The sequence below is a fragment of the Mesocricetus auratus genome, unplaced genomic scaffold, assembly GCF_017639785.1.
Source record: "Mesocricetus auratus isolate SY011 unplaced genomic scaffold, BCM_Maur_2.0 Super-Scaffold_4256, whole genome shotgun sequence".
Classification (NCBI taxonomy): Eukaryota; Metazoa; Chordata; class Mammalia; order Rodentia; family Cricetidae; genus Mesocricetus; species Mesocricetus auratus.
The window spans coordinates 13,622,580-13,754,844 of NW_024429182.1; the positions used below are offsets into that span (position 1 = coordinate 13,622,580).

The window sequence follows — 132,265 nt, forward strand, 5'->3', positions numbered from 1 at the left end:
AAACAGCTCAAGACTTAAAAACTAAAATAGAAAAAACAAAGAAAACACAAACAGAGGGAATTCTGGAAATTGAAAATCTGGGTAAATGATCAGGAACTGCAGATGCAAGCATAACAAACAATACAAGAGGTGGAATAGTAAAATCTCAGGCATTGAAGATAAGATAGAGGAAATAGATTAATCAGTCAAAGAAAATGTTAAATGCAACAAATTCTTACCACAAAATGTCCAGGAAATCTACGACACTATGAAAAGACTGAATATAAGAATAATGAAGATAGAAGTAGGAGAACTCTAGCTCAAAGCACAGAAAATATACTCACAATTATAGAAGAAAACTTTCTCAACCTAAAGAACGACATGACTATGAAAGTATGAGAAGCTTACAGAACACGAAATAGACTGGACAAAAAAGTCCCCTTGCCACATGGTAATCAAAACACTAAACATACCGAAGAAATAAAGAATACGAAGAGCTTCAAAGGAAAAAGGCCAAGTAACATATAAAGACAGAAGTATCAAAATTACACCTGATGTCTCATTGGAAACAATGAAAGACAGAAGGTCCTGATCAGGCCTTATGCAGACACTAAGAGCCCATGGATGCCAGCCCAGAAAGCAATACCCAGCACTGCTTTCAATCACCATAAATGGAGAAATCAAGATATTCCTTGGCAAAACCAGATTTAAACAATACCTTTCCACAAATCCAGCCCTACAGAAAGTACTAGAAGGAAAACTCCAACCCAAGGAAGTTTGCTACACCCACAAAAAACACAGGAGATAATCCCACATGAGAAAATCCAAAGAAGGGAAAGGCACACATAATATTACCACTAACAACAAAGCCAAAAATAAACAGGAATTAGCAATCACTGATCATTAATATCAATGGAGTCAATTCAACTATAAAAAGACACAGGCTAGCAGAATGGGTACAAAGACAGAATCCATCCTTCTGCTGCATACAATAAACACACCTCAACTTCAGACAGACATTACCCCAGAGTAAAGGGTTGGGAGAAGATTTTCCAATCAAATGGACCTAAGAAACAATTTGGTGTAGCCATCCTAATATCTAACAAAATAGATTTCAAACTAAAATTATTCAAAAGAGATGAAAAGGACATGTCATATTCATCACAGGAAAAAGCCATCATGATGAAGACTCAATTCTGAACACGTATGCCCCAAATACAAGGGCACCCAGATTTGTAAGAGAAACATTACTAAAGCTAAAATCACACATCAAGCTCCACACACTATTAGTGGGAGACTTCACCACACCACTCTCACCATTGGACAGGTCTGCCAGACAGAAGCATAACAGAAAAATAAAAGAACTAACAGATGTCATGACTAAAATGGTCTAAAAGACATCTATAGAACATTCTACTCGAACACAAAAGGATACACCTTTTGCTCAGCACTCCATGGAACCTTCTCTAACATTGACTCAGTATCAAAGCAAATTACAAAAAAGTTGGAATAAAACCCTGTATCTTATTGGATCACCATGACTTAATGTTAGAATTCAACAACAACACTAATTGCAGAAAGCCCATAAATTCATGGAAATTGAACAATGCTCAGCTGAATCACCACTGGATCAAGGAAGAAATAAAGAAAGAAATTAAAGACTTCCTAAAGTTCAATGAAAGTGGCTGCACAAAATACCCAAACATATGGGACACAATGAAAGTAGTGCTAAGTGGGAAGTTCATAGCAATAAATGCCTACATAAAGAAGCTGGAGAAATCCCACATTAGTGAATTAACAGAAAAACTGAAAGCTCTAGAACAAAAAGAAGCAAACTCACCCAGGAGGAGTACATGGCTGGAAATCATCAATTTGAGGGATGAAATAAACAAAATGGAAACAAAGAAAAGAATACAAACAATCAATGAAAATAAAGAATTGGTCCTTCAAGAAAATCAACAAAATAGACAAACCTTTATCCAAACTAACCAAACAGCAGAGAGAGGAATATCCAAATTAACAAAATCAAAAACGAAAATGGAGGCATGACAACAGACACTGAGGAAATCAACAGAATCATCAGGTCATACTTCAAAAACCTGTACTCCACAAAATTGGAAAACTTCAAGGAAATGGACAATTTTCTGGATAAGTACCACATATCAAAATTTAATCAAGATCAGATAAATTAAAAATTGACCTGTAACCTCTAAGGAAATATAAACACTCATCAAAAGTCTCCCAACAACAAAAAAAAAGCCCAGGGCCAGATGGTTTCAGCACAGAATTCTACCAAAATATCAAAGAAGAGTTAATACCAATATTCCTCAAATTGCACCACACAATAGAAACAGAAGAAACATTGCTAAACTCTTTTTATGAGGCTACAGTGATGCTGGCATGCAAATCACACAAAGACACAACTAAGAAAGAGAATTACAGACCAAGCTCTCTCATGAACATTGATGCAGAAATAGTCAATAAAATACTAGCAAACTAAATCCAAGAACACACAAAAAAAATCATCCACCATGATCAAGTAGGCTTTATCCCAGAGATGCAGAAATGGTTCAACATATGAAAATCAGTCAATGTGATCCACCATATAAACAAACTGAAAGAAAAAACACAAGATCATCTCATTAGACACTGAAAAAGCCTTCAACAAAATCTAACACCCTTTCGTGATAAAGGTCTTAGAGAGATTATGGATAAAAGGAATATACCTAAACATAATAAAGGCAATATACAGCAATCCAACAGCCAGCATCAAACTAAATGGAAAGAATTTCAAAGTGATTCCACTAAAATCAGGAACAAGACAAGGCTGTCCACTCTCTCCATATCTATTCAATATTGTACTCTAAGTTCTAGCTAGAGAAATAAGAAAACAAAAGTAGATTAAGGGGATAAAAATTGGAAAGGAATAAGTTTAAATTTTGCTATTTGCTTATAATATGATAGTATGCATAAGTAACCCCAAAAATTCTACCAGGGAACCCCTACAGCCGATAAATACTTTCAGTAATGAGGCAGGATACAAGATTAACACAAAAATTCAGCACGCCTTCTATATACAGATGATAAACAGGCGAGAAAGAAATCAGAGAAACATCACACTTCACAAAAGCCACAAACAACATAAGATATCTTGGGGATAACTCCAACCAAACCAGTGAAAGACCAGTATGACAAGACCTTTAAGCCTTTGAAGAAAGAAATTGAAGACATCAGAAAGTGGAACGATCTCCCATGTTCTTGTATAGATAGGATCAGCATAGTAAAAATGGCAATCTTACCAAAAGCAATCTACAGATTCAATGCAATACCCATCAAAATCCCAGAAAAATTCTCCACAGACCTCAAGAGGACAATACTCAACTTCATATGGAAAAAACAAAAACCCAGGATAGCCAAAACAACCCTGTATAATAAACTAACTTCTGTAGGCATCACCATCCCTGATTTCAAGCTCTATTATGGAGCTACAGTAATGGAAACATCTTGGTATTGGCATAAAAACAGACAGGTAGGACAATGACATTGAATCAAAGGCCATGATATTCACTCACACACCTATGGACACCTGATTTTTGACAAAGAAGTTAAAATTACTCGATGGAAAAAAGATAGCATCTCCAGCAAATGGTGTTGACATAACTGGCTGTCAACATGTAGAAGAATCTATCACCATGCACAAAACGCCAGTCCAAATAGATCAATGACTTCAAATATAAATCCAACCACAGTAAATGTCTTAAAAGTGAAAGTTGGAAGTATCCTTGAAAGCATTGGCACAGGAGACCACTTCCTAAATATTAGAGCAGTAGCACAGACACTGAGAGCAACAATTAGTAAAAGGGTCCTCCTGAAACTGAGAAGCTTCTGTAAGGCAAGTGACTCAGTCAATAAGTCAAAATGACAGCCTGTAGAATGGGAAAAGACCTTCACCAACCCCACATCTGACAGTGAGCTAGTCTCCAAACTATACAAAGAACTCAAGAAACTAGACAGCAAATACCAAATAATCCAATTTAAAAATGGGGTACATATCTAAACAGAGAATTTGCCACTGAAGAAATTTCAAGTGGCTGAAAGACATTTAAGAAAGTGCTCAAAATCCTTAGCCATCAGGGAAATGCAAACCAAAACAACTCTGAGATACCGTCTATACCGGTCAGAATGGCTAAGATAAAAAACACTGATGGCACCTTATGCTGCAGAGGATGTGGAGTAACACTCCTCCATTGCTACTGAGAGTGCAAACATGTGCAGCTGTTTTGTAAATAGTGGTTTCTCAGAAAATCGGGTATCAATCTACCCCAAAACCCAGAAATATCACTTTTGTGCATATACTCAAAAGTGCACACTCACACCACAAGGACATTTGCTCAGCTAGGTTCATAGCAACATTAGTCATACCAGCAAGAACCTAGAAACAGCCTAGATGCCACTAAGCTCAAGAATGGATAAAGAAAATGTGATACATTTACGCAATGGAGTATTACTCAGCAGTAAAAAGCAATGCCATCTTGAAATCTGCAGGCAAACTGGTGGAATTAGAAAAACCCATCCTGAGTGATGTAACCCAGACCCAGAAAGACAAATATGCTATAAACTTACTCATAGGCGGATATTAGGTATAAAGCAAAGGTTAACCAGCATACAAGACCACAACCCCAGAGAAGCTATAGTGATAACAATAAGGACTCTAAGAGAAACATACATGGATCTGCCTAGGAGGGTAAAATAAAGATTCCTACGTAAATCGGGTATGTGAGAGGGTATGTGAGGGAGATGGAGTGGGTAGAAGGGGGATGGGGAGGTGAGCATGAGGGAAAGGGATGGTGGAGTTGGGGGAAGGACTGAGAGGGAGAACAGGGAAAGAATTATCTTGATAGAGGGAGCCATTATGGGATTATCGAGAAGCCTGGCACTAGGGAAATTCCCGGGAATACACAAGGATGACCCCAGATAAAACTCTAAGCAATACTGGAGAGGGTGCCTGAACTGGCCTTCCCCTGTAATGAGATTGAGGACCACTATAATTGTCATCATAGAATCTTCATCCAGTAACTGATGGAAGCAGATGCAGAGATCCACAACTAACCACTGGGCTGAGCTCCCGGAGTTCAGTCAAAGAGAGGGGGAGTGAGAATGTGATCGAAGGAGTCAAGACCAGGATTGGGAAACCCACAGAAACAGCTGACCTGAACTAGTGGGAGCTCACTGACTCTGGACTGACAGGTGGGGAAACTACATAGGACCAAACTAGGCCCCCTGAGGGCAGGTGACATGGTTGGCTTGACCAGATTATGTGGCCACTGGCAGTGGGACCAAGATCTATCCCTAAGGCATGAACTGACTTTGTGGAGCCCATTTCCTATGGAGAGATACCCTGCTCAGCCTAGACACAGTGAGGAGGGCCTTGGTCCTGCCTCAATGTGGTGATGGGACAGACTTCGTTGACTCACCATGGGAGGCCTTACCCTCTCTGAGGAGCAAATGGGAGGTGGGGTGAGTGGAAGGTAGGTAGGAGGAGTGGGAAGAGGGGAGAGAGGGGGTACTGGAATTAGTATGTAAAAAAAGAAAGAAAAGCTTTACTACCACAATAAGTAAATAAATAAATAAATAAATAAATAAATAAATAAATAAATACCAGGAAGTGTCACATAGCTAGAACATAATGAGTTTCTATTGAGAAGCATATATACTGTGGCTTACGTTAATGGTTAGGAAAAAAGCTGACTCCCAGGAGCCCAGTCAACTTAAATTCTTTTAATCTTAATGCTGGGAGATGTGATCAGAGGTTTCAGAGTGCATGATATCTGAAACAAAGCTTTGATTAAGATATTTTTGTTAAATAGCTTTCAGGTTAAAAAAAAGACTATCTAAAATTTTAGAAAGCGACATATTTGAGTGAGGGACTTGTTGTGGTCAGGCACCAAGAACAAAGCAGCCCAGTTATTATTAGCTGATGTGCCTTTCTTGCTTATGATTGGTTGGTGATTGCACCCATTTCTGCCCTTAGCTTCCTGATATATAAAAAAAAACTGTTGATGAGTGGGTATGCACCCTATGCACTCTAAAGATTAAAGTAGAGCTGATTGTTTTTCACATATAAAAATTTATGTTTGTGATCTTAAGATTCCTTATAAGATTACCTTTCAATATAAGTAATAAAGTGATTGACTCTAAGGAGCATTCTTCCCTCCAGCCTGGTTCCTGAGCCACATCAGTCCCAAATGAACATGCAGGATGCTATATTAATTATAAAGCTGTTGGCTGTTTTCTTTGGTTTCTTAATGGCTAGCTCTGACTTCATTATTAACCCATAATTACTAATATATATTTTTATAAGGACTTATCTTACTGAAAATGCCAGACTTGCACCCTTTCCTCCAGGGATCACATGGTAACTCTTTTCTCTTGACTACATATCCCAGAATCCTCCTTAACTCCTAGTCCCACCTATCTTGCTTCCTTAATGGCCAACAGTGCTTTATTTATCAGCCAGTAAGACAACATATACACAGAGCGACTTCCCCCATCAATTGACTCTTTCTTTGTAACCACAACACGCCATCTGCCAGCAAAAGAATTGGCTGAGAAAAGTACCCTGCTTGTGCACACCCTGTTAATCTATAACAGGTTACTTAGGTATGAGTGCATGTGGGTTCCTGGGATGACATTGTTTAATCATGCAAGGGAAAAGGGAAACATGGTTTTGTTTTAGCTATATTCATTATAATCATTCACTTGAAAAACAGAATGTAACCATATTGTAGTTTTTATATTGGTTGAAAGATTTTGTTGGGATATATAAGCAATAAAGGGAAAATACAGACAGAACTGAAGCAGAGAAAAAAAGAATGAAAGAACTCAAGGAATGAACAGAGCATGCAAAGAGTATGGGTGTGGGCTTCTCAAAGAAGAGTTAATTAAAACACATTTAGCATAGAATTTTAAGTACAGGGCTTAAGAGAAAGAAAGATTCCCCCAGGGAGAGAATAAAACAGCCTAGTGTGGATGTGGGATTCCCAATAGAGTTACAGTTGAGTGTCTTAGTAGTAACCTTATATAGAATTTTGGCAGCTCTCAAACTACATCTCAAAAGGCTGCTAAAAGCCACACCTTTTTTCTTTCTTTTTTTTTTTGGCATGAGATTATAGGAGATGCCTTAAAGTGGATTAAAATGATGGGGTATGAGCCAGGCTGTGGTGGCACAAGCCTTTAATCCCAGCACTCAGCAGGTAGAGGCAGGCAGAACTCTGTGGGTTCGAGGCCAGCCTGGTCCACAGAGCTACACAGAGAAACCCTGTCTCAAAAAACAAAACACAACAACAACAAGTGATGAGGCATGACCAGAGGCAGTCGGATTGCACACGGGGGCTTAGACATGTCCTTGTACTGTGAAGGCAAATTCTGATGTGAGTCCTAGAAAACTCTACAGTTGGAAGGGAATAAGGACCCAGGCAAATGATAATGGGTTGGAACGTTGATTCTCTCCTGTCAGACTCAAGCTAGTGAGTCCTTTCCTTTCCTGTGTCTCCATCTTTCTGTCCTACCTCATCATTCTGGTTATTAAACATTGTTGCGTGGATTATTGTTTCAAACATTTGATATACTCTTCCTTGTTTTTCTCTTTAAAACGTCCTCATACTTCAACCCACTTGAACACACTCATAGTTTATTATGTAAGGTAAAGCGGCCAGAGAGAGACCATGCTGACTTGACACTCCCACCCCTGAGACCAAGGCCAAGGAAAGAACACTCTGAGCCTGACTTGACCCCAAGCCCAAGACAAGAAAAAGAATCGCACAAATCCCTGAGCTTGCCCTGAGATAAGGCCACAAAATTCCCATCAATCCCAGGCCACCCTGGAAAGATCCAAACCCTAAGAACCCCTGTATAAACCCTGTCTTCTACTCAGTTCCCTCCTGCTTTTCACCTGAGCAGAGGCAGCCACCCTCCTCATGATACATCTCTTGGATGAGGTTTGTGGTGTGGCATGCCTTTCCTTGGTTCCTGATCGCCAGGGTACCTTTCCCAGCAGAGCTGGGGCACAGTTATGCTGTGAATGTTCCCGGAACCATGCTCTGCCATTCCCAAATATATATCGTTTTCTCCAGAGAACCTCTCTGTTTGGGTTTGGTTTTGTTTGCTGATTTACGTTGACAGTGGCCGGGACAGAAAGAGCTGGAGAGAGAAGGGAGAAGCCTCTGGAAGGAAACGGATTAGAAAGAAGAAAGAAGAGGGTGAGGCGAGAAGAGCATGACCTATCATCCACCATGTTGCTTCCGTCTGCCTTGCTGTGCTACAACTGAAGGGTTACACAACCGTTGCGTCCTTGGCACTTCGGATTCTGACTGGGCCTTCAGCCCACTGGGTTCTGTAATCTTAGGCAAATTCCTGCTTCTCACTTCCCTTAGTGGGGGGAAGCAGGCTCAGCCAGTCAGAGAAATAAGGGAAACATTTTCTGGCATGTCGCTAGGAGCAGAGTGGCCGGGGCAGCATGCAAGATTAAGAGTCGTTTTGACATTAACACAGAAACTGTTTGCCAGGGCAGAGCCAGCTCCACAAGCAGGGTCCCACCCCTCGCTTTCCCCTTCGCCTATAGGCGCGGCCGCCAGCCAATGGGCGCGGGGCTCCGGTCTCCGGGATACGGATGTAAACAGTGGCATCTCGGCGGGTGCCTAAGCCCGACCCGGCAGGACCCCCGAGTAACGGCCGCGGCCCCGAGTGTCCTGAGAGTGGCCATGGCGCAAGGCCGGGAGCGCGAAGATGCTTCCATGCCCTTCATCGGAGCCTCCCTGTCCGTGAGGTGCGGCATCGCGGGCGCGCGGGGCGGGGGCGGCTCCAGGAAACCCCGCCGGGACCCCCACCCCTCGGCTCCCCCTGCAGACCCGCCTGGCAGCCTCCTCCGTCCGACCCCTCGGTCCCCTCCCCGGATGACTGGCCCTCAGTTTCCCACCCCATCACACCGCCACCCTGCTGCAGGGACCCTCACTTGCTGGCCCAGTGTCGCTTCCCCCCACCGTTTGTTTCGGCACCCTCTTTCCCTGCATGCTCAGACTCAGGGCTCCTGCACACTCAACCCCTCTTCAAGCAATTCCCATCCCCGTGACCACTTCCTGCTCCTCCCTCTCTCTCCGGATGTATGGGCCTTGATGCTGGGCCTTGGAAATCTACCAGAACTATACAACAAGAGCTATACAAGCAGAAAGAGAGTTTAAAACGGAACAGATGCATTTCGTGGGTTTGGAGGTTTTCTAGTCGCCGTGTTAAAAAGGAAAAGCAGATGTATTGTACTGATGGTGATCTCTCTTTTCTCAAAGATGGGTGCAAGGATTCCCCAGCCAGAATGTTCATTTTGTCAACGACCACACCATCTGCTACCCTTCTGGGAACTACGTAATATTCTTCAACCTTGAAACCAAGAAGAAGACTGTACTGCAGTGCATTAATGGAATTGTGGGTGTCGTGGCTACTAACATCCCCGGTGAAGTTGTGGCTTTCTCTGACCGCAGACTCAAACCCATCATTTACATCTACAGCTTTCCTGCACTGGTTAGAAAAAACAAATTAAAAGGTATCTGGGAGACCCTCCCCACACCACACTCCAGCCCTGGAACCGGAGGATTTGTTTGTTTGTTTGTTTGTTTGTCTGGTTGGTTGGTTTGGTTTTTCCAGACAGGGTTTCTCTGTATAACCCTACTTGTCCTGGAGTTCTGTAGTCCAGGTTGGCCTCAAACACAGAGATCCGACTGCCTCCACTGCCTGAGAGCTGGGATTAGAGGGGTGCAGCACCACCACACCTGACAACTGAAGAACGCTTTCATGTGAGCAAATCGGGGTCCTTCCAAATGAAGGTGGCTTGTATGACAAAGGGGTTGTTTTGGATAGAAGCGGGCAAGCCAATCACCACAGGTTTCCATGGCCTTCCACTCAGTGTGCTGCACTCCCTGCCAGCACTGCTGCTGCCTCAGAATCTCCTCAGAAGGGCAGCATCAGCCTGTAGTGGTCTTGCTCGCCCACCTCCCAGACTCTTAGAGGCTGGACAGAGAAGCTTACTTGAACCCATGAGCTGGAGACCAGCCTAGGCAAGTTAGAAAGAAACAACCACTCCCTCAAACATGCCCAAATCGGCTCCCACCCCAGACCTACCAAACCAACACCTTAGTTTTAACAACAGTTCTCAGATGATTCATGAGCGTTTTAAACTGTGGGAAACACGGGTTAGTTAGAGAACTGACCTTCCCGGGACAATGTTTCTTCTTTCCAGGTGATTTGCTGGAATTCTGATGCTTGTATAACTAACTAATAAAGACAAGTCTAAACCCACTGTTCTTAACCACAAAATGGGGATAAACATGTTGTCTAATGTTAAGTTTGTGGTAATGCCAGAGGAACACACACACACACACACACACACACACACACACCCACACCAAGCACTAGTCCATGGCTACCTATTATTTTTGTATTACTGTTAAGTCATTCACAGATACAGCTGACCTCCATGGATTTGCTGTACATCTCCAGGAGTCTCTATCTAATGATTCTAATGATGCCTGCCCCCATTTAACACAACCTGAATCTGAGTGTTGTGATTACACACACCTGTAACCCAAACTTTAGGATGTCGAAGAAGAAGGATCCAGAGTCTAAGACCACCCTGAGCTAAAAGCAAGACCCTGCCTCCAACTAAACTAACAAGAGAAAGTCTGCAGGCAGCAAGGTCAGGAAGCTGAGCCCGAGTGGGGAGCCTTAGTTTCAGAACCACGTGGGTCAAACAGGTGTTTGGATCAAGTCAGACATCATCACTGTGGTTTACATGTTACATGGAGTAATCTGTGTTCTTCACACATTAAGACACCTTAATGAAAGCATAACCCAGTCAACGTAATCTAGCTATAAACTGGGGACTGTTTGTGTGAACTGCAGCCACACTTCATGTTTAAGATACCCCCAGCTTGCCAGATACGGTGGCACACGCCTTTAATCCCAGCACTCAGGAGGCAGAGACAGGCGGACCTCTGTGAGTTTGAAGCCAGCCTGGTCTACAAATTGAGTTCCAGGACATCCAAAGCTGCATAGAGAAACTCTGTCTCAAAAACAAAACGACAAAAAAAAATAAAGATGCTCCAGTTTAACTTTATGGCTCCAGCCCTGGGCAAGCAATTGTTCATTAATTAAAACCAGGAGACAACACCCATATTGCATAAGGAATCCCTAGAAGAATTCACAATAAAAGCAGATCATCAAGGATACTTGTTATCATCGGTGTCATTTAGTGTATAGATCTAACCAATACAATAAAACATTTAACGTAAATGTGTAGCTGTGGGATAGAAATAGTCTGCTGGGACTTAAGAAGGAATGTTTAGCAAGGGTACTGATTTCAGAATAATGCCCATATAAGTAGATTAAATAGTTAGGAATAATTCAAACATATCAGTGACTCAGACTTAAATATATATTAAGCAAAAAGTTATACACTATATATTTAAATATATAATTCCATAGAAACATATTCCAGGGTAGAAATTATTATTATTGATATAAATAAATGCATTTTTAATATTTATCACAGAAAAATCACTCATGAGCTCATTATTTTAGAGAGTAGAGAGTACTTAAATAACTCCAATGCGTTTCTGAAACAAAAGGCAGAGGGTCTTTGTAACATCGAAAGGTTCAGGGAATTAAGAGAGTGGTGTTCCTGCGGGGACCCCCAGATCAGTGGAGGTGTGAAGAAGTCTAGAGCCGGAAAAGTGAGTTCTCTGAAGAAGGAACTCACACTCCAAGGAATATGGATTTTTCAACGGTGACGTTAAGAAAAATTGAATATTTGAATTAACATGTCAAGATAGACATCCTACACATAATGCATACCCCATGAAAATAGGATTCAGCAGAAGAAAACCCATTTTAGAAGTAACCAAAAATATTTCAGGTTGGGGAAGAACCTAGAACCTAGTACGCTATTTAAAAGGATGGGCATATTTACTAACAAATGTAAAACATCAGTTCGATCATAAAATTAGCATGCAAATAACAGAACAAGGACAACAGATGGGAAGAAATATAACCAAAGGTCCTCACAGCATTTATGAAGCAGTAAGAGAAAGGCTGACATCTCATAGGAATGAATGACAAGGAACTTCCCCAGACAGAGCATAAATCATAAATGATGAATTATACTAATATGATCTGACTTTATATTTGTTTTTTTAAGTATAGCTTAGGGCCAGCAAGATGGTTTGGCAGGTAAAAGCCCTTGCTTCACAAGCCTACTAAACAGCGTTCAAACCCAGCACCCACATAGAAGTGGGAGGAGAGAAAGCAAGGCCCTCAGGTGCCTCCCGACAGGTGCACGCTCACCCACATACACAGACGCAAGCACGTAGCACATAGGTGACAACAGCATAGGTGACAGTCATGTAGTGTAGGGTAGATCCAGGGGTTTTGTTTCTGTCAGTTGGGTTCAATTTTTTGGAGCCAGCGAGAGTGTGGAGAAATTGGTAGCCTCTTGCTTACTGGCAGTGGGAGCATAAACTGATAAGAGCCCTTCTGGGGCCACCACGAGGATTAGAACTCAATTTTATGGAAATGTAGTAGTCTGAAAGGTGGTTATAGGTCTATGTACAGAGGAGTTAAAAGTACTGCCATAATTATAAAGGCAATAGCCCACAGTTCTGGTATATGAACAGTGGTGAATATGTTAAAAATCCCATGAAGGGTTATTTTTGCAAGCATTGCCAATCAAAACTTTAAGGAAATACTAAGAACATGATAAAGTGCTTAATGTAATATTAACAAGGAAACCAATAAGATAGAACACTTTGTGTGATCTAAATTATATTTTTTTAAATGGAGCATTTTGTCACAACATTCAATCAACAAGTATTACAACTATAAGCAGGAAATTATATGCACAGAGAGTATAGTTGCATGTATTTACATGTAAATAAACACATAGTAGAAGGACACTGAGCATGGTAATACACGCCTGTACTCCCAGCACTGGGGAGGAAGAGGCAGAAGATTTGGAGTCAAGGTTGTCCTCAGTTACATAGTAAATCCAAGGCCAGCCTGGGTTACATAAGACACTGTCTGAAAGAAAAAAAAGAGCAGAAAGAAATTTACTAAACTTGATGTTAGGGTCATAAAAAATACTTATTTTTTTCTTCCTAAGTGTTTAAAAATTATCTTCCAAATCTCATATATTTAAATTTTTTGAATGTATAATATTTGTAATATTATACAACAAATAGAACTTATTTGATATTGATGTTGATGATAGGAAAAGTAAAAGCTATAAAATATTTGTATTAAGGTCTCATCCCACAGAATATTTATTTTTTCATTACATGCTCAATAAATACACATTTTTTGTTGACTATGCCTTGTTAAATAAATTTAATGACAAAGTCAACTTTACGGATTATATATATATATATTCATTCATATATAACAGAAGTACAGGGCTGGAGAGATCGTTCAGCAATTAAGAGCACGTGATGTCCCTGCGGAGGTCCTGAGTTGATCCCAGCACCCACAACTTCACAGCCACTGTAACTCCAGCTGAGGGAGATCTGACAGCCTTGTCTGGCCTCTGCAAGCACCTGTACACATGTCACAACACACACGCACAAGCACATGATGAGAAGTGTTAAAAACAGAAACAGTCATTAAAATACTCACAACAAGCAAACAGGCACAAACATCAAGGCTGACCTTGGGCCTGTGCAACTGCATTGGAGATGAGCCAGTGAGGAGAAAGTCAGCCCTGTCCCTTCTAGACAGAGATGAGAGTGTTCCTCATTTGCCTCCCCAACAGCTACCTTGTAACCATCTCAGTTACTAAGACTTTAAAAGCAATGTGGCATTTCCTCAGCTAGATACATAAGTAAAGTTGTTCTAAGAACTGGAAGAAACTATTTAATATGTTATCCAGAATTATTACAACCTCCTCCTAAGACACTTGCAGCTTGAATAACTCCTCTAATTCCAATGTCTCATATTTATGAGACGTTGAGGGCCATTCTATTCAAATCGGGCTGGAACTCTATGGTGTAGTTAGTTCAGTTGAGCAGCAAAGTCTAAAGATGGTGACATAATGGTCGTAATAAAAATGGATTTTCCTGGGTATGAGTGGAGTAAGCCTATAATCCTGGCACTTGGGAGAAGGAGGCAGGGGCATCACAACTTTGAAGCTAACCTCAATTACATAGGAAGACCTTGTTTGAAAGAAAACAAGACAAAACTCCCATCAACAAAAACATCGAAATGGTTCTTAACTTTTCCCTGAGCTTTCTGTTCACAATCTTAGCGGCTGGCCAGAAGGCCACTCACTTCCTAGCAAAGTAATTTAAAGGTATATGCGAATCACTAGGAGGCTGTGAGTTCATGGATGTGACAGTCATGTCCTCGTCATGGATTTTGTATTCCAGGCAACGTCCTCCTGGACTACACTCTGCTTTGCTTCAGCTACTGCGGCACCTACCTGGCCAGCTACTCATCTCTCCCAGAGTTTGAGCTGACCCTCTGGTAAGTCAGCAGCCTGCGGTGCTCTCTTCTCCAGATTTCCCTGGAGCCCCCCCCCCCTTCCAGATTCCACAAAGGGGACTAACACCAAAATCCCAAACAAGGGAAGCTGGGGAGGATGAACATCCTAGTCACATGATTTAATGTCATCTTTATGCTGGGTATGAAATTTGTCAGGACAAAAACTGTAATAATGGAATTACTGTGTTTCTCTTTTTAGAGACATGTGCAGTGTCTTGGTTAGGGTTTTTGTTTGTTTTTGTTTTTGTTTTGTTGCTGTGAAGAGACACCATGACCACAGCAACTCTTGCAAAGTAAACATTTAATTGTGGGGGTGGCTCACTTACAGTTTCAGAGGTTCAGTCCATTATCATCAATGACAAGGAGCATGGTGGCATGCAGGCAGGCATGGTGCTGTCTATGTCTTGACCAGACGGCAACAGGAAGTTGACTGACTGTCACACTGAATGCCGCTTAAGAAAAGACACCTCAAAGTGTGCCCCTACAGTGATACACTTTCTTCAACAAGACCACGCCTACTCCAACAAGGCCACACCTCCTAATAGTGCCACTCCCTTTGGGGGGCATTTTCTTTCAAACCATCTCAAGCAGTATTCCCTTAAATCAGTTGAGGAAACAACTCTAAGTACATAAAGTTTAATCTTTCCCTAAAGCAAATGGTTCTTTCGTGTTTTTAGCATGTTTTCTGCTGTGTTGACATTAGGATGGTCTGTGTGTTTAAAGTTATCAGTTAATGCTGACACTGGAGCAGTATGTTCAGAGTGGAACATTCTACTACATTGGCCAGCTGGGTAGAGAAACCTGTGGGTTAGACACAGGTGTGTCTGTGGTGGACTGTTTCATGTGGCCAACTCTGTAGATACATCCTCTTCCATCTATGTTATAAGCCTCTCCAGGGAGTTAGGATTTGTGTTTTGTTGTTATTGTTGTTTTTTAATGGGAAGTGCAAAGTACCTGTGATGACTGAGGCCAGACTTTATACACCAGCATTTCTACACAAAAATATGAGATTCCCAGCTTAGAGAGCCAAGTTCAACTAATATACTAGTTTATTTTAGTGGGTATTTTGTCTGCATATGGGTTCTGAGAATCGAACTTAGATCCCCCGAAAGTTCCTCCATGCTCTGAAGCTGAGCCTAGTGTGGTGGCCTGCATCTATCTGAGATGCTGAGAGAGGAGTTGTGGTGACTTCAAGACTAGCCCTGGATACACAGTTTGGGCTCCTGCTCTAAAGTATGAAACCTTGGGGAGGGAGGAGGAAGGAAGAGAGAGGGGTGAGGAGGAAGAAGAAGGAAGGGAGCACTCCATCGAAGGTTGGTGATGTTGTTCCCTGGTAGAATGTTTTCAATCATGCTTGATGCCCTGAGTTTGATTCTTAGCAACACACACACACACACACACACACACACACACACACACACACACACACCTTTACTGACATATAACTGGTGTATACTGAACTGTTCACTTATAAAATATACAGTTTAAATTTGGGCTGGTACAAGCACCCTTGGAACTATCACCATAATCAGGATAAATATACCCTTATCCACAGTTTCCTTGTACCTCCCAAAGCCTTGTCCCTTACCACACATACCCTTAGCCACCCTTGTCCTCTTCTCAGTCAGCCTCTGGTGTGTTCATGTCACTCGAGACTCTTTTGCTTTTTCTACACATTTCACACACAGAAGCCATATAACCCCTTCTGTTCTGTCTGCTTTCATGCACCTTAGTGGTTTGGAAATCTGCTAGCACTGTGTAGCTCAAGAGTTCCCTTTGCTATTCCATGTAATGGATACACCATCTAATGTTGTGGAGGATTAATTAGTTAGTCGTGCTGCATAATTTTATGTTGTGGAATATTTGTTTAATGATGCAAAGATGTGTTGAATTTTTTATGTTGCATTTGTTTAAATCTGTAAAACTGTGTTACTTTGTCCGTATAAAACACCGGATTGACCTAATAAAGAACTGAATGGCCAGTAGCTAGGCAGGAGAGAGAAACAAGTGGGGCTATTCCTAGAGAGAATAAAAAGAAGAGAGGGGAGAAGGGGAGTGAGAAAAGGAGGAGAGAGGATGCGCCAGGGGCCAACCACCCGGCTACACAGCCAGCAATGGAATGAGAAGGAATGAGAGACATATAGAAAAGAGAACAGCAAATGGGACAATTTAAGCTAAGAAAAGCTGACTAGAAGTAAGCCAAGCTAAGGACAGGCATTCGTAAGTAAGATTGAGTCTCTGGGTATTTATTTGGGAGCTGGGTGGTGGCCTCCCTCCAAGAGCAAAGAGGGAAAAAACAGCTACAATCCAGTTACATGTTAGCTATCTAGCATCTCTCTTTGTAAGGGTTATGATCTTTTTATGACAGCTGTCTTTACAATTCAAAGCACCTGGACATGTGAATGGGAAGAGGGTCCAAAACACCCACAGACAGCAACTCATGAGCCTGAGCTAAGGAGGAGAGGGTGGTTAAATTCTTCTGGGTGGGTTTCTGTGAGTCTCTATGCCACAGCACCTGACTGAGTTCTGCTCTGAGGCTGCCCAATGACAGCCTCAGTTGTTTCGTATAGATAAACACTCCACCCTATAAAGCCATGCTTGTCCTTATCACGTGGGGCCTGCTAATCAGTACAAAGAGACAGCAAAGTTTCATTTCTTTGGCCTGTCAGACAGGGGTTAAAACAAGGGATGGTCCACTCTTATCAGGGGAAGCAGGTTGGAATTACTTCTTGACATCATATTAGAAACAAGCAGAACACTGTTCTTCCTCCATGTTTGAGCTGGGTTTATTTTCCCCGTTTTTCAAGACAGGGTTTCTCTGTGTAGCTTTGGAGCCTATCCCGGCACTCACTCTGTAGACCAGGCTGGCCTCATACTCACAGAGATTCACCTGCCTCTGCCTCCCGAGTGCTTGGATTTGATGGGTGAAGTCCTGTACATTTGTTAATAAAGCACTGTTGGCCAATAGGAATCTAGATAGGTGGGACTAGGAGTCCAGGAGGATTCTGGGAAGGAGAAACACAAGAGAGTTCGAGATGTAACGCCATGGGGTAGGAGCCCGGAACTATTCTCCGGTAAGAAACATACTTAGATTAACAATTATGGGGTAATTACTTAAGTCAGAGCTAGCCAGTAAGAAACAAGCAAGGCCAACAGCTTCATAATTAATACAGCGTCTTGTGTGTTTATTTGGGAACTACAATGCGGCAGAGCCCAGGCGGCTGGCGGGGGGATAAACCAAAGCAGCTAGCAAAGAAAAAGCTTCTCTTTACAGGATTAAAGGTGTGCGCCACCAACACCAGGCGAGTTGTTTTATTCTTAAGCCACCTGGGAAGTGGCGGGGTAGTTTAAGCCTAGAGGGGCTGAGATATTTACATCTAACCCACGAATGGAGGAGGAGTCAGGGAAGGACTCCTGGGAAGGGAAAGTGTGTTCAAATAGGACCCTCAACTCAGTTTTCTGAGATCACTGTAACAAATGCCACAAAGCAGGTGATTTAAGCAACATAAATTCATTGTCCCAAGTGCTGGAGATCAGAATCCAAGCTCTGGGTGCAGGCAGGCTTGGTTCCTTCTGAGGGCTGTGAGTGAGTGTTCTATGCCTGGTCGGCTCCCACTGATGCTTTGGTGGCCATTTCTGATGGCCTTGTCCTGTAGACTCACCACCCTGTTCTCTGTCTTCATTCTCACTCAGCACACACGACATTCTCCCCATGTGTCTGTCTCGTAATGTCCCCACTTTTAGGAAGACCAGTAATTTTAAATTGAGGCCCAACCCTAATGACTGCGTTTGACTTGATTACCTTCATAAATTCCTATTTCCAAATAAAGTCATATTCTGAAGAAGGTTCGTATATCAATATATGAATGGCTGCCTCTCCCATTTAACCCATAGCAATACCTAAAGTATAAGATTTAAGTTGGGATCAGCCTTAAAAAGGCCAGAATGGCAAGCAAGTGTCACATGCAAAGTCAAAGAACATACATCAAGGGTATGTGTGCACGTGCGTGCATGTGTGTGCCTGCGTGTGTGTGTGTGTGTGTGTGTGTGTGTGTGTGTGTGTGTGTGTGTGTGTGTTGAGCCCCTAGATGGCAGCTTGTCTCTGCCTCCCCAGCATCGAGATTGAAAGTGTATGATATCATACACAGCTTCTCTTTTTAAAGCTGGGTTCTGAGGGCTCTAAGATCCTTCTGCTTCCAAGGAAAGCACTTTACAGAGCCAGCTATCACTGCTGCCCCAATGCATCAAGTTTTTAGTTAAGAGATCACAATTAAAGGAACAGAAAAATTAGCCATGAGGGAGACACAGCGTGAGGTTGGCTCATGAGCAGCCTAATAAACAGGTATCCACCATCTAAATCAGGACATTTCTGAGAGTAAAAGAGGGTGTCCTTAATTATTAATAAAGAGTAAGGGGCTTAAAGTTGGGTTCTCCTGGACATATCTACCTGTGTATAATCCCTGCTAAGGACACATCATGGTTTATCCTACAAGTAAAGGGAAGCTGTGAGAAAAGAAGGGATAATGGAAGGTGTCAAGGACAAGGGAGGAAGGAAGTTGGAGGAGGCAGTGGAGGAAGATGGCTTGGGGTATGGGCAAACTGACCTGAGGCTGATTAAGAAAAGTAAGCGGAGATGTCTAACTGGGCAATTAATGCGTCAGTTGGGGTTTGGGTACCAGAAAGCCAGTCACTAAGTGAAGTGCCTTCTCTCACGAGCAGGTGTCTGGGTGTGGGCTGCCATTGGACAGTATGGTGGCTCCTCAGTATCCATGGCCATTTCTCACTGTCTTGTTGCTGCATTATTGCTTGGGTGCTGCCCTCATCGCTTTTCTGAAATGTGCCACCCATGCATTTTGGGGAGCCAGAGGGAAGGAAAAGACTTCCTGATGAAAAGCATGGCTTAGAGGTTGCACATACCACTGCCGTCATAGTCACAGGCCATGTCTAACTGCAATTCAGGGCAGTCATGTGCCTCACTGAACCCCAGGGATTCTGTTCCTCAGACAGAGGAGAAACCGGGAACACAGTATGTCTCTGCCACAGGTATCCAGGACTGGGGTGATGGAAGGAGACTGGAGAAGAAAAGCTGGGACTAGTTAAAACACAGCATCCTGAAAGTAGATGAGAATTCCTAAAGAAAGACCCAGAGGGACACCCATGAAAGCTGCTGAAGAGAGGAACCCCAAAAGGGGCTCAAAAGGAGCAGCTGTAGGAAGGGAGGGAGGGGAGGGAGCCCTTGGTGAAGTGGGTTCCTGAATATGCCTCACCCCAGAATCCACAGAACCCAGAGTCTGAAGTAAAACCTCGGGAACTAGTTCTTCAGTGGGAGCACAACGCTAAGACCCCAGGGAAGGGAGGAGCCAATAGGAGTGCACGTTTCTTGGCGGGCCACTGTGTGGCTACTGACACAGTTGTCTTGGGGGTGGACTCTGGGGAAGCAGGGATGGTCACTGTGTAGGGTGTTGACGCCTCTGCACTTTCAGGTTTATTGCCACCTCCTAGGTTATATGCCAGGGACCGGCCTACAGGAAGTCCTTGGACACATGGAAGCAGGGGTGAAGTAAGAGACAGGTGGGATGTGCCGTGTGGAGTCAGTCAGAAGAGAATCAGACAGCCACTACATCAGCAGAAGAGGCAGTCATGGCACCAGACATGGCTGGGGCTGAGGGGTTAGCGAGGTGTCCCAGAGACACTATATGATAGAGGCCCAAGAGTTCTTCCCAAGGGTAGCAAGCATGTGGAAGTGGCAGGGTGACTAGATAAAGACCAAGAGCTGCGGCTCTGTTTGGGATGAAGGCAGATGTCTGGGGATACTGGACACAGGTGATGATGGCCAAGGGAATGATGGTGATGGGCACAGATGTCTTGGGATGAGAGGAGGGGTGGAGATGAGGGAGCCCAACGGGAAGTTTAGAACAAGTTCTCAAGACATTTGATTGGAAGTAGACAGAAGAGAGGTGTGGACAGGTGAGACTAAAGGAAGGATTTTTCCCCCAAGATGGTTTAGTTGAGTACGTAAGTGTTGACAGTAAGGCAGGAGGAGCCTGAAGGTGCATAAGAGCAGCACTGTGGACAAAGATGCTCTGGAAGGCAGGACCAGATCCAGCACCTACGTAGCCAGAGGATTCATGGGGATTCATTGCGTAGTAACAGGGAGAAGAGAGGTGGTGCTGGTTAAACCTGGCCAGTCTGGGAACTGAGCTGGATGAACAGCAGGACTTGGGACTCCATCGGAGACTTTTCACAAATATGAGGGAAGGGATGGATGGACTAAAGGCCTGGGGAGACTGAAGAGTCTCTAAATTGGATGCTGTAGAACATGGGAGAGATGCAGAGCAGCCGTCACTACTGAATCCTCAGATCAAGGGCGATCCTGTCCCTAGGAAACCTCAGACTAAATGCTGTCTCCATGAAATCTCACATCGAATGCATGAGCTCCCGTCTCCTCCTGCCTTATATTTCTCTCTCTGCTCAGCCATATCCCTTCCTGTATCCACCTCCCTAGTGCTGTGATTAGAAGCGTGCGACTCCCAAGTACTGGGATTAAAGGTGTGAGCCACCACTGCTTGGCTTTGTTTCTCCTATAGACTAGATCAATCTCGTGTAGCCTAGGGTGGCATTGAACTAACAGAGATCCATCTGCCTCTGTCTCCTGAGTACTGGGATTAAAGGTGTGCGCTACCACCGCCTGGCCCCTATGGCTGACTAGTGGCTAACTCCCAGCCCTGATCTTAAAGCAAGCCTTATTTCTTTTTTTTCCCTCAATATATGTTTTTATTTAAATTAGAAACATGAATGCTTCACATGTCAATTCCAGCTCCCTCTCCCACCCTTCTTCCCTTGTCCCTCCATCAGCTCCCCTCTAGCCCCCCACCCAATCCTCACATCATTCCCCAGGGAGGGTGAGGCCCTCCTTGGTTTGATCTCCAGAGTCTGCCATTTCATCCAGGGCAGGATGTAGGCCCTTTCCCATGTGTCCAGGCTGAGAGAGCATCCCTCTATGTGAAATGGGCTCCCCAAACACTGATCTACAACTACCCAAGGCCCCAGTGATTTCTGAGGCCTCCTCACTGACACTACATTCATGGAGTCTGGATCAGTCCCCTGTTGGTCTCTCAGCCATCAGTCTGGGGTTCAAGAGCTCCCCCTTGTCCAGACAGCTGTCTTTGTAGGTTTCACCAGCACAGTCTTGACCCCTTTGCTCATCATTCCTCCATGTCTGTCACTGGGTTCCAGGAGTTCAGTTCAGTGTTTAGCTGTGGGTATCTGTCTCTGCTTCCATCAGTCCCTGGATGAAGGTTCTAGGATGGCATATAAGGTAGTTATCAACCCTATCATCAAGGAGGGGCATTTAATGTAGTCTCTCCACTATTGCTTAGTTTGCCAGTTGGTGTTATACTTGTAGATCTCAGGAAATCTCACTAGTGTCAGTTCTCTCCTCAAACCTACAATGACTCCATCTATTATTGTTTCTCTCATCCTGCTCTCCTCTATTCTTAACTCAAGTCAACCTTCCTGCTTCCCCATGCCTTCTTCTCCCCTCCTCTTATCCCCCTCTCTTTTTCCTGGTTCTCTCTCCCCTCCCCCGATGTTTCCAATCTGCTCAGGAAATCTTGGCTTATTCCACTTCTCTGGGGTACCATGAATATCTCTTGGGAACCTCCCTGTTTCCCAGACACACTGGCACTGGGATTGTAGGCTGGCACTCCCCTGATACATATCTAAAATCCATATATGAGTGAGTGCATACCATGTTTGTCTTTTCGTAACTGGGTTACCTCACTCAGGATTGTTTCTTCTAGTGACATCCATTTGCCTGCAAATTTCAAGATTCCATTGTTTTTTTTTTCAGCTGAGTAGTACTCCATTGTGTAAACGTACCACATTTTCTCTATCCACTCTTCATTTGTAGGGCATCTAGGTTGCTTCCAGGATCTAGCTATTACATATAATGCTGCTATGGACATAGTGTAACAGGCATCCTTGTTGTGTGAATGGGCATCTTTTGGGTATATGCCTAAGAGTGGAATTGCTGGGTCTTGTGGTAGACTGAGTCCCCTTTTCCTGAGGAATTTCCATACTGATTTCCAAAGTGGCTGTACAAGTTTGCACTCCCACCAGCAATGAACAAGTGTTCCCTTTTCTCCACATCCTCTCCAGAATAAACTGTCATTGGTGTTTTTGATTTTAGCCATTCTGACAGGAGTAAGATGATATCTCAGATTTGTTTTGATTTCATTTCCCTAATGGATAAGGATGTTGAACACTTTCTTTCCATTTTATACTCCTCTATTGAGAATTCTCTAGTTAAGTCCCCCACTTTCTAATTGGATCCTTTGGTGTTTTGGAGACTTGCTTCTTGAGTTTTTTGTAAATTTTGGAGATCAGCCCTCTGTCAGATGTGGGTTTGGTGAATATCTTTTCCCAATCTGTGGGGTGCCTTTTTGTTTTGCTGACTGTGTCCTTTGCCTTACAGAAGCTTCTGAGTTTCAGGAGGTCCCATTTATTAATTGTCGATCTCAGTGTTTGTACTACTGGTGTTATGTTCAGGAAGCGGTCTCCTGTACCAATTCGTTCAAGGGTACCTCCCACTTTTTCTTCTAACAGGTTCAATTTGGCTGGATTTATGTTGAGGTCTTTGATCCATTTAGACTTAATATTTGTGCATGGCGATAGACATGGATCTACAGTCTTCTACATGCCAATATCCAGTTATGCCAGCACCATTTGTTGAAAATGCTATCTTTTTAACATTGTATGGTTGTAGCTTCTTTGGTGAAAATCAGTTGTTCTTACGTTTGTGGATTAATCTCAGGGTTTTCAATTCTATTCCATTGGTCTACCTGTCTATTTTTGTGCCAATACCAAGCTGTTTTCAGGAATATAGCTCTATAATAGAGCTTGAAGTCAGGGATGGTGATGCCTCCAGATGTTGCTTTGTTGAGCAGGGTTGTCTTGGCTATCCTGGGGTTTTGTTTTTCCATATAAAGTTGAGAATTGCTACCCCCACTTGTTTCTTGGGTCCATTTGATTGGAAAATCTTTTCCCAACCCTTAACTCTGAAATAACGTCTGTCTTTGAAGCTGAGGTGTGTTTCTTGTATGCAGCAGAAGGATGGATTCTGTCTTCACATCCATTCTGTTAACCTGTGTCTCTTTATGGGTGAGTTAAGACCATTAATATTGAGAGAAGTTAATGACCATTGATAGCTCATATTCTGATGCTGTAACGATAAACTGCACACTTACTGAGAGTAAAACTAAGTATTTATTGTAGAAATTACTCACAAGATACCAAACAAGTAACCCAGATGAGCCCAGTAGTTTTCCGCTGCCAAACTGGAAGCCGAAATCCGGAAAAGAGACCAAGATTTCGGTTATTTGGTCTTTTATGCCTTCCCCCGTAACGCCCCCTAGCCATGCCCAAAAGTGGGCCTGGCTAGTGACGTAGTTCACTGCCTACATACGTATACGTCTTTACGTCCGTCCGTATACGTCTTTAGTCATGCCTAAAGTGGGTGTGGTTAGCGGTGTGGTAAACCCCTCTTTTATTACCTCATCTGTATGCTCCTCTAGTAAGTCACATGGTTAATGGCGGCATACAGGCTTCCTCCTACAATATTCGTTTGTTTCAGAATGGTTGTTGGTGGTGGAATTGTATGTGGATTTCCACCACTTTTTCTTTTGCCTATTGGTAAAGTGGGATTATCTATTGCCTATGTTTTTCTGGTTGTAGTTAACTTCCTTGGGTTGGAGTTTTCCTTCCAGAATTTTCTGTAGGGCTGGGTTAGTGGATATGTATTGTTTAAATCTGGTTTTGTCATGGAATATCTCGTTTTCTCCATCTATATTGATTGAAAGCTTTGCTGGGTATAGTAGTCTTGGCTGGCATCCATGGTCTCTTAGTGTTGGTAGAATATCCATCTAGGACCTTCTAGCTTTCATAGTTTCCATGGAGAAGTCAGGTGTAATTCTGATAGGTTTGCCTTTATATGTTACTTGGCCTTTTCCCGTAGCTGCTCTTAATATTCTTTATTTATTCTGTATGTTTGGGGTCTTGATTTTTATGTGTCGAGGGGATTTTTTTTTTGGTCCACTCTATTTGGTGTTCTATAAGCTTCTTGCACTTTCATTGACATGTCTTTCTTTAGGTTAGGAAAGTTTTCTTCTATGATTTTGTTGAATAAGTTTTCTGGCCCTTTGAGCTGGGTTTCTTCACCTTCTTCTATGCCTATTATTCTTAAGTTTGGTCTTTTCACAGTGTCCTATATTTCCTGGATATTTTGTGTTAGGGGTTTGTTGGACTTAAAATTTTCTTTGGTTAATGAATCTAATTCTCCTAGTGTATCTTAAACACCTGAGATTCTCTCTTCCATAGCTTGTATTCTGTTAGTAGTACCTGTCTGTAGTACCTGACCATTTTCCCAGCTTTTCTATTTCCAGCATTCCTTCAGACTGTGTTTTTTTATTGTTTCTATTTCAGATTTCAGCTCTTGCAATTTTTCTTGCAATTTTTGCTTTGTCTTTTCTTCCATTTCTTGCATTTTTGGATTGTTTTTTCTTCCATCTCTTTAAGGGATTTTTTTCATATCCTCTTTGAGGGCCTATGTCATTTTCATGAAGTTGTTTTTAATGTCATTCTCTTCTGGTTCATTTGTGTTGGGGTCTTCCAGTCTTGGTGGTGTAGGGTCTCTGGACTCTGGTGGTGTCATAATGGTTTTTCTGTTGCTCCTTGTGTTTTTATATTATCTCCTTCCCATCCATTCTTGCAGTGGGTTCCAGAAGGTGCCTCTTTCTCTCCTGGTGGGTGTGGGACCAGGGTTCCCTTCTGGTGGATGTAGGCAAGTCCAGTGCTCTGGTTGCTCTCCACTTCCTGGTCTCGTGTGTGGAGAAATGGAGTAGGATGCTGGCGTGCTTTGGATCCCACTGGCATTGATGGGAGCCCCAGTGGTAGACCTGAAGCACATGAGTGTGACCTGGAGACAGGCTCTAATAGTCTTAGTCACGTGGGTGGAGCAGGAGACTAGAATGCTGGGGTGTGTTGGCTCCTGCCACCAGGATGGAAGCCACAGTGGCAGTCCCCAAGCACCGGCAGGCATCCCTGAAATGGGCTCTGGTTTACCTGGTCCCGTGGGTGGGGCAGGAGACTATGGTGGGTTGATTCCCATTGCTGGGATGGAAGACACAGCGATAGACCCCAAGCACAGGCAGCCAGTCTAGTCCTAGTCCCTTGGGTGGAACAGGAAAACTCGCAAGTCTTATTTCTTAAAGCACAAAGTAGCACCACAGGAACCAACCAGAGAAACGGGTAGATCGATGTTGCATTAGTGTGAATTCACTGAGCAGTGACTAGCACTCTCTAGCATCACTGACTTATAGCCCTGTGACCTTGTTCCTGTGACCACAGAGACCCAGGCTTCCAGTTGTATCCATCCAGGATCGATAGGTTTACCAGATGCCTGATGAAAGAAGCCAAAGGATTGAGGGAGCCAGAGATTCCAGCAAGATTCTAGCTGTGATGGGCAATGGGCTGGGAAGGGATGGCAGTCTCTGAAGACAGGGAGAGCAGGGAGAAGGCAAGTTCAGAAAACACCAGGTCTGCTTTCTAATCATGACTCCTCTGGCCCCGAGAGTGAAGGAATCTCGTAGACTGTGTGTTTGTTTTCCATTCCTCTAGTAAAGGGCCTAGCTAGCAGAATTGGAGGCTATTTTCTCAAATGGGCAAATCAAGTGGTCAATTTTAAAATGATTTTTAAAAACTCCAGTAAATGATGTGCAGGACACCCGGATCCACATGCAGGACTTGCCACTTTTCAGCAAACGTGATGGTATTTCCAATTCCCAGGCTTGAGTGAGTTAAACTCAGGTCAAACAAGAACAAAACAGCCCTGGTACAACCGTGCAATATTAAACATATATAGCATTTCATTTCTTAGAGGATTCATTTAAATATAATCACTTAAGAATTTGGTGTTTATGTCATAGGTTATATAAATTACATCACAAAGTATGTCCCGGTTGACATAAATTGTCATAAAATAAGATACTTTTCACATATAAAATTAAAACAAGCTATCAGGACAGTGCTGGCACACGCCTGTAATCCCAGCACTCGGGAGGCAGAGACATGCGGATCTCTGTGAGTTTGAGGCCAGCCTGGTTCCAGGACTGCTAGGGTTGCTACACAGAAAAATCCAGTCTAGGAAAACAAAACAACAAAAAAAAAGTAAAAAAACGTGAAAAGAAATGAAAACAAACTAATTTTTCCTCAAATGCTGTTTCCCTTTAAGGAACTGGGAATCCAATGTCATCTTGTGCAAGAAATCACAACCTGGAATAGAAATGAGCCAGATGTCCTTCAACCCCATGAACTGGCACCAAATGTGTCTATCGAGCTCAAGTACAGTGAGCGTGTGGACCATTGAGAGGTGTAACCAGGACCATCATTTCAGGACCAGGTGGGCCCTTTGCTGTTCTACAGCCATGTGATGGTCTTCATTTGCCTTCACAACTGCCATTTGGCCTCTGTGATGAATTAAGTGGCTTCATACAATACCCAAAGCATGGCCACACACACACACACACACACACACACACACACACACACACACACACGCACGCACGCACACACACAGAGCTTACTATAAATTATACCAGTACTGTGCATCTGTAGTAAGTTTGGAGTGACGGCTTGCACATCAGATTCTCTTTGACATCCCAAGTCCTCTGAGAGCTTGTTCCAACACATTTAATTTTGCAAAATTTCATTTACCCAAATTCTTTTTAAAAATTCTTCTCTCATGTATTACATCCCCACCACAGTTTCCCCTCCCCCTCCTCCCTTCCCCAGTCTTATCTCCACCTCCCTTTCCCCCAGATCCAACCTCCCTCTGTCGTCTCCCCTCAGAAAAGAGCAGACTTCCTGCAAACACAGCATAACATGCTACTGTAATGCCAGGCACATACTATCAAATCAAGGCTGCATGAGACAACACAGTAGGAGGAAAAGGGTTCCATGAGTAGGTCACAGAGTCAGTGACTACCCCCCACTCTACCTGCTGGGAATCCCACAAGAACACCAAGCCACTCAGCCATAGCACATATGCAGGGGACCTATGCCAGACCCCTAAAGGTTCCCTGATCTCTGCGAGCCCCCATGAGTCCGGTCAGTTGATTCTGTGGGCCATGTTCTTGTGGTGTCCCTGACCTCTCTTGTTCCTCCCATCCTCCCTTCGCCCCCTCCCCATGACTCCCCGAACTCTGCCTAATGTTTTGCTGTGGGACACTCCATCTGCTCCCACTGGCTGCCAGAAGAAGCCACTCTGGTCTCTTTGATGAGGATTCCGCTGGGCTCAAGTCCCAGAACAGTCCCGCAGGCAGGACAAGCTGTAGGTGGAAGGCTCTGTGGCTGTGTTGGTGTCCCCTCCCTCCACTTGAGGCCTTGTCTTGTTACAGAAGATGGCTGGTTCAAGATTCGTGTCCACCCGTTACCAGGGGTTTCTGCTAGGGTGACCTTTACAGATTCCATGGAGTTTCCCTTCTGCTAGGTTTCCACATCACCCCCCCCCCAGTGGCCCGCAATTCCAGTTGTTTCTTTAGGGTTTACTTCTCCACCACTTGATCCCTCCCATTCCCAATCCCACCCACCCCCAACCCACTGATGAAGTCTGTTCTGTTTCCCCTTCCCAGGGCATCCTTGTGTCCTTCCTTAACCCATCCTTGTTATTTAGCCTCTCTGGGTCTGTGAGCCGTAGCATGATTGTCTTTTACTTTACAACTAATACCAACTTATACACTTTTGTCTTTCTGGATCTGGGTTACCTCACTTGGGATGGCTTTTTGCAAGTTCCATCCATTTGCCTGCAAATTTCATGGTGTCGTTATTTTTAACAGCTGAGTAATACTCCACTGTGTAAATAAATATACCACCTTTTCTTTATCCATTCTTCAGTTGAGGGATATCTAGGCTGTTTCCAGTTTCTAGCTATTACAAATAAAGCTGCTGTGAACACAGTTGAACAGATGTCCTTGTGATGGGATAGAGTGTCCTGTCGCTAGCACAAATAGTAAACACCCAGAGACAGACAGATATTGGGGTTCAAGTCGAAGATCAGAGAAGCAAAGCAACCAGTCAGTAGCTCTTAACCTCTCTACCAATGCTCAGACCGAAAGGACAGACTTCTCCCCAAATTTGATGTTGGCTATCAGCTTGCTGTAAATTGCATTTATTATGTTGAGGTATGTCGCTTGTATCCCTGATCTCTCCAAAACTTTTTGTAGATGGAGTTTCTGTTCTGCCTGGTCCCATAGCAGATTATCCCCAAATAAACACACAGAGACTTATATTAATCATAAACTGTTTGGCCAATGGCTCAAGATTCTTACTGGCTAGCTCTCTCTTAATTATTAACCCATAACTATTAATCTATGTGTTCCTACATGGCCTTATCTTACTTGAGAATTCCCAGAGCATCCTATCTTCCTGGTAGCTACATGGCATCTCCCCAGTGGATTTTTTCTCTGCCTTCCTCTCCCCAGAATTCTCCCTGTCTGATAGCCCTGCCTATACTTCCTGCCTGGCTACTGGCCAAACAGTGTTTTATTCATCAACCAATAAGAGAAGCATATATACAGAATGACATCCTCCATCAATTTTTATCATAAAGGACTGTTAGATTTTTGTCAAAGGCTTTTACAGCATCTAATGAGATAATCACATTTTTTTCTTCTAGTTTGTTTTTATGGTGGATTACATTCACAGATTTTCATATGTTGAACCATCCCTGAGTCTCTGAGATTAAGCCTACTTGTTTATGGTGAATGGTCTTTTTGATGTGTTCTTGAATTGGTTTGCAAGAATTTGGTTTGCAAGTATTTTATTGAGTATTTTTGAATCAATGCTCCTGAGGGAAATTGGTCTGTAATTCTTTCTTTCCTGAATTTTTGTGTGATTTGGGTATCAGAGTGACTGTGGCCTCGAATTTAGCAATGTTCCTTCTGTTTTGTATTTTTGTGGAATAATTTGAGGAGTATTGGTATTACATCTTCTTTGAAGTTCTGGTAAAATTCTGTGCTGAAACCATCTGGCCTGGGTTTTTTTTTTCTGAGAGATTTTTAATGACAGCTTCTATTTCCTTAGGGTTTATAGGTCTATTTAATTTGTTTATCTGATCTTGATTTAACTTTGGTAAGTGGTATCTACCAAGACAATTGTCCATTTCTTTTAGAATATCCAAATTTGTGGAGTGCAGGTTTTAGAAGTATGTCCTAATGATTCTCTGGATTTCCTTGGTGTCTGCTGTTATGTCCCCCTTTTTGTTTCTGATTTTGTTAATTTGGATATTCTTTCTCTGCCCTCTAGTTAGTTGATAAGGGTTTGTCATCGTTGTTGACTTTTTCAAAGAACCAACTCTTTGTTTCATTGATTCTTTGTATTGTTTCTTTGTTTCTATTTCATTGATTTCAGCCCTCAGTTTGATTATTTCCTGCTTTTTACTACTCTTGGGTGTGTTTGCTTTTTTCTGTTCTAGAGCTTTCAGGTATGCTGTTAAGTATGAGATCTCTGCAATTCATGAAGGCATTTAGTGGTACCAATTTGTTCTCAGTACTGCTTTCATTGTATCCCATAAGTTTGAGTGTTTTGTGCAGTCATTTTAATTGATTCTAGAAAGTCTTTAATTTTCTTTATTTCTGTCTTGACCTAGTAGTCATTCAGTAGGGAATTCTTCAGTTTCCATGAGTTTGTAGGCTTTCTGTTGTATCTGTTGTTGATATCCAGCTTTAATCCATGGTGGTCTGATAGGATATAGGGGGTTATTTCAATTTTTCTGTATCTCTTGAGACTTGCTTTGTGACCAAATATGTGTTCACTTTTGAAGAATGTTCCATGAAGTGTTGAGAAGATGGTATATTCTTTTGTGTCTCAATGAAATGTTCTGTAGATCGCTGTTAGGTCCATTGATTCATAATGTCTGTTAGTTCCAATTTCTGTTTAGTTTTTATCTGGATGATCTGTTCATTGGTGAGAGTGGGATATTAAAGGCTCCCACTATCACAGTGTGAGGTTCCATGTGTGACTTGAACTTTATTAATGTTTCTTTTAAAATGTGGGTGCCCTTGCACTTGGGGCATACATGCTGAAAATTGAAACATCGTCTTAGTGGGTTTTCCCTTTGATTAGTATGAAATATCATTCTCCATCTCTTTTTATTAATTGTGATTGGAAGTGTATTTTGTTAGATATTAAGATAGCTACACTGGCTTGCTTCTTAGGTTCATTTGCTTGGAAAATCTTCCAATCCTTTACTTTGAGGTAATATCTATCTTTGATGTTGAAGTGTGTTTCTTGCATGCAGCAGAAGGATGGATCCTGTTTTTATATCCATTCTGTTAGCCTGTGTGTGTGTGTTTTTTAATTGGGGGAATTAAGTCCATTGATATTGAGAGATATTAATGATCAATGATTGTTAATTCCTGTTATTTTGTTATTGATGGTGGTGGTGGTGGTGGTGGTGGTGGTGGTGTGTGTGTGTGTGTGTGTGTGTGTATTTCCCTCTTTTGGGTTTTGCTGATGTGAGGTTATCTACTGTCTATGTTTTCATGGGTGTGGTTAACTTCCTTGGGTTGGAGTTTTCCTTTTTGTACATTCTGTAGGGCTAGGTTTGTGGGTAGATGTCATTTAAACTTAACTGTGTCGTATAATATCTTGTTTTTTCTTCTTCTATGATGATTGAAAGTTTTGCTGGGCTGGCATCTGTGATTCTTTTAGAGTCTGCAAGACATCTGTCCAGGCCCTTCTAGCTTTTAGATTCTCTATTGAGAAGTTGAGTGTAATTCTACTAGGTCTGCCTTTATATGTTACTTTGCCTTTTCCCTTGCAACTTTTAATATTCTTCCTTTGTTCTGTATGTTTAGTGTTTTTATTAGTATGTGGCTTGGGGATGTTTTTTCCTGATCCAATCTATTCAGTGTTCTGTAAGATTCTTGTACCTCTATAGGCATGTCCTTCTTTAGATTAGGAAAATTTTCTTCTATGATTTTTGTTAAATATATTTTCTAGGTTTTTGAGCTGGAATTCTTCTATTCCTATTATTCTTATGTTTGGTCTTTTATTTTCTAGATATTTTGTGTTAGTATTTATTTTTAGATTTAGCATTTTCTTTGACTGGTGAACCTATTTCTTCTATCATATCTTCGACACCAAGCTTCTTTCCTCTGTCTTTTGTATTTGTTGGTGATGCTTGTGTCTGTAGTTTCTGCTCACTTACCCAGATAATCCATTTCCAGAATCCCTGTTTGTTTTTTCTTTATTGCTTCTATTTCAGTTCTCAGGTTTTGAATAGTTTCATAAAGTTGTTTTTAAGGTCTTTGACTTGTGCTTCAGCTGCATTGGGATATTTAGGCCTTGCTGTAGTAGGATAGCTGGGGTCTGTTGGTGTCATATTAGCCTGGCTACTGCTGATTGTATTCTTACACTGACATCTAGGTTTCTGTGTTTGGGATGATTATAGGTCTTGGTCCTGATCTCTGAGTTTTTCTTTGTTGGATATTAGTACTGTTCCTTGGTTTCTCTTTCCTCTTTGGTCTTCTTTGTGGCCTGAATTTCTGACAGCTGGCATGACCTCTGATCAAGTTTGGAACTAGCTTCTGTAGGTTAGCAGGAGTCTCTCTTCTTCTGACTGCCAAGAAGTCTGCTGGGGTTGGATGCAGGGCTTGGCCTTGGGGCTAGTGATGAGGTAGGAGGGGAGGTCTTTGGGAACAGAATCTAGGGAGTGGGGCAGTTCAGCTGGCAGAAGAGTCACTCACCTGTTCTAACAACTATGACCTTCAAATTAATGTTTCTAAATGTTACTATCATACAAAAATGATCCCAGGGACCTTTTGTTCCCATTTCTTTGATACTCTACTAAAAGTCTCTAAAACAAAGATCTGTTAGCTATAGGAAGCATGCAGAGTGCAGCCTACAGTCAGCATGTTATCTGAGTCAGTGTTCACACAGAATGGAATCACAGGAGTTACCCATTACAAAACAAATGTGTCATAGGGAAGTCCTAGAACAAATAGTGGTAGTTGACAGTGACTACTGCAGCGTTCAGAGCCCCACAGTGCCACCGGACTGACCGCTTTCAGTGAAGATCAGTGATGCTGGGAGGCATACTCTCAAAATGGCAATTTTTGAAAACCCACCTTAGATATCATGTAGAGCCAGAAAGAAACTGAAAAAGAAAAAAAAGCCAACTGTTCAAACTGGAGGCGCCTACGAGTTCTGATTAGCACATTTTCTCCCTCAACGTAGTTATCACAAGTGGCTGGTGAATAGATAGTCTGTCTCCAGTCATTGGTCACACACAGTCTCTCAACAGAGCAGGAGATGTCCACCAGAGCTAACAATCTGTCTCAGTCATTGACCACACACTGTCTCTCAACAGAGCAGGAGATGTCTACCAGAGCTAACAATCTGTCTCCAGTCATTGGTCACACACTGTCCCTCAACAGAGCAGGTGATGTCTACCAGAGCTACTTCAGAACAGGCTCCTGATTTATCACACCCACACTTTCTTCTAGTGAGTCCCTGGAATGTTCCACTGCATTTCTAAATGTTGACTGGTGTGACTTTTCCATAGACCAATGAAGTGAGGGACACCTAGGAGGACTGTCAAGACCCAGATGCCCTCAGCCACACATCCAAACACAATCAAGGAAGTCTCTTATCTAATGCCATAAATCTCCACATCCACTCTGGTAACCACAGCACAGGCTGAAAGTAGACGTATGACAAACTTCAAGTTGAACTTTTGTCACCAGACATCACAGAGGTAGCTGGATTCCGACTATTTGTGTGTTTATTTCAGCTCCTGGGTTTTTTCTTTATTTAGTTGCTGACATTCAAAATTTGAGATATTTCTTACAAATATCCAGATGATGGTATTTTAGAACCAAAATTCTTGCATGTCAGCAACTCTCTTAACTGGAACTGAGTGGAATCTGTAACCTTTACAAGAGATGGACACTCTGCATGCATGCACGCATGCACTCACGCATGTATGCACGCATGCGTGCGCACGCACACACACACACACACACACACACACACACACATTTGCTCAGCCCGCAAAGCATTCAGGTTTACAGCTTCTGCTCCACACTTTCACTTTGGGTCTTCTCAACAATCCCCGCGCTCTTCATTCTAGCTACACATAACTTGTCACTTTATGGCATGCGTGTTAAAGCCTGTTTCTTGGCCCCTTCCTTCCCGTGTGTTTTTGTGGCACAGCCCCTCCCCATCTCACACTGATTCACAGAACCTCCACCCATACCTGGCTCCATTACTCCGTTTGTTCTGCTGTCTCCCTGATCTCCAGGTCGGTCAAGCTTCCTCTAGAGGACGGGTCCTTTGTCAACGAGACAGATGTGCTTTTCCCCACCTCCCTGCAAAAGGACCTCATTTATGGCCCGGTGCTGCCGCTGTCCGCCATTGCGGGCCTGGTGGGCGAAGAGGCTGAGACGTTCAGGGTAATTGTCTTGCTTGCTCCAAGGTGGCAGTCTTGAAAGTGAGGTCTCATTTGATTATGAGACAGCTGGGGACAGAGGATCACCCAACTGTCACTGCCTTACCTAAGAAGCAATAAGTCTGGGAGGCCAGGAAGATGGTGGCACGCACCTGGCACCCAGATGTGATCCACAGTTTGGCAGAAGGACTGGAAATCGTCCACCTAGACATGCAGGGTGGGAGCTGGCGAGTGGACGCCCTGTCTGGCAGGGGTGGAGACGCAAATGGTAGTTTAGCTCACAATAGTAGCGCCTCGGAGCAAATGGGAGGGCTGGGGGCTAAGCTGAGAAAGTCTGGGGGACAAGAACAGGGATGGAAAAGAAACGCACTGCCAGCATCCAGAGGAGAGAGGGGAGTCTGCAAGAAGACGCAGCTCTGAGTACAAATGTGGGATGAGGAACACAGTGGGGATTTTAAAATGAGAAAATCTGTCACCAGCTTCGCACCCATCCCCTCGCCCTCCCTTGCTTTCCACACACCACGTTCCTTCCAGACAGTGGGGCCACCAGTGGGGAAAAGACTAGCAACAGAAGCAAAGAGAGATGTTAACACATTACACAGGGTGGCAATTGTGACAGCAGGGTGAGGTGGCAAGGAGCCTCTTCCTCAAGACCTGCAGCACAAGGAGCCGTCGTGTTACAAGTGGAAGAATGGCTGTTTCCAGTGCAACGGACAGCATGTGCAGAGGCCCCGGGGAGAGACAGCGGGGCGTGTTTGAGATCCACGTGGTTAGAGTGTCATCAACAAGGGCACAGTGCTAAACGCAGCACTGAATGATGGCGGGGTACAGCGAGAAAGTCATGGTGCGGGACATTTGGGATGAAGATGAGGAGCACCGGGCCCCTGGGCCTCAGGGACCTGTCCCCTGGTGTCCCGTGAAACTAAGAGAGGATGAAGACGTGGCTGTGTGCCCGAGTGAAACAGCACTGCCAAAAATGAAGCTGTGGGTGTTGGAAGTAACTCACTCACAGTGAAAGCCGAGATTTTCAGAAGGTGTCTGTGGCAGGCAGACAAGAGAAGAGATCCATGTTCATAGTATTTCCTCTAACCAATGGCAGTAATCCACTTTGAAAATAAGGAACCATGGCTAATTCTTGTCCAGTTCACGTTCTAGCCTTGGAAAATGCTCCACCCTCATCAGCCACACGGGAGCAGCAAACTAAAGAGCAGATATTTGGTGCCTGAATCAGTCCCTCCTCCCTCCCTCCTCCCTCCCTCCCTCCTCTCTCTCCCTCTTCCCTCCTTCTCTCTCTCCCTCTCTCCCCTTCTTCTGTCTCTCTCTCCCTCCCACCCTCCTTCTCTCTCTCCCTCCTTTTCTCTCCGTCCCTCCCCCTCTCTCTTCCCTCCCTCTCTTCTTCCTTCCTTCTCTCCCTCTCTCCCTCCTTCCCTCCTTCTCTCCTTCTCTCCCTCCCTCCCCCCTTCCCTCCTTCTCTCGCTCCCTCTCGACCCCTCTCTTCCTCTCCCTCTTCAGTAAATGTGTAGAGTCTTAATATCTCACACTTCACACTAAATAATGGGTCCAACATAAAACATTTAAAATCCAGGCAACTGTCCTTTGCCTTTGGAAGAAGCGATGAAACAGCTCATTTAAACGCCTCTGTGGAGTGGCTGTGGGCGTGGTACAGAGGTAAAGCTCAAGTTCCGGGGGCACCCCACGTACCTGTCAGCCCAGCGCAGGGGTGCACCCCACGTACCTGTCAGCCCAGCGCAGGGGTGCACTCCACGTACCTGTCAGCCCAGCGCAGGGGTGCAGCCGTGTACACCTGTCAGCCCAGCGCAGGGGTGCAGCCGTGTACACCTGTCAGCCCAGTGTAGAGGCCTAATCAGGAGCTCTAGCTACTAGTGTCAGTGAGTCCCGGAGAAGTAAGGTGAAGGGGATAAGACACCACTGCTGACCTCTAGTGTCCCGGAGAAGTAAGGTGAAGGGGATAAGACACCACTGCTGACCTCTAGTGTCCGGGAGAAGTAAGGTGAAGGGGATAAGACACCGCTGCTGACCTCTAGTGTCCCGGAGAAGTAAGGTGAAGGGGATAAGACACCACTGCTGACCTCTAGTGTCCGGGAGAAGTAAGGTGAAGGGGATAAGACACCGCTGCTGACCTCTAGTGTCCGGGAGAAGTAAGGTGAAGGGGATAAGACACCACTGCTGACCTCTAGTGTCCCGGAGAAGTAAGGTGAAGGGGATAAGACACCGCTGCTGACCTCTAGCCTCTGACAGTGCCCATCGGCACAGCCACATACATGCACACTGCACAGCACACATGGAACAAAAAAGTGAATGCCTAGACATGGAGCTGCTGTGTTAAACAAGGTTCATAAACAAACTCAATAGCTTCATTTCCTGGGGCCTTCCTCTCAGCGTGTTCTCACCATTTTCTGAAAGTAGAAGTTTGATGCTGTGCTGTTAAAACTTTATGTCATGCAGATGGCACATTACAGAGTTTAACTTAGAATCTAATTTCCCAGGAGTTTGCCCTTTCGTTTTACATACATACATACACACAGTGAGGAAAATAGACGAAGCGTTGATTAGTGATTGTCCAATACACACTACACACACACATACACACACACACACACACACACACATATACAGTGAGGAAAATAGACAGAGCGTTGATTAGTGATTGCCCAATGCACACTACACACACACACACACACGCACACACACACACACATACACACACACATACACACACATACACACACATACACACACATACACACACATACACACACACATACACACACATACACACACATACACACACACATACACACACATACACACATACACACACACATACACACACACATACACACACACATACACACACACATACACACACACACATACACACACACATACACACACATACACACACACATACACACACACATACACACACATACACACACACATACACACACACATACACACACACATACACACATACACACACACATACACATACATACACATACACACACATACACACACATACACACACACATACACACATACACACACACACACATACACACACACATACACACACACACACACATACACACACACACACACACACACACAGTGAGGAAAATAGACAAAGCATTGATTAGTGATTGGCCAGTGAGTGGAAATACAGGGAAAGATTCCGGTCTTGATTTCCTTCCTTCCTTTGAAGGTCATTTCTTTGTTTTCTTAAATATTTTGAATTTTATTCATTTTATGTCATGTGTGTGAGTGTTTTGTCTGCATGTACATCTGCTCCATGTGCATGCTTAGTGGCCAAAAGAGGGCCTGGAACTGACTTACAGACGATTGTGAGCCGCTGTGTGGGTGCTGGGAATTGAACCAGGTCCTCTGGAAGAGCAGCCAGTGCTTGTCACTGCAGAGCCTCTCTCCAGCCTGGAAAATGTCATTTCTTGGGGTACTAATGGCAAAGAAATCAATGTCAATGATGACCTGATCAATGCAAGAGTCTCAGATACTGGCAGGCTGGGAATTCTTACGAGATTACAGGCATTAAATAATCCCACTTTTTTGTTCGTTTGTTTGTTTTTGTTTTGTTTTTTTAGCTTCTGCTAGCATGGTGCATCATAGGCTTTTAAATAGGCCTGATACACATAATGCAAGTTGTTCCAGGCATCAGAAACTTAAACCAGTTGTGTGTGGGGAAAATCAAAAGCAGAAATTATCTGGGTAGAAACCTGATCCAACATAATGAATTTAAACTCAAGTCCAGTTTCCTTGTTCCGTCTAACCACCCCCTTTTTAACAGAATTCAGTAAATAACAATCTCTTTGATAAGCTCAAATATTCAACGTATTTGTGTTTTTCCAACTTTCAATGCAGTACAAGTTGGAGTCCAGTTTTCCATTTTGACCTTGAAGTGACCAGAATGTTGGAAGTGTGACCATGGAGGACTAGACAAGGAGGCTGAGTTGACCGAAGTTTCTAGACATAATTACAACACAGTCGCCTCTTCTATTTATTTTTATTTTTTTACAGCCACTTCTTTTAAAAGGCAGAACCAAAAATCATACAGTCAACATGCCCCTATTTATCCTTAAACAACCAGGTACATTATTTAAAAAAAATACAAAGTCAAACCTACAAAAAATGAAAAAGAAAAAGATTGCGCGTCTAATTGTAATCTAACCTTCTACAGCCTGAAAATTTCCACTTCTTAATCCTCACACCCGTCTCACACACAGATCCACTGGTATTGGGGGAGCTAAACTGCTGGTGCTTTTTTTGGAGACTTAGGAGAGAGCTGTCTTTTTCTTCTTAATTCTGCAAGCTGGCCATAGGAGCATCTTACCAGCACTGGGGAGACAGAAGTAGGTGGATCAAAAGTTCCAGGCTAGCCTGGGCTACACAGTGAGATCCCATCTCAAATTAATTAATTACTTAGTTAGTCATTTAATTAAAATGTTAAGTACACCTAGCTGTGCTTTAGACTGTCAGATGCCCTTAGAACCCCTCGAGGGTTTAAATATCATGCTTCAGTGAGTGTCTCTTAGTGAGGTCCCACAGAAATGCCATCAATTGGCAACAGTCTAACCCCATTGTTCGGCGAGTGGGTGGTGCCTTTTTGGTGAGTGGTGATTATTCAGGCTTTTGTTTCCTAACTCTCCAAGTCTATGAAGACACGAAATAGATCAGTCATACAGTTAAAGCCACCTCCCCCTTTAGAAATATCATCCGGATGTATCTTCTGTCTGACCACTGCCTTGGTCATAGTTCAAGGTCCACCTGAACAATGTCCTACTCTCCTCACTCTGCCGGGAGGAGCTTTATCGTCACTGCTCCTGTAACCCATACGCCTGTCTCAGCATCAACTGTCTGCTCTCTTGTAGTGTTCAGGGCATCTGTCTGGACCTGACAGCTAATCTGGGTTTGTGTCTGAGGGGGAAGGGGTGCGAATTGAGGAAGGAAGCAAACAGCAAGAGATGGAGTTGGGTGGGCACCTGGTGAACACTGGGACCAGCCCCGAGTTTATTACTCCAAGCTCTCATATACCTCAATCAAAAGGGGGGAAGGCAAAAGACTTCCTTACCAAGATACAAAGAACAAGCAAGCGTGATTACTTTCTCAATAGCCAAAACATCAAGCAACCGCATCCTAAACCAAATATCCTGTTGCCAAGGTAAGACATCCGTTAGCTACACTTTAGACCAGATAGCTTGTCATCAAGGCAAGACTCACACTAGCCACACCTTAGGCCAAACATTCTGTTGTTTGACCCTGAAAGAGCAATAACAGACTGGAACTCTCTGACCTCACGTCAAGATGCAACTGACCCACTTTTGTGGGCCCCGATGCCATTTCTTCTCTACATGGCTGTCCCATTGAGAAGAAACTAGACTGGACGCACTGGATACCACATAACCAACGGCCAGTGCACATATGTTGGAATATGTAACATTAGCAACCTATGTCAGTTGAGAATCTGGTAGGACTACTGCTGCCACTACCTTTAATCTACAAATATTTCATAAATTCAAAGAGCAACGTGTTATCTATTATCAGACAGTTGAGTATTTATCAGGAAGGTGGCTAGCCAGCAAGGCGTTCCCCACTGTAGCACCCGCCCTCATTTCCCTATCTTTATCAGGTTTCTCTACGCATCTCCATAGTCAACTTCGAAACTTCTCTTTCATTCTGTTTCCCCTAGTTGGTAGGTAAACTCCACTAAGGGAAGGGAATTTTCTCTGTCGTTCACTGCCCCATATGGATGCTGGGAGCAGTATCTAGAAAAGGCCAAATACTCAATGAAAGTTGGTTAGATGAATGGGCACCTGACTAAGTAGGGCATAAACACAGAGCTCCTTTTTGTTGGTTTGGTTTGGTTTGGTTTGGTTTGGTTTGGTTTGGTTTGGTTTTTTGAGACAGCCTTTCTCTGTGTAGCCCTGGCTTCCTGGAACTTACTCTGTAGATCAGGCTGGACTCACTCAAACTCAGTGATCCGCCTGCCTTTGCCTTTGCTGGAATTAGAGGTGTGCACTACCACTGTGTAAACGCAGGTACACATACATACATATGCACTCACACACTCATGCTTATGCGCGCGCGCGTGCACACACACACACACACGCACACAGCCACATGCTGTAATGCACATATTGGCACACACATGTACACAGTGCACTTGCAGATATGCACACAAGTGCACACTCACATGTATACACACACACACACTAGTACATTTTAATAGTTAAATAGAGAGGAGTAGGGTAGGACTATGGCTCAGGGGTAGAATGTTTATGTATCTCAGAAGAGTCTCCAGCACTGCAAAAAGAGGGAGGAAGGTTGGGAGGGAGGGAGGGAAACATGGGGGAAGGGGAGAGGAAGAGAGAGAAAGGAAGAAAGGGAGGGAGGGAAAGATGGAGAAAGGGGAAGTAAAGAAGGGGAGAGAGAGAAAGGGAGGGAGGGAAGGAAGGAGAGAAGGAGAAATGAAGGCCATATTCTAATATCTGAATTCAAAATCTGGTGCTGCAGGCAATATTTCTACATAGTTGTCAAAATTACCATGACCTTCAGGGAGTCTATTCAAGGCTTACTAAGAGGAGGCCTTGGAGTCTGGCCCTCCTGACAAGGAACAGCCTTTCCTTGCTGAGCTTAAGTGCTAAAGGCTGTGGAAGCACAGTTAACATCACCATCTAAGGCAAGCCTGAACCAATCATGACATATTTTTGTGACCCAAATCTAAGATTAGTGTTTACACCCTTAAGGGTTATGAAAAAGAAAGCAAGGACACATGACTCAATCTGTGTGGTCCACAAAACCTGAAATACCCATTACCTAGTCTTTTATAGAGAAAAAAAAAACCACTTACTTTAAACTTGGTCCAAGCTATTTTCAGTGCCCAAGTCAACATCTACTCCAGTTCTGCTGACTGTGCATTTCCTCCTCTATGCAATCAAAAAGAATATGGAATGATCTTGAACCATATTACAGGAGTCACGGAGTCAGGCCAAAGGTCATCTCTTTGCTGTTGAAGGTCAGCCAAGTGCAGGCCCCAAGCTGACCTCTGATGTTAGTGGCCTTTGAAGACCAGAAGACAGGGCACTCACTAATGACAGTCCTTCCTGAAAAGGGGGTGTTTGTAGCCAACCAAGGACTGGAGGTGTCAAAGAAGCCACCAGCAAACAGTCAGTGGGGTGCTAATCAAGATCTCCCCCCAAAGTCTATGGGAAGAGAACCCTGAATGCATTAGCAGGTGTTCATAGTGAAATCACACACACAGAGGAAACTGGAGAAAAGGCTGACTCTGATGTTGAAAATGAAAAGCCAACACGTTCACACCGGCCTTTCACTCTGCTTTCTGATGACAGCAGTGGTGGCGAGTATTTCTGTGGGCCTTGACCAGGATTGCCATCTTAACATGTAAATGCTATTCTCTTCCCAAAGCCGAAAGATGATATATATCCGTTGCTTCACCCAACTATGCATTGCTGGACCCCGTCAAGCGACCTGTACGTTGGGTGTGAAGAGGGCCATCTTCTGATGATCGACTCAGAGACCCTGAAGGTGACAGTGCTACAGAAGATGGAGGACATGACACGAATGGGTAAGAGACTGCCCTGCCCATAGTCAAGGACAGCCATGGGGTCAGCCTTGCATACCTTTCAAGATGGTGATTTGTGTAACAAGTATGTCTGTTCTGCCAGCCAGCTCCCAAATAATGACACAGAGACTTCTTTTTAATTATGGAAACTTGGCCTATAGCTTAGGCGTGTTCCTAACTACCTCTTATAACTTAACCCACTTATATTAATTTATGTTCTATCATGTTGGCATTATTGATTTTCCATCTTACACCTCCTGTTTCCTCCCCATGTCTCCAAGCTTCTCCTGTGTGCCTAGATTCCCCCTCCCACTTCCTCTCTTTTCCTGGAAGTCCTGCCTATACCTCCTGATGAGCTATTGGCCATTCATCTCTTTATTAAACCAATCACAACATTATATCATAGTGTGCAAATATCCCATGGCAGTTTGGGTCCCCGATTTTCCCTTCTTAGAGACGTCCTGAGGCCTCCTTGAGTTTGACCCTCTTTACCAAGTTCTGTGAATACAGCTTGTGCCTATCCCCTCTTTGCTGAGTGTTAATAGTGTCCCCGTGTCACTTCATATGCTCGGGCCATGAGATCTCAGCACGCTGTAAGAAGATATATCTATAGCTCCGCAACACTTGAGGTTTAAAGAGCTTCCTCGTCTTCACCGAGTTAAGGTGCTTGCCACCAAGCCTGCCAATCTGGGTCTGATCCCCAGAATTCCCATGGATGGACACAGCTGTCCTCCGAATTCCACATACAAACTGTGGCACATGTACCTTCCCCTCCCGCCACACATAAGCTCAAACTCAACCAACTCATGTGTACATAAGCTGTGGGTCTGACACCCAAATCCAGGGACTAACGCCTCAGATTCCCCAGTTCTGATCTCTGAACCAGTGACCTTTCCAATTCTGCTTAGTCAGCTAATTTCTGTCCTTTTTCTGTCTCCAGTCCCTTTCAAACCCCTTTTGCTGAGGCAGCTGTCCCTTAAAACCCCTTTCATGTGGTTCATGATTTCAAGGGCCACCTTATCAGCTCCCCCTTACATCCATTCTTGGTTCCATCAGCTATAGCCAGTGTAGGGCATGGACCATAAGAAGCCACCCCACCCAAGCTACTCACACCTGCTCCACACACTGCTTCATCCAGTTAACTCTATCATCCACCTGATTCTTGCAACAAATATAATTTTTCTGACATTAATCTATATCCAGCCCAAAGCAAACAGCTGGTCACCATCAAATCGCTCACGTTGAAGACGTACGTAACATCCGTCTTAGGGTCAGTGCTGCCCTGGTGTCCCGCCTCCTCCTCAGCTCCTAACTGCCACACTGATGTCACGTTCCTTTGGCCCTGGGATGAGTTTCGCTAGCCACTGCTTCTTCCTGGTACTTCACGGATCTGGCCCCTGGCTCTTTCTCTTGCCCCCTTTCCTCTCCATGTTACCTGATGTCTGGCTCAGGCATCATTCCCTCTTGCAAATTTTCTACAACTTCAGGAACTTCCATGGACTCCCTCTCCCAATCTCTGACTCACACTTCCTTGGCAAAGCTTTCTCACATATCCCTCCTCATTGTGACTGGCCCCCCAGTCCTGTTCCTCTCCATGGAGGATCTGCAGTGCTACCTGGACACTCTCTAAAGAGCAAGGGATGCCTCATCCTCTCTGAGGCGTGGATGGCGGTGGGATGGGGAGAGAGTGGGGGAAGGAGAGGGAACTGGGATTTGATGCGGGATGTCCTTGTGTATAGATGTTTCTCTTGTTGGTTGATGGACCAAACACCATTTGGCCAATAGAGACAGAAAGATAGGTGGGACTAGGAGACGAGGAGAATTCTGGGAAAGGTAGGCAGAGGGAGACCACCAGGGGACGCCAGGTAGAGACTGAGAGGATAGGACGCACCAGACATCCTCTGGTAAGATAAAGCCATGTAGAAATATATACATTAGCAGTTGTGGGTTAATAATTAAGACAGAGCTAGCCAATAAGAAGCCCTAGCCATCAGCCAACAGATTTATAATTAATATAGCATCTCTGTGTGTTCATTTGGGGCTGAAGTGGTGGGACCTGGAGGGACATGAACCTCCAGCAACAGGGATTGATGTGTAAAATAAGATTGTTCTTAATTTAAATTTAAAAATTAACTATAAAAAAGAACAAGCCTCTGCCTCCTGAGTTCTAGGATTAAAGACATGCACCTCTGTGAGTTCGAGAACACCATGGTCTACCGAATGAGTTCCAGGACAGGCTCCAAAAACAATACAGAGAAACCTTGTCTCGCAAAACCAAAAAAAAAAAAAAAAAAAAAAAGAGCAATCCTCTGTCAGCTCAGCTCTTCAGGTCCTTCCACTTAAACCTGTGCAAGCTTCTCATTCCTTGCTCTTTTTCACAGCTTTCATAGTGACCTTCGTCAGAGACGTCCTTTCCCTCTTGCCCACTCGGTTCTTGTGGTCCTTTCCCCAGCCCCACCCCAGCCTTCCAGTACACAGGAACACCAGGGGCTCTACAACTCTGTTGGAACCTCACCCTGTGCTATCACAGTGGCCCCAAGCCTCTCTCCCCTCTTGGTCATCAGCCCTGAGATCACTGAGAGGCCTGTGTCACTCTCCAATCCCACTACAGAATCAATTGCAGAAAGAACTGTAAAGCAATGCTTTTCCTTCTGGATACCCATCCCCCTTCTCCTGTACTTTACACATCAGGTTTAATCGCGTTGTCTTAGACATTGTACACATTTCCTTTCTTGTGTGCTCTTCTTTACTGTAAATCAAAAATGCGTTCAAATGTGTACTTATCACCTGGGTGTGATGGCACAAGAGACTGTAACCCCAGCACTCAGCAGGAGGCTGAGGCAGGTGGATTACCAGTTTGAAACCAGTCTGGACTACAAAAAGAAAAAAGAAAAAAAGCATACAAACAACCCTTTTTGAAAGCAAATATGTATTTTTCAAGTGCCATTATAATGTCAGTAGAAGTTACCTATGTTGCAAACACATTCCATCTTCTAGAGACATCAATATTATTAAAGACAGGTTGACAAGCCGGGTGGTGGTGGCGCATGCCTTTAATCCCAGCACTCGGGAGGCAGAGGTAGGTGGATCTCTGTGAGTTCGAGGCCGGGCTGGACCGATAGCCTCCGAAACAATACAGAGAAACCCTGTCTCGTAAAAACCAAAAAAAAAAAAAAAAAAAAAAAAAGACAGGTTGACAAATAACCGTAGCCAGGGGACTAAGAGTGTAAATACATTCCCCCAAGTGGGGTGAAGGTCAATCACAACTGTGCATTCACAGATTTAACTTAGCCATAGTTCAGGCAGGAAGGGGGTCCTCAAAGCAGGTGGCTGTAAGCAGCAGGCCGCTAGGACAGACCTTAAGACTCCAGTGACAACCGGGATACAGGGGGGACTGCTGGGAGGTGGGCGGTAACTGGAGGAAAGGACATATTTCCCAGCAGCCAACAGCATCAGACATGTTCTATGCAAATGAACATTTGACAGATGCCATCTGAGCCCTTGTAATTACCATATTCTCCTATATAAACTGGCAACTTGGTTTTGTTATTTCCAACCCAAAGACAATATTTTATTCTATAATAAATTTCTTGTAGAACTTTTTTCCTAATGTGCTTTATTTATTGATATAAATGTACATGCCGTAAAACACACAAATCTTTTTTAAATTAATTTATTTAATTTCATTTTGCATTCCAACCACGGTTCTCCCTCCCACCACAACCCAACCCCAATCCATCCTCCCAGTGGGTAAGGGCTCCCACGAGGAGTCAACAAAGTCTGACACATTAAGTTGGGACAGGACCATGCCCCTTCTCCCTGCATTAAGGCTGAGCATGGCATCCCACCATAGGGAATGGGCTCCAACAAGCTAGCTCATGCACCAGGAATAGATCCTGCTCCTACTGCCAGGGGTCCCTCAGATAGACCAAGCTTTACATCTGTCTCCCACATACAGAGGGCCTACTTCAGTCCCATGGAGGCTCCACAGTTGTAGGTCTAGAGTTCATGAGTTTCTACAAGCTTGGTTCAGCTGTCTCTGTAGATTTCTCCATCATGATCTTGACCTCCCTTACTCATAAATTCCCTCCTCCCCTCTTCCACTGGATTCCGGGAGGTTGGCCTAGTGCTTGGCTGTAGATCTTTGCATCTGGTTTCATCAGTTACTGGATGAGGGCTCTATGATGACAGCTGGGGTATCATCAATCTAGGCCAGTTTATACCATCTCTCCACCATTGCTAGGAGTCTTAGCTGGGGTCCTCCTTGTGGATTCTTGGGAATTTCCCTAGCACCAGGTTTCTCCCTAACCCCATAGTGGCTCTCTCTTATTAAGATATTTCTTTCATTGCTCTCCCACCTCATCCCTCCCCTCCCCTTTACCACCCCCTCATGACCCCAGTTTACCCAGGAGATCTCATATAATTTCCCTTCCCAGGGGAAATCCATGTGTCCCTCTTGGAGTCCTCCTTGTTACCTAGCTGTGGATTGTAGTCTGGTTATTCTCTGCTTTACATCTAATATCCACTTATGAGTGAGTACATACCATGTTTGTCTTTCTGAGTCTGTGTTACTTCATTCAGGAAGCTTTTTTCTAGTTCCATCCATTTGCAGTCATGATGTCATTGTTTCTTACAACTAAGACTCCATTATGTAAAAATACCATATTTTCTTTATCCATTCTTCAGTTGAGGGGTATCTAGGCTGTTTCAAGGTACTGGTTTTTATGAATAATACTGCTATGAACATTTTTGATCAAGTGTCCTTGTGCTATGATTGAGCATCCTTTGGGTATATGTCCGAGAGTGGTATAGCTGGGTCTTGAGGTAGATTGATTCTCAATTTTCTTAGAAACTGATTTCTAAAATGGTTGTACAAGTTTGCACTCCCACTAGCAGTGGAGAAGTGTTCCCCTGACTCCACATCCTCTCCAACATAACCTGTCCTCAGTATTTTTTATCTTAGCCATTCTGGCAGGTGTAAGATGGAATCTCAGAATCGCTTTGATTTGCATTTCCCTGATGATTATGGGTGTTGAGCAATTCCTTAAATGTCTTTCAGCCATTTGAGATTCTTCTGGTGAGAATTCTCTGTTTAGCTTTGTAACCCGTTTTTTAATTGGATTATTTTGTATTTTGATGTCTGGATGTGGGGTTAGTGAAGATCTATTTCCATTCTGTAGGCTGTCGTTTTGTGTTATTGACTGTGTCCTTTGTCTTACAGAAGCTTTTCAGTTTCAGGAGGTCCCATTTATTGATTATTTCTCTCGGTGTCTGTGTTACTGGTGTTATATTTAGGAAGTGGTCTCATGTGCCAATGTGTTCAAGGTTTCTTCCCACTTTCTCTTCTCAGGTCCCATGTATCTGGATTTGTGTTGAGGTCTTTGATCCACTTGGATTTTAGTTTTGTGCAGGATGATAGATATGCGTCTATTTGCAATGTTCTACATGCTGACATCCAGTTATGCAAGTACCAATCCATTTTCCATTGTATCATTTTGGCTTCTTTGTCAAAAATCAGGTGTTCATAGGTGTGTGGATTAATGTCAAGGTCTTCAGTTCAATTCCATTAATCCATCTGTCTGTTTTTATGCCAATACCAAGCTGTTTTCATTACTGTAGCTCTATAGTAGAGTTTGAAGTCAGAGATGGTGATGCCTGTGGAAGTTCTTTTATTTTACAAGATTGTTTTTAGCTATCCTGGGTTTTTTCCATGTGAAGCTGAGTATTGTTCTTTTAAGGTCTGTGAAGAATTATGTTGGGATTTTTTTAATGGAGATTGCACTGAAGCTGTAGATTGCTTTTGGTAAGATTGCCATTTTCAAGGCTATTGTAAAGGGTGATGTTTCTCTGATTTCATTCTCAACCCATTTATCATTTGTTTATAGAAGAGTTGCTGATTTTTTTTAGTTAATCTTGTACCTTGACACATTATTGAAGGTGTTTATCAGCTGTAGGAATTCCCTGGTAGAGTTTTTTTGGGGGGGGGGAAATCACTTATGTATACTGCCATATCATCTGTAAATAGCAATAGTTTGACTTCTTCCTTTCCAATTTGTATCTCCTTGATCTCCTTTTGTTTTCTTATTGCTCTCGTTAGAACTTCGAGTAGTATATTGAATAGATATGGACAGAGTAAACAGCCTTGTCTTTTTCCTAATTTTAGTGGAACTTCTTTGAATTTCTCTCAATTTAGTTTGATGTTGGCTGTTGGTTTGCTGTAAATTGCTTTTATTGTGTTTAGTTATGTTCCTTGTATCCCTGATCTCTCCAAGACCTTTATCATAAAGGTGTGTTGCATTTTGTCAATGGCTTTTTCAGAAATCTATTAAGATGATCATGTTTCAGTTAGTTTATATGGAAAACACACAAATCTTAAGTATATAGCCGAATAATGGTTTTGATTCCATGGGTCTTTGCCACCAGCCTTTCCCAGCCTCTCGTTTACTACAGAGTTCTGTAATGTGAGTCCACAGGTCAGTACTCTAGACCCCAACACAACTTGTTTGGCTTCTACAGTTAGTCATCCCACACAGTCCTCACTGCTCATTATGTTACTCTCCTCTTAATTATGTCATCTAATTTCTCATTTCTTCTTTTCCCCAAGACAGAGGCCAGCTTATCAATCCGCTCACACTGGTGTATCAGAAGGACGGCGTGCTCATTTCTGGAATTGTAATGTATACTATTCCTCAGAACCCCTCCATTTCATGAAAAAGCAGGCATATCCCCTTTGCTGCCGCATTTTGGCATGCTGGGTTCTTTCAGATTAGCAATTACCGCCGTTTCTTTGTTGAATTTTATGATGAAAATTTTACTAGGAAATCTTTCCATTTTGTGAAAACAGAGAAGACAAGTAACAATGATCATGTCTATGTTGTTGCAAATAAACAAAGGTGGGCTTTAAAATTTTTCACCCAGCATGGGAAAAACACCCAATTCTCTTCATTTCTACAGTAATGAAGTGGGTTATCAGATACCAGCTTATGTCTTCTGTCTGTTAGAGCTGATAATGAGACTCGGTATTACTACTCTCTGTTTGCTTGAACAGATAGAGTTAGCCGCAGTTCGTACCTGGCACCACGCAAGTGTATTATTAGTCCTCACGACTTAGCCAGCTAGAAATTTGGCATACAGGTGAAAGTACCACGTATCATAGCAGTAACCAGAAAGTGAACCTGGGACATGAACCGAGAACTCACAGTCCCGGGAAGTTTTAAATGGGGGAAGATCGCATGTTTCCGTGTAGTTGTAATCAGTGTAGTCAATGTCAAGACTGGTGACAGCTTTGCATTGAAATCTCAGGTCCCGTTGAAGCTGCCCCCAGTCCATTGCTAGCTTTGTTTCACTGCCACGGGTCACCTTGAGGCCAATGAGGCAGTGACATTCAGATGAAAGATTTGGTTCCGCCAAGCACAAGCCACCTTGAGCCTCTATGCTTGTACTCCACTTACATTTCCCTTCCTGGAGTTTTCAATAGAAAACTGCCTCCATGCCCTGCATTTAGCCTGCATGTGTGACTCTGAAGGTTCTTGTCTTCTTCAAGGCCACTCACTGCTTTTGTTCTGGCGAGGGATGGGGAATCATAATGAGCTTGAGGAGAGCAGCTTGCATCTCTCCCACACCCACCTAAGTTGCAGCCATATGAAGTCGCAGCTCTTAAATGCCTGTGTTAGTTACAGTGAGGTTTAGTCTAGAAAACAAAGGCTACCTTTCCCCCAAGCCTCTTTACTGTTGTAGAAATAACTCACATTCCTCTTTTGAAATCATTGGCTTAAGTCTATTTATCAGCAACCAGTTGACCAGACATATTTATTGAACACCTGCCATGTTCAAGCACTGTGTCGGGGACTGGAGAAGAGGATCTAAGGCAAATACAAAGCACTTTGTGTCCCAGAGGTGCTTTTAAAAACTGTACATAGTAATGAGGAGGAGAATTAACACACAAGCCATACAAGCTGACTCATTTGTCCTGCCTTCTGCACAGTGACAAATGTGGTTAAGAAGTAATCCGAATTAAAGGTGACAAGGCATTCTAGATGTAAACCCAAATGGTGTTCTTAAACAGGGGAGGGCAGTGGCCCCCCCAGAACCTTGACTTGTCTGATGACAAAATTGGACTGTGCCTTGGCAAAGACTGACTTTGTGTCTGTCTCATTGTGTTTGGTCTGTAGGATGGTGTGATATACTCATTCATCGTCAAAGATTCAAAATACCATATGAAGAATTTTCTTGAGGTTGATGGTCCTGTGGCACATTTGGTGTTTTCCCCTAGTTACAAAACGTTGCTGATTCAAACAGACAAGGTACAATAGACAGTGATTCTTGATGCGGTCTTCAGACACTGTCAATGTACGGTGGAATGTGTCATGTGATGATTCTCTTCTCATCAAACGCTGCTGCAAATGGAACAAAGACTCCAATAAAAAAATAGATGTTAGTCAGGCAGTGGTGACACACGCCTTTAATCCCAGCACTTAGGAGGCAGAGGCCGCTGACTCTCTGAGTTCAAGAACAGCCTGGTCTACAGAGAGAGCTCCAGGACAGCCAGGACTACACAGAGAAACCCTGTGTTGTATCCCCCCAAAAATATTTGATTATGTATACATACAAATAGAGGAAAAACCAAATTTGAATCTAGGGTCCCACATGCTCTCCCTTGTCCCCAGCCCTCCAGTCTCCCAGGCCCCTGGTTCCCTAGCTCCTCAAGGGAGAGCCTCGAGCTCAGTTGAGGCAGTGTTTTTAAGGAGGAAAGGATGGGGGCATAGAGGAATTCTGGATTCAGAGAGGGGTCAAACTCCTGATTGGGTAAGACTGAGGTAACAGAAATCTTGTCAAACAGAGATTGGTACTGGCATTGCTGCAAGGAAATTGGCAACCTCTATACAAGTTAAGTAAGCTATCCTTAATGTTCTGGAGCATCTATTACTTGTTTTTCTCAATTCTGATTGGTCCCCCACAGAGTAGAGTCTGTGGCTTTTCCTGGTTATTTTAAGGGTGAGGCCTAGTCCCAGTATTGTTAGCCTGCAGCCGGTCATGGCTGCACTCAAGTTAAGTTAGGTCTCTTCAAAAGCAGCTCACAAACATTATGTAACTTAAGTCCCGGGGCGTTAGATCTCTCTTTTGACCCCCATGAGTACTAGGCACCCATGTGGCACATAGACAGATACACAGACAAAACACCCATGCACATAAATAAAAAATAAAGGTTAAAAAGTTAAACAAACGAGCATAGCTGACAAAAGACTGCGCACAGAAGGTGGATGCAGAGATGCTTGAGAATGTTGCCCAGACAAGCGGAATGGAAGAAAGTCCAGAAGAGAGAAGAAGAGATGCGAGTTAAACAGTGAAAAGATAACGTGTGACTGAAGGGATGCAGGCAGAGGTGATGCTTCAGGAGATGCTAAGCATGGCTTTCCAGAGCTCATGAGAGAGAGGAGATCACCGATGTAAGAGACACAGTGAACCCCAAGGGGAACAAAATGACATCCACACTTAAAATTCCCAAGACAAACCATTAGATAGAAAGACAAAACATTTTTAAAAATTAAATGAGTTAAGGAGGAAAATTCAAATACATTTTCAGACACTTTAAAACCAAGAGTACACCAGCAGCAGGTCGTTACTAGAGAAAACTCTTAAAATGTACATCATGAGAACAAAGGGAAAAATATTCCAAGTAAAAGGTAAAAAAAAAACATTAAAGAAGCAAAACTCAGGTACTCACTGTAACAGCACATCTAAAATATCAAGGTTCGGTAAGATGACAGCAAAAGGATGAATATGCATCATCAAACACCAACTAGAAGAGGTCTAGTGATGCTCTGTTGGCATTAAATGAATAATTCCTTAGGGTGAAAATCAAACAGAAGGTAAAATCCCTTACTTTCAAATGATAGGATATGAAATGGATCAGAATGTATGAACATGTAAAACACATAGGTGCCTAACAATATAGCCACAAACATACACAAGACTTGATGGGATGGCTAGGGAAAGCCACGCAGGAGATTTTAAAGAGGCTTCTCTACATGTGTGTGGAATGAACAACATATTTTTAGTGTAGCAGCAGATACAGACAGCATTTCTCTCAGCCACTTACAGCCCGTGGTGGTTTCTCATTCTGAGTAAATGCCCCAAACACCAAGCTTTAAATGACCCTTCACAACACTGATTCCATATTCCATCCCTGACCTCATCTCCCATGTTTGTCTCTCGCTGTATTTACTGATTATTGAGTCATTCACTCATCTAAATTAATAAGTAAGATTTTCATATTTTAAGTTCCTCAAGGACCTTGTTTAAGTCCGTGATTTCCCATCACCTACTCCCAAATAGCGTGTCGCACACAGTGGCTATTAAACAAGTACTTCTTGAATTAGTGCCATGCAGTAATTGCGTGTTTTCTTCTCTTGTGACTTTTCCAGGGGACGGTTTACATGCACACTGATGGCGCAGAGCCAGCGCTAGATAAAGTCCTAGAAGCCTCTGATGGGAAAGTTCAGGCAATGGACTTCATCACACCTGGAACCAAGCATTTCCTGGTAAGAAACGGTCTACTGGAACACTGTAGGATACAAATTGTTGTATCTCAAGGTTCAAACTCCTATCCACATGTAACTGAGTATCTTTAGACCAACTCTTTGGTAGGCAAAGATAGTCGAAACCCACATTCAAAGAAAGAGATATTCTGAAAGGCGTATCTCAAAGATATTGGATTGATAATAACGTTCCAAAAGTGGGAGCTCCGGGACCAGCTGGTTATCTGCTAAACATTTAAGGGAAACAATACCAACTCTCCGCAATGCCATTTAAAAGTTACAAGCAGAAGGAATTCTTCCCAACTCTTTCTCCAAAGATTTCCTTTGACACCTAAGCCAGAGAAAACACAAGAGGAGTAAACCATGGGTGACTGTCTATCCTGAGTACAGAGACAAACATCCTCCGTTAAATACTGCAATGCATGAGAACAACTGCATACCTCAGGGTGATTTATTGCAAGCATGCAACACCGAAACACTGATCCTCATCAAATAATCAATTAATGTAATCCATCACATCACAGCTAATCATCATAGGCTAAAGAAGAAAATATCATATCAGTCAGTGAAGCAGTCAACAACATCTATCACCCACTTACAATAACAATATTTCAAAGATAAATAGACTAGAGCTGCTCCCTGTGGTAAGAAGATCTACAAAATGCCTAATTCCTAATCAATACCACACTGAAAGTCTGAGCTTATACAGCAAGATCTTTTAAAAGAGTAAAAGGTACCCAGACTGGAAAGAAATAAAACCACCTCTGTTCTCAGGTGACAGGTGACATGATTTCCACTATAGAAAATCACAAACAATTGGCACTGAGTAATCATAGCAAGACTGCAGAAGAAACAGTTAACACAAAAAGAGATCAACTGTTTTCATACATACCAAAAAAAACGAGCAATTAAAATTTGAAATTAAAAACACAATACTGTTTGTGTTAGTACCAATAAAATGAACTAGGTGTACTAACAAAACATGGGTACGATGTATATGAGAAAATCCACAAAACTCTGATAAAAGAACCATAACGATTATCTTAATCTATGGAGATGTGTCACCCTGACATGAATAAGAAGCTTTGGTTTTGTTAGCGTGTCACTTCTTAAGTTGAGCTACATACTTAGTATAATTCTCATCAAAATATCAATAAGTTATTTTGTAAAAATTGATTGTGTGTAAAATTTACATAGCAATGCAAAAAAAATCAATAAACTATTGAAGGAGGCACCAGTGCAATACTGAGAAATAAATACAGTTAGGACTGATTCTAGAATAAGAAGACTGGTGTTTGTGAGAGAGTAAAGTAATAGATAAATGTAATAGAAAACAGAGCCCCCAAATGAAGTCACATGAATATGATCAAGTCATTTTCTTTTGCTACGGACTGTGAGAGCTCAGATGACAAATCACAAAGTTTACCCACTGGGATCACGCATTCTGATGGAAGAGGCCCACACACAGGGTGGGGGGAGTGTTTGTTTCATGAATAGTCACTGCGCTTACCATTAATTCCCTGTGGAGACATAGCACTCCCTTTCAATGGTGGGATTCATCCCCAAAACTCCAGCAATGTATCCATCATTTACTGGGCACATTTTCCCTTACGCATTGGTATATTGGATGGCTCCTCCCCAGCAATGCCTGACTCTGGAATAAATTAATCACAGTCAATACCCTTACTCTCTCAACCAGGTCTTTGTATAAACTTAGAAATCTACTTCCCCTGCAGTTATCTTCCTTGACAGACAGTTGGTCAATGTTAGCATCCAGGCAAAGACACTTCAATTGAGACATTCACAGATGCCCAAGGACAAGAATTATGGCATGTCTAAAGTTGTTGAGCCATAGCTCTCAGAGAGAGAACAGGAGGGTCCTGGATTCTCACTGCCCGCAGATAGGAAAGTGCTGTCCCAAGCTAACCTCACGTTAACCTTAAAGCACGTGTATTCCTCACTTGCCATCTACTAACAGAACATCTGTGTCTGAAAGTCATCACGGTGCACTGCGCCCTCCCTGTCTGGTCACAGTCGTGCTTCTATGGCCTTAGGACCTTATGCTATCATGCCTATAGCTCTGCCTTTATCATTTAACTTAGAAATGTGCTCCTGACCAATGAAAAACTAACTATAAATGCTTATCCTTTGCTTCAAACCTCTGGGGGAAGAGAGTTTTGGGATGAGGAGACTAGAGAGGTAATGGCTGGAGGGAGAAGCTGGCAGAAATTAACAGAAATGTAGAAGACAAAGAAAAACAAGAGAAGAAGAAGAAGAAGAAGAAGAAGAAGAAGAAGAAGAAGAAGAAGAAGAAGAAGAAGAAGAAGAAGAAGAGGAAGAGGAAGAGGAAGAGGAAGAGGAGGAGGAGGAGGAGGAGGAGGAGAGGAAGAACAAGAACAAGAAGAAGGAGAAGGAGAAGGAGAAGGAGAAGGAGAAGGAGAAGAAGAAGAAGAAGAAGAAGAAGAAGAAGAAGAAGAAGAAGAAGAAGAAGAAGAAGAAGAAGAAGAAGAAGAAGAAGAAGAAGAAGAAGAAGAAGAAGAAGAAGAAGAAGAAGAAGAAGAAGAAGAAGAAGAAGAAGAAGAAGAAGAAGAAGAAGAAGAAGAAGAAGAAGAAGAAGAAGAAGAAGAAGAAGAAGAAACATGAGATGAGGACAGGATTCAGGATATGGGAGCAGAAGCAGGACAATAAAGAGCACATGCACAGAAAGAACGTGGTGGTGTAAGAAGATTCTTTTCCACAGCCCTCGGAGTTAGATACTACACTTACTGTGGTATCTCTTTTTGACCCTGAGCAAAAATCTTTGTGGCTGGACCATAAAGTTTTCGATAATTTTTGAGAAAGAGTTTTGCTGAGTTTCCCAGGATGGCCTTGAACTTAAAATACTTATACCTCAACGCCCCCCAAGTTTTCTGGGATTATAGTTAAGGCCAACACTGACATTTGACAAAGTGGCAAAGGCAACTCAGTAAAAATATTACCACCTTTTCAACAAAGATGATGAAACAATTCATTTCTGCTTACAATGACCTCTAATGCACCAGCCATGGTAGACACACACACACACACACACACACACACACACACCACACACACCACACACACACCACACACACACCACACACACACACACACACACACACACACACACACACACACCACACACACACACACACACACACACACCACACACACCACACACACCACACACACACACACACACACACACACACACACACACACCACACACACACACACACACACACACACACACACACACACCACACACACACACACACACACACACACACACACACACACACACACACACACACATACACACACACCACACACACACACACACACACACACACACACACACACACACACACACACACACACACACACACCACACACACACACACACACACACACACACACACACACACACATACACACACACACACACACACACACACACACACACACACCACACACACACACACACTCACACACACACACTCACACACTCACACACCACACACGTCATTTTAAATATTTTGAACCCAGATGCAAATTCTTATATTTTCCAAAAGAATCAAAATCAACAACTGTAGACAAATGTAAAGGCTAAATTATAAAATGATGAAAAATCTGAGTTACCTTGGGCTTGATGGTAAATGCTTTAGCTACAATTACAGTCTACGGACGGAAAAATTGGGAGGCAGCCCTTGACCAGATCATCCGCTCTGCGAAAGACCTCCAGAGTAGAAAGCCCTAGGCACAGCCTCTGTTGAGGGATGGGAAACACAGCTGACAAAGGACCAGGGTCTCAGATCTGCAGAGATCATTTGGGATTCAGCAGTGAGAGTGCACACTTGTGCAGAAAACTGGGAATCAGTGTGGCAGTTCCTCAGAAAACTGGGAATCAATCCACCCCAAGCCCCAGCTATACCACTCTTGGGCATCTTTTACCCTAAGGAAAATTGCTCAACCATGTTCATAGCAGCATTATTCATAGTAGCCAGAACCTGGAAACAACCTAGATGGCCCTCAACCAAAGAATGGATAAAGAAAATGAGGTACATTTACACAACGGAGTATTATTCAACCACTGAAAACAAGGACACCAGGAAATGTGAAGGCAAATGGATGGAACTAAAAAAAATCCTGAGTGAGATAACCCAGACCCAGAAAGACAAACATGATATGTACTCATAAGTGGATATTAGCTGTAAAATAAAAGATAATTATAATACAATTCACAGACCTTGAAAGGCTAAATAACAAAGAGAGCTCAAAGAGGGATACATGGATCTTCCTGGGAAGGGAAATAGATTTTCTGAGTGACTGGGGGCAGGTGAGGACATGAAGGATAAGATGAGGGGGGACAGAAGGGGAGAGTACTGAAAGAAACAACTGGAAAGGGGAGCCATTTGGGGGTTCGATAGAAATTTAGTGTCAGGGAAACTCCCAGGAATCTACAAGGATGACCCAGCTAAGATTCCTAGCAATAAGGGATATGTAGCCTGAACTGGCCATCTCCTATAACCAGGCAAGACTTCCAGTGGAGGGATTGGGCACCAACCCAGCCACATAACCTTCAACCTGCAATCTGTCCTGGCTACAAGATATGCTAGATTAATGGTGGCACAGAAACTGTGGAAGTGACCAATTACATTTCAGCCTGAAACTCATACCACAAGAGTGAACCTACCCCTGACACTGTCTGGCGCACCAGGACCCAGAAGCTGGAAGACCTAGAGACCTAGGATAGAACCAAATATGACTGGCAAAAAAAAATCAATGAACTGACTCCTAATGATATTCTGCTAAACTCATAGATTGTTACCAAGTCCAATTGTCGTCAGATTGGCTTCACCCAGCAACTGATGTGCAGATCCACAGTCAAACATTAGGTGGAGCTCTGGGAATACTGCTGAAGAGACAGAGGAAGGATTGTAGAAGCCAGAGGGCTCAAGGGCATCACAAGAAAACCCACAGAAACAGCCAACAGGGGCTCATGGTGGCTCACATAGTCTGAAACAACTAGGGGGCCTGCAGGGGACTGATCTAGGCCCTCTGCACATATGTTACAGTTGTGTAGCGTGGTCCTCTTGTGGGACTCCTAACAGTGGGAGCAGGGGCTGCCTCTGACTCTTTTGCTGGCTTCTGGGGCCCTGTTGTCTTGCCTAGCCTTACAATGAGGAGAGGTGCTTAGTCTTACTAAACTTGATATGTCATGTTTTGCTGATATCCATGGGAGGCCTGCCATTTTCTGAATAGAAACAGAGGAGGGAGGAAATGGGGGGGAGCAGAGCAGGGTCAGGTGAGGGACTAGGAGGGGAAGCTTAGGTCAGGATATAAAATAAATAGAAGAAAGTAAACAACTTTGCTCAGAAACAGGCAAAAAAAAAAGGGGGGAGTATGCATAGGCTCCACACCCAAGAAGACATATGGATGGATGGAAAGTCAGTGCATGATAAGATGCTAGGAAACTGCGTGCTCAGGCAATGAGACGCTCCCGCCTATCAGAATGTCTAAAATGTAAAATGCTGGCAATGACAGAAGGTTGCTGCAGAGTCGCCGAGGCACACGCTCATTGTGCATGGGTACAGCCAATTTGGAAGATGGTTTGTCTGTTTCTTTCAACACTAGGCAGGTGCCATATGCTCGGGGGCCTATACTTCTTAGTGTGGATCCAAATGAGCTGAAAACATAACGCCGTCCAAAAATAAGCTGCCTGAGAATGTTTATAGCAGCAGTGTTCGTAATGGCCCAGACTTGGAAAGCAGCTGAGGTGCCCATCCGCCAGTGAATGGAGACACTGTGGGGCAGTCGTACAATATGCTGTTGCTCAGTAATAAAAAGAAGTTAAGTTGTCAAGACGCCGAAAGACTTGGACGGGTCATAAATGTACGGTGCTAAGTGAAAGAAGCCAGTGTGGGAAAGCCTATGTGCTGTATGACTCTAACATGATGTTCTGGAAAAAGCTAAGCCATGGAGACAATAAAAACTATCAGTGGCTGTCGGGGCTGTGTGGATAGAGGCAGGAACAGACAGGAGGAGAACTTTTAAGGCAGAGAAACTGTCCTTTCTATGTACAGTGCTGGTGAATGCTTGCCATTACACACTCATCGAAACTCTCAGAATGAGCAACACAAAGGTTGAAGGAACCCTGATGTAAAGTATAGATACCAGCCAGGAACTATCAGTGTACATGAAGGCTGCAGCCCACGCTCCACTCTGATGTAAAGTATAGACACCAGCCAGGAACTATCAGTGTGCATGAAGGCTGCAGCCCACGCTCCACTCTGATGCAAGCTGTTAGCAACAGAGAACTGGGGGGCAGAGGGGGGCCACCAAACTTGCTGCTCAAAACTTCTATAGTCCTAAAAAGAGCTCTAAAACTAAAAGAATTTTAAAAGAACAATATATAGCCGGGCGGTGGTGTGTGTGTGTATGTGCTTGTGTGCATGCATGCGTGAGTGCTTGTGTGCATGCATGTGTGTGTGCAGAGTGTCCTTCTCTTGTAAAGGTGACAGATTCCACTCAGTTCCAGTTAAGAGAGTTGCTGACATGCAAGAATTTTGGTTCTAAAATACCATCATCTGGATATTTGTAAGAAATATCTCAAATTTTGAATGTCAGCAACTAAATTTAAAAAAAAAAACAGGGCTGGCGGTGGTGGCACACGCCTTTAATCCCAGCACTCGGGAGGCAGAGGCAGGTGGATCTCCGTGAGTTCGAGGCCGGGCTGGACCAACAGCCTCCAAAACAATACAGAGAAACCCTGTCTCGTAAAAACCAAAAAAAAAAAAAAAAAAAAAGAACAATATATAATTTCCTGTTTCTATGACTTAATCATTATCATTAGGCAGTGGTTCCATTGAGTTTCCAGAGGATTTTTATTTGAAGTGTGATTGTGGGTGGGGGAAATGTTTATTTTACCTTATTTTTATGTGTGTGGGTGTTTTACCTACATATAAGATTGTGCACACATATGTGTCTGGTCCTTTAAAAGACCAAAAGAGGACATTAGATCCCTTGGAACTGGAATTATAGAGGGTTGTAAACTGTCATGTGGGTGTTGGGAACCAAGCTTCAGTCCTCAGGAAGAGCAGCCAGTTCTCTTAACCACTGAGCCACATTTTCTATCTGTTATTTCACTTTTCTTAACCTAGTTGTGCTATTTAAATTGTATAGCTTGTTTGGGCCTGCCTGTGTTCTTATGGCCCTGGACTGACTGAAGACATCCACGGGCCCACCTCGTGTCACGAGGTGCTGGGCAGGCAGACACCGTCATGATGAGCAAATACATGGAGAAGAAATGGGAGAGAGAAGCAGACCAGTTCATGTGTTGTGGAAAGAGACGGAACTGAAGCCGCAAAGGCTTTAAGGAACAGGCTGATGCAGGTAGCCTGCTCGCCTCCTGGGACCATTGTGACATCTGGGCCAGGCTGCTGCTGAAGGCCACATCTGGATCCATGGCCCTATGGCATCCAAGGTCTGTGTTACTATCTGTGTCATAGAAGCCATGCATGTTGAAATCCAAGGGCCATGCTGAGCCGGCATCTCCCTTCCCTGGCCCTGGAGAGCTGGCCCTGCCCCTCCAGAGATGTGGCCCCACACTGGAGAAGGCCTCGCCCCTTACCATGGGCATGGGAGAGTTGACCCCCGTGCCATGGGTGTAGAAGAACTGGCTTTGCCCCTCACCTGAGGGGAGTGGTCCCAGCAGCCCAGACTGGCCAAATCAGCTACCACCCAGACCCACACCCAGAGCTCTGAGTTGGCCCACCTCGACATCTACCCAATCTATGACCTGCTTGATTGAGTTCATGAAGGGACAAGTCCTGTAGGGCTACAGCCAAAGGATCTCCACAATATGGGGCAACAGCAGGATACATGAGAGAAGTCTCGGTAAGGGAACAGTATTGTACAAGAAGTCAGAGGCCTTGACCCCACCAGCAACTCATTGAGATGAACACTGCAAGTAAGACTTAGTGAACCTAAGGGTGTGTTGCATGGAACAGCGCCCAGTGCCACCGAGACAAAGAGGTTTGGAGAGGTCGGAAAGACAGAGGAGGAGGGAACTGGGTTTTGTAGTTGCTGTTGTTTGTTTGCTTGGTTTGGTCTTAACTAATATTAAAAAAAGATGAATTTTCTTTTGGGGGAATGCTACAGGATGAGAGGCTGATATGGAGAGACTAAGAAATGAGCAAGATTGGGGTACATGATGCGAAATTCCTAAAAACTCAATAAAAATTATGTTAAAAAGGATAGCTTGTTTTATTTCTTTCATTTTTATTATGTATTTTGTGTGTGTGTATGTGTGTGTGTGTGTATGTGTGCACACGCATGCACGCGTGCACATGTATGCCCTCACATGAGGGGGTCAGAGGACAATTTGTGGGAGTTGGTTTTCTCCATCCACAATGTGGGTCCCTGGATCAAATTCAGGTCATCAGGCTTCATAGAAAGTGTCTTTACCCACTGAATTTATCTTTACTCTGTAGGCCTGGCTTGTGGAGAACTCGTTATATAGACTAGGCTGGCCTCAAACTCACAGAGCTTGACCTCCTTTTGCCTCCCAAGTGCTGAAGATAATTGTTTTAAAACCACGAAAGGAACCCAAGTACGACAGTTTGTGCCTGTAATCCTAGCATGGGGGAAGGAGGCAGGGGGATGTAGGTGGAGTTTTTCGTCCCACCGTCCCACTCCCAAATAACCACACAGAGACCTAATGTTAATTATAAATGCTCAGCCAGTAGCTTAGACTTGTTTTCAGCTAGCTCTTCTAACTTAAACTGACATTTACATGAATTTATGTGCTCCCCTGAGGCCTGTTTACCTCATGGATGCACTTCCCATCCTGCCGGCTCTGCCTCCCATGGTGCCTCCTCATGACTCCAGACTGCCCCTCTCCTCCAGCGTTCTCTTAGTTTGGCTGTTGCACCTAACCTTATCCTGTCTCGCTATAGGCCAACCAGCTTCCTTACCAAATGAATCACAGTGGCATATAGTCACACAGTGTAAACGGGGATTGGGAGTTCAAACCTTGCCTGAGTTATTTATGAAACCTTGTTTCACGGAGACTGAGAAAGGGGGAAGAGAGAGAACAAAACAGGATAAAGAAAGGGAAATAGTTAATATTGCTTCAGAAAATAAGAATTCAATTGAATTTATAAATTATTAATAACCTACACAAACAGTGAAGCTTTCAGCTGACCCCCCAGGTTAGCACACTGGGTGATTAACATGTGCTCCCATAGGAGAGTCTAATGGTCCATTCAGGGTTACCTTTCTTTCTCTTACAGACGCTCACAAATACAGGGGAAGTTGCTATTTTGTGGATAGAGGACTGCACTTTTGTCAGCAGGATTTTGCTGGGAACTCCAGTAAGTGTACCTGATAAAGTCAGTTTAAAATACTTATTCTAACCCCACTCACATTTCTATTTCACATGTCAGTGGTCTGTGGAAATCCTCGATACTACATTGTTTCAGCCACACAGAGTTGAAACCCTGATATAATCATACCCACCTGGCACAATGCCAGCCTCACAGCACAGTATTGGGGAAGGGAACCATCCTGTAGGAGGAGGATGAAGACACAGCAGAAGTTCCCCTCTCTGAAGGTCTGGAGGAGTGTCTTCTAAGGGAGTAATCCCTGTGAAATCAACATAAGCTCAGCCCTGAAAATGGGTCACATTCATCCTACTAAGCCCTAGGAATTATGGGAGATGATTTCTCAGTGGATATTCAAGGCTTTTATAGAAGGAGGACATCTAGATGCCAGCTGGCATTCACCCATGACACATTCCTCAACATGCCATCACTTCTGCACAATTCACAGTACATTCTGCATAAAATAATGTAAAAATATAAGGACCTAATTAATAATAGTAGTGCTAGATGTTTCCCATTGCATCTTAGAAGGGGGGAGAAGTCCAGTCTCCAAAATGTCAATTATAAAAGATGTTGATCAATTACGTAAGACACGATACTACATATTGTGCCATATGTTACAAGTTGCAAAAAAAAAGTATGATACCTTCCCTCCCAGAAAGGTAGCAATAAAAAGTCTTTTCTACAAAGCCACAAAATATAGAATACTGCATAATCTGTGTGCCAAAAGCTTATATGTATCAATTTCTATGAGAACTTCTAGAACTAAAGAGACTTCCACATCCATGTCTGCAGACGAGAAGCGAGTGTATAACAACCCCCCCAGGAGGCTGTGTAACCAGGATTCACCCTGATCCTCTTGGACAAGACGGAATACAGCCACCATCAGAAGGCCTTGGCCAGCCTTCACTGAACTCCAAGCCAGGCCTGATACATGGCCATAGGCCAGCCTTTGCTTGGGAGCCATGGGTCTTTTTTTATGGTAGATTCCACTGCACTTCAGAGAAAGGATCATTGGACAGACCCAGTGATGCTGTTTCCCTGTGAACACTTCAGGTTGTGGTTATCAAGAAGCCCAACCCAGCACCACCATGGCTAGATGCCGGTACTGAGGAAGCTTCCCTTGTCACCTGTGAGAGGACATGAGTCCCTTGGTTATTGCTATTTAGAGTCACTCACTTTAGCTCTAGAATAGAGGAGAATTTCAGTTGATAATTTGAGGGGCATTACACATGCACGCACGCGCGCGCGCACGCGCACACACACACATACACACACACTACAGAGGTCCTGTAAAGGCTTTCCATTAATATGTAGTAACAAAAACCCACTGAAGGGAGCCAGGTACAGGCACATGCTGGGAGAAGGGAGGAAGGCACGGTGACTGAAATGCCTGCTGTGCGGGCATAAGGACCAGGATCTCCAACACCTATGTAACTACTGTGCAGGTGTGATGGCCACCTGTGCTCCCAGTGTAGGGGAGGCAGAAACGCGCCTCTGGAGAGCAAGCTGGCTGTCTGGATTAGCTGGGCCAGCAAGCCCTGGGTTCAAGCCTTGGTATATAAGGTGGAGAGTGTAAAGGAAGATACCTGACGGTCACCTTTGGCCTATTAAAAAAATTAAAGGCCCACTTGGTTAAAAGAATGCCCTGTTCTGAGAGTCAGAGCCCTGAGTGCTCATCTGGACACTGTCACCAGCCCAGTCTTACTTGTCATTGTCCTTACATCGACAGATAAATCTCCATCTGCATCCATGTTCCCCTGTGACACTACAGCTTAGTTCTCTTTAATACCTCTCTAGATTCTGTCATTCTAGTTTAGCATAAAATACCACATAGATACTCCTGTAGCTGCTTATGCAATTGGTCCGGTTCAGGAATGTTGCCTTTCTGAAAAGAAATATGTACCACAACAACCTTGCAGGCTTCTCAAAAATTCTAAGCATTTGAGGTGGGGTGGGGGTTGGGCAGAGGATGAAACAGCCGACCCGGAGCATGCTAAATGCAAGCCTGACAAAGCCCAGCTGCATGGGCAGCCCAGTAGGTTTCTTGTATGTGTAGCAAGGTCATTCTCTGGGGTTTATGTTAAACAGGCGACAACTCTAGCATGCTGCCCTTCCTCCTCGTCGGCTGTCGTGGGGACAGTGGATGGCTACCTACACTTCCTGGACATCCATAACGTGGAGTCCCCTCGGGTGATTAGCAAGTCCTTCCTGTCCGAGTCACCAGTGAAGATCCTGGTGTAAGTATCTCCTACTCTGGCCACACCATCATCAAGTCTGTCGATAGGGGGCTCCAGAGAAGCAGCCTCGGGTTTTCAGTTTTGCAGTTTTAATTGTTTTGAACACTCACTCGGTTCAGCATTCAAAAAGTACAAAGGAGCCTACAGGAGAAAGTCTCTCATGCACAGGTCCCTCCTGGAAGCAGCCTATTACCTGTTTGCAATGTCACTTTTCAAAGACATTTTTATTCACAAATAAACAAAAAGACCTGTTCACTTACATGGTCTTCAAATAATGAGAGGCTGCCGTGTGCTCTTGTGTGAGGCTGGAGGGCAAGCTCTTTGTGTGAGGTGGTGAACGTGTGCCAGGCGTTTCCTCAGATGCCAGCCGCCTTGTTTGGGGGGAGGGGACTCTCACTGGTCTGGAACTCACTGATTAGGCTAGAGATCTCGTCTCCGCCTCTCTAGCCCTGAGGTCATGTACAGAGGCCACTGTGGTTTTTTCCAGGCAGGTTCTGGGGCTTAGACTCTGGTCCCCATGCTTGAGGGACAAGCACTTTATCAACTGAGCGGTCTCCCATGCAGGCCCTGTGCAGGCTGCCAGTCTCTGTGAGTTCATATGAGTGTCAGGACCGCTGTGTTCAGAAGGCCTTGTTTCCTGGTATTCCCCCACCCTCTCAGGCTTTGACAATCCTTTCCACCTCCTCTTCCACAGGGCTCCGTGAGCCCTAAGGGGAGGGGCTTTATGGAGACATCCCAGTTAGGACATCCCGAGGTCTCTCACTCTCTGCACACTGTCAAGTTGTGGGTCTCTGTGTCTGTTCCCATCTGCTTCAGGAGGAAGCTTCCTGATGGTGACGTAGCAAGGCACTGATCTCTGAGTACAGCAGAGTGTCATTAGGAGAACGTACCCATAAAATGTGTTAGGGTTTCCCTCGGGTCTCTGACTTACCTTGTTTCAAGTTTTTGGCCAGGGATGGATTCCATCTCATGGATGGGTATTGTGTGGGAATCAGGGTTCATTAGTCTCAGTACAGGTTAAGGGAAGTTTATTCAGGGAGGTTACACTCATTCAAGAGGGACGGTGACCGCCACAGGTTCCAGCTCCAAGGATCCACCCAGGCTGTTGTCTGTGATCCGACCTGAAGCAAGAGAGAGCGCTGGGGTCCGGGACCCCAGATCTAGCCCTGCCCTTTGTCACATCCACACCTGTAAGCACCCCAAACGGGTGTGGTCAGTACTACAGGCGTGGGTGGGCGGATACCTCACTACAGGCGTGGGTGGGCGGATACCTCACTACAGGTGTGGGTGGGCGGATACCTCACTACAGGCGTGGGCGGACGGATACCTCACCACAGGTGTGGGCGGATACCTCACCACAGGTGTGGGTGGGCGGATACCTCACCACAGGTGTGGGTGGGCGGATACCTCACCACAGGTGTGGGCGGATACCTCACCACAGGTGTGGGCGGATACCTCACCACAGGTGTGGGTGGGCGGATACCTCACCACAGGTGTGGGTGGGCGGATACCTCACCACAGGTGTGGGCGGATACCTCACCACAGGTGTGGGCGGACGGATACCTCACCACAGGTGTGGGCGGACGGATACCTCACCACAGGTGTGGGCGGACGGATACCTCACCACAGGTGTGGGCGGGCGGATACCTCACCACAGGTGTGGGCAGATACCTCACCACAGGTGTGGGTGGGCGGATACCTCACCACAGGTGTGGGCGGGCGGATACCTCACCACAGGTGTGGGTGGGCGGATACCTCACCACAGGTGTGGGCGGACGGATACCTCACCACAGGTGTGGGCGGGCGGATACCTCACCACAGGTGTGGGCGGGCGGATACCTCACCACAGGTGTGGGCGGATACCTCACCACAGGTGTGGGTGGGCGGATACCTCACCACAGGTGTGGGTGGGCGGATACCTCACCACAGGTGTGGGCGGATACCTCACCACAGGTGTGGGTGGACAGATACCTCACTACAGGCGGGCCTTAAATGCAGCCGCACGCTGGTCAGCTACTGCCTCGAGCTTTTGCCACTGCTGCATGGCACATCTTGAGGGGGTCACCACTGCAGATTTAAGGGTTCGTGGCGGGGTTGGTGGTTACCTTTCAGTGCTGTGAACACTCGCCAATAGGGGTGGCGGCGCTACGTAGGCACGAGCCTGATGTCTCCGTGTTCAAGGTGTCGTATAGGTACCGCCTTCAGCAATAGGGCTTTGCTGTCAGTTTGTGGAGAGCAACAAATAGCCTTGACAATAGTTTGGATTGCTTGGGGGTTCCCATAAGGTCCCTTTGGCCAACAACTTGATTAGATGTAACCCATTCCCAGTACTGGAAGTTTCATTTGGTGACAAGAGATGGCCAGTTGGGGCTCTGTCTCCTACATAATTTGGCCATTTCCTTTAGATTGTCTTCATATATGTATGTATTTTAGGAAGCCTCTACCGTATCAGGTTTTCATATGACCCTCCCCCAAGGGTCCTTAGTTTTAGCAATCCTTCCTCACATTTCTTCCCTCCCTTCCCTTTTCCCTCCCTCTCCCTATTGGATCCTCCTATCCCAATCTCCCCTGTCATCTATCCAGAACTGTCTAGTCTATTTTCCCCTGCTAAGGAGATCCATGCATTGAAGAGGTCTCTCACCTCCATGGTTATGTTTGCTTTCAGTTTTTCTTTTTTAAAAAATCTGTTATAAATGGGATATTTTTCCAAATTTATTTTTCAGCACTCTTTTATTGGTATACATAAAAGTGACTGGATTTTGTGTGAAGATTTTATATTGTTACTTAGTTAGTTAGTTACTTACCTATGGGGAAGGGCCTAGGTCCTGCCCTGGATGAAGTGACAGACTCTGGATATCCCCCCAAGGAGAGCCTTACCCTCCCTGGGGAATGATGTGGGGATTGGGCTGGGAGTGAGGGGTGGGAGTGGGGCTGGTGGAGGGAGAAGGGGGGAACCATGATTGACATTTGAAGCATGCACGTTTCTAATTTAAATAAAAAACATACAGAAATTTTAAAAAAGTGTTACCTAATCAAAGAGTTTTCTGGTAGAATCCATAGGGACCTTCAAGTATAATATCATGTGACTTGCAAATAGGATATTTTGGTTTCTTCATTTCCTATTTGTATCCATTTTATTTCATTCTCTTGTCTTACTGTCCTAATGACTTTTGGTGTTGCATTAAATAGAGTGGAGGGAGTTGGCATCCTTTTTGCTTTCCAAGTATTAGTAGAAATGTTCAACGTTGCCCAAATATTAGAATTTGGAGTATGGGTTTGTCATATGTAGTCTTTATTATTTATACACAGATATGTTCCTTGAGTTCCTTGGATTGTTTTTCTAGAACTTTTGTTATGAAGGGACATTGAACTTCATCAAAGTCCTTTCTGTGTCCATTGAGGTGATTAGGTGATTTCATTGAGTCATTTGTGTGTTGTTTTGCATGTGTTATTTTGCATATGTTGAATATATCTGGCATCTCCAAGATTAAACCGCTTTATTCGTGATGTCTAAACTGCCCATGCTGACCTCTGTGGGCTCCAGCACAGAGGAAGCTGGAGTGACTTCCCTCTTAGTTTCCTGCTCTTCTGTACTATGTCTTCTTGGGAGGCCACTATTTCCCAGACCTCCTCTTCCTCTTATCCTCTGATTCATATTCTATTCTTTTCTACTCGGAGGAACTCATAGGAATGTCTCACTGTGTCCCTCCCCTGTGTTCGTGTGGCAGTTGTAAGGTACCGAAATGTCACACCCATCACTGGTAAATCTCTGCCAGCACATTCTACCAATTTACCTGAGCGTTTTTTGGTTTGCTGGATGTTGGGTTTTTTCTTTTTCTTTGTTTTCTGTGCTGAGGATTGAACCCCAAGCCTCGTGAATGCTAGTCAAGCCCTTTACCACTGAGCGACATCTCCAGCTCTCCTGAGTCTTCTTGATTCTATATTTGTAAGTTACATTTGGGATAGCATTGGCTCAGAGGGGAATGACTACATCAACATGTAGATGTAGATTTTTATAAGGTCAGAGAATATTTTAAAATCACAAGCCCTATTGGTGGGTATGCAACCTAATTGTAGATGGCCTGCCTTGTGTGCGTAAGACCCTCAGTTCCTCCGCAGAACCACAAAACAAAGGAATACATAGGTAAATGCCACTGGCTGTAAGCGTAGCTGCTTTTGAATGTGTTTCTGTGGTCAAGCATCCTGCAAGCTGACGAAACAAGCATGATCTGGACATTTGATTTCTTCTCTCCTAGTTACGACCAGCGAGGACTTTTTCTGTTAGTTGGTACAGTGGAGGGAAACATCTTTGTTCTCGATGCCAAACCCTCAAGATCGTTTCAGATTTTTGGATACACTGGTATGCTACAGCGTATTTGTCTGTTTAAAATTTAGATCACTTTACGACAAAGAATTTAAGCTAAAATTTTTAATTAGAGCAAAAACAATTGTATATGTTATATTTTTCTGAAAAGGAATACTTTAAATAGCAGTTAAATTCCCACATTATATTTAGAGAAATTTGGACTAGTAGAGTTGTCTGATGTAACTGATACTAAAAAGTTTTCTATCAACTACTGAATGAGTTAGTGGATTATCTAAACACTTTGATATTATAAGGAGAGGAAAAGCTGGGAATCCAACAGAGAACCCCCTCACCTCTCACTGAAACTACAAGCAGAGTATGAAGCGGTGAAGAAAACGCAGGGTGTTCCAAGTAGGCAGGGGCCTGCACCAGCCCCTCCCGAAACAGCTCCAGGAAGACAGAATGGGCGAAAGTTCAGACAAGTGTGGTTAGGCCGGCTCAGGAGTCCCCGCATGTTGCTCAGTCAGCAGGTGTTCTGAGAGACAGACAGATGGGTCGCGGAGGGAACGGGTGAGAAAACAGAGTCAGTACATGGTAAGATGATGCCATAAGCTTACAGAGGTTGGCAGCTTGTGCGACAACTGCCAAGAGCAAGGGAAGCAGAAGCATCAAAGGGAACGCAGGGGTTGGAAAGCAGTGATGGGTGGTGTGCTGTCGTAATGGGCTCAGAATCCCAGTGGGACCTGAGACTGAGCCTTGCATCCCAGCGATGCCAGGAAACGAAGGGAGATGATGGAAATAAATAAGAAAAGGTAAGAGAAAGACCGAGTAAGGCCCAGGATGAGGTCATTGCAATGGAATTTTCTGGGATGTTCGCAGTCTTCCTGGTTATGGAAGGTAGAAACCATGTTGCTGAGTGCCTTGCAGGGAGGAAGAAATTGGTTGTACTGTCCAGTGTTGGGTGAGAGGTTAAATATGGCATGGCATAGGTCAGTGAGCAGGATTTCCCAAGGACCAAACCCAGAATCAGGTGCATTTCCACTACATATGACATGATGCCAAGAGTGCCGGTGTGTGAGGCTGCCCAGTGTCAGAGCCCTGGGACTGGCTGGCGTAACTGCTCCAAGAGCCAGGACATGAGCACACAGGGTACAGACGAGACGGACAAAGATGGCACACTCACGAAGGCACTCCTGTTGGGCACAAGCAGGACTAAACCCACCTGTCTGGAAAATGCAATTCAGACTTCTAATCAGAAAAATACCCTTTCAGTCCATCAGAAGTGTCCCATTGTAAAAATCAGTTAATACAATTTGCTACTCGCACTGAGTGAAGAACAGTGTCTCTATTTTGACACGTGAAAACATAACTTGATGTGAGTGTGTGTGTGTGTGTGTGTGTGTGTGTGTGTGTGTGTGTGTGTACAAAATGTTAACAAAAGACCATATCGAGAATTAGGGGAAAGTAGAACCTCTTATATCTTAATTAGAATGACTCAAGATTCTTTAAACTCAAGCGATGACCCATTGACTTTCAGAGACCAGCAAAGACATTCTGCAGATATCCACGGTGTCCCTCCCAGGGTCAGATGTGGTGGAGGTGCTGGTGCTGTACCCACTTCCGGAAACAGGGAGAAGCAGGCTGGAGCACTTCACCCTGCCTACCGTGCTACCACAAGGTGACATAAAACAAGCAGCCCCGCCCCTTCTTCCTGGCCCAGACCAGCTGCTATAGTTATTTCCTAGTTTCTTTTGGTTTGGTATTCTTCTGGCAAAGAGGTGATCAACTGGCTGCCCTCTGCGAGTCTTTAAAAAAAACAATCCCAGCACTTGGGAGGCAGAGGCAGACGGATCTTTGTGAGTTTGAGGCCAGCCTGGTCAATAGAGCAAGTTCTAGGGCAGCCAGGGCTGTTATACAGAGAAACCCTGTCTCAACTCCCCCAAAACAAACAATCAAAAACCGAATACCAGTGGGGGCAGTCACTAGGCAGTGTGAAACGTGGACTTTCCTCCATGCCTCGGAACTCAGGAGTATTCATTTGACTTTTTATTTTTTTAATAAAAGGAGAGAAACAAGCTCAGCTGCATGTCAAGTCATTTTGTGATGACTCTTGTTCTACTGTTTTAAATACTCACAGTTGAATTCAGATGTTTTACAGTATGGCTACCTAAAATTATAAAACCAGCTTACTGTATTAGAAGGCCTGAGGAAACAGATACTTTTTGTCTCAGATGATGAATCTATCTAGCTAGAAATTTTGCAAATATAGAATTACAGAAAATAAGAAAAACGACCTCAAAGTTCTTTTGTGTTTTAACTAAGAATCTAAAAAGTAAAGAAGTCAACTCTTTGGAGGCAGGTCAAGGAAGATCTCTGTGAATTCCAAGACAGCCTTCTCTATATGCAAATTCTAGACCAACCAAAGCACATAGTAAGATGCTGTCTCAAATAAAATGGAAGAGGGAGGGAAGGAAGGAAGGGAGACAGGGAGGGAGGGAGGGCCTGTAATCTCACCATGTAGGAGGCTGAGGCAGGAGGATTGTTGCAAGTTTGAGACCAGTAACACCTTTATCAAAAAAAGTCAAGAAAAAAAAAAGAATCTTGGCATTACCCTGTTTATTTTAACGTTAGCCTTTAAGCTAGTTTATGAAATGAAAAGCTATGAAGTATAGTTTCCTGACTATCAGAGTTAAGTATCTCTGGTTGAGGTAAATTGTGTTAACATTTTTTATCACCAAATAGCCTCTGTCCTATTAATCAACTGTTTACATTTTATTTTGCAATTCATACGTGTGCCTCCTGATTGCCCGAGTGAACTCTCAGGTGCATGTGAGTTCTGCTCTTTTCCTCACTTTAGTTTTTGGTAACTTTTCTGATGAACGAGGAAGACTGAAGGATAAATTCATCCACAAGTTCCTGTATGAGGTGGAGCACACTCTGTCCTCTGCTGTGCTGGGCTTTGAAAGCAACAAGATCTACGGTTTCTGCAGCCAGGTGCCATACATATGTAGCTACCTGCTTCCCGAAAAGGTACGCCAGACTCCAGCGATCCAGACTGATGTCTAATAATTAGATGAGATCCTCTTGGTGCCTCAGCCTACTAATTCAACCAGCAAACGGCTTTATCATAGTAACAGCGTTGCCTTCAGTTAAGAAAAAGAAGAGATGGTTTGTGGTAACAGAAGCTCGAGAGAACTGCTGTAGGAGAAGCAATATTTATGCTAGACTCCGAGGGATGAGTCAGACTTGGACACGGAAAAATAACACGCACACCCTTAGGAAGGAGGGCAGACGCAGGGGGGCTGAATAGGATTGGTGGATCACCCTTCGGAAGGAGGGCATAGGATTGGTGGGATGGAGTTGAGACGGACACTCAGACAAAAGGAAGGTCATGTCTGCGGCGTGGAGAAGAGGATGCATGGGACATGTAGTGAGGACATCAATGACACGTGTTTTGATTTGTGCATGATGGTATATAAGATGATGGCTGACAACAAAGACCCTGAGTGTAGGCTTGGATCCCTAATAGCAGAATTACCTATAAAGAGGCTATTCCTGGACTGGGACATGGATCTGTGCTTAAGATGCTTGTTTGTTATGCACTGAGTGTGACCCCAGCACCAAAATAAATAAATAAATAAATAAATAAATAAATAAATAAATATGCTCCTTGGCTGTCAAACACAGCTTTTATTTGTAGACTCCTAATTAACACACGGTATAAACCCGGGTGCCTAGTCTGTCCCATACAGGCTTATTTCCAAGGTCAGCATTCTGACACTTGAACCTAACCACTCATGTAACGGTACACCTGCAAAATCACAGTTGTCACTAGCCTGACCCTTCTCTACTATGTTGTTCTCTGCTTTGACTGGCAGATTCACGTTGGCATTGGCATCCTTAAGCCATACCAAAAAGTCGAAAGCAAGCAGTACGGGCCTGGAACGATCTATTTGTCTTCGCATGGACTGTGGCTCCTGACAATAGCCAAGTGTGGGTTCTTCTGTATCCGAGACATTTTAAGCCTGGTAAATTTTAAAAGGGGGCGTGTGCGCGCAGGCGGGGGAGGGGGAGGGGGGTGTTAGAGGTAGCTCAGTCGCTAAGAGCATTTGTTGCCCTTGCAAAGGACTCAGGTTCAGTTTCCAACACCCACTCGGTGGCTCTCAACCAGTTCCAAGGGATCCGGCACCCTCTTCTGACTTCCGTGGGCACCACACACATATATGGTACACATACGTACATGCAGACAAAACACTCGTACACATAAAACAAAGATAAATCTTTTAAAAATTATATAAAAAATATTGGGCGGGCCAGAGAGATGGCTCCCGGGTTGTTAAGAGCTCTGTTTACTCTCTCAGAGGACCCGGGTGGTTCCAGCGTGGGCTGAGTGCTTGACAGCTGCCTGAACTGTCTCGGGGGTGTTCTATGCCCTGACATCCACCAGCAGCTGCACTCCTGGGCACATGCCTACACATACCCATAATTAAATAGGACAATCTTTACAGTGTCAGTGTAGGACATGCACGAGGACTTCAGGCAGGAAGCCCTAAGAAGAGGAATCAACATCCTTAGGAAAATTGACCCGATTTCTCTTTCTGTTTTTCTCCACTCATTGAGCATGTTAAGGGCCTTTAACATTCAGGCCTGTGGGCCTGCCGCCCTAAAGGAGCAAACCAGCTGGTGGTACGCAGAGATGCGAGATGCGCGTGCGCACACATCGGCGGGGCACAGCGCACCCTGCCGGGCTTCCTACCAGCAAGCTGTTCCTTGGAAACTTGCTGAGGGGCTCTGAGCGTCCAGCGATGTGCAGTGAAGTTAGGGAACCTGTTCCCTGCCCTCTAGAGGCCCAAGGGAAGGAAGCCACTTTGAAAGTGACCGGGCAGCAATGTCACGCTGGCCTGGAGGGCCTTGGTTTATTGTTGCTACCCTCCCCGACCCTTCAAAGATGCTGAAAGAGCAGAAGGGGGCAGGGAGACGCTCATCTGAGTTCGCCAACACTAGCACCCGATTTCCGCTGCCCGCAGACCTCTGGGAACCTGAGAATGGCTGCTCCTCCCTAGACGCTTGGCCATGCTTTCTAAGGTTTGGGACTACACTGTACAGTCCGTCTGGGTGATTTAACTTGCTCAGTGATTCTTACCCGGTTTTCCACCCCTCTCCTCCACACACCTGAAATGTCATAACTACCCATGTGACAACACTGTCCCACATGTCCACTGATACCCACGTCCCCGGCTGGGCACATGGCAGAAGAAAGCCAATGTGGACAACCTCAGCACTGTTCTACGGGAAAACCGTGACTCTGTTAGACACTGGGCGTTCTCTTTTCTTGGTGTGGGGGGATACATGAGAGCTGATATTCGCTGTGGGGTGCAGGCCTGCACAGGCCATAGCAGGGTAGGTCACAGCACAAACTTCCCTTTAGGAGACAACCCTCATTTCGTCTTTTGAGGCTGCCAAAGCCATGCTAGCTGGCCTACCAGCTTCTGGAAATTTTGTGGGCATCTGCTGAGATACGGACGCTTCCACTGCTCCCTCCTGGCCTTGATGTGGGTTCAGGGGATTCAGACTCAGGTTGGGAAGCTTGTACTGCAAGCACTTAACAACCTGAGCTATCTCTGCAGGCCTAGAAAGTTTTGAGTGACTGAGTCGCAAACTCTGCTGCAATGTCTACAGCATGACGCAGCTGATAGCGGTGTGACATGGCAAGGCAAAACCCCACGCAGATGGAGTTACTCACGGAAACCTGGCTGTGGTGATATATTATGTCTGATTTCTTAAAGCTGGCCTGAGGATTCAGAAAGCAAAGCCAACCGCAAGCCATAGAAGTCAGGCAGTGGTGATGCACACCTTTATCCCAGCAGCTGTAGAAACTAGACAGTGGTGGTGTATCAGAGCTCACGCCTTGAATCCCAGACTTGAGAGGTATGAAAGGTAGAGGCATTCGGTCTGAGATTGAGTCTCTAGCCACGTTGAGGAGAGCATAGCAGTCTGAGTGAACCTGAGGAACAGTGGAGTCGGGAGCAGTCTGAGGATCGCCTTCTTGGTCTAAGATGAGGTAGAGTTAAGAACTAGTGGCTGGATGCTTTGCGTTTCTGATCTTCAGCTTGAAGCTTGAACCCCAATAATAGTCTGTGGGTCTTTTAGTTTTCGTGCTACACCTGGCCAATACAAAAAGAAAAATTTCCTAAGCTTCATGCATAGAGGACTAGGCAAATAAATGAGTAATGGTACAAAATCAATACATAAGTAAAACATGGACTAGCATGCAGCACTTGGGACAGAATAGGGAAAGCCTTGTGTAACAGCACAGAAAAGTTTTCAAGAAATGTTGATTGATAGGAAGAAAAGCAAGGTTAATAATGCATATGTATATATTATTTTACAGTTTGTGTGAAAAACATATTTGCATAAATAGAAGGCTCTTGGTGGTGCCATAGTCAAAGCTTTTGAGGGAACTGCTGAGTCGTGGAGTCACAAAAGAGTTGATGCCAGACTCACCACTAATGTTTTGATTCTTTTTTCAACAATTTGCATGTATTGTTCATTCAAAAAGGTGCATGGAAAGGCATCAGGGTTGAGTACCAGGGTAACAGCTGTTGGTTTTCACTAAAAGAGCTTAAGCTGTTGTCTCCTGTAGGACAACACAGCAGTGGTGTGTTTCTTTGCATTACTTAATTGGTTTAATTAGCACCTCCCCGGGGCGTGTTAGCTTCCTTCTGTGTGTTTCTCGGCACCTTTTCCCATCACAGGAAGTCACTTTACACAAAACAGATGCCACCTGGTCCACCAAGGCGTCCGACCTGTGCTCACTGAAGGCCCCTCCCCTAAGTCCACAGCCTTCAGCATTACACTGACAGAGTGTCTGATCACCTGGTTCAAGCCTCTGGTTCTGATCCCTGCCCTCCCACATTACACAAAGTAGTGGGGAAACAAACCAAGATTGCCCTGAGCTAGAGGTTCTAAGTGCTGTGCGTTATCAAGAGCTACCTCTGTACCAGCTAAAATGTCGTTAGAAGAATGACCCATAAGCAAAAGTGTATGTGACCATGTTAGAAAAAAAAGGCTGGAGAGCCGCACTTATAACTTCTCCATTTTATTCCTATCGAGGAAACATTTGCGCGGTGTCGGAGTCATTCTCATCAGGGGCATGGGATTCAGTACGTAAAGATGTCAATGGATGGACAGCACATCCTGCTGAATGGGAAAGACGACAGCACCCTTGTTTACCTCAAATGGAAGTATGTATGCTGCACAGTAAGCAATGCTTTATGGTATGGTGTTTAAAATTCAGAAAGCCAGTATCTCGAGAATTAGACTATTACACGAAGAGATCTGAGAGGACAGGACACACCATGCTTGCTGTAGGAGCCGTGTGGGAAGCCCCAGGGTGGATAAAGGTGCTGAGAAAGAAACATGGCCAGAGCCACTATTTCCAAAAGAAGGATCTAGAAAGATAGAGTGAGCTGGGATCAACACCCAGCTAAATGTTTTCTTATGGGAACTGCTGATGGACATCACCTACTGACATGCTGTTAGTTCCCTTGGCAACAGTACTTTTAAAACACGGCCTTCCTTGGGAGCATGGTGGAAACCATTCAATACCATGGGGACTTTGTGCCATAACAATTTGGGGAGCCGCTTACCTCAAGGACCCATTTGAAGATGGCATCATCACATCCGTTTCATGTATGAGAACCCTGAGTAAAAGAGAAACTTGCATCTTATTAAATAAGCCATAACATGCTCTTTACAGTCGATAAGAAACAGTGTCTCAGATGACAGCAAACAAATGTAGGAGCTCTATTTAGAAAAGGAAGGCCACCTGAGCTCCCCCACTAAACAAATTTGTGTTATGAGATTATGAGCCTTGTGACCCACAGGCATTCGGTGATAACTTTAAGTCAGTGATTCTCAACACATGGGTCATGACCCTTGGGGGGGTCACATACCTGATATCCCATCTATCAATTATGAACATTATGATTCATAGCAGTAGCAAAATTATAGATATGAAATAACAACAAAATAACTTTATGGTTGGGGGCACCGCAACATGAGGGACTGTATTAAAGGCTCCCATCATTAGGAAGACTGAGAGACACTGCTCTAAGTTGCCTATAACAGTGTCACTCAAGGGTGGGGGTTCATAGCTTCTATGGACTTGTTAGAAATCGTATCTGGATGCCATCCCCTCTGCCAGCCTCAGAGGGTCAGGACTTGTCCTAATTTGCTTTTCTGTTGCCCTGATAAATACCATGACCAGGAGAAACTCAGGAAGAGAAGATTTATTTCATCTTACAGATCTATAGTCCACCACTGAGGGAAGCCAAGGCAGATTCGAGGTAGAAGCTTGACATAGCAACCTTGGAACAACTCTGCTTGCTGGCCTGCCTCCCCTGGCTGGTGTACACAGCACAGACCCACCTACCAAGGGATGGGCATTTCTCACTGTAGGCTGGGGCCTGCTATATCAGCACTCAAGATAGTTCCCCAGAGACATGCTCATATGCCAGTTTAATGGAGGCAATTCAACTGACAGCCCCTTTCCTAGGTGACAACAGAAACTAACAGCAGAGTCAATAGAACCAGGAATGTTTTTTCCCAAGCCCTCCCACGTATATTAGCATGCAGTTGGAGATGCCCTGATGTGTAGCATGGAAATAGCCTTTTGGGTTGGGTTGTGAGGGCTAGATCCAATAATGAGATCATATATGTGATGAAGCCTGGTGCATTCTGGGGACTCAGCTAGAACTGTGGCACTTTTGTGTGGTGGCCAAAGACCATTTGGGTGAGGAAGGATCACATAAGGAAAGACCCCCCCAAGAAGGGTCAGGAGCCTATGTCCTTAGATGTCCGTGAAAGAGTCCTCTTCTGAGAAATAGAGGCTCAGTGACTAAAGGGCACCGTGGAGAACTTCCCCGTGTGTCTTTGTGTCGTTATCCGGAAATAACACTGCTAAATGTGATTATTTTCAACTGATTTTCTATGTCCTCTCCTTTTCCCTCTCCCTCTCTCTAATATTAGGCGGCTTGGAGCAAACTTAGCAAGTGAGATCTCGGAACACTACCAGCAACTAACAGCCACTCTAAGCAGCACCCTGGGAAAAGAAAACGAGTATTTAGCTACATCAGGAGTAAACCAAGACGTGGAGCAAGACGATGAGCAGTCATCTGAATCCTCCAATGTAGCTGGCCTGCTTTCTCCCTCCTTATAAATAAGATGCGAGCCTGCAGCTTCCAGCTCTCGTTAGCACACATTGAAAGCTGCCGCTGCTTATGCAGAAGCCTAGGGATTTTTCAACTAGAATTTAATCTACATCTGACCGAAAACTCAGCTTTTCTTAAAGTGATCCCAAATATTATACTTTAGATTTCACTTAAACCACACGGGTCTGGGCTTCCTCAAAAAAACAAACAAACAAACAAAACAAAACAAAAATGTTTTTACCAGTATTGGCGTTTGGTTAAAGCAGTCTCTCGACCTTCATATCCTATTCATGATTGAGGAAGTGTCTGGCTAGAAAACAATATTTATTTGCTTCTTCAACAAATACTTTTTAAAACTAAATAACAATCACTTTTGTTGTAATGAGCTCACATATAAAAACTTCATAGCTAACTGAAGGAAGCCACTGAAACGCTTGTCTGCTCTCAAACTCTGCTCCTCGCTGTCCTTTCACACAGAGGCCTTCTGAAGCAATGGAGCCCTGCATAGGGAGGGCTCTTTACACTTTCACTGCCAGGTGTGAGTTGACTGTTTTTTGTTTTTTTTTCGTTTTCTTTTTCTTTTTAAGACAAAGTCTCATTACATAGCATTGGCTGGCGTAGAACTCGCTTACAAAGCAGACTAGCCTCAAACTCAGAGATCGGACTGCCTCTGCCTATTACATTGTTATATATGGATCCACCACAAAACAAAAACTATCACAACAGGATACAGAGGGGTTCAACAAAAAAAATATTGGGTACCTACAAAGTGTTAGTCTGGGACAGACACACCATGATGGAGAAGACGGGTTTGGTTTTTTTTTTCTTTTCTGACATCCCATTCCAGTGGGGCTGCCAGTACTCAGACGGTTACATAGGCAAACAAGAAAAACTGATTAGTGAACAACATGCTATTCATGAAATAAGAATGATCAATACAACAGTGCTCGCTGGACTAGTCTCTCCATAAGCTAAGATCAGACTTAAAAAGGGTACCCCCTTGCAAAGAGGAAGGGTGAGACAACCCAGGCCAGAGGGACAAGGAGCTTGATGTATGATGTGTGAGGGCCACCGAATTATGACGCAGAGACTTATTAGTAGTTATGAATGCTCAGCCTGGCTCAGGTTGGTTTTTTGATAGTTGTTTTAACTTAAAGGAGCCTGTTTTTCTTTTCCACCTTTAGCCTGGGGACTTTTTTCCTTTCTTCCTTCTGTACATCTTTCCTGCTGTCTCGACGGCTGGCTGGCAGCTGCCTGGCTTCTGGCCCCTACTATGTCCCCGCCCCTTTTCCTCCTGGTCTCCTCTCTCTTCTTCTGGATCTTAGATTTCTCCTCCTATTTATTCTCTCTGCCTGCCAGCCCCACCTATCCTTTCTCCTGCCTATATATTGGCTGTTCAGCTTTTTATTAGACCAATCAGGTGCCTTAGGCCAGCAGGTGAAACAAATGCAACACGTCTTTACATAGTTAAACAAATGCGGCATAAACAGAAGCAACACATCTTTACATAGTTAAACAAATGCAGCATAAACAGAAGCAACACATCTTTACATAGTTAAACAAATGCAGCATAAACGAATGGAACACGTCTCTACACAGCTAAAGCAATTTCCACAACAATTAGTCCCTAAACCATCTTTAGAGGCACGAGATTAAAGTCTTCATCTAGGCAGGCGCATGTGTAGAGTTCTTTTTAAATGAGACAAGTGCGAGAGAAGGGTTTGACAGTTTTGAAGAACAACCTGTCCCCTTCTATTCTCAGAAAAGGCTGAGCTTGGACTCATCACAAGAGGAATTAGTCGTCGGTCCTGCCAAGGAAATTTCCTGGATCCAACAAAAAAGGGAAGAGGTATTTACTCATTTATTATTTGTTTGCTTGTTTATTTGAGTAGCTCTGACTGTCCTGGAGCTCACTTTGTAGACTAGGCCTCAAATTCAGAGATCCACCTGCCTGTGCCTCCTGAGTGCTGAGACTAAAGGTGTGCACTACCATGCCCAGCCTATAAAAAGGTATTTGCAAAGCATGAGGCAGGTTTGAATTAACACTCTGTGATGTGCCTTCTGCATTTTGTTTCTATGGGAACCTAGGAGGAAAGTTAGAATGTCACATGAGACATTCCTTGCATCACATTGCATTGTACAAATGACTTTCCTAAGCCAGAGTGAGTTCCAGGATGACCAGGTCTACATAGAGCAACCCATTTTCAAAACACCAAAAAGAAAAAAATATATATATATACTTCACCTGAAACCCAACAAAAGTATCCAGGAAAGCCAAAGCCAAGAGGGACACGTGAGACTCCATTTTTGTTTTGAGGAATGTTGTCTTAAAGGGGTGGGTTGGGGACAGAGAGGCTTCTGTGGCTGACAACATTCAAAAGACGAGCAGCAGGCTGAAGGCAATGCCTGGATCCAGTGTCACTCAAGTTCATTTGTTAGTCATTCACTATTTGTATGATGGGCATCCTTTTGATGTTGTTTTGGTAGTCATTTACAAACACCGTTAGATTTAAGCAGTGTCACAGGGGTGCGATTTCATTGCTTGTTTTATTTTCCTATTTTTCTTGAATGCATATTCATGTGTTGGCTCGTGAGCACGTGTGCATGCATGTGAGGACTCAAAGTTGATGTCAGGGATGTCCTCCGTCACTCTGCCACCTTACTCACTGCTGCCATGCCCATCTGACACTCATGTGTGTTTCTGGGGATCCGACCTTTGGCGCTCACAATGGTGCGGCAAGTCTTTACCGCCTGAGCCATGCTCCCCCCCCCGTATATTCTAGATTCTAGTCTTTGCAAATGTCCTATTTCAGTTTGAAAGACGTGCTGCCTGTATATCTGCCAGCAATCCGTCGTCTCTCCCCGTCATCTTCTCTTGCCTTATTAAGTAGTGAGGTGCTTGCTCCATTTCAGGCCATCAAAAACGAGGTCAGACTGTTTTCACAGCAAAGAAGAGAGATCAAAAAAGGAATCAAGGAGCTTTCAAAAATTGTAAGTGCCATGGTTGCCTGCACTGAAATGCATAAGCCTTCCATCAAAAATGTCTTATCTTGTTTCACACGATGTGAGGATCTATATTAACTCCTGAGGTCTCCAGGGTGCTCTAACAGGGTCAAAACTTAGCAATATCACACTCTAATATTAAACAGACAGTGGGTTCCCCCTCTACTTTCTTCCCCAAGTGCCCCATCTTACGTTGTATTTTAGTACTTATTTTCTTCCAAGTTAAACACTGACTTTTTTGTTTATTTAAAAGCAGTCTCTGACTTGCTTCCCTTCGACATGGTTCTCACACTCTTCTGACTTTTGTTTCTGTATTTCCATCTTTCTAAACAGCCTACTAACACTACCGTTTCTTGATATTTTTACATATACATCCCTTCACGCTGAAAAATCCGTACTCAATATTCATCTGTTGCAGCGTGTAAATTGCCAAAGCTTTGATACGTGGTATATTATGATTATACAACCATTTTTACTGTTTTTCCCCTAGGATGTAATAACTCTCCTTTCTGCATTTCTGTGCATCTGTCATCTATTCAGACTCTGGGAATACAGAGCAGTCAAGTATGTGAAGTCAGTCTGAGTGTTGTTGCCTCCCTTCTAGAACTGTCCATCCCTCAGCTCAAGGCTGAGCACATGCTCTGCAGGTCAGGCCCATGACTGCTGACTTTAGGCCTCCTCTTGTTCATTCTCCTGGAATGTAGTTCTTATCATTAGGCTGTGTTGCATAAAACTGATAGTTTACTTACCTCAACCTGCAAAAATTTTCTGCAAAAATTTACTAATCCGGGGCCAGCAAGAAGTCTCAGTGGGTAAAGGCGTCTACAAAACCAAGACCAGTGACCTGAGCTGGATCCCTAGGACCCACGTGGTAGAAGGAAAGAACTGGGTCCTCTGACCTCCATGCCTAAGTCATGGCATCCCTACCACACGCTCACACAAAAAAGTAAAGAAAATGCAGTAAGTACATGCATACGCCAATCAACAGCCAGTGTTTTCTGTCTTCATAACGTTTTAAAATATGCCTCTTAAATGCAGTATTCTAAAACTATGGCATGTTTCAGGATAGCCATCACTTCTCTCATAGCTTTTGCCTTTGTCTCTGATTTTAAAGAGCCTCCCAAATGCTGGCCATGAAGTGCCCTCCTGAAGTCACGTGTCCTTCTCTACCATGGTTAATTACTGCGTAGGTTACTTTCTGGATGGTGTAAAAGATAGCCATTACTCACTTTTTCAAAGACGCAGTCCACTTCCCAGGACACGTATCTAAATTGAGGGTACTGTCCCCTCTCCACGAATGAGGAGGGCTTCTCCTCCAGATGCAGAACTGTCCCTGGACTCATAATTCTGTCAGTGGCCACTTCCCCTCGGCAGTGCCAAGCTACTCAATATTATGGGTTCATGAATGTTTGGGGATCTTGAGAGTAAGTCTGACTTTACACTTCTTTTTCAAAATAAATTTTGTGGACATTTGCTTTGCTTTTTGAGTTTTAAGACCCATTTGTGCCTGTCTTGGCTCCTTTTCTGTTGCTAAGATAAAATACCCTGCCAAAGGCAACTTAAGGACAGGTTTATTTGAACTCCCCATTCAAGGTACTTGGTGGGGAGGTGGAGGGGAAGGAGCTTGGAGCTGCTGGTCCCAAGGCATCTGCAGTCAGGAAGAGGGGAACAATGGATGCTTGCTTAATTCCTCTATTGTTTATGTCCACAATAAAAAGAATTCCCACTGACCTGGAGCCAGGTAGTTTACTTTTCTTTTTTCTTAGAAGCCCTTGTGTTACTTCAGCTAGTTTGATCTCCTAGATCCTTTAGTAAATAAGTAATTCAGTTTCCCAGTTTTTCCTTTTGATTCAGTTCCGGACCCAGGCCCAGAGAATGGGGCCACCTACTGTCACTGAGAATCTTTCTATCTAAATTAACCTAACCAATCTAATTCTCTATAGCCTTTTCTGGAAGCAAAGAGCCTCCTGACCTGTCTGCCCTGAGGCTTGTCTCCCTGGGGAACCTGCTCCACCACAGGGACAAATGGCTGTTACTGTTACCCGATGACTGAATTTCTAAGTATCAAGCCTAGAACTTTAGTACCCGCAATAAGTCTAGAATGGGATTCTTTATTCCACAGTACATACAGAGAAATACAACACCTATTTCGTTGTGCAGCTCTTTACCTGTCAATGCCCTCTCTTATTCCAAAATTCAGATTGCCAGTATGATGGAAGAAAATGAAAAGATGGACCCGATCGCAAAATTAGAGGAGCAGGAATTTTGCCTGGACCTTGAGGAGCTGGAGAGACTTCAAGATGAAAGCGAGGAGGAGGCAGCAAAGGTAGGAAAGGACCTCACGAGGCTGCACGTGAGCCATGGGACACGTAGACCGTAGACCACACTGACGCTGAGAAAGGCTCTCCCCGAGTTAGCTCCCCGGCACGGCGGTCTTTGGAAGAAATACCAGCCCTGGGTGTTTAGCCCTCCTGAGGAGAGTTACTAACAGCTGGCAGCTCAAGCCCACCTACCCTTAGCGAGTGAAATACCCTTCCTTGAGAGAAGTAGCGGCACCCAAGTAAGGAGTCTCAATGACCCTAGCGCCCTAGTCAGTCCCAGCCACTGCGCTCCACAGCTGAGAACGCTGATTGGAAAGGAGCTGGTCAGAGAGTGCCACAGGGGGCTAGGGGCTAAAGGACCAGAACTCAAGACAACTGGCACGGCAAGGACAACTGCATTGACCATCCACTCAGTGGATCAGAAAAAAAAGAAAGAAAGGAAATGCAAATCAAATCAAGCCATTTGATCAGCAAACAAAACAGCTAAAAGGGGGTGTGAAAACTTAATCTGAGAGACTATTCTTAACCGGTTTGTAAATAATCCGAGGAGAAATGCAAGGAAGCTAACAGACAGGAGCCTAAGGAACAAGGACTGGTGTGTTTCACCTGTGTACCACGCCTTGGGCAGACTCTAAAGAGGGACACTTAATTGCTTGTCTGTAAAGACACATCAGCAGATAATTGAAGTTACACATACGCTTATAAATTTTTTAAAAAAGCAAATAATCTAGCTCCCTAGGTAAGTTGGTATTCTTTTTATTGCAAACATAAATAATGGAGGAGTTAAGTGAAAATTCCCAGACACAGGCCACGAAGTGGCCCTTTGATGTGTTGGCGAGAATGAAGTTAGCACTGAATATCCTGCTGCATCTCATAAAAGTATGGATTTCAATCTTCTTTTGATTAAACTGGAAAGATTTAAAAACAAAACAAAACTGGCTGTAGCTGCTTGTCTCTGTAATCCCAGCACTGGGGAGGCTGAGGCAGGAGCGACCCTGAAATTCAACAGACCAGCAACCAAGCCTACGTGGAGAGCCCCAGAACAGTGAGAAATCCTGTCTCAAATGGTGAGGTACCTGGAGGAGTGACGCTTGAGGTTCTCCTCTAGCAAGAGCATACACACACACACACACACACACACACACACACGCACGCACGCACGCACGCACGCACGCACGCGCGTGCATGTGTCTACACAGAGAGAACCCAGGAAGACACGGCACCTGACTTCCCCGGGTCTGTCTAGACCAGCCGTGCTACTTTCCTTACCCCTAGGAGGTGTCTGTCCACACAGCCCGTTCATGGATGTGATCTGGCCACCCTTACGGGCGTTCATGTTGATACAGCAGACTTCAGGGCAGGGAATGAAAGCCTTGACCCAAGCCTCAGGAAACATTCTCGAAATGGCGCTGGGTGGCTCAGAAGTTCACCTCAGTGTAGGGCAGCTCAAGGTGGGGGAAACCCTGTAGAAACACTCCTGCTAAGTGGGCACCTCTGACCAGGTAATGAGCTAATGAGAGCATTTTTTTTTTCCCTAAGAGGTCATGTTTTCACTTTTATCCTTTCCCTTTCTCCAAGATAAGAAAAGAAGTGGAGATGCATAACCTAGCCAAGAGCTACTTAACTGAGCTCATCAGGGACGAGTGCTGGGATTCCATGGCTGTGAAGGGCCGAGCCCTAAAGGTAATAAATAGATGCACAGCCCCAGGCACGAAATCCCAACTGACGAGAATTTCCATTGAAAAATTTTCATCCACACAACAGAGCACCCAGAGCAGGCCCTGCTAACCGCCCCCCCCCACCGAATCCCACCAGCTGTGTCTCAATCTTCCTTTGGTTCATTCATCCCTCTGCTCCGTCTCATGTGCTTTGAAGACGGTGTATTTCCAGATTGCCTCAGTACCTCTCCCTCTGGCCCCTATAATGCCCTCTCACCTTTCTCTTAATGCCTTCCACCCCAAAAGTCTATCTCACTCATGTTCCTTCCACACAGAGTAAAAGGCAGACAAAACACTGTCCGCGTGTATACCTCCGCTTACCTTCGTGTGTCCCTTTCCCTCTTAGAATAGGATACACATAGGGTAATCAAGCATCTCGGTCTATGCTTATGTTCTTAAATAGCTACTAACATAGCCTTTCCCTCTCTCAAATATGCCTTTCCCTACCTGTCACCCTTTGTGGGATAATGTCCACAGCCACCATACATCTGTGTGGTCTAGCTCGTGTGGCACATGTGGAGATGGACGATTCTGTGTTGCCAGGACTGTCCTATGTACTGATGGATGTTTTGTACCCTCCTTGGCCTCTATCTACTAGCAGGGATATCTTCATACGACTATGGCAGTGATAGAAAAAGTCTCTAGATACTCCCAAAGAATGCGGGAGAGGAAGAGATGTGGGAAAAGCTGCTCTTGAGAGTTGTTGCTCTAGAAAGATCCCCTTCACAAAAAGCATGCTGCTTGACACACCGGTCCGCCCATAGGAACCGCATTACACCACTTTATTTGAAAGATTTCTGGTGTCAATTTCACTCACGGTGTAATAGCCTCTGGATTGATTTTAATGGGAGGGAACGGCCCCTGGGCTCCCCGGACACCCACAAGTGTAGCAGGGAATGAGCTTACGTCACCTTGCTTTCCACCCGAGTGCTTTCACATACCCTACGTGGTGGAGAACTTCCCCATGAAAGCGCGCACTGAAGAAGAGCTGCGGGAGTTGAAGAGAGTCTTGCAGCAAAAGAAGACTGAGGCAGAGTGCCTTAAGGTACCACTCTAAACATAGGTGCGCGTGTACATACACGATGTGTTTTGTTATCTCTGAGCTGGCTAGTTTTATGCAACTTGACTCAAGCTAGAGTCTTCCGAGTTGAAGGACCGCGGTTGAGAAAATGCCTCCCTAAGATCCCACTGTAGAGCACTATCTTCATTAGTGACTGATGTGGGAGACCGTTGTGAGTGGTGCCATCCCTGGGGGGCGGGGGTGGCCTGAGGTCCTACATAAGGCAAGCTGAGCACACTAGTAAGCAGCACCCCACCCTACCCCCAAAGGCCTCTGCATCAGCTCCTGCCTCCTCCTCCATATCCTGTCCTTCCTTCCTTCAGTGATGAACAGCGATGTGGAAGTGTATGCCAAATCCCTCCCCCACTTGCTATGCCATGGTGTTTTCTCACAGCAATCAGAGCCCTAGCTAGGACAGGCCCCATCATGTGCATCTGTGCTGAGATCAAATTAATATCAAGTTTGTATATAATGTATATTTATATTTCTTTTTCATCTATAGACTATATCCTTATAAATATATACTCCTATATTCAAATAATAAAAATAGTATATCCTACATGTTGATTAGTCTTCAAGGAGGAAAATTTACTTTTTAGAAATATGACTCGGGGCTGGAGAGATGGCTCAGAGGTTAAGAGCACTGACTGCTCTTCCAGAGGTCCCAGCAACCACATGGTGGCTCACAACCATCTGTTATGAGATCTGGTGCCCTCTTCTGACCTGCAGGGATACATGTAGACACAATACTATATACATAATAAATAAAAAATTAAAAAAAAAGAAATATGACTCGGGTGCTGTTCACATCTTGCTCAGAGGTTGTCTGGATCCCCAGTCCCTTCTCTGTCCGCCCTTACATTAGGGGCCATGCTATATGGTCATTGACCAAAGATGAACTGAATCCATGTTGATGGAATTTATGATTGTCCAAAAGCAATCCCAGCTACAATTCTTAAACAACAGTCTCCGTCAAAGCAGTAAAAAGTGTCCCTTTGGCATAACTTAGTTTTCGCCAGAACTTTGCACCCCCTCTTTTTCTGAAACATAAAACGAAGGCCTACCTAAATCAACTTACACTCTCCAATCCCACTTGAACATGTTCCTTGATAAAATATGAGGAGAAGATACTTTTTTCGAGTTTAAGTACCAGGAGAGACTGAGAATATTTACAAGTAGGCATCATCCTGACACAAACACATAAATACTGTGTGCTAGCAGGGGTCGCTTTATTCTTTTGATTTACAATGAGTCAGTTTCTAAAGCTTTAATCTCTTCTGTGGCCATTTCAGCATCCATCACATTGAGCCAAATAGTTGGCAAGACAATTTAACCTCCTACGGTGATTGTTGAAGTAATTAAATCACTTGGGAATTGCCCTTTGTGGGATTCTGACTCCACGACCTCCTCCGTGTCATCTCTCCCCTATACTTAGCTACGGAAGGAAATTGTAGAAGTGCAGTCTTCAGCCACTTTGCTTAAAAAGCATCAAGAAGAGGACGATGAGGAAGAAGAGGATGAAGAAAAGACAGTAAAAGATACCAGTCTGCCCAATTACCTACTCGGCAGTTTGAGTACTGATTTTGGGGCAGATACCTCTTTGTTGACAAGCCAATTGGAACTTCATTCCAGAGAAGAGAAAATCAATCAAATTATATTACTAAAAGTGAGTGATTTTCTTTTTTTATTTAAAAAAAAACTGACATTGCCCCACAAGGTGCTTTCAAGGGCTCACACTGAAGTGTAGCAGTAGTCAAATGTTATCTCTCTACACCTTGAGAAATACACAGATGGCTATCATTCTCATCTTATAGACAGAGCTTGTATGCAAAAGATACTCCCACCCATTCAAACTGGATTAGATGGTGCCAAGGTTTCCAGGGAGTGCTTCTCCTTAACTGACACACAGACATTCTTCCTAGAGCTTTAGTTGGCTCAAAGAATTCTTTAATTCCCTGTGACAGTCACTCACGCATCACTTGGGATCTTGTGAGGTCAGGATGTGACTGCTCATCTGTCTGCGTAACTCAGAGAAATACAATGGCATCCTGGCTGCAAGCTCCCACTCAGTCTCAGAACACACCTGGAACGGAGAAGACTCTAGTGATTTTTTTTTTTGTAGATGGTTTGAAGTTCCATTAGCTGTTCCCATTCTCAAAGGTTCTTTGCCATATCTTCTTCCATTTGTGTCCCCCTTTCTGTGTCCCTCAGCCCTTCCTTCTCTCCCATCCTTTCCTCCTCCTCCAACCCGTGGTGATCTGTTTATTTACTCACAGTTTAGTCACCTCTGATCAGCTTCTAGCCCTCTTCTTGTTGACGTATTTGAGCCCTAAAGGTGCTAGGTGTTAAAATTATTCCCAGCCGACTTCAACAATTTCAACTTTAGTGGGAAAAACTGACGGACCAACCCTGGCTTAACATAAACCAGCATTTGAGTGAGAGTTGTCACTTTAGCACTTAGGTTGAGCTGGGCAATCCACTTGATCATGCTGCCACCACAGCTATTGGCTGACCTGGCTGGCTAACTCATGTTCCCCCTGGTATCTGAGAATGACTTAACTCTATCAAAGAAGCATACAGACAGGCACAGTGGTCCTTCTCTTAAGACTCCGAACCCCATTGCTTCCTTTCTCCACATCTCCATCAACTATCCAAAGAAGGGGTGCTGAATTCTGTACATTGATTTATAAAATTTTATGGTAGATTTTTAAGGACATGGCAAAGAAGTAGAATGGTCCGGTAAGCTTCCAAGTACCCATCAGTACTTTCCAGCAGACCTGTATGTTGAATTACAGCTCACACTTTAGGAAGGAGGTAGTTAGGGTGTAAATCTTGCTGCTGCCTTAATCCAAACCTAGAAAACTACCACTGTAGATTATTAATCCTAGAAAAGACTGGCTGTCACACCAGTCTGGGAAGATGATCTTGACCTTCCTAAATGATAGTTTCTGGTATGATCATAGAGGTGTGTATAGGATTGTGTTACTGGAAAAGACTTAAGCAATGATGTCTTCAATAACCTACTGATATTTCAGGATATCATCTACAAGGTAAAAAAGGCTTTCAATAGTGAGTTTGATGCTGCCTACAAACAAAAAGAGATAGAAATCGCACGCGTAAGAGAAAGGAATGTTCGAATCGAAGAAATTATTTTAGACCTAGAACTGGAAGAAACTGTCTGGCGACCAGTGTTTGAAGACTGTGAGCAGCCAGAAAGAGCCCTTGTTGTGGAAGATGATGAGGTACAGGCTAGCCATCTTATTCCTTTCCACGTCTGGGGAGATGCTGCCAGCCCTGGCTGGTCCATCCTCTTGGCTACACTATGACTGGAAGCAGCTGCATGGGCAGCACTTAGTTACAGGGAGCAAATGCAAGCAGCATAGACTTGGCAGTAGACAGAGTTTTCCTTTACGAATCCCGGGGATCCAGAGATCTAAACACAAAACCTAGAGGGAGCAAGAGGCCAAGGCTGGGACGTTGAGGGATGTCAAGAAGACTGTCTTCAGGGTTAGCTCGTGTCTCCGGCAATTTTCACTGTGCTTCTCCATGAGGCTCTAGTCCTCAGGCGTGCCTGAGGAGGAGCTCCTTGGCCCAACTTGGGTACAGGTACTAGAAGTAGAATCCCAACAGGCCAGTGAAGCTGTTGAGCTCAGGTGCTTATCTAGGTCATTTGGGGTAATACAGGCCCCAGGGAGAGGGGATGGACGGCTAAATAGCCTTGGATGTCCACAGAAGCGGTTGGAAACAAAAAGCCAAAGTGATTAGAAAGGACTACGTATCATCTTTTTACAGTTGAAAATACAGGGAAAATACGCAAAGGAAATCTCTGGCTCATATGAAATAAACTGAAATTATTTGGGGGCAAAATACAACCATGACTAGAAGTGACAATTTTTGTGATCTATGTTAGCTGCCAGGCACCAGTCTAAGGCATCATTTGTGATGGTGCAAGCTTGGTCCCCATTTCACAGATGAGGCAGGTGAGGCATAGAGAAGCTGCGTTGCTTGTGTAGTCTCCCAGCTTACAAATAAGAGCTGAGACCTGAACAGTGCCCATTGTCACACTTCAGAGGACAGTCGCTCCCCCTCCACCTATGCTGCTTGTTTATTTGAGTCACTTTTCCTTACCAATTTCTGTGCATCCTGAGACCTAGAGCAAGGTGACAACTAAGACCTCACCCCGCCACCCTCTAAGGTCCCCGTCACGGCAGTCACTTTTGCAATGTTACTGAAACCCAGCTCTGCTTGACTTGAGATCCAAGTCATTCTACACGCAGAACAATTGTTTTTGCCCAATCTGTGATGCCCCTGCTCTGCCTGGCTTCTGCACAGGCTACTCATACCACCAGTGGGAATGAAGCCCTCCTCTCAGCTCCTCCTTGTCTGGTGACCCCCCTGTTCTGACTACACACTCTGGTTCATGGCTCCTTGACCACCCCAGGCTCTTAACTCTAAGACCTCTATATTTTTGGATATGACTTAGGTGATTCTTCTAACCCTCCTACCATTCTGCCTTAATCTAAATAAAATTCCTCTTCGGAGGAGAGAGCACCTGAGAGTTAATAGATAAGCGAGGGTCCATTATTCCAGCAATCTTATTTTAGACCTCCTTCATCCCACAATAAAAAACTGGTTAAAAACCTGAACTATTCCTTTAACCGCCTCCCCCCACCCCCCAATACCATTTAACTTGTTCCCAGAAACATGGCTTGATATTTTTAACGAAACTCAACCAGAAACTATACTTTCTCTTTCAGATTTCACTTCAAAAACATATTCCTTCGTGGCATAAGCTCAAGACAGAGATGATCGCCCCGCTTGAAATGGAGCAACTACAGCAGGCACAGGTGTGTGGTTCCGCTCGCGCCCAGGCCTTCTTTGCACCCTAGACACACACCCTGCATTCGTCACGGTCTGTCTAGAAAATACCTTATCTAGGTCACTTGGATCTCAGTCACTATCCTTCTGTTCTCTCCTCCTGTCACTGTCCCTTCCCAAGTCCCAAATGCAATCATTCCAACGGCAGGAAGGCAGCTGCCTGCCATGTTAACAAGCTCTCTGTTTTAAATGCCTTCTCTGATCATGGTCCTTGCCCAGGCATCCGATGCAAGACAAAGAGGCCTGATGGACATGATGGGAGGTGTTCTGGAAGTCAAGAAGGAAGACATCTTGAGAATGGTGAGATATTCTGCCATCTTTGTAGAAAATGAAATAAGGTAGAAAGAGCCACTTAAAGCCCATCGCTCTCTGTTCCCCATAAAACTCGGTTTTAGAAATTCTACAGCCCCCAATATTCAGTAATTTGGAAAGATGCCACAGAGGGCCAACAACAAATTTGTCCCTTCCATTCTCTCACATACACTCACCGCCACCAAAAAACAAGAAGGAGAAGAAGGGAAAGAAAGAGGAGGGAGAAGAAGGAGGAGGAGAAGGAGAAGGAAGAGTAGGAGAAGGAAGAGTAGAAGGAGAAGGAGGAAGAGGAGAAGGAGGAGAAATGAGCTCAAACAAGCAAGTATAGTGTATCATGATCTTGCTTCACCAGCAGGGACATGACAATCCAGGTCTTCCTGAAGTTCGAGCTACAAAGATACCAACACCATGTGTGTCTGTTACTTAAAAAGAGTCTGGGCAACCCTAAAATTATCATCACCCTCTCAGAGTCATAGGCACCAGCTAAGGCTTTCCCACATCCCTCCATCTAAGCATCAGTTATTCCCCTTGATGTTCCCCCTTTTAACTGCCATCTGAGGTGGGGGGGTTTGCTGTAGTGACACTTAGTTGTGCCTTATATACACTAGAGCACGCTCTATCGTTGTTTCTCCAGGTGATCCCTCAACCTGCTTTCATGGTAAAAGCTGACGCTCTGTGGACTGAAGATGAAAGGAAGCAGTTCAAAGAGTATGAGAAAAAAGTCAAGGAGCTAAATGAAGAGAGAGATAAGTACAGAAAGGTTAGAAGAACAGAAAATTAACAAAACATCTCTAGACTCTCTAGGACAATTTTTTCCCCAATGCCTCTAAGAACTTCATGACAATGATTTGGCTTAAAGTCCCATGAGAACTTAGAGAGCTTGGGATAGAAAAAAACGTGAAGTCTGGGGACATTCAAAACAAAAGAGAAAATAACATGTTTAAAGTTTTTATTAGAGTCACCACTTCCCATGTCGTTACCATCCATCTGATCCTTTGTTCTAGCACATACAAGACATCACCAGGGATTACTCTGTCTAGGCTACTGCTATCTGAGTTCGGTAATGCGTATGGTGTTTTTTTTGTTGTTGTTGTTTTTGTTTTTTTGTTTTGTTTTTTTAATTATGAAGCTGTTGGCGTTGCTTGTTTATTACTGGCTAGCTCTGACTTAAGTATCCCATAATTGTTAATCTAAGTATTTCTCTTACCGGAGAAGTTTCTGGGCTTCTTATCCCTATGGCGGTTACATCTTGACTCCCTGTGTTTCTCCTACCCAGAGTCCTCCTGGACTCCTAGTCCCACCTTGCTTCCCTATTGGCCAACAATGCTTTACTGACATATACACAGGACTTCCCCCATCATCTCCTCTTTTCTGTCTATACAAAAAGAAAGGTCTTAACTTTAACATAGTCAAATTATATATAACAGAACAGTTATCAAGTAAGAACACAGTTACAATATTTTGTCTATCAACATTTAGCAAGACTTAAAGAAAATATCATCCATCCTTGTGAGTCCAAAGTTCTATATGTAGCTTATCTTTTATCATAACTAAGGAAAACTATAATTATAATTATCTGCCTCCAACTCTATCAAAGACCACAGAAGGATAATATATAAACACTAGGATTGACAGAGACATCTTGCTACCTGAACAGTCACTCGAAGTTCCTCTGTAATGTTGGGGCATCCATCTTCAGCCCATAGGCCACAGTGTGTCCAGAAGATTTCTCAGAAAAGCAGGAAATTTCAAACTGTCCATATGCATTGGCAGTCTGTCAGTCATTTTTATGTTTCCTGCAAAAAGTCTTGTAGACTCTTCCATGAAGCAGGAACCCTGAGGGACTATTTGAGTTCAACAGTCACTTTACTGTGGGTCCTGCATATCCAGATTATACAGCAACAGTCAAACAGTCTAGGCAAGAGCAGTTTCTTGCCCAAATGGCTAATCTTGCCATGTTAAAAGCAAACTCCATAACGAGTCTTCGATGCCCATCTTCCTCTCAAACTTAATTGATGTGCCAGGAGCAGACATTTCTCATTATCAAGAAGAACCCTAAACCATTTTAAATGCCATTTTCTGAAGGTCTTTGAAAGGTTTGAAGACTGTCTCAAATACATCTCTATATATCTAGAAAACCTAACTTACCTAACTATAAATTCTGACTATTATAAGTAACTATCTATAGTCTGTATTTAATTATGCATTATGTTTTAAAAGAACAGTATAAGCACAATACTTAATCAAGAGGAGAAATATACATATCACAAAATTGACCTTGAATTCGTCTCAATAAATGAAAAACCATACCCATAGCAAGTATTCATTTCCATACCATAATCCCCTTTTTCTTTCAAAAAGAGATTGGTTGTGATCATTAACCAATTATAAGCAACCCCATTTAAATGAAAACAAAGATTTATAAGCAATGTGGGGATTTGGACGTCATTCATTCCAAACTGCTTCGTGCTGGAAGGGGGCGCTGTTCATACCATGGGGATCATGACAAAACTCAGAAACCTGTATAAGTCCTTAGTTTCATGGTCTGTAAAGCTGTAACATCTTAGCTGTTTTAGATGTTGAATCACTTGGGCCATTGCTTCCAGGGGTCTTGGTTCATCAAACCACAGAAGCCTGGAAGGAATCCATAGCTTTCCATTTTCTGTAGAAACATAAACAAAAACTCCTTTCCAAAGTAACTTATCCTTATACTTAAATTTTGAAGTCAAGGCATTTTCAAAAGCTATAAGTTGAATTAATTCAGCCGCATTTATAATCAAGTGTACTTTAGTAGTTGTTCCTTCTTTAGCAATCAAAAAACTGAAAAACACAATAGCGTACAGTATCCAGACTTTCTATGTATTTTCCATCTTTATGTGGCTTATTTATTTATCTATTATTATTACTCTATTTCTTTTACTTTTATTTCTTTATTTATTTCTCTGAGACAGGGTTTCTTTGGAAATCTGCCTGCCTCTGCCTCTGCCTCTGCAGCAAATCCTACCAGTGTGCGCCACCACATCCGGATTCTCTATTTACCACTATGCCATTTCTTTCTCTCTCTCAATCTTACATATATTTTAAACACACTGTAAACCATTAGAGGTTTTTCTTCATACGAGTATGACTTTACTGTAAATCTTTATGTTTTTCTGGCCACATGTCTTATCTGTTAAAACCTCGGCAGTTTAAACTGCAGTTTTTCCAAGATGGCGGGCTGACTCCAGCTTACCGCCTCAGTCCATGCTGACATCCAGCAAAAGCTGCCGGCTTGGGGATGGGGTCACTGCCACTTCCAGCTGTACGTACACACCTTTTAATTGTTACCAGAGTCTCTTAAAAGAACCTTGTTTTGGTTTTTTGTTTTGTTTGTTTGGGTTTTTTTGTTGTTGTTGTTTATGCTGAGTCAGGAAGCCTCCCTTAAGCGAGCCCCATGAGTCTCTGCTTGTCTCTAGCAAAACAGAGCCCACCTGAGAAAATGCTGCCACCAAGAACCCATGCTTTTCTCCGTTCTTTTGTTTCTAAAAGTTCTTTAAAGCTTTTGTCATTCTACGTGGAAATTCAATCCCGTTCCTGACAACCATTTGTAGAGCGATGCCTTTTCCTTGCTAGCCGCTTTGGCTTTTCACCACCAGTTGCCTGGGCTCTGCCGCGTTGTAGTCCCCAATTAACACACAAGACGCTGTATTAATTATGAAGCTGTTGGCCTTGCTTATTTCTTACTGGCTAGCTCTGACATAAGTATTTATCCCATAATTGTTAATCTAAGTGTTTCTCTTACTGGAGAAGTTTCCGGGCTTCTTATCCCTATGGCGGTTACATCTTGACTCAATGCGTATGGTTTATTCAAGCTCAATATCAGAGATTTGAGAAAAGAAAAATAAGATCAGCATGGCCACACAGTTCGGTTCTTATTTGAGGGTTTTGGTAATGATTCTATTTTTATGTTCTTCCAGCTCAAAGAAACATCCCCACATTAAAATATCTTACCTTGAGGTAGAGACATAAAAGTTGGCTGTAACTGACCATGGTAGTGCATACTACAGTCCCAGCACTGGGAAGGTAGAGCAGGAGCATCAAGGAGAATCTAAGAAGCCTGGGATACTTAGTAAGAGCCTTCCAAAAACGTTGATGCCACATAGCAGAGTAAATGATATTCTTTTATGAAGGCAATAAAACTGCACCACAATTCAAGACAGGACAATACAACTTGAAACTTCTTTGAATCTATGGCTAACCTGCTTATATTTTTATTCATTGTAGTTCTCCCTTGTATTTTTACGTACATTTAAAAGCCTAACATCTAATCATGGAAGTCAAGGTTTGGAAACCTAGGGATATAGTTGCCCAAAGAGCAAAGCATTGTGTCCAGGTAGTTTTGTCAACTTGACCAGGACTAGAGTCAAGTGGGAAAAGATTACCTGATTCGAGGAAATGTCCTCATTTGACTGGCCAGTGGGCATGTCTGTAGGGCATTTTCTTGATTGTTGATTGACGTGGGAGGGCTCAGCCCACTGAGGTCAGCCCCACCCTTGGGCAGATCATCCTGGGTGGTAGTTGAAAGTTATCCTGGAAGCAAGCTGGCACGCAGCCTCCTCCATGGTTCCTGCCTTGCCCAGATTTAGTGCCTGCCCTGACTTCCCTCAGTGATAGACTGTGATCAGGACATGTGAGCTAATGTTCCCAGGCTGCCTTTGTCATGGTGCTTATCCCACAAACAGAAAGAAAGCATTGGTACAGGCAGTGGCTGTTAACTGTGCTCACTCCATGTTTTAATGTAGTTTCCTACATTTCACCCTCATGTTCCTGAGCATCCGTTGTAGCTGGCTGGCGAAACACCAGCCTCGATTAAATTCAGGGTTTGTCCTGGTTTGCTTTCTATTGCTGTGATAAACACCATGTCCCAAAACAACCACAAGCGACTTGAGGAGGAAAGGGTTTGTTTCGTCTTACAGTTTGAAGCCCATCATGAAGGGAGGTCGGGGCGGGAACTCAAGAAAGGAACCTTGAACCAGGAGCGGAAGCAGAGGAAAACACTGCTTACCACCGGCTTCCCTCCGTGGCTTTCTCCGCCTGCTTTCTGCACTGCCCAGGGCCATTTGCCCCGGGTGGCTCCAGGGTGGTCAGCTGGACCCTCCCACACCAGCCATTCTTCAAGAAAATGCCCCACAGGCTTGTCTACGGGCCACGTGATGGTGATGGTCGCCCGATCATCTCCCCTTCCCAGATGTCTCCAGGTTGTACCAGGCTGGCAGAAAACTAGCAAGCATAACATTCCTGCCACCTCTGCACCTGCTCTCACGCGGCGAGAAAAGGAAGCGAAACAAACACAAAACGCAGCTGCACCCTCGGCGCTTAACTTCCGTCTCAGTTGGGTTGTAAAAGCCTTTCCACATTGCTCTTCTTTCGCTCGGCCTGGTGCTCTCACGCTGACACACGGATCTACTTACAGTTCATCTCGATTCATTCCACACACCCCATCTTCTTCCCCATCATTGGACATTGGACTGCCTTTTCAATAATGTAAAAATCAAGTTCAGGAGGCTGGGGAGATGGCTCAGAGGTTAGGAGTGTTTACTGCTCGGTTATAAGGGTGGAACTTTGGATTCCAGCACCCACTGGGGCTATCCGTGATGCTTGTAATACTGGCTCCAAAGGATCCAACACCATCTTCTGTCTTCCCTGTGCACCCGTACACACACACACACACACACACACACAAATATTTTAAATATCAAAAAATGTATAATATAAAAAATCCAAAGTATTCAAAGACAGAAAAATTTTAGGGTCAGATTTTATATCTGTAAATTGTCATCTGTGTCAGAACTTTTCTGGAGGGTTTTGATGCAGTTTGATTAACTGGATCTACTTGATAAGTGATGGTTAGCATTATTTTCCTCCAATGTAGTTTTCAAACATACAGGCTGGGGAGATGGCCCAATGGAAGGGTAAAAGTGCTTGTTGCACAAATGTAAGGACCGGAATTCAAATTCTTAGCTCTCACTTTAAGAAAACCTGTGAGGGGGGGGAGCGGAAGGGACAGGCAGATCCTGAAAGCTCATTGGTCAGTCTGCCTAACCCAAATGGTGAGCTTCAGGTTTAGTGGTCTCAAAGGAATAAAGCCGAGAGTGATAACTCGGGACACCCAACATCGTCCTCTGACCTTCACATCCATGTGCACAGGCATGAGCACACCCATACGTACACACAAGGATGCACACATGCATATACAAAACGTCTGTTTTGGCGTGGTCACAAGTGTGGGTGTGATTTAGCGGGGGTTTTAGGTCTGGGTTGGGACAGGTGGCTCTCTCGCGTCTAGTCGGGTCATAGGGAGCAGCCGGTTCAGATCCTTAGAGTCAGAACCAACAGGAAGCCTTCTGCTTTTTGGTGTAAGTGACTTCTCCCTGAAATTTACATTTAACCTATATTTGAGCCTAGTCCCGTGAATCATTATCCGTGCCTGCGCCCACGTGGACATTCACTGGACCTGGGTCCAGGCTGCCTGCTTCCATGCTCCCTGTGACCCAACCGGATGCCCAAATGGGCATGGCCAGCGCTATGGGTGTGGGCGGGGTGCATATCTTACTACACACACAAAGAGGGGAAAGCAAAAATTCCAAACACGAAGCATTTTAGATGGGTCCAGGTAGCTCTCTGCCTTCACTCTGCTTCCTCCGTGTGGCAAAATGCAATGACCAGCTGTGACAAGCGTTTAATTTTTCTGTTGACTCCTGTTTAAGTCTCTAGAAGCAGAACTGAAGAAACTTCAAAACTCTATCCAGGAGAGCACCCAGAACTTTGATGAGCATTTGAAGAGGCTCTTTGAAAGAAGAGTGAAGGCAGAGATGGTTGTCAACCAGGTAAATGAAGGCCTGCTTCTGTATCTTACCCTTTTAAGTAGGCTGTGGGACACGCATCCATCTTGGAGCTGCCTCCTCCCCCCCCCCCATCACCAGACAGGCACTGCTACATTCCCTGTCTCTCCTGCTGACTTCTCCTCCAGGGTCCTGGTAAGCAGCTGCTTTAGGGAAAGGGAGGTGGATATAAAGCAGGAATGGGGAGGTTTTCTCTAGGAATGGTAGCTTGCTCTAAACTTGACTCCAACTATGATGGCTACATAGCTGTGCACCTGTTTCAAAGCATCAGATTATACATGGTATTAGAAAATGCTTCAATAAAGCTGTTATTTTTCTTAAACATGCTTAGAATATCTTCTTGCACACACTGATAATGGGGAACCAGACTACTAGGAAATGTCCAAAGGATGGGCACTTCTACTCTAAAGGACACCATTTAAAACTCAAAAATAAAAGGTTGAGGTAGAACATTTGCCTTGCATGTTCAAGGCTCCAGCACCAACAATGATAACAACTATTATTATTATTATATATTATTTTTATTATTATTTCAAGTTGTTAAAACTCCTCATGAAATTTTTCCAAATTCTTGGCTTTGTGACATTTTTAAAAGAAAATGCCCGTTGGCCACTGTCTTGGTTTCCTTTACTGTGACTGTATTAATAAAATACTCTGACAAAAGGGAGAACAGGTTCATTTTAGCTCGGAGTTTTACGTTGCAGTCTGTCATGGCAGGGAAGCCCAGGCATCAGGAGTCTGAAGCAGCTGCTCTCACTATGTCCAGTCAGAAGAGCAATGAGTGCATGTGTGCAAATGTGACCTATGCTGCCCGTGTCTCTCCCTCCCTTTGTATGGTCTGTGATTCCCGTCAGTACATGATCCCAACCACAGTCAAGGCCCGTCTTCCCTCTAAAGGTAATCAAGGTAACTCCCCACAACCATGCCCAGAGAGAGGCTTCTCCCTAGTGACCCTGGAGTCTTTCAGGTTAATAGTCAACATTTGTCACCTTCAGACAATAACAACAAGGCAATGACCCAAACTGTAAAGGATCTAATATCCATACTAACTCTCCTGTACAAACTCTAGGTGACAAAAGTGTAAGGAAGAAAATCTCTTTATAAAATATTTCAAGCCAGGTGGTGAAACTCTCCAAAAACCAAATAAATTAATAAATAATTAAAATATTTCAGTAAGTAAATGAAAAGAGTGAAAACAGACAATGATCATTTTGCAACTGTCAGTAGATTTACTGGGCTGGTGCTTGGAACACCAGTAGCCACAAACATCCCCAAAATAAAACACAATAGCATGGGAGCCCTGACCAGAGAACACAGAGAAACCCACAGTTTTGCCAAAAGTCTCCAGCCAAGGTCTGACCCGGTGTCTGGATCCAGCTGCCTATTTTTAAGGACTAGAAGGGCTTTAGGAGCCTTATACACTGCACTGAGAGTAAGCTGTTGAGGAGACGCAAAACTACGGGCTGCTGAATGCTACAAATGAATTGTGAAGGAGGGAAGGGGACATAAGAGAGCATGAGGTTCTAAGAGATTAAGAAGATGTGACAAAATAGCGTTAACGGACAAGTTATGACATTGTGACAGAGGTTCGCACTAAGGAAGAATGACAGAAACACTGTTTGTTATTGTTGAAGTCAAAACAGTGGTCACTGCTGAGCTTAAGCCCATGATTGACACCTAGGTTCTTTGCTGGCAAAGCTGATTTTTGTTTTGTTTTTGTTTTTAGTTGGTTGGTAATGACTAAAAGTGTTGACCTGGATCAGAACTCATTAAATAATGCATTGGTGTTCAGTGCTTTTCTGTATATGTGTTTTGCTCACAGTAAGATGATGAATGGGGGAAAATAGCCAATACTATTGTAAGTCTCTATTTGACTTTTTTTAAGATCCTCCTTTCCTGTGAGCTTACCTGACCAGTGAGTGTCAATGCCAATAGAACATTCTTTCTCAGCTAGGAATGTTGACCCTCAACGCTCGTCCTCTTCCTGTTTCCACAGGAGGAACTGAAAATAAACAACCTTGTGTTTTCTTTGCTCCTGGATGAAGAACTGAGCTCCAGGGAACAGTTCCTGAACAACTACCTTCTGAGGAAGCAGGAGGAGAAAGTAAGTCCCAGGCTCTCGGGCGTCTGCTGCTGGCTCTCCAGCATCCATGCCGCTTGTTGGGACACAGGTCCCATATCTGGAGCCTTGTTTGATTAGAGTCACGGACTCCAATCAAGTGAGACAAGAGGCAAGTGGGTACCGTTACCATGATGTCGGGTTGTTTGACTGCATAGTTTTCCTTCTGTCATTCCTGTTCAACCATGCTCATAGTCGATTCCACGTCTGGGACTTTGCTAGATGACCAGGTACAAGTAACCATGTAGGTCACTTAGTTAGGTGACACAATTCTGCATGTCAGATTCAGAACACTGTAGTTTCAAAATGACATGCTATATAGAAGACAAGACCAAATTGATTCTCAGAATAAAGTTTAGAACTACAGTTTTTAATGCCAGCCAGTAGTAGCGCACACCTCTAATCCCAGCACCTGGGAGGCAGAGGCAAGCACATCTATTTGAGTTCAAGGCCATCCTGGTCTACAAAGTGAGTTCCAGGACAGCCAAGGCTACACAGGAAAACCCTGTCTCAAAAAAAAAAAAATAACAGCACAGCTTTTACCACAGACTGGCTGTAGGGCCTTGATCAAAGCAGGCAATCTTTGAAGATGTGCACAGGCCGCCATGATCCATGGAATATCGTCCTCCATGGGCCATGTCATGTGGTAGTCCCAAGTGTCACTGAGCCTAGAAGCTATGGGTTAGCCTATAGAATGAAAACTTTCATATTTAGAAACACTAAGTATGAACATGGACGGTAAGATTTATTAAAGAGATGAGTATCAATGCTGATTATTAATATATAATGTTTCAACAGGTGTCAACCTATGCTATTGTTAATGAAGCACATATGAATACATTTACTGTATCATAAATGACTTATGTACTTACTTTTAAGAGTCTGTTAATATGACTAGGAGTGGTGGTGGTGATGGTGGTACACGCCTCAGCACTCAGGAGGCAGAAGCAGGCAGATCTCTGAGTTCAAGGCCAGCCTGATCTACATTGTGAGTTCCAGGACAGCCAGAGCTACATAGAGAGACCCTGCCTCTAAAACAAAACCAAAAGAAAAGGTCTGTTTATAACATATGCCAAGAACTTTTACCAGGCATGGTGGCACATTTCTATAATCCAGCACTTGGGAGGCTAACACAGGAGGATGGTAAGTTAAAGGCCAGCCTGGGCTACATGGTAAGACTGTGTCTGAAATGTAACATAAACCTCTGTAGGCTCCTCTTGGGCACAGGACACAGGAGAAGGCCTTCAGAAAGGCAGGATAGCATGCTCATGCTGGCTCTTGCCCCCTTGCATCCTGTGAGGTTTCTTACTCTTCCTAGGGACACCTATAGCTCTGTTTAACCCGAGAACTCTCCAGTTCAATTAACCATCCCTGCCGTTACTGTAGAGCAAGACTTCAGGAGCCATCCAGAAAGCACGGGAAGACCTCGATGCATTCAAGGAGCAACATGACATCCTGGTGGCAGAGGACAAAGTGAGTCACGAGCTCATCTACTGGGCCTTGCAGAGTTTTGCACTTGAGAAGGGGGGGGGAGATGAGATCAGTGCACAAATTGATTTCCTCGTGGATGGATTGTTCTCTTACCTTTAGTCATGAGTGAATGCCATTCTGTATGGCTCTTTTCTGTAAAATCTGTGGGTTAGAAAGAAGTTTTGTTTTTTTTAATTTCCTAAGTTAAGTTTTTTCTTGTGGGGAAAAAATGTTAGTGAGGTCATCAAGTTTAGGGTTCTCAAACTTGGGGTTGTGAAGTCCATGAGTTGCTCATGTAGTTTGTAACAGGAATGACAGCAATCAGATGGGACAAAATGAGGTAGGTAAGGAGTAAGATGAAATGGATTGAACAGTGACTTGCATGTTTTCTGAGTATATGTTATTTGGGGACACTACTAGATGCTTTTTTAAAAATCTGTTATATAAGATAACATTTTTAGTGCACTGGCATGCTCCCTAGGAACAGACCCTAAAGGAAGCCTAGCGTAGAGAATGGTTGCTCTCCAACAACTGTAAAAACCAGGTCTTAATGTCACAGTGATACATACCATCTGTAATTTAGAGATTGCATTAACCAATGAGAAACTTCTGTGTGTCTGCAATCCTGGAAACGATGTGTTTGTCCTTAGATTCTGGATCGCAGCTTCAAAAAGGAATTCTCTGACATTTCTGGTCACCAGGTGGATATACTCTACAAACTTTATAAACGCCGGCCAAGGTTTGTTTCTCTTAGACTGTGGGGTCTGGGGAGGGCAGGGCCAGAGAGATGGATCAGCAGAATTAAGTCTGATGACCTGAGTGGAATCCTTGGGATCACAAATTGCTTTTCCTCGGAGAATCTCATGTGACTATGTTCATGACTAAGTTTTTATTTGCAATTTTTAAATATAAAGTTTAAAACAAAAAATCCAAAAAAATAGTTCTTTCCTGCATTTCCCCTGGGGCAGACAGGAGTTTTCTTGTCTCCCTCTTCTCTGTCCGCTCTCTGTCTCTCTGTCTGTATCTCTTTCCCTCTTTTCTCTTTCCTCTCCCTCCCATTTCTAATAAAGCTTCTCACACAAAAAAGCAAGAGAAAATAGCTCAAAATAATGATTATCTAGAGTTTTGAGATATGTTTCTAAGCTGGGTGGAGTACTGGGATAGTTTGCTGATTTCTAACGTATTAAATTGAAACTTTTGCCATTTATCCCAGTACTTGGGAGGTAGAGGCAGGCGGATCTCTGTGAGTTCGAGGCCATTCTGGTCTAAGAATGAGTGTCATGAGAGACTCCAAAGCTACAGAGAAACCCTGTCTCAAAAAATCAGATAGATAGATAGATAGAATAGATAGATAGATAGATAGATAGACAGATAGAAAGATAGAAACTATCAAACAAATGCAATACAGAAGTATGCTGTTTGTCACAAAGGAGTGAGATAGCTTATGTGAGGAATACAAATTCATGCTTGCACCTTGGGCAAATTATCTTCTGGGAATTTAGCCTAGGACTTATCTCCTATCTTAGTTTGCCTCTGCCTCTGCCTCTGCCTCTGCCTCTGCCTCTGCCTCTGCCTCTGCCCCTGCCGCTCCCCCTTCTCTCTGTATAAGTGTGTGTGTATATATATGTGTATGTATATATATATGTATGTATGTGTGTATATGTATGTGTGTGTATAAGCCAGGGTCAGTCTGTGGCGTGTGATTCCTCTTTGGGGTTTGTTGTTGTCGTCTTTACTTTGTTTGCTTGTTTTTTGAGACAGGGTTTCTCTATGTAACTTTGAAGCCTGTCCTGAAACTAGCTCTTGTAGACCAGGCTGGTCTCACACTCACAGAGATCCACCTGCCTCTGACTCCAGAGTGCTGGGATTAAAGGAGTGCATCACCACTGTCCAGTTGTCATCTTTATTTTTTGAGACAGATTTTCTCACTGGCCTGGGTCCTGTCAATTCTCCTAGGTTGACTAACCAGAGAGGCCCCAGGATCTGCCCAACCAGTGCTGGGCCTCTGGGGTAGAGCGAAGTTGTTTATCCTGCTCAGTACTCACAGAGCTATCTCCCTATTTGTTTCCCTCTTTCAAAAAGCACTTTTTCATTTTTGCTTTGTTTTACTTCACATCTCTTGAGATAGAGTCTTAACTATATAGCACTGGCTGGCCTGAAGCTCAGAATGTAGTCCAGACTGGCCTCAAACTTTGAGTTACTTTCTTGGTTCTGCCTCTCGAGTGTGGGGATTGCAGTATAGGCTACCAGGTTTGGCTAGGGGTATGCGAATTATAAACCCATGGGAAACATTGATCATCAAATGGACTTTTAAAAATCTAATTCCACTGTCTGTCAGACCCAGAGCTGGCCTTGGGCCAGTAACTTCTCCTAGAAGCCAACTGTGCTGTGTAGAGGTATGGGTGGAGCCATCACTACGGCTGTCCACTGTTAAGGGTCTCCAAGGGGAGAGCCTACACAGCTCTTTGTACCCTCCGTCTCTCCCCAGGCGTAGCCCAAGAAAACTAATTCAAGTCATTAATCAAGACAAAGAGGGCCTTCCTCCAGAAGTGGCCCATGCCAGACAGTCCCAGCTAGTAGGTGTTTATTTGCCTGCTTACAGTCCATACAAAAAACAGGTTTCCCAGCATGGGTAAAGCTGCCAGTGCCAGAATCAATCAGGGCATGTCTGGGGACCTAGAGTATGGAATGACAAAGTGAGTGCTTGTCCCTGGAGTAACCCACTCACCAGCCCTGAAGTAACAAAAGAAATATGCTAATGGTCTGCTACTTAACAGTGTTTTTTGTTTCATCTTTTGGTATTTGTGGGAGTATAATCAGTTGATGATCTGTCTTTTCTTGCTAATACCAGGGTTCACAAACAGAAAACACAGGCTGATGTGAACAGTCTTGTTCCTTACGGAGAGCGACCAGGGTCTGGCAAGTTAAGTAAGGACAACTTTACCCAGATAATGAAATCCATGGATGAGTTGGACAGTATCAGCAACATGCCAGAAGGCTTGGACCCCTCAGTCTGGGAACATTTCTGCATAACCAGACGAGCAAAAGTGGAAAATGAATACAAAGTATGCAACTTTGTTTTAAATTTTATCTTAGGTGTACTAATAGCAAATATCACATCTACCAGACATCCAGGAAAACTAAGTTTTAAGATTCTCTTGCTGGGTAGTAGTTAGTAATGTTCATAATAACATAACAAATCAAGTAATATTATTTGGGTTGCTATAAATCTTCGAGGTCCAAAATGATGGTTGCTAGTACTAGCAGGTAGTGTGCCCTGGGAATAGATGTGACCAGTACTAACACGTGCTTGCGTGGAAAACACAGATTTAGGAGAACTACCATGGAACACATGGAAAACGTCTAGTGAATATTTTTACATCGTTTATAAGCAGAATAATCTCATGGAGAGACTTGTGTTCAGTAAAGGCATTAGTAAAACTAAGTTGATCTGTTCCATTTCACTTTTTATAATGTGACTACAACATGTGTAATTACACATGTGGCTCACATCGCTCTTCTAACATACTGTGAGAAATGATCTTGTTTGGCACAGAATACACTTAGCTCGCCAGAGGCAGCTTCACCATTTCTAGTGGAAGGGATGGGGCTGTAGTAACAGTAAGGTCTGGAGAACATGATTAACTGTGCAGAGATCTGTCTGCCTCCTGACCACCTCTGTCTCCTCTCTCCTAATTCCCAAAATCAGTTCACATACATAGGATTGGCAAATTTTTATTAAGTTTCTATGATTGTAGAATTACATCTAAAGTGATGGGAACAGATTTCAAAATGGTATATAGACATGTACATCACACACACACACACACACACTCACATCAATTGCATACTTGCTTTTCAGCAAGAGGCCAATGTGATACTCTTTAAATTTCTTAATGAGTGTGCCAGCCAGATGGATCTCTGTGAGTTCGAGGCCAGCCTGGTCTACAAGAGCTAGTTCCAGGACAGCCTCCAAACCCTGTCTCGAAAAACCACAAAAAAAAAAAATGAGTGTGCCAGCCATGTTTTAATAATATTCACATAATTCACCTACTGGCAGACATTTAGACTTTTTTTAATCTGAGAAAAGTAGGTTTATTAGGAAAAGTCAAAGACAGATGTTGTCTCCAGTCAAGTCTCCACCTGCCCTGACACACCCGGTTGGCTTTACCAGGTGAAACAGAAGGCTGCTGGCCTCCAGGAAATGATGACTTTTCTCCGGAAGAGACTGGAGGATGACGAGGCCGTGCAGCGTGAGATTGAAAGAGTGTTCCATGAGCTCCTCCGGTAACTGGGACCTCCCAGGCTTATTCATTCACCTTCACAATGTGAACTGGGCCGGCCCTATGAAGCAGGGCCGTCACTGCAGGGCTGTCACTGCGGGGCTGTCACTGCAGGGCCGTCACTGCAGGGCCAGCCTCCTGCCTGGCTGGTCCACGGCTGACTCCGTCTCAGTCCTGGCACCGTGCTGAAAGGTTCTACTTTATAGAGTACACCTTGTTACACGGGGCTTGTTTCAAAAGAGAATCTTCACACAAAGAAGCCAATTTTGGGAGAGTGGAGAATCACAGTTTTGTGTAAATCTGCTCCTACCGCACAAAAACACAAAGAGGCAGCCTCTGCCAGTGGAGACTTTGGGGCTCAAGGCTAAGTGGAACCAAGCAGATTTCCAAACAGTTTCTCCATAAACACCCACCAGATTGTGTTTTTCTTCATGGAGCCTGGCAGTTTTCCTGAGTGCTTTGTATAAAGTCTTTGCTTCACATCAGTGATGCTCCCAAATACATCAGTATATATCAGTTTTAGGCCTAGGCTATAGGGGGAATACAAATTAGGCAATAGATTTGATAAGTAGCATATAGATTTAGTATTGTTGGTATATTATCCAAAATCAATAAGGTTGCTGGGTGATGGTGGCGCACGCCTTTAATCCCAGCACTAGGGAGACAGAGGCAAGAGGATCTCTATAAGTTTGAGGTCAGCCTGGTCTATAAAGTGAATCCCAGGACAGCCAGGACTGTTACACAGACGGTTACCCTGTCTCAAAAAAACAAACAAACAGACAGACAAACCAATAAGGACATAATTTTAATAGGTTTGCCATTCAAAATATTTCTACTTCCTTTTAAAATCCTTACAATCAAAACTACACCATTTTTTCTAACAGTAAAAGTTCAGGACTAATTCTACCTCTACTGTTCAACCAATCCAATTAGAATTCCAGATCAATCGAGGAGGTACTTAGAGGAACTTCCAGGAAGGTGTCTTTGGGGACATACTCCTCATGCCACTCAGGGTGCCTTCCTTAGGCTGGTTAGAATTTCACTTCTCAGATATTAGGTGAAGTTTGAAACTTAAGTATACTACAGATACCTCTTTTGAAGTCTTTTTCCATTTAGATTACAGGATGAAAAAGTGAAATTCCAAGTGAATTTGACAATACAAATTCTCCTTAAACAAGGACAAGTAGAACTGGAGAATTTCCAGTTGATTCTGGAATATTCTGATGCAATTCTCATTAACAAGACCATAATTGAAGACTTGAATTCTGTGATTCGGGTAATTATAGTTTTTGAACATACTGCTTTTGCATAAAATGCTTTATATTGTCTCTCGTTTCCATGGTAACTGTGCTGGCTAGTTTTATGTCAAATCGACACAAGCCACTGGAGAGAAGGAACCTCAATTGAGAAAATGCCTCCGGAAGTTCAGGCTGTAGGCAAGACTGTAGGGCATTTTCTTAATTAGTAATTGTTGGGGGAGGGCCAGCCCATTGTAGGTGGGGTCACCCCTGGCCTAGTGGTCCTGGGTTCTGTAAGAAAGGAGACTGATCTAGCTATGAGTAGCAAACTAGTAAGCATTACTCCTCCATGGCCTCTGTATCAGCTGCCTCCAGGTTCCTGCCCTGCTTCAGTTCCTGTCCTGACTTCCTTCGATAATGAACAGTGGGTGTTGTGGAAATGTGGGCCAAATGAACCCTTTCCTCCCCAAATTGTTTTTTGGTGTTTTGTCACAGCAATGGTAACCCTGACTAAGACAGTAACTTTAATTCAGTTAGTGTTTCGTCTTAGTAGATGCCATTAGATTCACCCTTAGAATTTTGTAAATGTGCCCAGAATGTAAATATTTTTAAAAATCTCCCTAGATGGCCGGGCGTTGGTGGCACACGCCTTTAATCCCAGCACTCGGGAGGCAGAGGCAGGCGGATCTCTGTGAGTTTGAGGCCAGCCTGGTCTACAAAGTGAGTTCCAGGACAGCCTCCAAAGCCACAGAGAAACCCTGTCTCCAAAAACAAAACAAAACAAAAAAATCTCCCTACATGATCCTAAGGATGATCCTAAGGGACATATAGTTCAAGACACTGAGGCTAAGTATCCATTCTAATATTCTGTAATTCAAATATTGCTTACATAGCACTCAGTATAAAGTTATTTGGTTTAGTAGTCTCTAATGCCAGTTCTGGTTTTATATATGAGAGGCCCCATGAGTGCTTTAATCTAACTAAGGTTTGCCAATCTTACTGATCTTTTTCAAAGGACCAACTTTCAATTTCATGGCTTCTATTGCTCTTCTATTTTCTATTTCACTTATCTCCATCTTACTCTATCATCCTGCTGGCTTTTATGTTTGCTTGTTCTTTTTCTGGCATGCAAAGTTAATGATGCAGACTCTCTTTTTCCTAATCGTATAACAAGAAAATCTGAATCGGCTTCAGCAGTATTCAAAGCTCTGCCCCACTAACGCTCTGCTGGCCCCTCCCTCTGCGCTGTGTTCGCTCTGTCTTTCCATATTATGTCCTCATTAACATTGATTCATAGCGACTGTTGTGTGACTTTTTCTTTTAATTATATGAGAGAAAAGGAGTAATTAGGAGTCAGACTGGATTTTACATTTACTATGCAGCATTTGTTTTCTTAAATAGTATTTTTATCCCTTTCTTTTTCTTGGAGTTTCTACTATCTCTTTTTCCGATTTGAAGGACTTCTTATAGCATCTCTTCCGGAGCAAGTCCACTGACAGTGGGTTTTCTCCATCCACTTAGCTCTTCTCAAAAAATCTGTTTTTCATTTAAAATATTCCACTCTATTATGTTTCATTTTTTGAGAGAAGGTCTTGCGACATCACCTAGGCTGACCTCAAACTTGGGATCCTTCCACCCCAGCCTTGAGTGCCAGGAAGAACTACAGGAGCCAGCTTAGCCTTCATTTCTGAAAGAGTCGCTGTACCTACAAGATTCTTAAATTCTTGATTGACATGGTTTGCGTCGGGTTTTCTCCCTTTTTTGTTGGTTTCTCTATCTTCTTCCTTTTTTTCTAGGAGTATATGATTTGGTGGTGTTCACTTTGCTTTGTCTTTTCTATTTTTGTTTCTTCTGCCCTTTCTCTAGCCAAAATCATTCTCCTGAGGCAGTGTTTGTTTTTCTCTCAGTGACTGAAGGCCTTGGCTCTATGAGGGAAAGGGTTAGCATTTCCTAAGTGCTGGTTCCAGTCTTTCTCCAAGACTAACCAACCAAAGTAGAGTCCCCAACTTTCTACTTTCTCCATGTTCCTGGTAAGCATGCATGTAGTGGAGGTTTGCAGAAAATGCCATACTTAACCAGGCTTGGTAATACCTGGAATCTCAGAACTCAGGGGCTAGGGCAGAAAGATGTAAGTTCAATGCTGGCCTAGACTACCAAGATCTTGTCTGAGAAAATAATAAAATTGTAAGTTGAGCATCTGACTAGATTTTAGTAGCATTAACTGATGGTAAAAAGACTGGGCAATTGTAGCTTTGGCTGAAGCCACACAGTGAAGGAGTTCTGACCTTTGTTAATTTGAGATTATTCTAGTGGAATGTTCAGCCTGACAGAGTTCAGAGTTGAGAATCGCTCTCTATAGAGCACATGTGATAACTGCATATCAATTATTACATACAGATAAGTATGGATAAGTCATTTAAGTCATTAAGCCACGAGATTGCTCAAGACAACCTGGGAAGTCAGGTAGACCAAAAACAGGGAGTTTGTGTCTGTACCTCCAATCTAGCTCTGAAAGGTCGAGCACAGAACAGGAAAGGAGACAGAGGAGGCACTAGCAAAGCAGGGGAGAACACTGGGGCAGTTTCCTAGACACCCCAAGAACAAAGATCCCAAGGAATAGATAGAGATGTGCATAGAGAGTCAACTACTTGACAGTAGTCTCAGGAGAGAGTTGAGGACGGGGTGCCCCTAGTGAGGGTTAGGTCACAGCATGGGGAAGTAAAACCACTGATGTTAAGAACATCCTACAATGCTGGCTGAAAGTGGCATAGCTCTAAAACAGTGGCTCTCGGCCTTAGCACCGTTGACCTCTGGGACAGACTGTTTTCTATGTGGGTTGCCCCGTGCTTTGTAGGCTGCTTAGCACCATCCCTGGCTTCTACTCCCTAGATGCCGACAGCAACCTCTCTGGCTGTGCCAACCCAAACATAAACCAAAGCAAACCCTATACTGAGTCAATATGCTTTCCTTGGCAGAGAAATGCTTAAAACTTTTAGACTTTTTGACCTACTGATGGCTAGATGAAGTGTGTGGTAAGGCATGGGGGTAAGGTAACTGAAATACAATTTAAAAAGTCATTAAAAGTAGGAAATCCAAGGAGTTCAGAGACCAGGCTGTGATCAAAAGATGAAAATAATGAAAGGGTAGGATGCAGTAGGGTGTAGCTTAGTGGCATGTGCTTCAAAAAACTAGATTTTAGAAAGAGAAAAGAAGAAGAAAGAATGCAGAGTGGCAACTGGTAGGATTCTTATACAAATGATTGACTGAGACAGCACAGCCCAGGCTGGCCGAGAACTCACCGTGTGATCAAAGCTTATCTCATTCTTTGGGACAATCTTCCAGTCATAGCCTCCCAAGCCCTAGAGTCACAGGTTAAAGCCAGCTCACATGGCTATAAATTCATTCTAGAGACATGGTCATTTCATTTTAAGTAATCCTATTGAATAACCGTTATTCCACGTGGAGTATAAAATAGCAGGGTGTTTTATGTATCAGATCTAACGTTTTCCTTTGCTACTAGCTACCAGACAGACGCTGGTATGCCTAGCCATGTTAACTACATGCTTTACCCAGACAACTGATGTGAAGACGAGGAGGTTTCACACATACAGGTTGCAGATTAAGTCATAGAAACCGGCTTCAGATAGTCTTCAGGTCTGTACACATAATCAGGGTGATTGCTGATGTACCCTTTAGACTCAAGGGCAAAAGAAAGTTGCCAGTATGATGGAAAGCAAAGAAGTGCACAAAGGAATCTATCAGATTGAGTGGGAGCACAAGAAAATGGAGATGGAAATGGAAGACCTGAACCAGAAGGCCTGGGACATCCAGATGCTGTTCTTCTCGAGAGACCGTCAAAAGGCAAGTCCCCCCTGGCCGCCACCCTTGTTCATGCACCAATGCCCGCTTACGCGGAAGCCGCCCTGAAGGCAAGCACATTGCACACCAGGTGTGCTCCTGTCTGTGAACATGCTGAGTTGCTTTTCCTAGAGGCTTAAGGAGGTGTGCTCCTGTCTGTGAACATGCTGAGTTGCTTTTCCTAGAGGCTTAAGGAGGTGTGCTCCTGTCTGTGAACATGCTGAGTTGCTTTTCCTAGAGGCTTAAGGAGGTGTGCTCCTGTCTGTGAACACGCTGAGTTGCTTTTCCTAGAGGTTTCGTTTGCCGATTTCATGGCCGTTCTCTTTGCTTTTTCACCTCTCTGGACACACACTCTGGCTTAAGAACGAGTCAGCTCGGTTGTCTCTACTACAGCCGTCTGGCCCAGTTATCTTTTCTCTCTGTGTCTGCCACTGTTTAGCCAGTCTCCGTTTTCAGTGGCTTAGAGTGTGCTATACTGTCTTAAAATTAGTTAGCTGGCCCTTTCTCTGTCAGCCTCTCTCTCTCCTCTCCTCTCTCTCCCTTCCTTCCTATCCCCTTCCTCTCCTCTCTCTCCCTTCCTTCCTATCCCTTTCCTCTCCTCTCTCTCCCTTCCTTCCTATCCCTTTCCTCTCCTCTCTCTCCCTTCCTTCTTATCCCTTTCCTCTCCTCTCTCTCAAAATCCATCTAGTTATATGTATACTGCTATTATACTGAAGTCCTACTTGATCCTAGCAGCATCAGTACCCTGCTCAGATATTTTAAACAATACTCTTTAACTACCAAAGTCCCTTTAGGGCAAATAAGAGGAAAAGATACCATGTAACGAGCATTCTTCCTGCCAGCCTGGTCCCAGAGCTGCGTCAGTCCCAAATGAACGCAGGATGCTATATTATGAAGCTGTTGGTCATTTGCTATGCTCTGACTTATTAACCCATAACTACAAACATATAATGTATCTTACCAAGGACGCAGCCTCATGCATCCTCTCTTCCCCGGGATCACATGGGGACTCTCTACTATTTACTACATTTCCCAGACTACTCCACGACTCCTAGTGCCACCAGCTTGCTTCCCTATTGGCCAGCAGTGCTTTATTTATCAACCAATAAGACGTAAGGACGTAAGGACGTCCCCCATCAATACCACTATGCCTCTTACCCATCAGTATTCTCAAATGGGAGAGAGGGAGGAGGAGGGAAGGAGAGGGTGTGTAAGGAGACAAGAGATTAACATTAGATGTCTTCCTCAGCAATTTTCTCACATATTTCAGCTAGACTGGCTGACCAGCAAACTCCAGGGTCCCCAGTGCTGAGTTAGAGGCTCACATGGGTGCTGGGAACCTGAACTCAAATCTTCATGAGTCATCTCCCAGGTACCTAAAGGAACGGATTACTTTTTGCTCACATAGGCTCTTCAACCTGGAACATCTCCTCCCCCCCCCCATTTCTTCTCTTACTCTGTTCCTTGTCCCTTTCCCTCCAGTCCTATCTTCCTAGGTCACCATTTTAACTTATGCCACATTCTCCAACAGCCTTTCTTGATTTTCCAAGTCTAGAGAAATCCTACTCCATCCCAAACTGCCCTTGAATTTGTTAACACCTGACAAACATTCTGGTAGCCATGCATGTTCTTTCTTGGAGGCTAGATCATGTTATCTGTCTTTGTATCTACTTTGGTATTTTTAACTAGAACACTATTAATGTGTGACCCAGGTGAGTCACTATATTTGGTGAGCTGAACGAATGAAAAACTGTAAGCATTTGTAATGATCAGCATATAAGTGTGTATTGATAGCTAAATACAAATAATTATAGCACAAAAGCTGAATCAATCTTGACACACAAATATTTTTATGAAACTATAATTTTCAAAACTGTTCATAGTTACCAACTAAAAGAAATAGAAAAAATTATCCTTACATATATGTTATCTTTTCTTTTTCCCCTCTTGAAGTACCTAAATGAAGCAAACTACGAGAATGTGATTGCTATTCAGATTGGAATAATGGAGCAAACCATTAATGTTATAGAGAAGGTTAGTCTCAAGCACATCAATCATTATAATGCCATCAGTGGTGAGTTGTGTGGGAAGTATTTCAGTCAGGGACCCTAACATAAACTTGATAACTTAGTGATATTCATGACAATCTGAGGTCCCTGAATGCTGCCTCTGCAACCATAGCCAGTGATACAGGCTATAGCATTTCTCTGGGTATTAGGATTAGATCTGGGAATTCATGTGGGTTTGCTTTTACATTGGTTAAATCTGAGCCACATAAGCACTGACAGTGTTCCTGGCATTTTGAACTTTTCCGCTTTGTACAGCTAAATAACAAAATCAGTTTTACTATATAGCATGTCAGATGGAAGCCAAGGTTTTTAAATGTTCATTTTTAAAACCATGTACAATCTTTTCGAAAGTGTAGTATAAACATTCTGTCTCATAACCAAAAAAAAAAAATGGAGTGTCTATTAAGGACAGACCATACCACAGGCACAAGGGATATAATAAGTTATCTTAATGATGATAAAATATTTTAAAAGTCCAAATGTTTAAAACTTTGTTTTTCAAAATTGTTTTTGGGTTTCGTGGGATCAAAACTTTCAGACTCACAGGAAGAATGTAGAAAACTGCAAAAAATTACTCAGAAAATTGGGAAGATACAGTAATCAGAAAGATATAGCAAATTATACGCTGAGCTGCAATCTACGGGAAGAACTAGTGGCTATCTCAGAGAGACAAGACATTTGCAATGAAATGGGTGAGCATTTGTTTTCTTCAATCAATTAAAGGAACTGAACCAGTACCCTTGTTATCTGCACAACCAAAAAGCTATCAGCATCTCTTCTACACAAATGATCCTAGGTGTTGTTCCTGTACTAAAAGTGCTGATCATAATTGAACTAATTCCTTTCTCCATTTCTGGATTAGGGTCTATGCTGACTTGTGAAAAGATTGCCAAAGAACGATATGATAACCTGCTGAAAAAACAGAAGCTGACGAGTATTTCCAAACAGCAAGCCGAGCAGATCTCCATTCTGCAGGCTGAAGTTGAAAGACTAAGGATGAAAACATTCCCTGCCCTCATTCCCATGTAGAACGCCAGCAAGAGCAGAAGGCAAACCAACTATTCCAAAATAATGTCACTTGGAGAAAAATGACTTCTCTCCCTTTCCTATCAAGGAATTTAAGTAGGTTACCTCTTAGCTCCACATTTTTAGTAATAAATTAAGTTTAGGTTAGTCAGTATGCAACTATTTGTCCTAAATAAATAAATGAATAAAATATCATAGTGTCATTTGTATTCATTAAAGAACAGTGGTTTTCAGCCAGGAAAACACTCAAAATTTATTTTGTTCAATTAAAATTACCAGAATTTTGGAGGCTTTACCAGCGAAACCAAAATCATCACTGATTTTCTTAAGTCATTTGTAAATTAGTCTTTCTTACCTATATAACAGAACTAATTTTCCACCCTTACAAGGTTCAGGAAACAAGTGCTCATTTCCTCGAAATAGTTCATTCTACTCATGTAGATGACACTAACCCTATCATAAGATTCACTGTCAAACAAAAATCCGTTCACCCTTCACAGCCTGTGTGGTCTGCTGCATTCCAAGGTGGCCTCATCAGGATCATTATCGTAGTCTCCAAGTGAGGTCTATGCCACACTTTTCTGCAATTTAAAATTTAAATTTAAGCTTAATACACATCACTGTATCTAATATATACTGGAACAGATAAAGCAAAAGAGCAACAACAAAAAAAATCTTCCATTTAGGAGGACACTTGTAATCCCAAGGATCATGAGAATTGGCTGCCAGCCTGGGCTACAGGAGACCTTATCTCAAATAAGTTTCCACTTAGTTTGTTTTGTCCTCCAGTGTATTCGTCTTCATCTTATATTTTATTATTTTCCCTGGAAGCCTGTCTTAGTTTTCTAATGAGAGACAGAAAGGGGGGAGATCCAGATGGGAGAGGAAGCAGGGAGGACCTGGGAAGGGAAACTGTAATCAGGATATATGAGGGGGGAAAAAAGCTATTTTCAATAAAAGAACCAAAAAATTTAAACTACTATCACAAATATGAGTAAGCAGGCAAATTTCGTAGGGATGAAAGGGTGGACAGCAGGACCAACACCGTCTTGCTGACTTTCCTCACAACTACGACTACAAGGAACAGTTTAGCTGATTTAGCAGAGAAAACATTGGTAACATTTCTGAGACAGGATTTTCTGAGAAGCATGGAGATGGAACCAAGAGGGTGTGGAAGGTAAGATGCGCAGGCACTTTATCCTTAGCTTGGGATTGCCAGTTCTCTGGCAATTGCAGAGTCAACCATGGGTACACTAGACTTGATTTTTCTTTTCTAGTATCATAAATGCCATGACACTTCAATTAGTTGCCTAGATACTCCATTAGCTAAAAGACAACGTCCTAAATTCCACTGGCTAATTCTGATCTTAACAGACCAAGTAGCCTGTGCCATTTGTCTTTATCATCAGCTCTAGGTGCTAGTCCTTCCTCAGCCTTTGAGGCATGGATGAATCGGGCTTGGTGCCAGAGTCCGGCTTGTATCAGCCCTACGAAGCAGGGGCCATCTATCCTGGACTGATATCTTTGGGGCTACGCTCGGATCCAGCCAAACAGCCCCGGGTCCGACCCTGAGTGGAGGAGTATGGATCAGGAAAGCTCTAAACTACCCAACGATGTTAAGAACTACACGGAGACATCTTAACATTTCAGGAGGGCTCTCAGGTCATATTGGAAACACTCTTATTCCTGCATCCTCTTAAGTAGCTTTCTAGAAGGGTTATCTATTACGTATATAGGGCTGACTAGGAAACACTTCCTTTAACCCTAGAGATGGTTCTAGAATGCAGGTACACAAACCCTCAGACCTCTGGTAACACACTAGTCCTCAGGTATGCCTCACTGGCCCCCAGGCAGATCACCATGATGGGTGTGGGGGCCTAGGTCTATTGTTACGCAAACCAGAAATCACTCTCCACTGTGACCAGGCCATCCTCAGGTAACCAGCCACCATCTAAAAGACAAAGGGGATCGGAGCTCCTGGAATTGAGCTGAGGCCTATATCGAAATATCATATTTGGGCCCCCACAGGTTGAAGGACTCCTGCTCATACTTAGTAGTTGAGCATGTGCCATGGACTCTAACTCATCTCTCAATACTGTTCACGTGCCAACGCCTCTCAGCCTCTGCTGAATAGCAATTATGCATAATTTTTGACAATTCATTACCAACAAGTAGCATAGTCAATTAAGTCAAGCATAGCATGGCCTTATGTACATGAAGACCAGACTCACAAACATAGATGGCAAGAGGGAATTAAGAGGGAATTTGTATGTGTATATGGTAGCTTGGGGTGTTACAGGTTTGAGTCCCCTGTTGTGTCAAACAGCAAATTTTGGATCAAAAAGGGGGGGAGGGACGCTCAGCTGAAAGCAAGTTCTTAGAGAGCTAAAGAATAGTGGCCATTTACCAACTAATATAGAAGTATTTTTTCTAGATCCCAAAGCAGAAATCATGATGGCTTCAGGAATAACTGGCAAATAGAACAAGGAAGACATTGATCCACAAAGTTCTCCCTCTACCCACCTGTACAGACCTGCTATACTTAAGATGCTAGCCTTTCTTCTCCCAAGGTTATACAACAGCTCCAACAGCAGCAACATGCTTTTCCCACTAGGTTCATTCGAAATTCTCAGCAAGTAGGCCAGCTAGTCACATCTCCACACACAGCTAAGAAGACAGGAACTTCATCTTACCATATTTAACTTTGATAGGTTCCCTCCTGGCTGAGGGCTCACTAAGAACTCACCAGCAACTGTGGAGAACCTTCCATACCAAGAACACCTCCATGTGGGAAGTAAGGGTATGAAGCCTCCCAAGAAACAGATGGCCATTTTAGTAAATGAGGAAAACAAGACATAAAGCTGAAGAAAAACTGTGGACTTATAAGTTTAATTACTTGCTAGACTAGCAGACAGAAAGACATATTAAGTAGATGAAAACAAGGTTCATAAACTCAGGAGGGCAAGTTACATTTAGGCCAGGTGAGGTTTAGACATTCAATAGAATACTTTTTAACACTGAATATAAAATCTTTTGCCACAAACTCGATGTATTAAACCTGGTTTCCAGAATTATCCAAACTTCCTTTTAAACATTTAATTTTTTTATATTTAAATATTTTCTTTAGCAAACATATCCAAAATACTAAGCTTCATGTTATAATTTTGTTTATGTATCAGAATATCCTGAACTGTTCAAGATACCTTTTTCAAGCCCCAACAACAGCTTACATCTTTCTTCCCTTCTAAACACTTATTCTTCTCACATTTTCATTCTCAAAGATATTCTGTAGAGGGGCCAAAAGCATAGCTCAGGAACAGAGCACATTTGAGGCTCTGGGCATGATCCCATCACCCCAAAAGGAGAGGGAAAAAAGCCTGAAGGCAAAACAACAACAACAACAGCATCAAATCCCTGTAAATTCTTCTTCAGTTCTATCATAGTGCACGACTTTCTCGTCTACCCCATAGTAGTCGATGAGCTCGGTGAGGCTGAGTTTCTCATCATCCTCAGACATGACCGCCTGCAGCTCATACAGCAGCTGCTGGCTGCACTTCCGCCACTTCTTTATTAACAGCTCTAACTCAGACAAGTTGTTCTGAAACAGAGAAGTAAGCAAGCCCATCAATGATCAGAGAGCTGCGCATTTTAACTTGCTCCATCAAAGAGCTACACCAGTTCCTGTCTAACTTTAAAAGCTAATACCCCAGGCATAAGCGGCACTACAAACTCTGAGCAAACCTTAACCTTGGGGGGAAAAACATTATTAAATCAGAATATTAAACTTAGGAAGAAATTATGATTCTCAATACACTTCTGTATAATTATACTTTTAAGATATGCCATGTTTTACCTTCCTAATTTTTCTGTGAACCCCAAACTGTTTTTAAAAGGCGAAAATATTCTAGTTAAAAATACTTTCAATATTTAGAAATAAGTCACCTTAAGAAAAGTCAAAAATTCAAAACCACAAATAAGATGTCCTATCATGTACTCCATGCTTCTGAGAAGAATGAGGTGTTATATGGGCGAGAACCATCCAGATAAAAAATGTCACCTCCTTCCAAACATCCACATTCTACTGACTACAGGAGCTGAAACCTAAAATATGCTGTTTCTTGAATGTCTGACATTTTATTTAGAGATACAAGGTCATTACTAAAAGTACTGTCTACTGTAATCCGTGGTCTATTTTTAGTTCTATTGTCATCCCTTTCTATTCCCAGTGTATTTTCACCAAACAATTTATACTTCTAATTTTGCTACTGGCTAGGAATTAAAGCTAAGAAGCTTCAACTGTGTAATGAACAAAAAGCTGCAGCTCTTAGTTTTACCCCGTGTTGACAGGGCTCATCAACCTCACTCTTAATCAATTACTTCAGTTAAAGATGTGGTATGCCAGGTTTCCGCTTATTTGGTTTCTTGCTTACCAGACCAAAATGATTTCCAAATTACTTTACTGCAATTTATATAAAAATTACTCAATAATTCTGGAATTCTTCTCACCTTTATTCTATACATTTTGACAAGTTTTAGTCTCCGAAGAAGGTCTTCCTTCTCTTGAACCTGCTTTGTCAATTTTGCTTTTTCTTCCTTTAACTTTTCTTTACTATTCTCACTCTCAAAATCATTTTGGAGGGCACTGGATGACCCAGAATCAACTGGCTTAGATTTGCATGTGTTTACATTCTCCGAGCTGTCTTTTTCAGATGCACTGTCTTTATGTTTCAAACTTCCTTGGAATGCTGAACAGCTCTTTTCTTTTGACGATGCTCCTGGTTCTGAAAAGGTCTCATCATTTTCCTCCTTCTCTACTTTAAGTCGCTTCACCACACTACAGAAAGAGTAAGATGAAGACCTTGTTTTCTTTAATCTTTCTTTAAGTGTTCCACTCATAGGCTGAAAAAGACAAAAAACAAAAATGTTAAGAAAACATTCTTTGAGTGACCCTGGCTGTCCTGGAACCAGGTCTGTAGACCAGACTGGCCTCGAACTCATAGAAATCCAATGGCCTCTGCCCCTTGGATTAAAGACAAGAGCCATCACTGCCCAGCTAAGAAAACCTTCAAGTGAATCAATCTATTAGAAATAAAGGCTGTATACTTCTATGGTAGGAACAAGGGGCAGCTTTCTGTCTTCACAAATCTCAAACAAGTATCACCAATGGTCTTTATTTCCCAGAAGCTCCTTTAGTCTTACTTTAGCAAGGTTAACTTCCTAAACTAGGCCTGAGACACTTCCAGTCACCAGGAGTTATTTGTTCAGCAATTAGCATTTGCCTGGCAACACTACAAATGCTTCAAAACTACAGACTAGGGAAAAGACCTGTCACCAAAGACTTCCCCTAAGAAATAGTATACAGATCCAAATTTGAAGAATCTCAAAAGGCTGCTAAGAAACTCAACAAAATGAACTGATTCAAGAAGAAAATCTGGCAAAGAAAGGAAGGCACAGGCTATATACACTGACACTCCAGTGTCCTTAAAACTGCCACTACAAGAACACTTTGAAACACAGAAAAGGGGGTAGAAAGCAAGATTTTCATACTTGTTTTCCTAAACTATTTGTTTGGGGTGATGGTAGAGTCTCACTGGTCTGGGGAGTGTCAGGTAAAGTCGATGCTGAATCTGATTTGCTCTCCAGCTTGGATGTTGAATCTGATTTGCTCTCCAGCTTGGATGTTGAATCTGATTTGCTCTCCAGCTTGGATGTTGAATCTGATTTGCTCTCCATCTTAGTGGATGCTGAATCTGATTTGCTCTCCATCTTGGTGGATTCTGAATCTGATTTGCTCTCCATCTTGGTGGATTCTGAATCTGATTTGCTCTCCATCTTGGTAGATTCTGAATCTGATTTGCTCTCCATCTTGGTGGACAATGAATCTGATGAGCTCTCCATCTTGGTGGATTCTGAATCTGATTTGCTTTCCATCTTGGTGGACAATGAATCTGATGAGCTCTCCATCTTGGTGGATGCTGAATCTGATTTACTCTCCATCTTGGTAGATTCTGAATCTGATTTGCTCTCCATCTTGGTGGATTCTGAATCTGATTCCCTTTCCATCTTTGTGGATGCTGGATCTGATTCGCTCTCCATCTTAGTAGACGATAAATCTGATTTGCTCTCCATCTTGGATTCTGAATCTGATTTGCTCTCCATCTTAGTGGATGATAAATCTGGTGCACTGTCCATCTTGGTGGATGCTGAATCTGATTCCCTTTCCATTTTGGTGGATGCTGAATCTGATTTGCTCTCCATCTTGGAAGCGAAGTCCTGATTTCCTTCTAAAAAACGAAAAGGCATGGATGGTGATCAAGTATCTCAATGCAGACCTTAATTTTTATCAACAAAATTTTCCTTAGTGTACAAAAACACCAAAAAGTCAGCAATTTCTTCCAATTATATGTATTTGTAGTTTATTGTAATTCTTTTTTAAGTTTTTTCATTTATATTTCCACATGGGGAAAAACAAGGTTTTGTTTTTTCACAACAAATTAGCTGGCTAGCATGCCATTGATTCTCACTGTTCTTAAAATAGCTCCAAAATTTTACACTTCAGGGAGGAGGGGAACTGACTTTTCCTAGTCGAGGATTTTCTTTTTAATTTTTGCTATAAATTTGTAAATAAAAGCAAATTTGTAAATAAAAGCAATACAGCTGGAATAATGTAAACATCTTGAATCTTAAAAGCTTTGTGCCTAGAACCAGGAATGCTGCAGGCAGCCGCCTTAGAAAACAGTCTCTGCCCTGTTTTGGTTTACCAGGGGAGAAGCCACCCCAGAACCTTTCCCCCCACCCCCGCAACTCCTCCCCCATCTCCGTGCTCACCTGCCCCTACTCCTGCCCAAGCCCATCATCTCCTCCCGGGGGCCCCATCTCCCCACCTCACCCCGCCCACTCCTCCTCCGCCCACTCCCCGCCCCTCCGCACAGACAGCCGCCCACCCCGCCCCCTCTCCCCGCTCACCCCTCTCCCCTCCCCCCACAGCCCTCCACCCCACAGAACAGGGAGGCCGCGCTCCGCCGGGAAGAGCTCCTCTGTCAGCCCCTCCGACCCGCGGAGGCGCGGCGCCCAGAGCAGCCGCAGGGAGGGAGCACAGTACCTTCGTCAGCCATGCCCACAGCAGAACAACAGCGCACAGCCAGCGCAGCGGCCACGGGAGACGGCCTCGCCCCGGAGGCGGGGCCCCGCGGGAGGAGAGACGCGCGATTGGCTAAGCGCGACCGGAGCGGGCGGATGTGCTTGGGCCAGCTCCCGACGGCGCGTGCGCGCAGGGCCGCCAGCCTCAGCCAGGGGGCGGGGTGGGGCGGGGCCTGGCGGGCGCGGCTCGTGATTGGCAGGGCCCTGCGCGCGCGGCTCGTGATTGGCAGGGCCGGGCGCGCGCGGCCGCCCGCCCGGGGATGGCGTCCCGGGAAAGACGGCGCTGAGATCCGCGCAGGCCTGAGGGGGGCGCGCTCCCGCCCGCCGCTGCCGGTCCCGGGCTGCCCTCTCGAGCCGCCTCCCTGGGGGCGCGCCCGGGAGACAGCTCAGGGCGAGCTCCGCCTCCGCGCGCCCGCTCCCTGGCAGTCGGCTCGCGGCGTTTTCCTCAGACGTGGCAGGGCCGGAAGCCGCGGGGCCCGCTCGGCTCCCTGCTGGCGAACCCTTCCCAAGCCTTTCGTGGTCACGGAAGAGACGCCGGGAACCTACCCAGGCCTCTCCCGCTGGCCTTGCCGCCTCGCCCTCGATTCTGCTGTGTCCGCCCCGGCTCGGCTTCACACGTTTTGGTCAAATCTGAGAAAACGTAACCTAAGGGAGCTCTTAGGGCGCGGGGCACGAAGGGGAGCCGTCGGCTGGGTCGGTCCAGAATCCAGATGTTTGAGACCTCAAGCCCCTTGGCTAGACCCTGGGAGGCCACACTGTTAGCCTGAAAACGCCCCCTCCGTTTCCGGTGTTCGGGATGTTCGGTTGCTAGGCAACCGCCAAGAGCACTCGCTTGGGTGGAGCACTGGGGTTTGGGAAAAGCAGCTGAGTAACTTGTGAGTCACTTGGAAGTTTGTAATAGGCAAGGACAACTCTCTTTACAGACATGTTCTCATGGTGCCTTAAAGTAGCCAGAAAAAAAAAAATGATTAGAGTCCTAAGCAGCAGAAACTTAATGAGGTTATTAGACCTGTAAATGCTGCGGGCAATTAATTGCCTAGGTTCAAGTCTAGGCACCCTAGTGGGTTTTTTGTTTGTTTGTTATTTACTTTGGTTTGGTTTTGCTATGGAGTGTAGTGGCGGTGTACCTCAGTTTGATGGTTTGGTAAATGAGAATATCTACCTCCTAGAGACAGGGAAATTAAATGATAATTTATGAGCGGCAGCTAGAACAATTCAAGCTACCAAAAATTAATGGCTTCTTTATTCAAGCACAATCGTCATTCCCTAATTGACTTAAAGCTATGTATCACAGCCGGGCGGTGGTGGCGCACACCTTTAATCCCAGCACTCGGGAGGCAGAGGCAGGCGGATCTCTGTGAGTTCGAGGCCAGCCTCGTCTACAGAGCGAGTTCCAGGACAGCCTCCAAAGCCACAGAGAAACCCTGTCTCGAAAAACCAAAAAAAAAAAAAAAAAAAAAAAAAAAAAGCTATGTATCACAAGCTTTTATCCCTTACCTTTCTTCCCAAAAGCACGTATTTTTTTTTAAATGGTGCTATGTCCAACAAAATTCCACATAACCTAAGCCATAAGTAACAGAAAATTTGGAGCCTTCACATAACTACTAGTAAATATTTCACTCCTAAATGTCTAATAAACGTGTGAATTAACCTTACCAACTTCAGGACACCAACAACAGAATGAATGATTTTATGATACAGGTGTTACTTGCCAGTTCACAGATCACTCTGCCCACTAATTCGTCTCACTTTTTCCCTGATAGGAGCTGATCTCACTGCAAAAAGGGACTTAACTTGCCATGACACTTGAAACAGTGCACACTCTGCATATTCTGGATGCCTCAAGGCATAAGGATGAGGTGTTTTTATGAGTCTAAAATCAGCTGCTCCCAAATCCTTTTATTGTTACAACCTATCTTAGAGCTGTGTTTTTGCTAGCTCCGTAAAAGAAAACAATATCTTGCCTTGCAAATGTTCTGACTTGTTTTTATGTGAAGCGGGTGTATTAAAGTAAGACTGGCCAAACTTTCAGAGGGCCTCTGGGCAGTGCCCAGGAAAGCCTGTCAGTTCAGAACTGTGCGTCTGCTGACCTTTATTTTTCTGTGTGTTTTTAAGTGTCAGTGCTCATCCCACATGTTTGTATTTCACTTTCCATCCTCAATTCAGTGGGAAAGATCTGGAATATGTATAAGTTGCCCCTATTCAAATGGAGATGAAGCTCTGTGGTAAGACGCTTGCCTGTCATTCATGAGGCCCCCTATTTGAGCATTAGCCTGAAGAAAAAAAAATCCATTAAAGTTTCCATGTGTCTTTAGACAAATATTTCCATGTCTTTAGTGACCTGAAATCTATTTGCCTACAAAGAATTTACTGTCTGTCACATAAGACATTTGCATCTTCACATGAAATTTTCAAGTAGTAAAAAGTGTTGCCTTATGAGCCAGACAACAAAGACTCCTTAGTCAACCATAGAAAACAATGAGGAATTGTCCTGGGACTCAGGGATAATAGTAATTAATTTCATCCTAAGTCAGGCTTTCTCTGTGTTTTTAACTTTCTGTAATTCCTAAGGCTACTATTGACTCCTTCATTATTCATCAGGGAGTGATAATGTGTGTCTTCCATTCTTGCTATGATTACTGTTGATGGCATGATGACATATACCTAGGAATTTATGAGATTTTTTTGTTTTATTCATTTTTAAGTGCAGGAAAACAATAGTGTATAGTCTTTCTTCCTATCCCTTCTCCCCTTCCCATGCAACAATAAAGGTATCTTAAAGCACAATTAAAATTTTCAGTGGATTTCTTTTTCTTTTAACCTTGTAGCTTTAGAATTTAAAAACAAAAACGTAGCATTAACTCAGGATAATTTATTTTATTTCATAGACTTTTCTATATTGACAAAAATTTTGAGCCAGGTATTGGTGGCTCACACCTTTAATCCCAACAATTGTTAAGCAGAGGCAGGTAGATATCTGAGTTCAAGGCCAGACTGGTCTACAGAGCAAAATCCAGGACATCCAGAGCTTCTATACAGAGAAACCTTGTTGAAAAATTTCTGTACCCCAATAAGCCTGTCTGCTGACACAACACTCCAAATCAGACCAAATTAGAAAAGGCCCATGATTTAATAACTGCAACGCTCCCAGATAGCCTTCCAGATCTCCAGAGAGGAGACGGGAAAGAGAGTCTAGAAAACCATGGGGGACAGTTTACCCTGTGAGAGTGGTCTTGAGCATCTCTGGGGGAGGGGTCACCATTTGGCAGGCTTTCTGAGATGCAGTAGGTTTGGAGAGAGATAGCAAAGGCACTTGGAGTAGAACTACTACCAGAACATTCCAGACTCTTTGGTATATGGATGCCAGGGACTGAGGTGAAGCTTCCACCAGAACACTTGTCTCAGAAAAAAAAATCTCATGAAGACATAGCTAGTATCTATTTTTTCCTTTAAGATACAAATACTTGAAATCTGATTAAATCCATTCATGTGAAGAATTGTAAAAAAAAAATCCACATGATTAAGTTGATGTGTAGAACAAAAGAAAAATTCAGTAAAACTTCTAAACTACTTACTATGACATTTTCTTACTTGTATGTAAGTAGAAAATACCTTCAAAAACTCTTGTCTAGGTTTCTCTTGCCAGTGGCATCTTATAGACCCAGCAAGGGTATAGAGGTGTTCTTAAGTTTCCTGTTCAGAATAACTATGTGTTTCTTGTTCTTTCTCTATTAACTATAAATCTCGTGGGGAGTTTTAAAAAGGGGGGTAATTAATCTACTTTTAGAGATTATCAAATACTATAGGAACCTCTGTACACATTTTTTAAACTATGCTTCAGCTATATTAATCATGAAGGAAAGGGCTGTTAGTTGTTTTAGGCATCCCTAACAATTCTGCCTCACTAAGTAGGATGGGGACCTAGAATGAGGAGATACAGTGATGAGAGTCAATGTTATTACTGTAATAAAACCTTTCCGACACAAGGCCACTGGGAAAGCTTCTGATAGCTGAGGTGCAGAATAATGAACTGAACAAAACCCTAAAGTGCTCCCTTCCCATGACTTCTGTTCTCTTACCCTGCCAGATCTGGACTTTGGTCAAGTCCATCATAGAGAAACAAATGCGTCTGTGATTTGATGCTGGTCCCTCAGAACAGAGTGAGTCGAGTCAGAGTAATGATGGTGATGGAGGAGGTGGGCTGTGTGGGGTGAGGAAGGGGACAGTGAGAGACAGACTATGTGAAGATAGTAAGAACCAAAGGATTGCTCAGGCCACAGCTTCCTCAGGTCCTTTATTAATGTAGAAATGTCACCCTTGGATTCATTTGAAGAAAAAGGCATCAGGTGTCAGCAAATCTTTGAGCAACTGAACTTGTCTTATAATCATCTGTAACCACCTTGGAGTTTGAGAGATAACAACTCCCATGGTAATTCCACAGTATTGAGATCTGTTTGAAGTGCCGGTAAACATGTCCATTCAGTATTCTATCCTTGCCTTTCATTACTGTTTCAGTCCTGAGGGTATAGACTTCATGGGGACTTTTTTAGTGGGAAGAAAAAAACCGGAAATGGGAGTTGAGAGACCACTCTTGGCAAGCTTTGATGATAAATATAGTACTGAATCAAGCACGTGAATTTAGGTTAACCAGAAATTTTGTAGTGTAATTCAGGATCTGAGAGCTAGACTAAAACTGAATCTCGTTCCCCCTACTCTACCAGTCAGAAGAAAACAGCAGGTTTCTATTGCAGAGACAAAAGGCTTAGATTTCTATCATCAGTCTTTATAAGCAGCATCAAACCTGCTGGAGGCAAAGCTCCTGAGCAGGCAGCGGAATCCCCAGTAGGGACCACTACAGAGGCATGGCCAGAGATGCCGCCATGACTTCATTGGGCAGACTGCCTCCGCCATGACTTCACTGGGCAGACTGGCCTCTGCCATGACTTCACTGGGCAGACTGGCCTCTGCCATGACTTCACTGGGCAGACTGGCCTCTGCCATGACTTCACTGGGCAGACTGGCCTCTTCACTCATCTCCTTCCTGCTCCCAAGATTCTACCCATTTGCTCTTGTCCCTGCTCATGCATCCAGATCATACGACTTGTCAGTGACACTGTTAACTAACTTTCTGACTCTGTTACACTTTTGGTACTACCAATAAATAATATACAAGTTTAATGATGAACCTGATGGCCCATAATTGGAATATGACTGAAAATTGCACCTTTGCCATAGATTAAATATTGCTGGAACAAAAGCATTGCTCTCGTATTACAGGGAATAGGAGGTAATTTGTAATGGACTCGAATATGGTGACAATTGCTTGGGAACACAGGCTCAGGTTGCTCCAAACACCATGTTCTCATTCTAATCATTCAGCCATCCCTGTTGATTATTTAATGTAGGTGTAGCCCCCCCCCGTCCCTACACTCGGAAGGTCAGTGAACAGCTTTATGGAAAAGAAGCGCAGGATAGAACCGTATCTGGTCCTCCAAGCTCTACTCTACCCAGCTATAAAGACTCTGTTAACAAAGATTAAGAGAGATGATGCTTTTCCTTCAACTGTGCAAACCCCTAACTCACTTTCTAATTAGCTCTGCCAAAGGTTCCTCTTATAGGTATTATTAAAGTCCATCAAGCACCCACACCGTCTCACATCCTCCGAGTCAAGTGTCCTTTTCTTATAGCCACTTTCAACCCCTTTCTAAAAGCACGAAACCATTCACTGGAACAACTCTTCTCCTACACCCTCGCCCCTCAAACTTGGAGAGAACAGTGACAGTCTATTCCTTCCCTGTACCCTGTTAGGACTTTTGAATCTACACCCTTCTATGAATGGTGGATATTGAAAATGCATTGTCTGTGTTGCTGAAGGTCTGAAGTCAGACTACATGACAAGGGCGAGGGTAGCACCCAAAAAGAAACTGGAACTTCTTGGGCTTTTGATCTGTCATATAGCAGTCAACCACCCAGATGCTAAGGAATATAGATTTGGGCTTTAGATTAGCAGGCAGCTAATCACATGCGTACATTAGTTAAACAAATTCCTTCGAAACTACAAATTACAAGCTACATAAGAGTTAAAAAAAAAAAAAAAGGCAGCCTTACTGCAGGTTGGCATCATCTGAGATGCCTTCATGATCTAACTCTAGGCCATTGAAACAGAGTTTTTGAACCTGTGTGCACACGTTTGAGAATTTTGTAGAGCTGCCAATTCCTGCAGTACAACAATAATTAGCATAAAGCTTGTGTAATTAAGCTAAGCCAAAATGAATGAGTTTGAATATTCGGCAAGATGGTGTCCTTGCTTAAAGGAGAGGGAGGAAGGGGAGGGGGAGAGGGGAAAGGAGGAAGAGACAGAGGAGGAAATAGCATCGTTGGTTCATGTTTATCCTCAGAGCTACTTTCCATGGGTTTTGAGGAGACATAAAGATGACCTTGTGTCATTCTGATAATTATCTACAGGGGCAATTTCTTTACAGGCATTATTTTTAGACACTAATTTTCAGAATCAATCAACACATTTTAAAATCAATACCACCCTGTCTGTACTGAATACGTCCTATTTTTATAATATAAAAGACTCCACCTCATAACTAGCAATCAGAATTTTCCCTTCCCCATAATAGAATTAAGTTTCCCAGAATCAATAAAGAAAATTCACTTCAGAAAAACAAGTTCAAGGGTATCAAACAGACAACAGTGCATTGGAACCTGAATATCGCATGAACAGGGACAGTGCCTTCACTTCCCTGTTGCCCAGTCCCGAAAGAATCACACGGAAACTTATGCTAATTACAAAATGTTTGGCCATGGCTCAGGCTTATTACTAGCTAACTCCTACATTTAAATTAACCCACATTTCATAGTTATGCGTCGCCACATGGTTTGTGACTTACTGGTGATGCTTAGACATCTTTCTCTTTTGGACTCTGCCTTCTCTGTATCTCAGTTTGGATTTCCTGCCTGGCTCTGTTCTGACTGGCCATTGGCCAAATCAACTTCTTTATTAGCTAATGGTAATAAAACATATCCACAGCATACAGAAGGGCATCCCTGTCAATTACATGTTTGAAAGACCACAGGTAAGAATCGTGTGAATTAAGGAGGGTATTTAGAAAGCTGAAATTAAGCATTTTCATACTAACTAGCAGCTCCCAAAGCAAGCCTTGCAAACTCATCTCCTTTTGATCAATGATACAGCAAGCATCCCTGGACCACTATGTACTGAAGGAAGGCCTCATGAGTGCATGAGTATTCAAACAATTTCTGCCAAGAATTGTGTGGGGAAAAGAGATTTGGGGCAAGGAAGGAACAGAGAGAGAGGGAGAGGGAGAGAGAGAGAGAGAGAGAGAGAGAGAGAGAGAGAGAGAGAGAGAGAGAGAGAGAGACTGTTTCTTGCCCTGAAGCAAAACAGCTCAAGTTCACATTTATTTTTCATAGCAAATTACTGACTACACCCCCTTGTTTACTACATAGAATTAACTTTTCTGCAAATTCAAACTGTATTTTGAGTTATAAACAACAGACCAAACCCTGTAAATCCTGAGTACACTGAATGAACTAAATTCTGGGAAAGTCGTGTTATTAAGGCCTTATGATATAATTGAATAGAAAGGATCGTGGGACACCAATATTCTGCCATTAATAAAGATGCAAGCAGGCACTACAGATACATATGAACTTTCTTAGTAGTGGTAGGATGTTGTAATAGTCATGTTCAACATGATTACACCTTGTAAGGTTAATAAGCTGTGTTTTAGTAGGGAACCTTGAATGGCCAAAGCTGTAAAGCCACAAACTTGGCTTCTCTGAGTTTCCGTTTGCACTTTAGACCTCAACTTTGTTGATTCTCATTGCTGTGTGCAGTCAATCGGGGATCAAATGTGTTGTGGTCACAAATGGGAAGGTGAGGTTGCTTGAATCTTTTCTAAATGAAGATAATCACGGGCTGTCAGTTTAAATTGAGACACATGGGGAAATCTTTGGAGATTTTGTTTGAATGGAAGCTTTAGTGGATGCAATGATAACTGCTAATGTTTTCGACTTTCCCTGCCTCTTATTACTTCATGCCAAAGGAAGATATAAATCATGAAAGAGGAACTTTCTCTTTTTCTTTGAGCTCATGAGAGAGAGACAGACAGACAGACAGACAGACACACAGACACACAGACACACAGACAGAGTTGTGTGTGTAAAGACAACCAGGGGTGGCCACCACACACCTACCTGAACAGATGGAAAATCTGATGACATCTCACACAGATCCTGGACACTGGATCTGTGGCCATGTCCAACCTCTCCTATGTGTCCAAACAGAAGGCACCTGAATCAGACTTGCCACTAGATGTGACAGACCAGGCAACTTTTTAATTTGTTCCTTTTTGGGGTGGAGGTGTCAGGTTCCTCTGAAGCATTAGGCAGCAATTGATCAAAGGGAGTCTTAGGGACATGGGACTCAGGTTGAGCACCCCCTTGGAGTTCCTCAACCACCGTACTCTTCCCCACTCCAAGAGGCTCTGAGACCCCTACATCTTGAGGTCTGGTCTCTGGAGACGTCAGTGGAAGCTCCAGAAATGTTGTGGGGTATCCCCCATAGAAGACTGTTCAGCAATGGGTTTAAGACAATAGAAAGTCTTTATTAGCCAACTAGTGGCTACAAAGAGTGTTTGAGATCCTGATGTAGAACCAAACCTTTCTCAGGGTGAACATTTAACCACAAAAACCATATTCTGGGTTGACATACTTCAGCTACCAAGAATAGTGGGCCAGAAGCAGAACTATGGGAGTCAGAAAGCAAGCTTAGTGCATTTAGAGACTTTCCCAGAACTATGGACTTTGGTGGGCTAGGTCTTTGTTTTCATTTCGGCAGGTGGTACTATCTACCTGCTGAGTTTGATGGCCTGAACAGTTACTTCCACCATGGAGTCAGTTGTACTAAGGTCTGGGGGCCTCTTACAATAACGTACATACACCCCTTGCCCACTCACTCTTCTTATGAGTGGTGGGGAAATCTTTGGAGATTTTGTTTGAATGGAAGCTTTAGTGGATAGAATGAAGTAAGGTTGGTAGGAGTCAACCCATATTTCAGCTTCAGGAAAACAGTCAGACAATTTATTGTAAGTACATGTTGGATAGTGTAAAGAGAATATTGATTTTTATTTCAAGGTTGCATACAGATATCTAGATGGCTTATTGTACTCTGTTATCATACAAATATTATTTACCAATTAAAGATACAACTTAGAAAAAATACAGGTTTTATGTTTTGCTAAATACCATGTTAGTAGTACAACATCTAAAAAAAGAGGCATGAATCATTTCAAAGATGACATTAAATGTGCATGTTTCACTTTTCTGAAAAACAGATGCTTATTTATCTCACTTACCCATTTTATTTGCCTAATTTTGTCTTTCATTCAGGAGGCTGAAGCAGGAAAATCAAGAGTTCAAAGCCAGCCGGGCGTTGGTGGCGCACGCCTTTAATCCCAGCACTCGGGAGGCAGAGGCAGGCGGATCTCTGTGAGTTCGAGGCCAGGCTGGACCGACAGCCTCCAAAACAGAGAAACCCTGTCTTGTAAAACCAAAAAAAAAAAAAAAAAAGAGTTCAAAGCCAGCCTTAGCTATAAAGAAAAACAATTCTGAATACACGCAAGAATGTAATTTGCTCATTTTCTTGCTAGAATGTTTGCTCCTAATTCACACAGTTACGGTGAAATCAGATGTCAGTATTAAAATGACAAGATCAGGCATGCTAGAAGATGAGAATTAAGAGGTCTTGCATCTGGCCGTGAGAAAGTCAAGCTGACCAGGTGAGATGAAGATTGTGGCTGTAGAAGAAAAAGAAAAGCCAGTCATGGTCTTAGCAGCCTCTGACTAGTACCCAGGAGGCCTCCCCTAGGAGCATATGCAGGCACAGTCTTTCTTTTATAGATTCTTCTAATTCTTCAAACGCAATCGACTACATTATGGGTAAGGATGGCTTCTAAAACAACTATCCCAGGAAAGGGCTGCCGCAGACCAAGAGCTATGTATGGGGTAACCAAGGAAAATAAGTTGCATCTTGGAAGCTGTGTCTACTGACAAACACCCTTTGGAGGGTAAATATCCTTGACATTGCAGTTAGGTTTTTTTCCCTACTATACCAGAAAGAAGGGCACAAAAACGTTTGCTTACATACATATCCACTAACAAAGTGTGATGGCTGTTCTTTGCTGTCAACTTGACTATGTTTAATCTAGACCTTTGAGGTAGGATGTCATGCCTCTGATGCAGATCTTTTGAGCTGAGAAAAGGTATAATTTTAATATGGATCTTGAGGAAGACACACTTTAAATCCATATCTAACCTTGCCCGTGCCTTCTGCTGGAAGCCTGTATGAAGTCATGGAAGAATGAAGTCATGGAAGAATGAAACATTAGCTCTTTCCTGCTTGATCTCACTGCTCTGACGCACCCATCCCTTCACTAGCATTAGAGCAGTGGTTCTCAACCTATGGGTTGCAACCCCCTTACGGGTCAAATGACGCTTTCACCAGGATCACCTAAGACCACTGGAAAACACAGATACATACATCATGATTCATAACAGCAGCAAAATCACAGTTATGAAGTAGAAACAAAAATAATTTTATGGTTAGGGTCACCACGCCATGAGGAACTGTACTAAAGGGTCATAGCATTAGGAAGGTTGAAAACCGCTGCAGTAGAGCCTACTTCTTCAGGACTCCAGAGTACACTGAAAACAAGCTGAGACATCCAACCTCATAGACTGAGCAACTACTGGATTCTAGGACTTTGTATTCATATCCAGCCATTGTTGGATTAGCTGGACCACAGCCTGTAAGTCATTCTAATAAATCACCTTCCTATGTGTAGAGAAATTCATCTTCTAAGTTCTGTTATTCTAGAACCCTGAAAAATATACAAAGGGTCTGCACCCTCATTGTGGAATTCATGATGTCATTACAACATTGTTTATACTGTGGTTCATGGTAGAAAATACCCTAAAAGGAAGATCCAGTCCACCATGATCTGTGACAGAAAAAGTCATCTTACATAATGATCACGTGATCCGTGTCATAACCATTCATTAAAACTTCTTTAAAATCCTCAACACAGAACCCCCTATGCTACTCCACAGCCTGGGAAAGTCCCCTCCAGTCTCTTTAGAGAGCTCCTCTTAGCTTTGCCAACTAAACCACTGCTTTACTAAATAAACTTAAACTGTCTTTATCTTTTGCCTGAATTCATATTCAAGAAGACTAGAACTGGGAGACCCCATGTCTGCCACAATGTAACAAAATAACTTTATTTCATGTACCACAACACCCCAAACCTTGACCAACTACAGAACCTATTGCCAGGACCCATTGTTTGCCGATCTGGAATTCTGGTTCTGAACACACCCCTGAAGAAGACTGTTTAAAATGTCCATAGAGAGCCCAGCTTGTTCCTCTTCTAAGCTCTATCTCAAAGGAGTACTTCTTTATAAATACGAATCAGAAACAAC

The 132,265-nt window shown here is 43.6% G+C and overlaps 2 protein-coding genes across 5 annotated transcripts; one reads left to right on the forward strand and one right to left on the reverse strand.

Annotated features, from left to right (window-relative positions):
• Window positions 1-8,461: 8,461 nt before the first annotated feature.
• Window positions 8,462-113,804, forward strand: Cfap43 (cilia and flagella associated protein 43). 3 transcript variants are annotated; one of them, XM_005063483.4, is made up of 38 exons: window positions 8,463-8,803; window positions 9,318-9,571; window positions 14,439-14,535; window positions 26,843-27,010; window positions 33,914-34,064; window positions 41,522-41,681; window positions 48,283-48,350; window positions 49,850-49,981; window positions 52,103-52,219; window positions 61,531-61,611; window positions 63,712-63,860; window positions 68,117-68,220; window positions 69,704-69,844; window positions 71,024-71,196; window positions 72,045-72,194; window positions 75,280-75,410; window positions 77,197-77,356; window positions 79,141-79,227; window positions 80,292-80,369; window positions 82,582-82,707; window positions 84,281-84,385; window positions 85,349-85,465; window positions 86,916-87,146; window positions 88,516-88,722; window positions 90,238-90,327; window positions 90,578-90,658; window positions 91,305-91,430; window positions 97,417-97,536; window positions 99,548-99,655; window positions 101,057-101,143; window positions 101,791-101,879; window positions 103,992-104,205; window positions 105,315-105,427; window positions 106,540-106,699; window positions 110,358-110,522; window positions 112,473-112,553; window positions 113,127-113,280; window positions 113,451-113,804. In XM_005063483.4, exons 1-38 carry the CDS (start codon window positions 8,616-8,618, stop codon window positions 113,615-113,617), a joined length of 5,130 nt encoding a protein of 1,709 aa, XP_005063540.2. In that variant the 5' UTR covers window positions 8,463-8,615; the 3' UTR covers window positions 113,618-113,804. The 3 variants fall into 3 exon arrangements, with proteins under 3 accessions (XP_012972885.2, XP_005063540.2, XP_021086318.2); XM_013117431.3 differs by lacking the exon at window positions 88,516-88,722 and having other exon boundaries at window positions 8,462-8,803; XM_021230659.2 differs by lacking the exon at window positions 85,349-85,465.
• A 2,683-nt stretch (window positions 113,805-116,487) lies between these two features.
• Sfr1 (SWI5 dependent homologous recombination repair protein 1) lies at window positions 116,488-121,544 on the reverse strand. Of its 2 annotated transcripts, none has more exons than XM_040743299.1 (4): window positions 121,301-121,544; window positions 119,162-119,898; window positions 118,121-118,513; window positions 116,488-117,212 (listed from the first exon to the last, which is right to left on the reverse strand). In XM_040743299.1, the coding sequence occupies exons 2-4, from the start codon at window positions 119,870-119,872 to the stop codon at window positions 117,021-117,023; spliced, it is 1,296 nt and encodes a 431-aa protein (XP_040599233.1). In that variant the 5' UTR covers window positions 119,873-119,898; window positions 121,301-121,544; the 3' UTR covers window positions 116,488-117,020. The 2 variants fall into 2 exon arrangements, with proteins under 2 accessions (XP_040599233.1, XP_012982274.1); XM_013126820.3 differs by lacking the exon at window positions 121,301-121,544 and adding an exon at window positions 120,717-120,871.
• Window positions 121,545-132,265: the final 10,721 nt, after the last annotated feature.

Coding starts and splice junctions, on each gene's coding strand:
- Sfr1 (XM_013126820.3), bottom strand. Junction 118,514..119,161: donor CAAATAGTTTAGGAAAACAA/GTATGAAAATCT, acceptor TGTCTTTTTCAG/CCTATGAGTGGAACACTTAA. Junction 117,213..118,120: donor TCAAAATGTATAGAATAAAG/GTGAGAAGAATT, acceptor TCTCTGTTTCAG/AACAACTTGTCTGAGTTAGA.
- Cfap43 (XM_005063483.4), top strand. CDS start 8,616: ATGGGCGCGGGGCTCCGGTCTCCGGGATACGGATGTAAACAGTGGCAT. Junction 68,221..69,703: donor TCAGATTTTTGGATACACTG/GTATGCTACAGC, acceptor ATTGACTTTCAG/AGACCAGCAAAGACATTCTG. Junction 99,656..101,056: donor TGAGGAAGCAGGAGGAGAAA/GTAAGTCCCAGG, acceptor CCGTTACTGTAG/AGCAAGACTTCAGGAGCCAT.